At 38.3% G+C, this 144,179-nt stretch overlaps 1 protein-coding gene across 1 annotated transcript; it reads left to right on the top strand.

Moving 5' to 3' along the window:
* The first annotated feature begins 59,131 nt into the window (after nt 1-59,131).
* Nucleotides 59,132-143,449, top strand: galnt18b (UDP-N-acetyl-alpha-D-galactosamine:polypeptide N-acetylgalactosaminyltransferase 18b). The gene is made up of 12 exons (XM_067588711.1): nt 59,132-60,232; nt 60,370-60,669; nt 95,568-95,763; nt 98,161-98,327; nt 105,282-105,465; nt 106,495-106,692; nt 106,965-107,079; nt 127,024-127,209; nt 129,749-129,886; nt 135,654-135,749; nt 138,269-138,433; nt 142,710-143,449. The coding sequence occupies exons 1-12, from the start codon at nt 60,046-60,048 to the stop codon at nt 142,854-142,856; spliced, it is 2,079 nt and encodes a 692-aa protein (XP_067444812.1). The 5' UTR covers nt 59,132-60,045; the 3' UTR covers nt 142,857-143,449.
* Nucleotides 143,450-144,179: the final 730 nt, after the last annotated feature.

Below are 144,179 nucleotides of genomic sequence, written 5' to 3'. Positions count from 1 at the left end.
ACTAAATTTAATGCCAGGCAGTCAAGGGGAATTTGAGCCGTACCAGCTGTGGACCGTAAAATCATGGCCTCTATTGGGAGGTTTTGCTGGTTTGTTAGAAATACATAAAATGAGAAAACTTTTACGCTTGCAGTTAGCTGCAATTATTTTATTATAGCATGCCATCATTTTTGATTGCTGCTGGACTGTCCATCCACATCAGCACAAGAAAAGAACATGAGGGTCATGCAGCTTACTTAACATTATTTTTGCCTTACATGGTCATGAATGTGTAAATTTGTACATTTTGCACTTTTCATTTATAATATATGCTGCTTTTCCCATCACCAGAACAAAACACAACAACCAAATTATTGTGCCATGTAGACATTTGACATTTGTTCACATTTAGACGCAAGCAAGTAGTTTTCTATCCTAGAATCCTAAATCATTTAGAAAATGATCCAATTAGCTACTAAGAATATTTTGTGGCATGAGGGCCACATCTTATTTACTTCTGCATATTTACTATGATTAGATTTGCATACACTGTATTTACACTGGAATTAGCTCATGCAATGAATGTTAAAATATACCTAATATGCAATACTCAATATACATGCTAATTTACATTATTTTTTCCTCAAATAAACTCTCCAACAGTCTCTGTACAGGCTTGAAACAAGGCAGGTAGGAGAAAATAAACTGTGGTTTCAGTGAAGTGAGTCATGTGGGTTAAGCAGTGCTTTTAGATGAAATGAAAAATGTCAGAGCAACATTGTCTGAGGTAAAAACAGAATGCACAAAATACTACCATACTGGCATCCACTTTAAGATGAAGTGAAAAACATCTCCCGCTGGGCTTCTCCAGCAGTTTCAGGTACTCAGTGGAAAGTTTACACTCAGGTCCCATGTGGTTTGACGTGAATGAAATACAAAGGCTAGAAGGTTTCAGAGCAAATGGAAGTTAAAGTAGAAGAGGTGGAGATGTATTCAAGTGTATTGTATTGTATTTATTGGGACAATGTACAGTTTTAAACATAAATGTTAACATTTGATGTACTGCACCAGAGTTAGCTTTAAAGCTAATTTTCATCTGCGGTCCCTTACAAATAAAACATATAACACAATAACAAACAGTACAAAGCAAAAAAACACATAGGACATATAATACAAAATACAAAGCTACACACAATAGCACATCACATACACCCACAATGTCAACTAGAAAATAATAGCTTGTCAAATTAAAAGCAAGATTATTTGAGATTCTATGAGAAGACCATGAGATAACCAAGTGTAGTTTGAAGTGATTTTTATTGAACCACATATTGCCAAATTATTTATTTTATAATGTTGCTGGTCTCACCGTGCTGAAACCAGCAAAGATCAACATCTTCATACCATATTATTCGGGGTTTATATTTCTCTTTACATTTTGTTGTATAAAGTATCTTGTGCCAGTCTCACATGAGTCAACAATGGTGAGTGCTTTGGATTCCTACAATCCAAGTTTATTTTTTTGTCTTCAAAAGAACCAACTATTGCAGTGAATAAATATGAACAACAAGAACAAAACAGTATGACAGCAAAATGTTACACTGTTGCTGTCAAGGCTGTGAAGTTTGGAAGAAAAGTACACAAAAAGTTTATAACATTGATCATTTTCTTCCATGCAGGAAGGGGATGTGGGTGGTTCACTAACCCAGTTTTCCTGCTCAGTGAGATGCAGGTGACAGACTACTGGTCTGTTGGAGAAACTACCTGTGGAGGCCACAGCTACATCTAGATCGAGTCAGTGGTTCGTATATGAAGATGAAAAACTCAGTCATCAAACATGTTCATTTTAGCAATTGGTAATTATTATTTTCTTTTTTCTTTGTTCCATAAGTGTACTGGTGTATTCCATCACATACCTTTTTTGTTTTACATGGGAGATCCTTAGCACAGGTACACAGAGATACTGAGCCCATCATGGACTCAAATCGTTAAGAGAACATGGGAAACTGTGATAAATTAAAAAAAAAAAAATCAGTTCATGTATGTAAACTGATGCAAAAATGTTATCACTCCTGAATTACCCTCAGGGTATTTCCATGCAAGTCATAACTGTTTGGTCTTGTTAGACACCACATTTATAAACTTATAGTTTCTTTTGGGGTCGAACCCACCTCACTGTCCCATCAAATGGTCAATATCCCCAACCACTTCCAAAAGTAACACCTGCAGAGGTCACCTGATAGCCGAATGGTTAAGGCACAAAACTGCAGCATCCCTCACGTTGAATTTGGCCGGAGACCATTGTTTCCTGTGAATCCCCCCTCTCTCCCCTCATCTCCTGTCTGCTTCTACACAATCGACTATACAATAAATGCCAGAAAAAAAGAAGAAAAACCCAATAACACTCAGGATTAAGCAACTCTGAGACTAAGGCAAAGGTACTAAATGACTCCTCCCAGGGTAATATATTGAGTTATTATGACTGCTGGAGTTTTTGTCTATTCATAAATGTGCAACAAATGTGTGGTCACTGCTCATAATTGTGTTGAAGTTTGGTAAAGGTATAGAGTACTTAAAGCAGCTATAATCTAGATTTTTCATAACAACAATATATCAAATGACAGTGTGTAATGTGAGAGAAGTCTCTTGTAGTGATGAACCTACCAGGCGAGTAGCTGTGGGTGGGCCTAGGTGGGCCTGGGCTCCCCCACGTGGCACTCAGGCCCACCCAATCAGAAGGCTTCTTTTTTTGCTGGATCATCCAGTGAACAGCAGTCAATGAATACTGTTTCAATTGCCTGACTATGCGACTAATAAAAATAAAATAATTCTTGTTTCTTGCTTATCATATGATGATGATAGGTCAGATTTATTGAGTGCATTTTGCAAATGCCAGATTGCGAGCAGCTCCTCCTCTTTCACTCAGTGTACAGCCTGCACTTTGCAGAGAGGAACTGAAGCCTGCTGTCTGCTAGCTAGCTGCTTTTAATGTAGGTTAAGATAAAAATCATGGTGAAACAAAGCAGTTTGCTTAAGTTTGTCACAAAAAGATGTCATGAGGAGCAGGAGGAAGAGAATTCAGCTCAAGTTCAGCAATCATTCTCAACCCAGACATTTTCTCCTCCTGTGCCAGTTTCTTCTGAACAAGTGCCAAGAAGTAACGACACGTACCGGGCTGCTAATCAAATCTTTTCCCCGTCAGCAGCAGAAACAAGCTGTACTGTTGAAAGACTCTTTTCAACTGTCAGTTGGATAAAAAATGGCATCAGGGCATCAATGACATACAGACTGAACTCTTTGTCCCTGCTTTCCTTTGAAAGAGAACTGACTGAAGCGCTGGACTATACGATTATAATGAAATAATTTCAGTGTTCAACACCAAGCCCCGTCGTCTCCTGCTGTAATCATCAAAAGTAAGCTAATTTACAATTTCAGACTGTAGTAGCCTGTTGCCTATTTCAATATTATTGTTTATGGGGTATAGTTTCTGTTGGGTGTACAATTGGATTTTATTTTGATGCTGCTGCGTCTTACATCTGTGTGTGTGTGTGTCTGTGGCCAGCGTGCCAGGCTATGCAATACTGTTAATGTTCATCTTAGTGCCTGTAACATTACCTCTGATGATGTTTAAGGCTTATATGATTAACCTGTGGTGCATTCAGGGAAGTAATTTTGGTTAACATATGCATTTCAGAACCTATTAAGTATGATTGGTCTTGGACAGACTAGGCCCACCTAATTTTCTCTGTGCCCACCACACTATGATTTCTGCCTACGCTAATGGAACCTACAGAGAAATATCAGCAACTCTGCAGCTCCTCTTGACTTAACAGAGCTTTATAGTTTCAGGTGGACAGAAACACGACTCCAAATGAATGATAATCTTGCTTTGTGAATGCGAACGTGTAAACAAGTAACAAGTTGCTAAGAAATTCAACATATCGTCATATAGCTGATGTTATATCAGTGTTGTGTTCACAACTTGCTTCCGCTGCCGCTAAGTGGCCAAAGAAATAAGCAAATGCAGGTTTAACTAGTGATTCCGATACTTGTCTGTTTCAAGGAATAGGCTTTCCCGCTGAGAGTTTGATGAGAAGATTGATAATAGTCTCGCCCCGTAGGGTAAATATGAAGCTACAGCCACCAGCTTGCTAACTTAACTTAGCATAAAGACTGGAAACAGGGGGAAACAACTAGCCTGACTCTGTCTAAAACAAAATCCACCTACTTACACCTCTAAATATCACTAATTAATTTAAATTAAATAATCACTAATGAAATTTTGTTGTTAATGTTATGTTTATTATGAGGGTGGCAGGCTATTTCTTGTTACCAGTCTTTTTATGCTAAGCTGAGCTAAGCATCTCCTGGTTGTAGCTTCATATTCAACAAATAGACATGAGAGTGGCATCATTTCGTGTAACTCTAGGCTACGGCGAGAATATGAATAAGCTTATTTCCCAAATGGCTGAACTATTCCTTTGAGGCCTAAGTGAGTCTCTCCTTTTAAGTTTAATATACAGTCTGTAGTATTGTTTATTAGAGGATTTTTTTGCACTATATACAGTAGCATTTTATTGACTGACTTTGTATTTCAAAGTAGTAAATGCACATACTCATACCTCCAGCCTTTCTTGACGGGCTTTTATTAAGCATGTATCAAAATCACAGTGGCAGGGTCTTACTATAAATCCACAAAAACAACAACAAAGGCAGATTAGTAAGGCATTGTTTGAAATAAAAACCCTCAATATTGTTCTTGCTAGTGTTCTGTGTCACTTACAGATGGGTGACAAATTAAAGATAAAACCAACATGAAGTGTCTTAGTTTGGAGTCAGGCCACCATGAGCCTCCAGAACAGCTTCAGTGCTCCTTGCAAAGTCTGTGGGGAGGGATTAAAACCATTCCTCCACAAGATATCCCCTCATTTATATATACAACCTTTATTTAATCAGGTAAACTCATTGAGATCAAAATCTCTTTTGCGACAGAGACCTGAGTGCAGCAGAAAAACAAACATAGTCAGACAGCACAAACGGACATATAGCAGCAGAGACAATCACAGACATCACTAAATAGATTTGAATAGTTTATATTATATCATTTAGTCTCATGGAGATGGTGATGGAGAGCATTGTCTTACACGTTGGTCCAAAATCTTCCATGGGTATTCAGCTGGGTAGAGATCTGGTGACTTTAAAGGCTCTTGCATTTTATTCACATCATTTTCATACTTATCAAACCATTCAGTGAGCCCTGCTGCACAGAAGCATCTGCATTTGATATGTTTCTTTTATTCAGGTTTTTCCTTTAATTTGTCCCCTGTCTATATTGATTTTTCCCTTTGAATTTATTTACAAAGATTGGTGCTCAAATGAAATTCAAGGGGAAAATACTGGTAGTTCCAGGCTGTAATTAGTTGTGGTCAGTATGTTTAACAGTAGAAAGCAATTTTGTTTGTAATTGATTTTCTATCCTCTCATGCACAGTAACTTCTCTAGGTTTTTATTTTTCAGAAATCACTATTATACTTTATATCTCGATAGCTCCATGAGCAACAGCAGACTCCTACCTCTACAGCTGGTGTATTGTTTTTATATGTGTTTAAATTTAGACAACTTATGTGGTATACTAACATGTAAAAATATTTGGTTTGCAAGTCCCAATTTAGTACAGTTGTTTGGCAGTCTCCCCTGTTTACACTCTTAGAATGAATGTGTGATTCATCATTTGAAGGCTTTCAAGCTTTTGATCATTTGAACATTTATGCATTTTTAAGTGCACACATTTGACACTCTTGGTGCTTTTCTAGCTTAAATAAACAGACTTTCACCAGAAATGGCTCTTGGAGCGCACCTCACTTTATAATATTTGTGTCATTCCATCAAAAGCGAAATTTGTCTTTACTCAAGCAACATTTACTCACATAAAGTCTTGAGCTTGAAGTTACCAAATGAATACCTGACACATTCCTTTCAGTGGGAATGGAAACTTCTTTTTTCTAGCCAATGAATATTTAATGCAGAGAAAGGTTGCTTTAATAAAATAGTGTGCAGGCCAGACCAGTCAAAGACATGTTGGACCAAGAGTGTCTTGGGGGAACTTCTGTTGCCTCTGTGAAAGAAAAATATCACCCTATGAATACTAAAAGGAACAATAACAAAGCAAGGAGAAAAAGACAGGAGGAGAGAATATTTTGCATGTTTATGTGGGAAGCTTGAGATAAAAACTGTTTTGAAAGCTGATAATTTTGTTTTCTGTATTTTCCCCACAGATTCTGCCACAGTTGTGTCTGTAAGTTAAGCACCCACTTTATTCTCTAATGGGTTATAATGTACGGTTCGCGACTTTCTCCTGTCACTTTACTCAGCTGTTATGTAATAAAGTGTGGAATTATGGTTTGGTCGGTTTCTACACTTTACTACGCTACATTCTGTAAGAGAGATTACCTACATAGTCTACATGCAGTATATTAAATGATTCAGGTAGGGCAACACGTCCCAAACTCAGACATAGGCAGGGTGGGTTGAGTTAAAGACACTTCAACTAGACACTGTCAGACTATACAGTTTGAGTGATTAGGCAGGCAGACTCAAATACTCAAACACTGAAGGTTAGACAGGAGGCCGCACTGTGGGTGGAACCTTAAAGTAAACATCTTGGCACAATCACCCACAGAGACCTGAGACTTAAATGTTGCAAGCAACGTAAACTGAAAAATGTTCAACTTATATACTCTGATACCTGAGAAACATCTTGGAAACAACTGATCATGCAGTTTTTGATTCCCTCTGGTTCCCAATTTGCTATACAAACTACTGGAACTTGAAAATGAAAAAGTATGCATTAAAACACATCACTCAGAAAATTAACTGTGTTTGATGCCAGAATAGTGACAAGAGAAAACAACTGCCCAATCAGAGCTGAGTATGTATTATGTGCTCAGTGCTAAAGTCGCCCTTAAATTTCAGGTTAACGAGAGGCAGCTTTTAATCCATATGTATGAACAGCAGGTAAAGCAGGTCACAGACAGGAGATCTGAACATGGTGAAGAGGTAACATGCTGGTTTTCCAGAGCAGGGAAGCGAATTTAAAAGGAACTCTACACTGTTTGTATCTGGATTTGTATATTAAAGCACTACATAACACAACAGAAATAGATTATTTAGTTGTTTTTTTAATTTTGTGACTGCAAGACCAGCAGTGTGGGTAACCATCTTGAATAATGCGCAAACACTCCTAAGTCCTAAGTCTACTGCACCTTAGGTATGGTGTCTGTCATAACTGGGCACTGTCTGAATTCCCCTTTCAGTGTTTAATCATCAGACTGGTTGTTTTTTAATCAAACTGTGAAAACTGCTCTAAGCCATTCATGACTGAAAACTTCCTACCCAGTAATTTCAGTGTCAGTGAGTCATTTGTTTGCTTAACCTCTTTGACACAATTACTGAGATACATTTTACTTATTAAACATTCATGTACTGTAGGAACAGCACTGATTTATTTGAATAAGAAATTGGTCGTGTACGGTATGTGTTTAATTTTCTTACATCAATTTTGTTTCAAGGCAGCACTGATATTATTATTACTATTATTCTATCAGATAGCCTTCATTAAATGGTGTGACACTAATGGTCATCACCGACACCTTACATAAACACTACCTAAAAATGAATTTCACATTCTTTCTGTAGCTCTTTTCAAAATGTGTTTCATAATTACAAAGAGCTTTTCAGAGTCAATTAATTGTTTCACAGAATAACCAGAGAAAAAAAGTATAAAAAAAAGCACAAGACACAATAGAGCAATTAAAGCTGAAATCAAGCAATTAATTACTATGTCTGAATAACATTTTAAGACAATGGGAGGTGAACAAAGCTGCACATAATGGAAAAAAAAAAACAATTCTAAAACTAACTTGCAGTCAGAGAAGAGAGGCTGCAATTACCGTCTCATTTATTCTGGAGTTTGCTTGGAGCCCTGCGGCTGCTGCTTTTGGCCTGAGCAGAGGGAGGTACTACCGCCTAGACCAGATGAGATGCATGGATGGATAACCTTCTCAAGGTCTATGCAGGATAGACGGGAGCCTTTCTTAGAGATGCTATGACCGGCTCACCAAGGCTTTCTGTGCATCGGACCATTTTAGGCTGTGGTCTTTGAAAAGGATTTGGGAACACATGGTTCAGCTATAAACTAAGGGCAACATTTAAGTAAAATATGGATACATGTGGTGTTGAAAACCACAGATTAGAGATCTTGTTTCACTCTTGTTTTAATTATTAACTAACAAAGCAAAAAGCAGTAATCATGCTTTTGTTTGTGAAACCAATTTGTTATGGAGACTGCCACACACAAAAACACTGTACAAAAACAGAAATTAAATGTGTTGTATGCTATTATGTAAATTTATGTGATACCTATCGTCCAAATAACTTAATGCTTGAATAGTTATTTTTATAAGTGCTAATTGATTTTAATAACAGCCCACATCATTGTGTAAAATAAAACATGTAGTTCTATATATAAAGCTCTTTCAAGACTGCATACAAGTTCAAGCCAAAACCGCTTCACTGTAATTATTACAGTTCTTTTATAAGCTTTTATAACTTATTGTGCAATCAATGTCTGTCATTTTTCTAATCGTTTCTAAACAGTTTGAGTTATATATCTCAGGGGTTAACAGGCACCATGCCTGATTTCAGGCATAGAGCAGTTTTTTATTCATATAATGCTTAATTCAATAAATTTTAAACATTTCCTCCTGGACAACTTTTCAAGCTCACAAATCTTTTCTTGCTTTAATCCCTGAAGCCTGCTTCAAAAGACCTAAGGGAGTTGTGTTGAACCTAAATCAGTCAAAAATGTTCTGTATGTTCTTTCTTCTATTTACTTTGTTCAGTCATTCAGATGCTTTTTTCATTCCAATCTTTTACAAGCATTTGTAGCGCCGATCATTCATCTTTTCATGTCAGAGAAGACTGAATGCTTCAGATGTCTGGATTCTTCAGCAATACTGACAAAAATTCAAAGAATCCCAATTATGTTGCAATTTCAAAACACCATTGATAATACTGCATTGACCGATGCTTTGATGAAATTAAATAACTCATTTCACACCTCAAATTTTTTGGTGTACTTATAACTTATTTTATAAATTGTATTAGATATTATTGCTATTGGAAGTCACCCATATTGTTTTTCTGGTCTATAACTATGCCCACATTTCAGCCAAAAAGAAGTAATGCTGTAGGTGGAAAGAGAGGAAGGTTCTGAAGTTAAGATAACAAGTGTCGGCTACCTCGCACGGCTTCTAATGAGCCTCTGTCTGTCGTTCACTGGAAAGAGATATAAAGAGACATATCGTTAGACTCAGTGACGTAATAAGCTCTGGTAGCAGGAAAACAAAATGCAAAAAATTGTTCATGTTTTTCTCCTTAAATATTATATTGTGGTATGTGAGTGAAAGGCATAACAGACACCACAGCACACAGGGCCTTTTGAAGATAAGTTAGCATGCCCATGTGGTTTTTGTTGAATTCATTTGAGGAGTTCAGCACATAAATGAGTGCTTAATGTCCATGAGAGTGATGATAAAAAGTTTTAACAGATAAAAACTGTTTCAGCTAGTACCTCAGATACCAGCAGAGCATTTTAATGAATTTGATGTCTTTTAGGATGAAAAATGGTATTTTCATTAGATATATGTAAAATAAAGAGCTAAATCCTCAAATATAGAAATCATAACCAGTATTATTTACTGTAATTGTGAACATGATTATAATGCAATAGGCAATAGGTGTAAAAGTGAATGATTTATCATGTAATATGAGCGCTGAATGGTCTCCCTCACAGAATTACACACATAAAACCGAATAAAAACAGGAAACAAGATGAAAAACTGCTTACTGTTTCCTTGGTTACTATATGAGCCTGGTAACCATGGTTTGTAATTATCTGAGCAAGACTGAAACGCAGCATTAACCATTTAGCTTACATTATTCATATAAAACCCACAGTATACATGTTGTATGAAAACTGGCTTCCCCCGAAAAGGGAACGTTCTGTATTGGAGGGAAATTGGACAGATGTTCCAGCAATCATTGGCCTGTAACTGCGCAGGTCAGGGCAGCTGCAGGGGTTTCTGTTTGCTTTTTTTATAGGTGAAGCTGAAATCAGGACTGATATAAAAGGTTATTTGCAGTTTATGTTTGAGAGTCTAGCTGAAAAGAGAGAAAAAAAAACAAAAGCCTGGCAGTGCTGTACTGCTCTAACAAGTAGTGATTCCCAACCCGCAGACCGGAGCAGGTGACAGAGATGAGTGCTGAGGCTGAAATAAATTGCAGAGCTGTCAACTAGAATAAACTGCGGAGCTTACTGGCAAACTGTCCCCAACAGTTTGAGCAAAGAAACTGCTCTGTGCATAAGAATTACATCACCATGGTTGGAAATCCTCTGGAGATAGTGCCACTAAGTTTTGTCTGATGCAAAACTACTATTGAGTATGTTTCAGTGTCCATTTTTCCCATAAACCAAAAGTGAGAGTACTGTGAAATTCTGAGTAAGTTGAATGCTAAAATACAATTATAAAAAAAGAAAAAGTATAAAGTATTTATTAGAATATGAATGTGTTAAAAAGGAATACTTAAAAAGTATTCCATTTTCTGTTTTGCAGACTCTACCCATCTGTCTGTCTCTCTATTTTGCTCTTACATGGTGTGTTAATGTTTTATCTGGTTGTTTGTAACGTGTGGTTTTAGTTTTAGGTTGCCTTTTAACATCTGGCCATGGACGACAAATGAAAATGAACCTCTTAGGCTAACTCTAGCTCATTAACATGTATGTATATGTTCATCAATGACCGTTGTCCCTGAACAATAAACTAGTAAATGAAATGAAAAAGGAATGAAAAAGGCTTAAGTGTATATCGGCCTGATGTATAGGCAGGCTTTTCAGTATATAGAAATGTCAATTGTACACATGTCAGAGTTTTAAGACATACTTGAGTGCAAATGTGCAGGATGGTGCAAATTCACAGAGGACAAACTGGAGGATTAGAGGTCCAAGGAGAGAAGCTTTTTCTGAGTCTCTCTGTGTTGAACTTGTGGCTACAGAAGCGTTTGACAGGGTGGTGAGGGTCCTTCATAGTTCTGGTTCTGTACCTTCTGGTCTATAAATCCTCTGTTTGTAGGGCTCTACGGTGCTGAGCAGAGCTATTCCCACAAAAGTTGGTAATTCTTCCTGTTATGATGCTCTCCACAGCACCAGAGTTGAAGGCCTTTTGGACCCCCAGAGACACTTTGATTTTCTCAAGCTGTCTGAAGTAGCAAATGTGTTGCCTGCCCTTTCTCGCTAAGATTTCTGTGTGTGTGGATCATGACAGAGTCTCTGTAGTGTGGACTCTCAGGTACCTGAATGCTCACTCTCTGTACAATTGTCTCCTCGATTCTCAGGGGTCTAGTTCTTCTTCTGCTTATTCTCAGAATCCAAAACCTCTTTGGCTTTGCAGACATCCGGTAAGAGATTTATGGCATTGCACCAACAACTTCAGGTAAACACAACATGACTCCATATGATGACAGCTAAAATGAGCAGTGAATAAGTCTTTGAGAAGACTGCAAAACTGAGAAAATTATAGTAAAATAAACTTCTGTCTTCCTTGACAGAATATATTGTGTATATGTTTGTTATATTAGCAGGATCCGGTATCATCGGTACTCCATAAGCTGTTATTCACTTAGTACATGCAGCATTAGATGCACTGTAAGTAATGGCTTGGCCCACTGAGTTCCCTGTTGGGACCCACCAATCTGTCGCAGCTCATGGTTTGACAACCACACAATTCCACTATAAAATAAAATTTACTATGCGTGTCTTTGCAGTTTTTTTTTCATTAAAGGGTGTAAATGAAAGTAATTTCCTTTAGAGGGAACTCTGGCTTTTGAGATTAGGCTCCCATAAAGCTCCAAAAGAATTTTAAATTTGAGAAACCTGCATGCACAAAGTGACTGCAGTCCCGCCTACACGCTGCTATCAGTGAATACCTTTGTTCTCACAGGTATCAGAGCTTATAGGCCTCAACTTTCCTCCAGGCCTGAAGTCAACAAAGACATGATTTAGAGTTTTGTTCAAAGGTGATTTGTGCAGAGGCTGTTTGCTTGAGAAAACAAAAAATAAAAAAACTATCCAGTACGTGCAGTTCTTACATATCATGATGCACTTGCTGATGATGCAGATCTATTTACTCAGATACATATTTGGTGGGGCATATGCACAATTTAATGTAAAACAACACTATTTACATTCAAACCATTGCTTTAATCTCTGAGAGTGATCAACTTTGTACTCCATTTGGGAATCGCTGACACTATTCTCACAGATCTCAGTCTCTCCTTATGAAAATCACTATTTCTACCTCAGAACAGCAAAATAATGCATAGCACCAACAGATATTGATCTGAGGGTATGGCACCCTGTTATACTGAGACTAAGAGGTGTATCAGAGCATAGCAATTCACTAAACTGACTTTAGTGTCCATCATGGTGGAAGTTTGACTTTGACTTCTTTTGCATACAAGTAATGTTAAAAAGAAACACATGGTGCATACCAAATGTGCAAATGAACAGATGAATTGTAGCACAGGAGAATTATAATATAATTAGAGCAGAGTTATAATTATGCAAAGTAATTATAAAACCTCTCAAACAATTATAATGAAACAAATGCATTACAGAGGTATAATTCTTTATCGATTCTGAGTTAAGGTACCCTGAAAATTAAGGTTTGGCCGAATGGTTTTGTGTTTTTTTTCATGACCCTTTTCCAAACTGTGTTGACTGACTCTGAATCCATCAGCTGCAAGATTAAAAAGATCATTTCATTTTCAAAAAGTAAGAGGTTTCTTTAAATGTTAGATTATGTTTATTGACTGTTGAAAAAATAAGAACCTTTCCGAGCATTTCTACTTTAAGCAAGACATTAAGACGTGCAATTTCTTATCATAATCAGTGTTTGGGGGGCTGAACATTTTGTAGAGGACAGCTGTTTTGTGTCTGTTGTTTGGATGTGGCAGAATTTCTACCTCCATACCTGTTTCCCATTTGGGACGAGGCAAATGTTATTACCATGTTGCTCTGTTGCTCTGCTGCAGAGACAAATTGAACAACAGAATTTTTGTTCTCAGTGGTCTTGACCTTACTGCATCTGAACAAAAAAGAATCTTCACTGCAGAGATAATGTAAGATGGGGGACTTTCATGACTGCACTACACTCAAACATGGATTTTATTGGCCTGGTATCACATCTTCCATGCAAACAAAAACACTATAATCACTGATAATATGAGATGCTGATTCATAATGATTAAAGTCATAATGGTTTCAGTTCTGTTAAAATTCTGTTCTATTAAATGTGTAAATATCTTTATCAGTAAATTACAAGTCAAGAGCTGAGAAAAAGTCCTTATAAATAAATGAGGAAGTTTTTGATTAAAAGACAAAGCTAAACTGTGATCCAGGGCCAAGAGGATATAATAATTACACATGCTAAGTGTGTCAAACAGCTGGACTGGCTTTTCTTTGTTATTGTATGTGCATTTGATCATTCATTGTAACATAATTTGGAATAGGTCATGAAAAATACACAAGTTCCAGCAATTCTTGGTGCAATATACAGATATGAAGGCACCAATCATAATCTTTAGTATTTAGATTATAATCATCAGTAACTAAAAGCAGCAACTCTCACATGAATGTGTGCCACAATGATATCGTTAGTATACTAACGATACTATACTGATAGTTATATCAGTATTGGTATCAGTATTAGTTTCAACACTCCTCACAACAACATACCTAGTTTTATTCTATCTATAGTCAAGCTATACAAGCCCTGCCAAGTGCTGTCGTTTATATTTATATAAATCTTTGTAATAATACCAATCTGTAACTCTGGATAAGACCAGTATTTTCAACATAACTTTCAACCATAATTTACTGAACATTTAATTTTCCAAGTTTTCTTTTCAGCAGTTTAATGTTAAAAGCTTCACACCCCCAAAGGTTTGTGTAAGCTTTTTAGCACCTTGTGAACATATCAAAATCTATGGTGCAGTAATTTAACATTCTCAGTTCCTTGTGGTCTGTACTGTTTCTCGTCCTTGACTATCTCTAAATGAAAAATCACTAAAATGATAACAGTAAAGATTTGTGAAACCTAGAGGGCAGCTTTAAGAGCCCCGTTCACCTCTTCATTCATCTCATAAAAAAAAGAAAGGAAAGAAACTATATTGAAGATTGAAAATTACGCTTTTCAGTAGCAGCCTACAAAATTTGGGCTTATTAGACACCCCTGGTGGAAAATCACATTTTAATGCTGTGTAGCCACCGGTGCCAACAATAAATACACAGAAAGATTTGTCTTAGTGCAGAACTGTAATAATATAATTACAAGAATGGTCCTTTCATCCTCTCCAATCTCATAAATGCATATGTGTCTGTAATGAGTCTCTGACTGGCACCAGTGGGTGAGCAGGGAACAGGAGAGATTGGTAGCTCCAGGGGAAGTAAGTAGGACTTTTACAATATCAGCTGTTACTGAACATCTGGTGGTCAACAAATGTTTTTTTTAGGACTACCATCATGCTGCATCAGTTTGGAGCTGTGCACCATTAGATAAAAAAAGTCCCCCTTTGAAAAGAAGAGGTGTGTGCCATAAAAGTCAGAGCAGAGCAGATATAAAGGCTGGGAATTTTAGAAAGGACGGTTTCACTCATTTGGAACAAGGGGAGTGGAGAGCAGAGAGGAACGGCTCAAGGGCTTAGAAAAGACGTCCTTCTTAAAGAAAATTTGATGCATGGAACAACATAAAGGAAACGTTTTTAATCACTGCCAGTTACAAAGGTATGCTTGCAGGCAAACACTGCATGACATATAATAAGAGCTTAAGATGGCAGCTGTATAATACAGAAAAAATACATACAAGCTTAAATCACTGCAGACATAGTGACTGGGCTCCTCAACATGGATTTTTTGTTTTCAGTAATTGATAATCTGTGTAGTGTATAGCTGATGGTCACAACTACAGAGGGTGGACACAAAAACATGAACATGTGACGGTAATATACCAGACATTAGCTCTAGGATACAGTAAATGCTATTTTTGTGAAGCCTTTTTTTGTTGGTGCTGTCAGAGCTGTTGATTAATGTTTGAGCTTGTAGCTTTGTGGTGTTGTTGTTGTGTTTTATTCTGTCCGCCCCCGAAGAGATGTACCTGAGTGAAAACATGTCACAGTAAAAAAAAAAAGAATGCTGTTAATTGAGCTAATTCAGAAAATCACAACTTAATAATGACCTTACCGATTTCTGCTTGGTCCTCGAGCGGCTCCATGTGAAACACACAGCCACAGGCATGAACACAAACACACAGAGGAGAAACACACACACATGCTTTCATCTTTCCATGTGCCTTGCAGACATGACAACCGTGGTCAAAACAAGAAGGGATTACAGGTTTTTATCTGTCCCCAGGCCTTCTGCTCCAGTTGAAAAAGAAGAGCTGGATCTTTGAATCACACAGACTCGGTAGGACTGGAGGTCAGGCTGCATAGCCATAAGATTTTCTCTTGGTAACTACAAACTTAGATGTAAAAACATATACTAAGATACAAAATGGCAGCTTTTTTTGTCATCAAATGTATCATTGTCATCATCTTATGAAATGCCAAATCAAACCAAAGCTACAAACATCAGTATATATTGGACATTTTGGCTGATCTTCAATGCCCCTATATAAAAAGTGTTTTTCATATGCAACACCAAACCTAATATTCTCATTATTGTGCCTATATACAGTGTACAGTAGGCTAACTTTCTCAAACAAGACTGCAGCTAATATATGAATCCATTCAAATCAAAAGTGGGCAGATTTTTGAACAACAGAACAAAATTTCACACTTCATTCAAAGTCCTATTACCAGCTATGTTTAGCTTTAAACCGCATCTCACTGTCTTCATCAGCAAATGGAGTTTGCAAAACTGTCATGAAATTGGTTCAGTTGTCATCATGGGATGGGATGGATCATAAAGATTCTCACTTGCCAGCGTTTACGTCATCTGACAACTCAGGAAGGTTGTATGAAACTGAGTTGGTAGAATGACGATTTAAAATACTGACATTGACAAAATTAAAATTGGGTTTAATTATATTGAATGACAGACTGTTGTTGATGAAATGATGTTTGCTCTTTTTTCAGGCACTTCTGTATTATTAAATGCCAAGTCGGATATGACGGAGCTTTCCGAAAAATCCCACTTTCCCAGGTGTAATTACGTCTTGGAAGTTGACATGGACACTATTTACAAGTCAGAAATTCGTAGTTACAGTAAGAATATGCATGAACATGGCATCAATCATGTGATAACAGGTGGTGGCATAACGGGGGAGACTGTAACCACTGTCTCTCTTCCTTCAAGGACTGTCTTTAATAACAGCTGAACCATCTCCATGGCAACTTAACAAGTTCAATTTGCAAATGAAGACGAGAGTGAGATGGTTGAAAAAAAAGAAAAAAGTTAGAAAAAGTTAGGAGGTGGACCTTGAGTTAAGATTATTTTGTGTGCTTCGAAGGTCAAGAATTAATTTTCATGCTCAACAGAAACCAGTTATCATCACCCTGGTTAACATTCAAAGGGCTCTGGGGAAGTTATTACCTTTCTGCTGGATCAGGCTTAACCAGCATTTTAATGGAAAAGCACAAGAGAGCTGATATTGCACCATACCCATAATAGACTGACAAACCAAGCTGTTTACTTTTTATACTCTTCCAGACATGATGTACTTCAGTAATGTATACATAATGGGGTGTTCAGTAATGTGTTACTTTCTTTTTTGATACTATTACTGAGAGGCACCAAAGTGTTTTTAGCTCCTTTCAGCTCATTGTTTTCATTTCTGGCAATTTTGCTGTTATACTTTTTTCAGTGAAAGCTCTGATAAACCCACTGTATGCTACCTGCCCAGCACCCAACAGCTGGCAGACAAAGTTAGCGAACAGCTGTTGAACGTAGCAGAGCGTTTAGCAACTAAAGAGCCACATATTCCTCTCAGGAGTTGGTGGAGACCAAACCAGAGCAAGAAGGAGAGTAAATAATGGACTTTAATTTGCCAGAAGGTCAGAAGCATGACTTTAAATCAATGCTAATGTTGCTCCTTCTTTTCATGATGTGTAAATAAGCAAATGTTTGCGAACACATTTACAATATCTGCTTTATAAGGTGATGATGTGTCAATATTATGTGTAGGCTACAGCTTGTTGTGCTGCTCCCAAGTGGCCAAAAAATCGAAATAATGCTGCTCATAAAACCTGTTTTTTTAAAGTTAAGTATAGCATATTGTGAAAGAGGCCCTCAAAAAGGTTCACCACAGACGGGATCAATTGGTTGGTGCAGATTCAGCCCTTTGTGTTCAGCGGTGTGCCTGAGGATGTGAATACAACAACAAGGATGCAGTACAGACCATCAAAACACTGGGGTGAATGCAGGGAAGAGATAATGAGTATAACCCCAGATGAACAGTGTTATTGTGTTGCGTGGAAGACGCCACAGAGTACAATCTATACAGACTACAGAGAAGTGAGGCCTCCGGGAGGAGGAACTGCCTGCAAACAAGTGGTACACATTGGGGAGACGAACACTACAGAATGTGTAGAGGCAAAACCATCTAGATGACTGAAAGAGGGAGTTAAAACAATGGTTGATGTTCTTATTTACTGGAGGTGGACCCAAGGGAACTCACCAGAAACATCATCAGAACAGTGGCAGCAGAAAAGTAATTAGAAATTCCCCTGAGAATATTTCTATTAATTGGAATTATTCAAGGGTGTCAATGAAGTCAGAGGTCAATGGGAGGGCAAAGAATAACCAAACAAAAGAAGCAAAAGATAAAAGTAAAAGTGTTTTTGGTAAACAAATCCCTCTTAGATCTTAGACTATCTAATTTTTCATCTATTTTATGTAAAACACTTTTAATCGCCTCTGTGTATGAAACATGCTATACAAGTAAAATTGCTTTGCTTTGCCTAGACATTCTCCTCCCTGTCATTTAGTATGACATTTAATGCAATTTTATGCTTGATATGTTTTCACTACTAAGTTATCAGTTTTTACATGGTTGCTATCTAACCACAGAACTAGCACACATTTTAAACAAAAGCAAATTTAAGCCAGTGTTAGATAAAATAACAATCACTTAACTTATCTTGTAATCAAAGCTTCTTTGACTCTGCCTCCATACAAGACTGTCAGCATTGTCGTCCTCCACAATGTTTGTTGGCAGAGAGCCTCAGTCGTCAACCGAGATCCCAGAGTGCAACGTATTGTTTACTCCATGACGTCATGGTGAAACAGGTCAAGTTCAGGTTCATCCTTATATGATTTTGACCGAAACAAATTAACATGTCTGAGAGACAAACTTTACACAACATCTCCAACTTTTTCTCAACTCAAACTCTGCAATGTCATGTTGTATTCTCAGCTATCTGCTGAGTAGTCTCTTTATTGAAATTTCAAATGAAGGCAGTCAAGTGCCCCTGTGCTTGAGGTGCTGAGCCTCTGAGCCACAATCATGCTCCTGTGTAAATGCCACTGATTCACACCGGGAATGAGACTAATAATTTCAAATAAGTTATGTGTGCCCTGTGCAGGTTCAAATGGCCTCATCACTCATTCTTAGTCCCAGGCCAGACCATCCTCTCTTACATCACTTCCACAGTATAAAACCTAATCAGAGACAGTCATTTATCCTGCTGAAGGAATATGACTGCCATTACTGGACTGGAAGTGCTGTGTGTGCAGGTACACCACACACTCATATATAATGTCTATCAAACTGCTCATTAATATTGTGAAGCTATTTCCAGCTTCCCTCATGGGTTCTTATGCTAACGTGCACAGTGGAGCACCACATGCTTCATGTGAACAGACTGGCAGATGGGGTTGGAAATGGTGACCCATGACAGTAAACGCACCATGTATTTGGACAAAGTTTTGGACCTCCATGCCAGAGTATGAGGACAGGAAATCATTTGGAAGCTCATAGACAGTGATGTGTACTTCATGGTAGTAAATTGTGCAGTATTACTCAGTGATCGCTTGAATTTTCTCACATGGTTTTCATGTGAAGGTCCAATGATCATGTTGTCAAGAAAAAGATCAATTAATTAATACGGCAACTACATGTTGGCTATCCTGAATAATGAACATCATCTCTATTTACAGCACACTCAGTTGTAGTTGCAGATTAATGAGATGGAAAACAACTGCACTGAAAAAAAATCCTATCTTACATTTTGTATTTCTTGGCTGGATGCCCTATAACACTGTGGCAGAAGGCATCTTCCTTATAATAAAGGCACATGGGAGGATAAAACTGCAGACAAAAGAGAATAAGCGCACTAGATGTGCTCATTCAAGCAACATACAAAAACATCCTTGTGTTCAATAAAGCTACTACCATTTTGGCCAGAATACAAGATAACCCTGATTATAAGACAACCACCTCTTTTACATCACCTGTTTTGTGCATTAAGACTTCTTGCAGACAAGAAACACTGAATAAAGCATGTACCATATAATATGTTTTAAATGTATTGTAACATTTACCTAAAATACAATAGTTAAGTCAATTAGAAATAGGTGGGAGGGAAGGGGTTTTTCACATTCTGCTGTTTATATGCTGTTCAAAGACGTGATGACAAAAGGTATATGTGTTTGTTTGCTGGTAAAAAGATTCTTCATTTAAAAAAAAATCAATAATAAATAAATAACAAGTAGAAAGGATGCACTAATTCTTCTATATAATTTCCAAGAGAATCAACACTAACCAGAATTCAGCTGTTCAGCAACTTTCAAAGCTTGCAGCGTTATTGCCCCATTTGTGAAATTTCATGTTTCATTGTTCACTTTGTCTTCATCCTTGAAGCATTTTCTCTGTTTGAAAATATTTATATTCATCTATCGATTTCCAAATCTTGCAAGAGCAGCAGACTAAGCAAGGTAGCTCAGACATCTTTGTCCCTGGCCACATGCTCCAGCATTTTTCTGGAGGATCCTGCAGCTTTCAGGCCAGATGGAATATATAATCCTTCCACTGTGTTCAGGGTCTGCCTCAAAGTTTCCTCTCAGTAAGACCTGCCTAAAAAAAACTCTTATATAATACGTTCACAATTTTTCAAGTCAGTTTTAAAACAATAGTCAGGTGCCCATATTATCATTGAAACAGATTTGTCTTGCTGTAATCATTCCTCTTGTCAGTACTGGCCATGTGAGGATCTCTTCCAAATGCGCTTGTACGTATGTACAGTGAGTGATGGGGGACAAAATCAACTATCTGAAGCTAATATGAGGCTTCAGTTGTCCAAAATAGTCAAATTAAGTGGATATTTCCCAATGGTAAAGTATTTTTGGTACGAAATCCCCACTTTTTGTTACCTCCAATGCAACTCAACAGGGAAACACAAAGAGAGAATTTTGTACTAAAAAGATTTTAACTTTGATATACACTTTATTTGACTTTCGCAGACGGCTGACACCTCACATTAGCTTCAGATCAACTTCCAAATACATTTTTGCACAAAACGAGGACTGGATTTTGTTCCCCATCACTCACATTAAAAGCACATTAGGAGGGAATCTTTTAATGGCCAGTATGAACAGGAAGAATGATTACAGCTAGAACAATGTTTATATGGGCACCTGACTGTTGTTCTAAGACTAGAAAAATTGTGAATGTATCCTTTAAGAAGGGTATCTAGAGGGCATCCTGATCAGATTCATGTTAAGGGTTCACGAACCAAAGAAGTTAAGATGTCTTAGCTCAAACATACTTTACCCAGCCGAGCGTGCAACAGCTGCTATGACAAAACCATAAAGTGGATACTGACAATGAGGTAAGAAAACAAATAAGACACTGAGAAACATGATTAGGTAGAAGGTAAAACTTCAGCCAGCATGGGCTGCCACTGCTACATTAAATCTGTGGATGAAGCAAGTGTCAAGGGAGGACAGACAAACAGACAGCTGAGCACACACAGCCAAGATCCACAGACTCAGAGGAGACTTAGTAAGCAACACACTGTCATACAAACAGCAGACAGGCAGAAACTGTAATGATGCCGCTACAGACTGGGTTCCCAACAGTCGGTTGCTGTATTAATGCTTTGAGCAGATGCAAGTAAGGAAGACTCAGTCCGAAACTAGATAGGGATAGGGTTGGTTATATGACCGTTATAATAAATAGGTTGTGTTTGAGTTTTGGTTTTCGAAGACTTTTGGTTGTGAAGAATTAGTTAGAGGAAGTTGGCTCTAAAGTGATGGAGCTTGGCAGGAAAAAGCTCTGCTGCCTGCTTATTTTTTCTCCTCGATTCTCCTTGAGACAGCAAGATAAATGAAATGAGGGGACAGACGGGTCAGGTAAATAAGATGGTGAGCACTTGAAACAATGTAAACATTGACAGAAGCACTTAAAAGTAAAATCTAGCTTAATTTGGGAGCCAGCTGGGGAAGGTAAAAATGGATCATCAATTTTGTAGCTTTAATTAGTATTCTAGCGGCAGTATTTTTATAAGTTGAAGGTTTTTAATAACAGAGTTTGATAGGTCAGATAACGGGATATTACAGCAATCTAGACTTAAAACAAAGCCATGTACCAGGGTTTCAGCATTGCTCATATGCAGCAGACTTTTTTTTTTTTGTCATATTAGAGAGGTGGAAAAAAGTGTCTTTCTTTGTCACTCTTTGAGAAGTTTAATTTAGCTAATGTCAGGATTTTCAACTATGGGATTCTGGGTAATTAAACTGTAAAATTTCCAAACTGTAATGTGACATCTGTGAAAATAAATTAGGCAAGATTTACATTTAAACCCTATTTTATTTAAATCCTTTTGCATTCTTTAAATCTTTTGATCTACATTTTAGCACCTCTGTGTCTCTGGGGTAAAGAGACTTGGCTGGCTGCCTGCTGAAAATATTTGGTTATAACTAGTTATCACCGCCCTGAATAAAGAAAAGCAAGGAAAAATGCAGGAGAGAGAGACCTGCTCTGCATGACCTGACAGTAACTTCAGAGGCAAATGTTTGTGCAACCTTTAAGCCTTGTTTCTTTGAATACATTTTTATATAATAAAGAAGAGAGTTTTGAATAATTTCCATGACAAAATCTCTGTGCTTTTACCTCAGACTTAGTATACACAGTACATCACTGGACTGAAAGAATTCAAGAGGAGATACATTAAGTCACACAACCCATCCATGCCCAAGAAGAGAATGTAATATTGGGACTAAATGGAAGAAACCAGGGAGTCTTTGAAGAGAAGAGACTTGAGACTTGATCTGTAAATAATATGTTAAAGGCTCTGATGAACCAAAAAAAAATTAAACTAAATTAAACAATGTTAATCTTTATGAGGCCATTATTATTCCCCATGAAAGAGAATCACATTTTCCCAAATAATACATCATTAATTTCCATTATAAGAAGCTGCTGACTAAAATAAAACATTGCCTTTTGTTCTAATTTGTATTTAGAGGGAAAAAAATTACAGTAAGAAGAGAGGATACGAAAAGGCAAAATACCAGCTGTAGCAAAATGGAAACATGAAGAAAAGATGTGTTTGGATGAGATGTATGAACGTATACATGGGCTTTACTGGATCCAGACAGCAATGGATGAATGGATACAACAAATGAGACAAAAATGGGTCCCTGTCCTGCACTGGAGTATGAGTGTGCAGGGAGGCAAGAACATGCTAATGCTGCTAACACTAAAGCAGTAATCTGTTGAAATGATACGCAGATGCTTTATGGAAGAGAGCAGGCAAACATACAGAGTCGTTTTGTGAAAGCAAGTTCAACAAAGTCGGGTTATTTCTGTGATAGGCAACTCAAAACTGTTAAGCAGGCAGTAAAAGTGGGTCACATGGGAGAGAAGTGGATCAGTGACACTGTGTTTGTCTGTAAAGGAGAGCAAATAATAATCATAATGAATAAATATGAGCAACACAAAATTGCAACATTGAAAAGTGACAGCGGCTGCTGCCAAGCTCCGAAAAAGATAGCTGGAGGAAAACTGCATGTGTAAGTAAACAGGCTTATCTGCCAGGTCATTAAATCACTGTGGGGATTTTTTTTCATTAATACAGTATGATGTCTTCACACTAAGGCTGTGGAAGCATTTTCAATTCACAAAGTTTCCTCTGTTCTGTGTCCCCTGAAGGCTGCGCTGATGTGAATATGAATATAATCTATTGCTTCAGTCACTCTTGAGACTCCAGTGGAGAGATTTCTGCATACTTAACATGCAATAGTAAATTTCGTTCAATAAATATAGTAACTAGTATTACTCTCTTTTGTAGTCTGAAAAAACATTTAGATGCGTGACAACAAATCATCAGGTTTCCTCCTCAATCCACAGGACTCTGGTGGTGTTGATGTACCATTTTTCCACAGAGTTCATGGCATTTATATATATGGTGATCCCTAAAGCCTGAGCAGGTTAGCTTAACTTCAAACTGAGTCATTGTTGTGAGGCCGAAAAGCCAGGGCTAAGCCCAATCTTAGCTTGGTAACCCACTAATCCTGCTTCGTGAGAGAGGCCCTTAATAACAAAATCTTAATGTCACATCTAATCCTAGATGCCTCAGTCCCCAAAAGTTCTTTTCAACTAAGCCTCCTCATGTACCCACTTGCAGTACAAAGTTCAACTTTTGAATTTAAAGCATGCTCTTTTCATCTTTCATAGCCGTCACTTTTACTCATTTATGGTTTAGGTGAATGTTTGCAACTGCTGTTGTAACTAGAAGCTGTTCAATTAATATTGAACAGCTTCTAGTTTATATACCTAAATAAGATTCACAACACAAAACGCTTGTGGAAGGATTTAAATAAATGGATATACTTGAACAAACAAACAAATCTTGGAATAGGATGCATACAGTATAACACTAAAATGAGAACAATGAATAGCAAACAGCTTGGAAACAACATCCGGCATTTGCATTTGAATTCAAGGACAAACATGCTACACTGAGATGAATTATCCAGATTATAATTTAACAGCAGTCACAAGATTATCTTTTTCAGAAATTCACAGCCTGGGGTCAATAGAAGATTGTACGCTGGAAATGAGAGAGCATTTATTTGATCGACTTTCTGTCAAACTTAGAAAAAATTGTCACACTGGGTATTTTAGGTTTGGCTTTATATGTCAGATTCAGTAATATTCCCCTCCAGTGATGGAGAAACCACCTCTCCAGCTGTCACAATAAACAATGGCTCCTAATGGAACAACCAACCCACTGACCTCTAACTCAACTTTCCCTACTCCGCACACAAAGTCTTCCCTGTTTCTTTATCTGCTCACACAGACTCATACTTTCCCCTCATTAACATACCAAAACGTCTGAGACATGTGAGATACACCTGCTTTCCTCTAATCTCACTCAGTGCAGGTGTAGAAACATGATGCAGATCAGATTAGTCTTGTGCCAATATCATGTGGGTTCCTTTCTAACACAGGCGTGTCATTCATAGATTTCACGTCTCAGTGGAAGTGAAACATTTATAAACAATTAAAACAATACTTTTGTGAGGCCCCTACAGTATACAGTATATGTGCAATTTTGGGCTGTTCTGAACAAAAGGTGACTTACATTCATTACTGGAAGGTTAAAAAGACTCAATCCTGAAGCTGAATGATTATTACACACTGAAGACATAGCTGGAAGGTCTGTGTGTTTTACTTCCCTGTGCTGAATATACAAACTGATAAAATTATAAGAGTGTGGCAATTTATTTGGGGCTGCAATTGCCACATTTTTTGTAAATGCCAGATGAAAGGTGCCAGTCAAGAGAAATGGTACAAAGCAGCGGTGCGCACAGCTCCAAATATTAAGCAGAGTATCAGGTGCACGGTTGTGATAAAGATGAAACAAACAAAACACCGGCACTCACTGATCTATCTTCTTATTCTTTTTTATTGTGGACAGAAACTACAGAAATAGACGCATTTCAACCAAAAGCCATCATCAGCGTCTTGTGACAATCAAGAGAGAAAGATGGTAAAATCTTGGTCTCGGTCATCAATCCAAAGTGGTGGCACTACACAAAAGTTACAGTCTTTTGGTTTATGACCAAATAACAGCAAAAAAAAACCTAATAACATTCCCATTGACCTCAGCTATACTTTGTGTTTGGTGCTAATTAGCAAATGTTAGCATGCTAGCTATACTATATGGTGCTAAACTATGGAAAACACAGTAAACCTTCTAATATCATTGTCATTTTGAGCAGTTTGAATGCGGATGTTAGCTCACAGTGTTACAGAGATGCTAATATGGCTTTAAATTTTAATCTGGTTTTCATCATATGGCTGCTATTGACCAGGTATTCATCACAGAGTCTATTATGCCTCAATATTGATATCTTACAGTCTGATAGTCTGACAATCTTGACTTGTTACCAAGATTTTATTAGACCCATCTCACACAGCGTGACATGCTGTGAACCTTAAAGATTGCTCATACAGTGAATAGGGGCCCTGAGAGGGAAAATGTGAGACACATGTATATTCTATAAGCATGCATATGCTTTTCACATTTAAAACAGACAGGCAGGGATTGAAAATGTACAAACTTTACATCAATATGGTAATTCTACACTAACACTTCAAAGCAAGATGATGTTCTTTTCCTCCACATCTTACTGGTGGGATTTGCAGTTTTTTCTATTCAAGTGGTGCGTCTGTGAGAGTTTGTGCTCAAAGCCCCTCTGCACTTATCTTCAGCCTGAGCCCAGGATAAGACAGGACAGGACTTGCTGTCTTAAGTTGGCCCTTTTTAGGCAGTTTGGCTCTTTGCCTATATCCTATGCTGACCTGGAAATGAAAAGCATGGAGTGAGGGCTCTGAAGAGATGACAGAGCTGTGTCCCCGTCTTCCTGCAGAGCTGATCTTTAATGCCGCTTTGCCTCTCCTTAGCTGTCAATCTGCTCTCCCTCCAACCGATAACTGGCTGCTCTTGCCTTCTCCTAATTGTGTCTCTTAAGCTTAAGTTTGTCATAACATATTGGTGCATGGCATCGTGGTGGTTATAAGCATGGACAGCCTTGACTGCTCTGACAGCTTGGTGCTTGCCAAGCTTATGCCTCAGATGCCCTGTAGTGAAATTGAAGAGTTTTTTTTTCTTGATCCTTGTCCATATTTCAGCAGCATAGTGTATTTTGAAGTGTAGAGGACAGAAGACTAAGACCGCCTACTCCATCATCCCAGGGTGTCCAGCATGTAGTGATTGCACAGCATGGCTGTGCTCTACTGTGGTCACTGGCATTTAGAAATCAGTTTTCCCTGGGACATTTTCACAGTAGCAGAGACTTAATAACACATTGTGCTACAAAGGAAATGGTTGTCATTAGTGTGCAGAGGATGATGGCAACAACCTGCTGTCATTAGATATAGGTAGGTGAGTAAATAGATATTTAAATGGATCATTTGAGACTAGGGTGTACCATATGGAAACTTTGTGTCAGTGGTAAATTTTTGCAGCTCATAAGCCCTTAAATTACTGTGGAAATACTGTAATACAGTTACTGCTTCTCTCAACCTGCCAGAAATTACAAATTTAGAGTAAAATAATTAATTAGGCCAGACAGATCCCCTTGTTCTGAATTAACAGTACATCTACCAGATTGCATGCAGATTATATTGCATTTACCAGATAATGACTTGCTGAAATATAAGTGAGATTATTTTCCAGTGCCAGAAGAGATGAAGAACAATTCAGAAATCCCAAATAATAATGATATGAGGTCTCAGATCCGCAACGATACATTTAAATACATATCTTTAAAGCTGTAGATATAAAATTTAAGCAAGGGAACCAAAACACCACCCTTAAGTTTAATGTTAAGGCAGGTTCATGCAACTTCAGCTATGTTTTATTCTTGATTCTGTTGTGGCTGATTGATAAAAAGATGAACTACAAAATGACCTAAATATTTATAGCTTAGAAATAAACCAGTTATATGACATGTGCTGCACAAGGACACAGGGTGCAGGTCTAGTGGGCAGGAGGATGTGCAACATCAGAAATTTGACTTGCTGTGCTTTTGGCGCAGTACAAAACAAGGACTAGACAACGGATATGCTTAAGCCCCAAATGTTTTCAGCAATTTTGGCACTAAACCCAAATCATAGCTGCATTTTAACCAAAATAGTAAACCCTGTGTAGTCTTTTTGGTCGGGCCCAGTCACCGGCATAAGGAGTGCCAGCCAGGAGAGGTTCTAGTTTCCAGCTTTTATGCCCTGATGCTAAAATGAAGCAAGTAAAATAAATACAGTGCAGGATAGAGCTATAAGATTTAAAAAGTGTTTCCTAAATGGATAAATTTACTATAGTTATTTCAGTTATCTGTGCATTTTGTGTGTATCTACGTGCAAGTGTAGACTGATTGTAAAACACTATGTTAGCAGAAGAGTCCTTTTACATTTACTCATGTACTGAACTTGAATGCAATTTTAAGGTACTTTAAATGAGTATTTCCATTTTTTGCCACTTTAAACTTCCACTCCATTACATTTCAGAGGTAAACATTGTACTTTTTACTTCACTGCATTTATTTGACAGCTTTAGTTACTAGTTACTTTTCAGACTAAGAATATTTCACCAAAAACCAAAGATTAGATAAAAATTCAAAAACTGGAAACCTATTTGTGTATCACAACTTTGTTTTATCTTCTTTCATCTCTCATTAATCATCTCACGACCCCTTGGACTCTTGATCCTTGGAGGGGCCCGACCACTTGGTTTTTTTCTTCATTAGGGCTAACACATACACAGACAACAATCACATTCACAGTTGTGGTTAGTTTAGAATGGCCCATATGAATCCAAGCAAGGGGGCCAGTCAGCAAAGCTTCAGTGATGTAAACTATGCTATTTTGAAGAAGACCTCTAAAGAACCTTCTTCAAGGTGCAGTGGAAGCTGGTCAAAAAAGTGGTGAAGTGCACTCGATCTGGCAGAAATATTTTCCTGTCATAATATATCAGGAGGGGGTATTCAATCACTCCACCACTGAGGTTGCTAATACTCTTCCTTATGTACTTGTTGACAGTCTTCCTGTCATTGTTGACCTTCGTTTGCCTTCCAGCTCTCCACACTTGGCACTCATTGATGCAGGAAAATGCAATTCTCATTGAGGGAAACTGCATGCAGCTGCACCCATTGCCTCTGCATTACAGATGCAAGTTCCTTGCTCGGCATCAGTCCTAGGTCATTGCCACTGGCATGGAGGACCAAAATCTCTGGGGGACTCTGGGTGGCCAACTCTGCATAAAAACGGGGAAGGACACCATTCCAGCACATTCCTCCTTTGTCAAACCACTAAACTTTGGCATTAAGTCCAAACTTCTTGCCAAGCCTCTCATACACCTCTTCCTCCCCCCGGTGTACATAACTGTCGCTGATGATCCAGATTCTGTCTTTTTTCCTATTACTGTGGTGAACTTGGTGTCTGGGTTTCTGGTCCCTCTTAAGGCCACCTCTCTCTTAACCTGAGATATGATTTCAGCCAAAGTGCAAAAAGCCTCTTTAGAGGTGCTTAGAAGCTCTGTGTCTTTCTCCTCAGAGTCCATGGTCATCCTCCTCCTCTTCCTTTCTGGGGAGGATATTTTTATGATTCTGTGGCTTCCCTGTGAAATTTCCCCACAGGGCCTTTTCACCACAGATCTTCCTCTACAGATCTTCCTCCTCTTCCTTTCAGGACCAGCTGCCTTGCCAGCTGGCAAAATGTAATAATAATAATAAACTTTATTTATATAGCACTTTTCTTAAAGCGTACAAAGTGCTTTACAAAAAAGGAAATAAAACCAGACAAGGCAGATGAAATAAGAATAAAATCAAAGGACATGAGCACAGAGAAAATAAAGACAATAAAATGAATAAGATCAGATAAATAAAAACATATATCCGACATTTCCAAAGGCTTTCACAAAGAGCAAAGTTTTAAGAGGAGATTTAAAAGAAGCTGGGCACTTAGTGTGTCTGAGTTCAGTAGGCAGAGAGTTCCACAGTGTGGGAGCTCTAATAGTAAAAGCCCGATCACCCTTAGTCACAAACCGTGACCTGGGAGTAACCAGCAGGGCTCCATCCACGGATCTTAATGGCTGAGAGGGCACATACCAGGTCAATATATCAGAGATTTATTTAGGTGCAAGGCCGTTTAAGGCCTTAAAATTGAGCAATAAGATTTTAAAATCAATGTGAAATCTAACAGGAAGCCAGTGTAGGGAAGCAAGCACAAGGGTGATGTGATCATGCCTTTTTGTTCCAGTAGTAAGTCAAGCATCAGTGTTTTGTACCAATTGGAGACAGTGGAGGGAGCCCTGGATGACACCAGTGCATTGCATTACAATAATCAAACCGAAAATAGATAAGAGCATGTACAACTTTTTGTAAATCAGAAACTGATAAAAATGATCTAATTTTAGAGATTATCTTGAGCTGAAAGAAACATGACTTGACAACATTTTTGACTTGATTATCAAACAGAGGTTAGCATCAAATATTACCCCTAGATTCCTAAAAGCCTGCTTGATATTATTTGACAGACCGCCAAGATTAGCACCAAAAGAGCTGATGGAATTTTGGGGACCAAACAGAATGACCTTAGACTTATTAAATTTGAGAAAAATTTGGGACATTGAAGATTTAGTATCAGAGAGGCAAGCTGTAAGATTTGCTAGGCTGCTAGGATCTGTGGATTTTAATGGCAGCAACTGTCGCCAGCATGAAAATGTAGCTTCACATAAATAATAAATACAGATGTGTGATGTTTTACTGATTGTTATTAAAACGACCAATTTGTCCTGATAGAACCTGTGGTGCTTGACCTCCTACAGTAGTATTTGACAGGAAGAAAACATGTGACACAAATTCACGTGAGCCATGCATTAAACATTAAAGGGTTACACTTAACTTTAAGTCCCCTTATTTATCATTTATAATAAGAATATAAACAGTTCATGAATGGTTTATAGCACTATTATGTAGTTATGAGCAGATATAAGTGTAAATTCATGTATCTGTCAACAATAACTCCTCCTGTGTGCACCCATAAGTAGATGCTGGTGTAAAAACAGCATATGTTAAAAAATAAGCTTTCCTGAGCCCTAGATTAGGAAACACTGGACAAAACTAGATAACTGTATATAAAGTAGTTCAAACTGGATCCACCTCAAGCAACTACAACAGGAAAATGCTGATTACACACTGATGCACTAACAATCTAATGTCATACAGAATATTACAAGTCACAGGGACAAAATGAGTGCTATTACTTTAACACTTTAAGTGTATTTTGCTGCTCTGTTTTTAGAGAAATGAGTGACTGAGATGTTGAGGAATCGAAACACAACACGCAACCCACATACACTGGACACAGATGATCAGAAACCTGGACACTGTTAGAGCGATCATGTATACAGAGAGAGAATAAACACGTTCCTCATGTTACATGTAAAGATCATATCCCGAATAGGATCAAAACCGGGATACTAATGGGCATGTAAACACACTCACTGTGAACATGAAACTCTAAATTCCCCAGTGTTTAAATTATCTGTGTTAGTGCCCTTATTGATTTGTTTAGGGTTTTATTCTGCTCTCCACCTAATTTGTACTGCTTGCCAGCCAGTTTGTGTTTCAGCCACATGTAATCCTAAATCAGAAAGCACAAACTGTTTATTCTTACTCCTAGTGTCCTCACTGGAGCATATTAGTCCTTAAAATATGTGAAACACCATCTCAGACTTCGAACTGTTTTTACAGTGTGCTTGGTAATACATGTCGTCATGTGATGAACCTCAGCAGTCTGTCGTTACACTAATATACTCTGTATGTTTGCTATGCCCTGGAGGCATAGTATACGTACAGTAGAAATGATATTGGTTGCCATCGCTGCGAGGATGACACTCGGTTGTGCCTCCCTATTGACCTTAATAGCAGCAATCAATGTGACACTCTCCACAGCTGTCTTTACAATGTTAGAAAGAGGATTTCAGAAATAAAAAATCATCTTGGCATAGTGTAACTGCTGCAGATGCCTGAACTACACAAATAAGAAGAAAAAGTGGACCAGAGGTAACTTTGTAGGCCCCCCTGACCTTTCACATAGCACCACTGACAGGTCAAAATTTCCCCTTTACCAACACTTGACATGTTATTTCAGAAAATACTGGCTGGATTTCCATGACATTTGTTGTCGATATTCATGGTCCACTGACCTTTCCTCTAGAGCTTCTACTATCAGGCTGAAATTTCCACATACATGTTCACAAAACCAAATAGGTGGATTGCCCTGAACTTTACTGAGCACATTTACACTTTCCAGAAGATGAACTCTTTCCAATTTGGAGACTTACACAAGCTTTCCTCTGGCACCATCCTCAGGTCAAACATACAACATTTGTTGTATGTTTGACGCTCTCGGTGGGAATAAACAGATATGATTTTTATGAACCTGTGGCCTTTTCTGAAGCTCTGCCCTTGGAGTAAAATTTACATTTTCTGCTGTGTGTGGTCGTTACAATGAGCAATGATTATTGCATCTTTGAAGGATTGTAGACTTCGGGCCCTTTTTCTTTTTTACTGCAACAGTGCTTTAACAACTGTGCTCTATTATATGAAAAAGGAGACATCCAATGTAGAGTGTGGAGATGTTTATTAAAGCCATATTTGAAAAACCACAATGTGCTACATGCTGAAGTCTCATTGTTTTGTCTTTGTCTTGCTTCACAGTACATAAAGCCAGAAGAAAGTGGGGAACATTTCTGGCAATATATCATACAAAGAAATGCTGCTGTGCCTACCTAAGTATCCAACTACCCACCTGTCTATTCATCAAATATATGTTTCTATTTTTCTATCATATTATTGGCTCAATTTCATATAGCAGTCTGTTTGATAGCCTTATCCATTTTGACAAAGGAATCAAATTTTCTGAGCCAAACCTGAATTCAAAAGGGTTCTGCAGTGTCTTCGTAATGTTGCTGTAAAACAATCCAAACGCGGGGAGAAACTATTATGCAGTGAGTAGGTGTCACTGGCTTCTGGTCAAGAGAGATTGAACTCAGTGTGAGATTCACCTGCAGATTTTGAGAAAAACAGCTCAGTGTCAGTCACCTGATGTAGACTCAAGGGAAATGACTCTTAGGAGTGCTCAGTGGACTATCTATCTGAATATGTTCCTCCACAGTGGGGTGCTCAGCTCAGATGAAGAAGTAAACACCAACTCGTCTTACTGAATTATGAATACAGCAGGTCAGAAAAGGTGGAATTGGTTTGACTGTGTTGTTGGTTTGTGTACAAAAAACTCTGCACTTATCACAAGTGAGACATGAGCCAAGATTTGACAAAGACAACTTTGTGTTTTGCAGGCCCAGCAGGTGATGTTTATCTCATATAGCATCCACAACAGTTTAGACAAGACTGCAAATTCTCTGGTTTGGGATATCTCTATATTTTGTAAATGAGATCTAATTTCAACCCTTGTATCCTAGAAATTATGTTTATATTTTTTCTAATTTGTTTAGCAAAATACATTTTGAGGGAAACGTAATTGCTACTGGGGTTAAGTTCAGGGATGATATTTTTTCAAATGTTCTTGTACCGCACTGATTTCTCCATGGTATGTCTACAAAGCAAAGGATTTTGACCCTGGAGATTTTTGACAACAAACACACTTTAGTTAATGTTAATGTAAACTCAGTAACAATACTGTACTGTACTGTCTATGTAGATGGAGACCTTGATTCCAAACAGCAAATCAAATCTTGAATAAAGTGATAATATGGCATTCGATCAAAGGTAGAGCAGACGGTCACACTGAGCCTGATAGCATCCTGCTACACAACACAAGAGCCACAGACTCTGAACAACAACCCACATTAGTTTTCCTTCTGAAGTCTCCTTCTCTAACTTACAAACATGAACACACGTCTTGTCCTGCAACTTAACTTGTTGAAAGAGCCATCAAACAAACATTCGCTGGGGAAAAGTGTACTGCTAACATCAGATTACAAGATAGATAGCTAATTAGCTGCTGCTGACTTGTAGCTACAGAAGTTTGTTCACTGTGTCTCTTGTTCCCCTGCAGGTGCAACTGGAGCTCAGTCTGCCAGCTACTGTCAATCAAGACATTAACACGCTCCTCCAGTATTTTAATAATAAAAACTGTTAACAATACATTTAAAAACATGCTGACATTATTTTTTACAGCAAAATGGGATGACTTAATGTGATTTTAGTGGGACTTTAAGTGAATATTGCTGCTATAATACAAGCTGCATCACTGAAACCATACAGTTTCATGGTAAAGTGAAATGGGTTTTTCCAGATGACTGCAAATATCACTAATTTTCACAGTATTTCTTACCCAGCCGTTTGTTTCCCAAAATTAATTGGCTTTATTGAGGTAGATTGCCCAGACTCAGACTGTGTGGTGTCTGTTAGGGAGCCATGGGTGAATGGGAAATGGTTCGGAAGGAAAAAGCTGGCAGATAAAAACTGAACAATAGAATCCCTGAATGCAATTAAGCAAAAGAATTAGAAGTCTCTGCTGTGAAAAAGAAATGTCCTGCCTCAGTAGATCCTCTCGTTCATGCAGGGAAAAAGAACTTTGGTGTACTACTGATAAAGTAAAGCCTTTCATTCCTGTCTGCTGCTCCTGGTGTCCAAGAATTGAGCAGAATTTCAGACTTCATTCTCATACTGGAGCTGTGAACTCAGTGTGCATGATATTAAGAACACCTTCTTCACTCAGTTACACTGTATTTTCCTCTCAAAACAGCAGGCACCCTCTGAAAAAAAATGACTTCACAAGATGTTCCGCATGAATGCCGGCAAATACTGACCCTTGTCCCTTTTATGTTTCTGCTAAATTTGCAGACGGTGGGACTCCACCTCTGCTCAATTTGATTTCAAGCAAAGCTCCTGATGTAAATGTAAATCACTTGCATGTTTATTGAACCATTCCTAGAAGACATTATCCTTGAGGAAGGGGTAATGATCAAATTTACACATAAAACAGCTGTCACATTAGAATGTGCTTAGTTACTGATGATGTTAAGATAAATGTGACATTTTAATATTTCTCCATTGTAATCAGGCTGCCCTGTATGTGCACTGACATACAGACACTGACATGCATCATGAGTAATTTACATACTGCATTTGATATTCCTTCAAATTTCCTCTACAAACGGATTCACCACAACTGCATCTGGTTGTTTGTTTTCAGATAGATACGCTGAAAAAGAAAAGCTGTAACATTATCAGCTGCCACATCAAAAGGGCAAGTTTGCTCAAATAAGATGTGGTCATGAAAATGTAAAAGATTACACACTTAACTCACACCCACATAACTGGATTGATTTAAGATTAAATACTCTTTATTCTAACTAGCAGCGAAAATACAAAATAGCAGGAAAAATACAACTTAAGGGCAACATGGTCAACACTCACATCAAAGTATCTCTGGTGAAGTGGACAAACAGGAAACAAAAACATTACACTTGAGGGTTTGAGAATGAAACAGGATAATTGGGAGTTGCAGCAGAATTGCTCCATGGGACCCAAACAGTGTGTGTATGTGCTTGAGACAATATTTATACTGTTGATCTGAGGGAAACACATATCATGTATCAAATACTATCAAAAAAACTCTAAAAACAGTCCTTTCTGTGGAGTGTGTCTGTGGAAACAAGAAATGATTCCAAACTCCACTTCTGTCTTTCTCCTTGTATATACAGTAGATTTGTAAGTTACTGTACCCAAGAAAATTATTTTCTATTTCATTTTTGTTTCTTCAAAATGATTCGAAACAGTGGTCCACACTTGACAGTGTAGAATGATAGTCCACTGTTATGTAATGTAGGAACGTATGTGTGTGTGCATTTGGTTTTTTGTTCTTTTTTTTGTAGGTAATGTAAACAAGAATACATTAAGCCAACGCTACCTACACAACAGCCAAATGACTGTGTAATGTTGTGTGGGTGATGGAGTATAAATGAGGTGCTTTAGGGGACACAGCTCAGGTTTCCAACTTAAGAGCAGGAAAAAAAAGTATGTCCTGGGGGAGAAAATTACTGTAAATAAAAAGAGGCTCGCAAAGCAATCAAGTTCTGCTGCTGAACTTGTAAGTATAATATTCAGTAAGCTTGCTGACAAGGCTGATTCATTAACATATATATAGTTTAAAGTAAATCTTAAGTTCTTCACTAGGAATTATTAATAATTTAGTGTCCCAATAGCATTGTTTTGTTCAAGAATGCTCATCAATATTCACTGAAAATCGAAGAAGAAGAAGTTTTTCTACATCTTTCAAAGCCTTTCAGAGACACCTTGTGAAGTTGTGAGAAAATTACCATGAGGGGCCGGTCTTGTCAGATTTTCATCTTCGGCTGTCACGGTTGTGCATCGTAATTCATTTATCTTACTTTCCTTCTCACTTAGCAGATGACACATTTCAAGCAGAGAAGCAGATGTACACGTTGATTGATATGATTTGTAGAACAGAAGCGTGCCATGCGTGGAGCATTATATCGTACAGTTTTGCGATAAACCTTAACCTTAATGTATTTTACTACTTAAAGGAAAGGGAGGAATCATTGCAACTAAAATCTAATCTAAGGAATGACTTTTTGAAAGATAGTCACATTTGTGAGTAGAAATTCAGAATTATTTTATTTAGTATTTTAAACTAAAACTATTACTAAATGTAGGTGTTACTATTGTTCAGTAATCTTTGCTTCTAGTTGTTTTTAAGCAAGTAACACATGTTCAAACTGCTACAATGCAACAAAAATATCTTGGTTCTGCAGAAAGAAGTTTTCCTGAAGGTGGGAATTAAAAGCAATTCTAGTTCATGACAACAAAACCTAATTTCCAACCCCAAATTGACTGACAATCCTCTGCCAAACAAGATGTGTGTGTGTGTATGTGTGTGTGTGTGTGTGTGTGTGTGTGTGTGTGTGTGTGTGTGTGTATTGTGTGCCCACAACTCTGCTTTGTTAGAGACTTGATGTATAATCAGGCTTGCATACTAGAATATGCATGGTATCATTCACTGACATTGCTTTGTTTTCTTTTACACTTTGCTGTAAAAGAACATGTTTACAGCAACAGAAGACTGTGTAGCTCAGTGTAGTATATATGAATAGTTATTAGACAGCTTTCAATCTTAGTTTTCTCTTTCTTTAGTTAGTATAGGAACAAAGTGCTCTGCTTTAACCTTACTGTGTCAGAAGGACACACATGCAAAGACCTGTTTTGTAAAAACTTTTCATATGCTGTGACCAGTCCTGTTCATACTAAGAATAATACTGTTGAGAGCGAAGCAATGTCTGCTCAAACTCAGATGTCAGAAGCCCACAAGCCTCAGTAAAGGCAACAGGTCCTCCAAATAAACGACCAAATATGTTGTTTGACTCCAGAACAACACGTAGGGGCATTTTGCAGGACAAAGTAAATTGTTTGTGCTTTCCAAAACCAACCAACAAATCACAGTTAAAAAATGATGATGTTTTATGATGTGAAAACACTATGGCTAAGGTCTAGTTAGGTTTAGGCACAAAAACCACTTGGTTAGTTTTATTGTCGGTAAGGAAGTGGTTGACATATACTCTATATAGTACATCATCTTACTAAGGCCACCAGACAGCATCTGTCACTCAAATGTAAATATATGTCCTTTCTGGGCCACTAACATTATTATTATTATTATTACTTATTCTGTCATTGTTCTTGGGAGGACAGTCTCAGCAGTAACCAGTACATAAATCCAAAATATAGCTGTACATGTATGAATTTGTTGCTTTGTTGATTTGGCAAGTGTAACTGCAAACTGAATGAATTGCAGAGTGGTGCACTTGTGCAACGAAATTATGAAAAACATTCTCTCCCATGTCATGACAACAATGAATGGATGAAGAAGAAAATTGGAGAATTTGTGTTTGTTGCATCTGTGGTTGACTGAGCCCATTGAATGGAGAGTCGCCAGCTGGTGCTGCAGTCATTATGAGTGTATACTGATAACAACTGTGCTTGCTGTACTGTTGGATCCAGTGTTCTCTTCTCTTCTTCTCCTGTTTTTTTATCAAAAGCCTACAAAATTTGAGATTTAAATTCTGTGCTACTCATTTATGGTTAAAGGACATGCAGTTTGGGGGAAAGACTTGATCCGAGTGACAAGCACGTGCCAGAATATTTGAATTTCAGTAATTGAAAATGATATGAAAAGCCAAACCCTGAGGACAAATATTTTAAACTTATCATTCAATGTAAGAGCCATTCCAGTAGCCTGCAGGCGAGTATTTAACATGGATCCCGGAGGTTTTTGCCTCTCTCATCTGTGCATGAAGGTGTGAGATATTTGTTTGTCTGGGTTTTTCAGCACTGACAGCAATGTGTGATTTTTCCAATAACTGTTACATTTTAAAAATCACATCCTAAACACAGTCATCCAGCACAAAGCTTAAAGGACATTCTTTGTTAAGGTGCTGAGCTTTAATACCCTACACTTAGAGGATTAACGGGGGGTGTGGGTGATGGGAAGCAGTCAGGTAAGTGAGACTGTGTGAGTTCAGAGAGGTCTGCACCTGAACAAAACACTGGTCGGTCAGACACGGGGTACTGGGAGGTAACATACTGCATGAACAGCCCTCGAGGAGTATCAGAGCACACTGGAACACTGGTAACATAAGATCCAGTAAGATGCTGTTTGATAGGAAAGTCAGCCTGAGATGCAGCTAAAGAACAACTGCTTTGTTCGAAAAATATTTGTCATAAGTCGGACCTCTTTTATTTTGAATGTGAATAGCCTGAAATTCAAAGACGCCCTTCCAGTTTTTATTAGGTTACACTTTGGGTGCACAGTGTGCGCTCTACTGATATAGAAGATGAGGTCAAATCTCTTCTGAGAAAAATAAGACAAACAAGCAACAATCTTTACTTGACCTTGATGTAGATGTTTCTGTATGTGTGACTTCTCTCTATTTGTATATGTAAATGCCCCCAAGATTTACAGTTTACAGTTACAGTTTAAATAACAACTTCCAGCGATTGACATTCATGTTCCAAACAATAACATCAATAATCATTGCTGTAAATACTGTACATATATTCACATATTTTTGGAAAGAGAGTAACGCTCACACTTCTCTTTCCATCGTTGCTGTCTTCTAGTAGCCCTGCACCTACGTGATGTGTGTATAATTACACCCCTTCCTCATGAAAAGCACATTTTTCACATAACACAAAATATATAAACCTGTAAAAATAACAAACCTATATACAATATTTTTGCTTAATGACCAGACATAGTTCAAATACTCACACAAAACAAAAATGTCCATTTCACAATGTTTTCATAATTTCAACTTCCTCGTTTAGAAAGTAGTCATTTTTAGTTTTACTCAACAATGTCTTTATGTAATTAAAGCTGCAAGCAGCGTTGGTCGGGACCTCGCACTCTGGCCATCGGGATCAGATCATTTTGCTTTTTAAAAATGAAGGATATTTCTTACAAGTGTGGTGTACTTTTATTTTGAAAGTTTGATTGACAGGATGAGACTTTTCTGCAGGGTGAGACATGTCTGTCTTGCTCACACCTGTGGCATCAAAATCATGCAAGTTTTGGGCCCATTCACTTGAATTTCAATTAGTAAATTGAAAACTCTTGATGAGTTTGTGTGTAAAACAAATTAATTTCCTAATTTTCATCAAGTTTATTTTTACAAAATCAAAGACTTTTGACCCACATGATCTGGTCAAAGTTTGATTGAAATGTGTACTGTCAGGTGTGTAGAGACAATTAGTAACTGCAGCTGGACACAGAAAAATACTCATATATTTGAATGGAGAGTGTGAGCAAACCAATAGGTGCTTGGGCCCTAATAAAGGAAAAACTGCAGAACAGAACAGCTACAAATTTTAGTTTTGATTTTATTTTTCTGCAGCACTTCATCACTAAACTGTCATTCTCACTCAATGAGCTCCATTCAACTCTCAGTTGGAGAGGAGAATGTCACTCTTCTTGTGAAATATCCTCATAAATCCCATGACTTTGGCAAAATGCTACATTAAAAATCACATTTTTTGTAGGAAATTTCGTCACGAATCCATTGATACAGGTTTCAAAGTGGTCAGACTTATAGTTCAGACATCAGAACCATTTGTTTGACACAAAGTCCATGCCTAGAGATTGCCTCCCCATTGGTTTACATTGTGCAATAAGACATGTATTAAAGTTTGAGGCCGATACCATTCACGCCCTAGGAGGAGATAGCGTTTGATTGGGGTCCAAAATTGGCACAAAGTCATACTTTCATGGGCATATTGTGGACTTCCTGTTGGATTTAGGTCAGGGGTGTCAGCGTATGATTTGTAGGTCTTGATGAGACAAATAATTGAGTTTTGGTTCAATCTCTCTACAACATTCCTACGGGCCATAGCAGCCATATTAGATACATAGGTGGTGCTATAGAGCACATTTTGGCACTTTGGGGGATAATTTTTACATTTTATCAAATTTTTCAGCAGACCTGATGTGTGTGCCAAACTTGGTGAGTTTTTGAGCATGTTTAGGGGGTCAAATTAAGGGTTGAAGTGGCGTAATAATAAAGAAGAAGAAGAAGAAGAAAGAAACAAACACACAAAATACAATAGGGTCTTCGCCCCTTTGAGGCTCAGGCCCTAATAAAGAAAGAAGAAGAAGAAGAAGAAGAAGAATAAAGAAACAAACACACAAAATACAATAAGGTCTTCGCCCCTTTGGGGCTCAGGCCCTAAATAGGGTTCTTGCCCTTAGGCGAGGACTACTGTTTTACAGTAGTCCTCTGCCTTTTGGGCTCAGTCCCTAATTATAACACAAAGGGCAAAAATAAAACAAAAATACATTTCATTTTCTACTTCGTTTAGCTCATGTGGCTGAAAAAGCCAATCCTGTTCTTACGTTTACACATTTTAAACCCTGATATTAATCAGATATTCTCCTCATTCCCTTTCATTACCTTGTTATTACAACATATAACAATTATTACCTTGTTGTTAGATTATTATTGTTTTTGAATAGCTTAAAAGATTAAATACATATTGTGATTTTAGTGTTAAAAGACAGAAATGAATGCAAAAGTGTTTGAACTTGCAACTTTGAGAATGAATTGAATGTACAATACATTTTCAATACAGTCTATATTCAGTTCATGTATATTAAATACGTTGAACTTCGGGGAAGTGTGTGACTGTATTATGGGAATAAATTGTGAGACAATGCAGGTTTTCTTGAAAAGATTGAAAGCTGAAGTGTCTCTAGAAGCAACTATCTGACATTGTGGATATTGAAATTTAGATTTTTTGATGTATGTGTGGTAGGCAGAGTACAGAAGTATTGATCCTTTTTATAATAAGAAAAATTGTTTCATCACATTACTTAAGGGGTAGTTTTTATCGGTTGATCTATTTTATATTAGATTTAGGAAACGGTGTGAATCAATTTTTGATCACCTCTCAGCAAATAATGTTGCTGAAAGAAGCTGAAAATCCTTCTGCTTATCAGGTTCCTGTGTTCCCACCCACAGCAACATGATTGTGTTTTGTATCAGCAGTGATACATGAACATAATAGATAGTCTACCATCCTCTACATCTGTTCTCAGTTAGAGACTGACAAGTTGATTTATGGGACTTGGAGGAAAATTAAATGAATTAATTAGGTTGATAAGATGCTGTGCTCAAGGTCACTGTCCAGTGATTCCCAAACATCTACTCACTGACTGTAAATCTGGTTAATACATGCAGAATTAAAAATAACAATCAGCAAATGACCATCCAAAGACCTGACAGCTATCTACATCATCATGTCATGTTTATTTAAGATTTATTTATGGTCTTTAAAATTGTCTGTCAGCAAACTGGATGCTTAAAAGGCTGTCTCAATAGACATGTAGGAGATATTAAAAGTGATTATTTAACAGGAGAAACAACCAGTCATTTGTACAGTACCAGTCAAAAGTTTGGACAAACATACATTAAATATAAATGTTAACATTTCTAATGGTACATTTACTTAGAATTCACACATCACACATTAACATGAATTTCAACAAATATAAGCTTTAAAAGTTAAAGGGTCTGAATCTGATAGAGGGTGATTATGATTACAAACGTTTGGTAACATAATCAAGCAAAAGCAGGAAAGAAAATATGAAGACAAAAGTCTTAACTGAAAGATTGTAGTGTCAGATTATGTTATAGTTTTGTAATTACTACGCTTTCTTAATCACAGCTTATACACAAAGTGTTTATACACTGCTGAATGGTTTGAGCCTTGCAGTAGTTTCACAGCAGACAAAACACAACTTCATTTTTTGTTTATAAAATGCAAATAGCAGCGTTTGCATGCTTTGGCTGTATGAATTAGTTTTAGAGCCATTGCTGTCTGCCTACAATTTAGATGTAATACAAAGATTTTTACAAATCCCCAGGTACAGTCCATGAATGAACAGTGAGAAAATTTTACACAATTCAGGTGTTTCTTAAGAATCTGATTAATGTATGTTCATGCACTGCAGATAGAAAAGACCAAAAACAACTTTATTTTCTGCCAAGGTGGACAATTGTATTTGGTCCATCTGGCTTTAAAATATAAGAACATAATTAAAATGTAACATAAAAAGATTAAAAAGGAGTCTCTAAGAATTATGCCTCTATACTTGTGGGATACATGACTTCTCACATACGGCATCCTGTTGTGTCACTCTACATCCTGTAGAGTTTACCTGGAGAACAGGGATATGATGGTTCCTCTATGGTAGACAAAGCCTTCTTCCCTGCCCCATCTGAAGATGCACTTCGAATAGTGTATCACCTCAGCCGACAAACCAGCACTCTGCACACCAGGAAACTAGATTTAATTCAGTCTAAAAATGAGTCTGTCACCTGTATTCGCCACCAATTTCAGTTTAACAGAGGTACCAGCGACTGCAGACATTCCATTGATTGGTCACAGGAAACTAAGAACTTCCACTTTGCTCAACAAAATGCCTCGGACTCCTTGCTGCGGAGGCCATTATCTCTCTGATCAGAGGGAGTAAAGATGGACAGACTTTACCAAGGCTGAGGCTTTTAAACAGACCTGGCCTGTGGGTTGCAGGTTTCATTGATGATGCTACTGAACATGCTCAAGCTGTGTGAAACACCCGCGGTGACTCAGCAGGGAGTTCGGGGGGAGAAACTATTTAGCCAGCTCAGCTTGTATACCAAGCAGGCACCATTACATCCCATTTGCAAACATAGTCATTTGGGATTTGATGCTGTTGTTTGAGGGAGCCAATTTAATTTTACTGCTCTGTATGCCTCAAGGATGGTATCAGTTAGTTTGTCTACATGAATGCCTTTGTGGCACTCCTGCATCCCTGTTTCTGTAATGTCATGCATTTTTTCCCCTCTATTTGATTTTTTTTAGCCATAACGAGCTAACAGTATCTCCAGCAATTGCTCCTGTGCCCCTAAAGAAAAGGTCTGTAATTCAGTTAAGTGGCAATCTGATGCTGCAGCATGTTGGCATGTGAATCATTTCAAAGCTTGTTTCTTCTCATAAAGTCTTTCATACATGAATGTCCGATCTTTGAGTCATTCTTGGCATTGTAAGATGAAACATTAATAATACTCGAGATAGAATTACCGTAGATCTCCACAGCAGTCAGGAATGTGATATAGATTGGACAGACAGATATAATGCAGAACACCTCTTAGAGTGAAATTCTATCCGAGGCAATTTGTGTTATAGCTCAGCTACATGCTGCAAGAGCAGAACATACAAAATGTAAAAAAAACAGAACAAGAGCGAGCAAAATGGGTTAAAACACAACAGCAGTTTAAACAATAGGCCCTCATCATGCTTCATATAATTGTCCATACATAGGTCCTATTATTTATCCAGTTCTATTACCCCAGATGAATTTCTGTTTGGTTGGTTTGTACTTGAAGTGCTGTAGGTATGTGACCACTGACAGATTTTCAGGTGAACAGATGTTTGCACTTTACAGATATATGCACACATTAACACCTTAGTAATAGAGCGCCAGGCTGTTTATAGCAGGAAATGTGTTTTTTGTGCGTGTGTGTGTGTGTCTTTTGTGCTTTGTGGCTGTGATAGAAAAGAAGGCTGTTTTGACACTGCTGATGTTGTACCTGCATAACCTATAAAGCTGTGAATCATGGGAGCTCACAGGTTCAGGCAGCAACTTTAGATGTCCCAGGAAACATGTTTCTGAAGCTTGCAGCAGCCTCCTTTGTCAGGTCCTCACACAATAGAAAGAACTAAAAAGGACTCTCTGTTGTTTTAAAGAAAAAGCTCCTCAGTCAACAGAGAATCTAAAAATGATGTTTATTCTCTTAAGGGTTGTACTAAACACCAGTAAAGTTACTGACCTCATTACAAAAAATTGGTACATGACATTGCCAGTTACATATGAGAACGATGCAACACTGTGTGCCATGTTTGTGCCATGATGAAATCGAAATATACCGCACCGGATATTTTACAGTACATATTCACAAGAGTAAACTTTATTGATTACTGCCCCTATTGGCATCTGCTACAGGGTGTGTATCATATGATGTATACTATAAAGTTTGAAGATACCCTGTGGATTTCTTTTGTGAACAAATAAATTTAGGTTTACATTCACTGTTTATTACTAACACGTTTTGTGTATGACCTTTAGGCCTGATAAACATATTGAATGCATTTCCTTGAACTGATTTTTATAAGAATGTGAAACATACAGTACATTCTTTGCGTCCATGCTTTTCCTTCCTCACCTTTGTTGGTAAATCGTTACATTTCTTGGCACATAAATGGCACCAGCTTTTGATCACTGGAATAGCATCAAGCAATTGATAAGGCTTTATATCGCATCCTTATGCATGTGCATGAGATACAAATGAGACGTGGACCAACTCTTGAAAACATTGCTCCATAGGGCTTCTGTTGGTCAAAAACTCCTCAAGGTAGCTTGAAGTTTATTATGTAACATAAATGCATATATTTTTTATTGTTGGTGATGTTTGATTATGAACTAATTTTTTAATTACACAGAAAACGCACCCAGTTCAAGCTGCAATGACTTTCAGTGCAATGAATTTGAACTAAATGCATATTTCTGCCTTCCCTCTATATGTTATAACATTAAGTTGTATTATATTGTTGTATATAATATGTCCATATGTAGATAATTTGTTAAATGGCCCTCAAGGCTCTCTGTCTTGGCAATAGTCATTGTTTGTATGGAGAGCTCAAAATATGATGGCAACAATAGTATAAGTCCTACAGGGAGAACCAGCGGGTATGAAATGTGTAACCTTGAAGATTAAATTAAACTAATTCATGCCTCAGCAGGTCAAATGTACCTTTGCTTGAAGATCCATCTTTTTCTCTTATTGCTTTTCATAATTGTGACAAATGAAGAGCCAGGCTTGTTATTTAATGTTCTCGCTGGGTTACTCTTACAACCTCTCGGATCATGAATTCAAAACTGAACACTAATTGAAATTAATGGAGGCCTGCAAACAAATATAACCTGTTTGTTATTCCATAAGTAGCTTTCTGTTAGCATTATTCCTCTAATGGAAGAGTTTGATCAGTAAAGTGTTCCCTCCAAATCACACTTCATACAAATGAGCTCTTTTGTCTTCTCCATCTCATTTCTGCAGACTACCCAAACAACTGCACAACTGTGCACTGACAGAATCAAGTAACATATGGTCCCATATTGTTTGTCAGGCATGAGCAGTTTACTGTATATTTGAGGCTGTTGCTGAATTAGCAAAATGAAAGAGCAAACTCCGTGTCTGGCTATAAAGCTTCTCCCAAGGTCTTCTGAAGAGTCTGTCTTTACGTCTGCTGTGATTTACCGAGTAATGCTGTATTTCTGCTCTGCAGCCTCTATTGTTTGTTGGGGGAGTTTTTGGTCAGATGTGAAAAAAAACATAACAACATAATAATTAGACTATTTCCATCAGACTGGTCATCAGTGTATTGTTAAAAAGCATGAGAAAAACAATGCGTAATTACATTATTCATGTGGATTGTACCCTGCAACAATGCAAAATCAGTATCTCCAGAGACAGTGGTGGTGTGTGTGCATTGGAGGCTGTTCATGATCTACTTTAATATAAAGTAAATGATGCCTGCTATTTTAAGCTATCAGAATAAGGTCAGAGCTATTTTCAGTACGCTAAGCAGCACCTTACCATCTCTGAGCTTAGTTGTGTTTTATATTGACAAAGCAGGCAGCTCACAGTCCTGATATTATAGACGTGCCCAATAAAAGGAAGCAGTGCATTCTCAGTTTACAGCTCTAGCAGAGGTTAACAAAGGAAACGAAGGAAAGCATCAGAGGAAGCGGTGTGATTGGAGGCAGCAGATCGAGACACTAATCAAAGCTACGCCAGGATCTATAACTCTACCAGCTGGGTGTGGAGAGCTCTTCCCTGCTCACCCTGATGACAGAGATTCACTAACCTGCAGTGACCAGAGGGGAACAAAGATTCACACTTTAATTGATTTTACTTTTATGTTCTCTTGCTTAATGAAAATCAAATCAAAACTAAGCCAGGGGCCTCTTAGTCTCTCTTTCTTTCTTTCTTTCTTTCTTTCTCTCCCTCTTTCTCTCTTTCAGTGTTTCTTCCCCCCGTCCTTCGCTACGTTGCTTTGAAGTGTAAATCAGATTCTACTGATGTATGAAAGTAAAGTGCAGACGGTACACCAGAGACCATTTTACAGCACTGAGGGCATGCAGGGTGTAACTAGATGTAAGTGTATCTTTTTTACCAAATGTATAGGTCAATAATGTGTTATATGCTACATGTGAGTGTGTGTGTGTTGTATGTATCGTCACTTAACAAAGGACCACCTATAAAAATTTATGAGGCTGCATACGTGGCACATAGGATATTTATATGTAATTGCCTACATACTTAAATGTGTTATTTTATATGTATGCACTTTATCTTGTATTTTTACAGATACCCTCCATTCAATTTCAGACATTTTTTTTTGAGTATAAAAGGCACAAGATCACCAGCGGATAAATAAGTGGTGGGCTTGTGCTGCGTTCTTCACTTGGCAGTTAACACCTGAACTAGTAAAGCCACTGACAATCAGCCGACTCACTATTGTGTTTTTCATTTATTCTTTCAGGTGGGTAAATATCATATAGGGAATGGGAATGTGATGTCATCAACAGCAAGTTGGCTATTTTTGGAGGATACCATCACCTGTACACCATCACCACCCATCTAGCTAGGTAGTCTCAACCCATGACAGCCAATTTTATGTTTTTGTGATTCTGATGGCCTATTGGTTTTAAATGGAAATATCTAGTGAATGCATGGTTAATACTGTATTTTGAAATGTTGAAACTTTGATATTATATTGTTACTATTTTATATTGTCATTTCTATTGTTACAACTAAGTTCAGTTGGCATTATATTGTGTTTTTCATTTAATCTTTCATAATAAATCATTTCTAAAATATGTCACCCCTTGAGTCAGCTTGTACTCTATGGGTGTAACATAGACATTTTTTATGGACATTTTTACCCCACTAGAACACTGCACTCCCTGAATGAAGGCTAACTTGTGGTTCCTTGAGTCTCCAAAAGTAGAATGAGAGGCAGAGCCTTCAGCTATCAGGATCCTGTGCAACCATCTTCCAGTTTGGGTCCAGGAGGCAGACACACTGTCTACGTTTAAGAGTAGGCTTAAAACTTTACTTTTTGATGAAGTTTATAGTTAGGGCCAACTCAGGCTTGCCCTGGACCATCCCTTATTTATGCTGCTATAAGCCTAGACTGCCGGGGGACTTCCTATGATGCACTGAGCTCCTCTCTCACCCTCTCCCTGTCCATCTGTACGCATTCCATGCCATTATTGCATGTTACTAAATTAGCATCTTCCCCAGAGTTTTTGTGCTTTCCCGTCTCGCAGCTTTCTATAGATCATGGTTGTGGCTTCTGTTGATCATGGTTGTGGACCACTTGCCGCTGTGGTCTTGCTTGACTACTATTATTAATATTAGTCATATTACTATTATTATTATAGTTGTTGTTGTTGTTGTTGTTGCTGTGCATCTCTGTCTCTCTCTTTCCCCCTCCCTCTTTCTCTCTCAATTCAACCAGTCGAGGCAGATGCCCTACCCTAACCCTAACCCAACCTAGAGCCTGGTTCTGCTCAAGGTTTCTTCCCATTAAAGGGGAGTTTTTTCTTGCTGCCATTGCCAAGTGCTTACTCATGGGGGAATGTTGGGTCTGTGTATATTAAAGAATATGGTCTTAACCTGCTCTATATGAAAAGTGTCATGAGATTACATTTGTTGTGATTTGGCGCTATATAAATAAAACTGACTTGACTAGATGCACCTGCTGTTTGTCCTGCATCAACTTTAGTGGGAAAAACTCAAGAACTATGAAGTGTCAAGTAGGCTACTTTTGTCAGATGACTGTACTTCCCTATAGGTTCCTTTCAAGTAAGTTTCAACTTAGGTTTTGTGCTAATTTTTTTGTTGCCTCAGTTTGCACCATCAGTCGATGTTATTTATCCTTTTTTTTAGTGAATAGACTTAGTTGATTGAAAAGAAGCAGATTTGATCCTAAAATATTTTTTAAATAATAATAAATAAATAAACTTCTGCCTTTCTTTGTTTATATCTCCTCCCTTGTGATTTGTAAACATTTAATAAAGAAATCAGTAAGATAATTGATAATGACTTTCACCTGGATTCACCTCATCAGTGTACTTTATGAAAAGATTTAACTGAGTTTCAGCTGAGCCTCGCAGTTGTTTCATAGTCACATGATCTATATGCCAGTCAGATACTGTATGTCCACGTCCTATCTCTAACACTAGATGGTCCTTATAAACATTTGCAAATGCTACTGTCTTGTTTGTTTTAACTGACTTCCACTGGTTTGACCTCCCATCAGTGATGTATAAGTGTACTCCAGTGTGAGGCGGTACAGTGTGACATCACTTCTGGCCACACCCATCAGTGCTGCAGGGTGTAAAACAGGCCAGACATGGCTTTTCAGCCTGGTAGTAAGTTAATCTTTCGAGGTTCATATTCACCAAATGTTGTGTATTTCAGACTCTGCTGTAGGGGTTTATGAGCTCAGACAGTCTGTGTCAAAGTCTGTTCAGATTTCTTGAAGAGTATCACATGAGCAGAGCTACTTCTGCAAACTAAAATGTGTGTTATTGTTGCAACAAATGGTAAGAAACTTGATGTAAGTGTCCTGATGGAACTAATACTTGTGCTTTTCATGTGTAAGGTCCCAGTGAAAAAGCAACAGAAGTGCAGTATATGACATATTGGTGTGTTATTTTTGTCTTTATTTTGTACAGAATTGAATAAAACCAACTTGCAGCAATGGCATGATGTTGCTGACTAACAACATGACAGACCACAAAATGACACATTATAAGATAAATATGCTAAATTATGTGTTTATACTGCAACATTCAGCATTATGTGGTAATAATGACACTCACTCTTCAATATACAGTAATAAACAGTAAATGTATTAAAAAATACATAAAATGCTTATATGATTTTCTGACATTTATATACAATGCTATGATGTCAGATATCTTCGTTAAACATGGTTAAAATTCCAAAACCTAAGATGAAAAAAATGCTCTCTGAAAGTCAAAAGCCAGGGCATTAACCTGCTCTGAACGCTTAGTTTGCAAAGTTACTACTTCCCAAGTGAACTGACGTTAGATTTTTTGTGCATGAGCCACACATGGCTGCCCATTCCACAGCCTTTGTTGCTAAAGTCATTGCAAAGGGTGATCCATGTGTTGTTAGCGTTGTCCACTCATATATTTTGGATCGGCTCAAACATGTACAGATGATTTGAGAAGTTTCCATTTCGAGAAGAGACCAGGAAAAAGAAGCAAAATCCAACTACTACCATAGATGCATTATGAATTTCATTTCTATGAAAGTAACTCAGTGGCGCATGAAGCCAAAAAAGTTTGATGTCCAGGTATAAAATTATCCAGATCTTCCGTATCTGTGTGGCCCACAGAGCAAGTACACTAGCATTTCCTTTAACGGATGCGGATGGGAGGCGTCCCATCCGCAAGTACACTAGCATTTCCTTTATCTGCACCAGAGACCTCCGCCGGCCAAGTTGGCTAGCTTCCAGTTTAGCCCTCCGCTAACTTGAATTGGATAAAATAATTCAATCATGTGGTTCTTCTAGACTTTCCAAATGTTTTTGGACCGAATGGATCAAATTCTGATGGTGAAATGAGTCATTTCGCAATGGTTGTGAGGCTCAAAAAAATGTATACACTGTGTCACAGCCACTCATTTTCCCATGATTGTGTGCAGGAAAAATGCTTTTTGGGCCAGTGTGCGTCACGTGATGGATCCAGAAGTTGTAATTACACAGTTTGGCCACTGTGTCAAATTGGCTTCAAAGCCCGGTGCTGTTCCCAGGGGCTTGACTACTAGTCTTAGCCTCCAGGGCCACTGGAAATCTGCCAAGGGGCAGCTTCCGGGAGCTAACCAATCAGAAGAGAGTGGGCTCCTCAGGAGGGGGGGCCTTAAAGAGACAAGAGCTAAAACAGCCTGTTTCAGACAGTGGCAGCCCCAGATTAAAAATATAAACCTCAAAATGTGCATAATATGTCTTCTTTAAACTATTAAGCTAGGTGTTTTTACTGCTCTTCATTACACTATATAACTATTACACGTTGATAAAACCTCACATTTGCACCTGAATCTCATAAAGATGAAAAGTCAAAGTTTATAGATGACTGACATTTGGCCATAAAGTTTTACAGTTTCTACAGTAGCTGCTTAACATGAATCAGAATTAGTTGGCCACTTTTTTATGAAGGCCTTTGATATATTTTTGAAAGATGTGTAGTCAGCAGTACAGTATGTGCTGTATGGTCAGCCCTGCATTTGATAACTTTTCAAAGACTCATCATTCTTAGTCTATATGAGTCCATGCTGTGTCTTTGCTTTTGCTGTGATTCAGATACTTAAGAAAGAAACACTTAGGTGTTAAGTTGTTAAATATTCACATTACAGTTTAATGCAAAAGAAGATCAATAGGCAATAGAGGATCATGACGGATTCTTAATAGTAAAAACGCCATGGCCAAAATAATCATATTCGTTTACCATACTGGTTTGTTGCTTCATTACTTCAGCAACGATAGATGTTTTTTCACATCATATACCATAATGTTAAATCCTCTCCGCACAGACAGAATTTAATTTACCATTTTTTCTTTTATCTAGTACTTGCAGTCAATTGAAGCCACACAAACGAACACAACCTCGAACATGTTGGGTCACAACTGCTAAACGACTTTTTCTGAACATACTGGCCTCCAAAGTGTTGAACTCATTAGACAGTCACCCACAGCAAAGAGATGTCATCTTTAATATTGTTTAAGTTGATTTGCTGAATGGTTTTCTGCTCGTTACACCTTATATTTTAGGGGGGGGGTTAGACAAATTGAGGCTCAATGTGAATGTTTAGTCTTGTTAGGAATAGCGAATCACTCCTGGCTTAAAGGCTTACAAAGAAAGGGATTTAAAACAGATTAATTTTTCTACAAAGCTCGTATTATCAGGATTAAACTTAAAGTGCCCAAGGGTGAATATAATAAAGTGAGGACACACACAATTTTAAGAGAAATAAGTGTTCAGGCATAAAGAGAGTTAATTTACTGTAGTAATGACAAAAGGCATACTTATTACATATTATACTATTAAAAGCAAATATACAACAATGAACTTCTGAGGGTGAATCACCTGAGGGTTGCAGGATGTGAGCAAGATACAAAAGAAAGGCTGAGAAAGATCAGTTTAAAGATTGATACATCTCTAATTGCAGTCACAACTGCAACACAGTTCTTCCCAACGATCTATTGTAAGTGATAGAAACATTTAAATTATTTCCTTAAACTCGAACTGAAATAGAAATTTATGTTTGCTATTATATTTAAAGGACCCATGTGTAGGATTTAGAGGGATCTATTGACAGAAATGGAATATAATATTCATAATTATGTTTTTCAGTGTATACCTGAAACTAAGAACCTGAAACTAGGAATCTTGTTTTCATTAACTTGGAATGAGCCCTTTATATCTACAAAGGGAGTGGGTCCTCTTCCACGGAGCCCACTATGTTGCACCGCCATGTTTCTACAGTAGCTCAGAATTGACAAACCAAACACTGGATCTAGAGAGGGCCTTTTGCATTTTTCATGAGTTTCACAGCCACTGTAGGTTCCGCTACATGCTTGGAAGGGGAAGGTTCAGTTGGTTGTAATCTGCAACCTCACCACTAGATGCCACTAAACCCAACACACTGGTCCTTTAAGAAAGTTTATGTTTCTGCCATGATAGCGCCAACTACATTAATGTTTTCCAGGGGCTGTGAGTTTTTGGTTTTTGGTCAGTATTGTAATCTAGTGGTTCGCAATTTCACTTCAATTCCACCAGCTGTGAAGGCAGTTAACTACCTGTGGGGCAGATGTTTTTAGCCATTGCTTAGTACTTTCTGTGATTTCAGCACTTTCCACATCAACCTGCAAGTCTGGACGTTAGTCACTCCATGCTATAATTCGAGTCACGGGGTACCTTATGGAGCCCCGAGTTTACAGGACAACTTGTGGGCAGTAAGACATTACTTTGTAATGCAGTAATGTAATTACTTTTTTCAGTAACAAGTAGTGTAAGGGATTACAATTTGAAATTCTGTAATTACATTACAGTTACTAATCCCAGTAACGCTCTTTTACTTTTACACTTGGGGGTCGTCGTGATCAATGGAGGGTTGATATCAATGTGGTGTCTGTGATCAGTTGACAGACTGCTCTGGAGGATGAGAAATGTGACTTGCTGTAATTTCAAAATTGTCTTATTCACATGTGTGTTCTTAGTTGGCTTGATGACGTTAGCTACAGGTACACCTACATTCAGGAGTCACCTGACGCTAGTTCATGCAGCTAAGGTTGGGACTTCTGGAGTGCTGTGTGCAGTCACTGAGGCTTCGCTAACACTAGCTGTTGGATGGTAAGTAAATTCTTCCAACCGTATCCCGCCTGCTTGTTATACCACAACGTCTCATTTTCTATTTCTACATGAGTTAAATACAAAAGATGCAGTGTATGGGTGTGGAGGAATTTGAGTTGTTTAAAGGCTAAGTAACAAAAGTAATGAGTAATGTAAGGTATTACTTTTGCTGCCAAGTAATGACTAAAGTAATGGACTTACTTTTACAATGAGCAGTGTATAATCAGTAACTGATTACAACACTGGTTATTTTTTCGTTATCATGACCGAACATTAAAACAGAGACAGCTAACACTAGCTAGACCCCCTCTTCTCTATGATGCAGGACAAACACAAAACTTAGCGTGCAGGAGCTGCTGATGACTCTACTGGTGTTGAAATAACATGATTGAAATGTAATGTTGAGTGGGAAGCCAACTAGGCTCCACTTTCTGTAGCTTCAGCGAGTGAATTAAAAACTGAACACCTCGCTAAGCCCTCCCCAGTGTTATAAAAATTATAAATCTTAAAAAGGGGGAAAAACATCTTTTTCAACATTCATAGGCTACACAGGTCTATGACGTCCTCCAGAAGCGCAACATGGAAGCTGAAAGTGTGTCTCCTAGCAACGTGAGCCCTCAAATGTCAGTCAACAGTTGCCATGGGAAACGCCTACTCGGAGGCCTGAAGCTTAGATGCTGTTTCCACAAATATGTCCAAAACCTGTTTTATCCTCTTTTGAGTAATGTAAAAATGTGCTCAATAGCTGCATTATCATTTTAGTTTGTGTTTCTTTGCACACAACGTGAGAAAAATTCCAGTTCCCCTTTAAAACTTCCTCAGGCTTTCCAGGCAATTACTTCATCTTCACCTACACGCCACACTGTACACTATAGAGGCTTTGGGATGCTCATTTTATGTGACATATCTATATGCATTCTGTCAAATACTGGATACTGCTCTACTCTGCTGAGTTTGGCCAATTCACTTCATCCTTGCATGAGGGATGAAAAGAATCTGAAGCTCAAATGGAGAAAGTAGGGCAAAGAAAAGAGATTTTATGCTGGCATTACTATTATAATGGTCAGTGATGATGAGTTCATTTCTGCTCCTTAGAGGCCAGCAGGTTTTGAAAAGCTTATCTGAATGCAGGTTAGAAATATTTAAATTCTGCAGTGTGATCAGAACGGCATCTACCTGCAAAAGTACCCTGACTTCTTATGCATGAAATATGAATAAAAATCAAAAAAATCACAAGCAACATTGGTCTCAGTAACAAAGTTGGTGTTATAAAAGTTGTTCATTATAAATATGTGATGCTGGTTTTAGTTTAGATTATTTCCCATCTCCATGCACCTTGAAAAAAAAAAAAAATCCCTACTCTAGTTTGACATGTATTATAAGAATATGATAATCAAATAATTTGTTCTACTAGGCTTAAATGATTTGTGTGCTTTCTTCACTGGATGAAGAAATGTTAAAATGTATTGCTTTATTTACATGATACAAGATGACTCCATGAAATAGTTTCACTTAATTTTAGGTGATATTTTTCATTTCTTGTAGGAGTCTTTGTTGTCCACCATGCCAAATGAAGTGTCAGGAAGGTTTTTTAAAAAATAAAATTGCAGCAGATATCTGTAACTTGTACTCTGTTCAGCCTGTCACGAAGGTGTCTTGATGTTTTTAAAGTTTAGGATGAGATTCAGTCCTGGCAGCATAACTTAAGAACAATGGCTACATTCACACTGCAAGCCTCAGTGCTCAATGTGGATGTATTGCTCATATCTGATTTTTGTGTTTGGCTGTTCACATTATTTTTAAAATGTGAGGAATATCAGATTCCAGTGTGAACTGCAAAAGAACAATAACAAAGATGTCACATGCAGCACACTGTCATATGGGAATAAACATGGAGGCCACTGAAGTCAGCATTTATGGTTTCATTTATAAGTTGATGTATAGTGGAAGCCAGCGAATTCGTGAGCAGAATTGTCACCCAAAATACTGATGAGGTCTAACACCTCACTGTCATTCCACTGAATACCTCCATCACAGCTGTCTTTCATGTTTGTATTCACAGAGTGACTCCTGCCAGTGCAGAATTGTGATGAATGTCGATCCGTGACATAAAAGTCACATGAATTCTGATCAGACTAAGGTCATACTGCAAAAAATCTGAGTCATCTATGAGCCAAAAAATGAGATTTGGGCAACTTTTGCCTGCAGTCTGAATGTAGCCAATGTGTCTTTCAGGCAAAACAATTGTCCAATTTTGCTCAGACAAAAGGATAAATACTAAGGAGTGCAGCTGCAGCAACAGTGTATTTGTAAGCCAATCCTTTTTACTTTTGCCTCCCATCATGTCATTGTCCCCATTTCTGATTCAACTCTGGGTCTCTCTTTATTTTTCTCTCTGCTACCTCCTTTTTTCAACTTTTTAAATTTGATTAGCTTCACCTGGAAGGGAGTCCACAAATCTCCCAACTTAGACACAGATGGTGATAACCTTTCTTGTACCCTTCTTCCTGCTTGCAGCTCCTGTGTCTTTCGTTTCAGGGCACCAAACTGAGCTTGTAAACTCTGTTTTCTCTCAAAGCCCAGGTGAGCTCACCCACCACTCTCCTTCAATATTCTGCCAAACCTGAATGCTGATTCTCCTCACCCCCCTGCCATCACTTTCTGATACATGTGTTAATTTCTCTACATCAAAAAACATTTGCTTTCATGTCACAGATTTGTTTCTCCCCTGCTGAGAAAGTTAACACAAGCCCCTTCTCGGTTCGGCTTTCTGGTTTCAACCATTTTCTGAGCTAATTTACTCTGCAAATGCGTTCCAAAATTAAAAACACACATGTCCTCCTTTTTTGGTCTATTACTGTTGTGTGCCTTAAGATCTGTGGCTTCTCATTTCTGTTGGTTTAATTTGAAAAGATGACAGCCTGCAGAACACAACACTCAGAGCACTGACCTTAAAATGCACTGTGAGATGAGAATATTAAAATTATTTTTAGTGAAAGGATTTTAAATGATTTCATCGTTGACACAGGGCTTCGCAGCCTAAACTGTGACAAAGCAAAGTAGGTTTTTCCAGACTGTCTCTACAGTTTCAAGGCTGGTGGTGTTGGGGAGCAGGGACTAAGCTACAGTACTGTATGTACAGGGCCTGGACACAATATCATGAATCACCTGTGCAACCTAATTCAATCTCATACAACAGCCCTGCAGCAATAACTGCCTGCAAATGTATTAAATTGTAAGTTGTTCACTGTATTTTGTCCCCATGAGCTCCATCCTGAACACATAATTCAATCCTATATAAACAACACAAAGTATAAATTACCACAGTCAGCTCCTCTCTCACACAGTCTTAAAGTATTGTAGCTTCACAAAAGTAGAATTTATTGCAGGATTATTGAATTGGATTGCACTAGATTTAACGGGTACCTGTGATATCCTGTAGATTAATTAGATGCGTGAAGCTATTCTGTGTCTTGTGCTTTATTTGCTGCCTTGCATTTCACTTGTTTCATCATGTATTACAGCACTTCATTTTGTCATGTGATTGATTATGATTAGAGAGATCTGGATACGTTCTCTCCTTCTCTCTCTGAAGGCCTCTGAGACATGCTTGTGATGAAGTGCTCCATAAATAAATGAGCTTGAACTTAATGCGATTCTCATCTCACAATCCCTGTGTCCGCATCGAGAAATAGTTTCACAGCTACATCTTTTTGAAAGCACAAATATTCAAAACACTACGGTGTAGTAATAAAAAAACTATTTAAAAAAAAATTTGAGGCAACGAAGACTAGTAATATCACTTGAAACCATTCAAGTTTTTTTTCAAAGAAGGTGCAGCTGATAAAAATGCATCAGACTGATTCTTGATCTTTAAATGTTTTATGTGCAATAATAAATTGTAAGAATAAAACCGCTGTAATTCTCCATGGATGAGCACACAGTACATGATCAGAAAGGCTATTTTCTGTGATGTGAGACTACAAATATAACTTTCTTATATTCAATCACATTTTGAACTGCATATAAGCTGTTAACACAAGAAGTGAACAATTTTGTTCTTCATGCCAAAATGTAAAAGTTAAAGGATGTGTAAAGATATCCTTTAAACTTAAATTCATTGAAATTTTCAGGCTTCTTGTGCAGCAATCAACAGTGTGCACCAGTTAAACATGAATTAATTGAAAGTGATCCTGAGTCTCAGGGGAAATTTCCTTTTCCTTGTCGGCCCCCTGCCCACAGAGAGATCAGCGTACAGGGTCAGCTTGTCGCACTGTATGAGGGGAGGATTTGTGTCGACCATTTCTGCCATTTAATGGGGGGGGGGATTGTGAGACAATCAGAAGGTCGGCCTCACAACAGCACCTTTTGAAAGCTGGAGGAGATTCCAAGTCTTTTCCAAAATCCTTTCATTGTGGACAAAATTGCTGCGTGTTAAAAGTGTTAAAAATATCTTCCCTATAATTTATATCAGTAAATGAAAGAGGGAGGGTTCAGAAAAGGACAATTATACCACTTTGGTATTGAGTGTGTTTTGTTGATTAATGGTTGCTGTCTCCACAGCTGAAGAACTTACAGTGGTCGTATCTTTGTCTCCCAGTCCTCACAGTGATGATTATAGGATAACCTCTCGCACACAGTAATTTATCAGCCCAGAAGAAGACCACTCGCTCAGACTAAATGTGGCAGCTGCTTGGCCGTGTGGATCACTCAGTGGGAGGATCGCAGATCCCTAATACCAACCTCAAAATGTCCCTTCGGCTGGCTCCAGTTCAAAAGAAATCAATGGAAGTTGCCAGTCTGACACTTGTGGGTGTTTATGGCTTGTCAATGAAATGTGTACATGGCTTTGAGGTCATCTTCATGACAACACTTTGTGTTAGTGGGACATCCTGCGATTGTTCTCGCAAGCTTCGTTTTTCAGCTCTGCCCTTCAGGGGAGACAAGAGAGGTGAGGGTCAAAACAACAAAGTGAGACCAGAGCGGGAACTCATATATCACAGTGTACCACTCTGTTAGTTAGAAAACAAGCTAATCTTTGAATAGGCCCTTCAATGTGACCGTCTGGACTGGCGATATGGTTTGCTCATTATAATTTCAATCCTCTTTAATTGTATCCATCTCCACGCTGGGCACAGTTTGCAGTCTGAGGAGCATACTGTATCACACTGGCCATTTGAAGTTAGAGGAAGGAATTACCCCAAGAATTGATTAGAGTAGTTAAATGTTTCTCACATTTCAATGAAATATTTCTCTAGCTCACATTTCAAAAATTTGTTGTGATCTGAAAGTAGAAGTATGCCCCACAAAGACTCCCCTGTGGAGCCAAAGCTTGACAAGTTTGGCTGATTAAATATTTGATATATCATGGTACTAATAAGCTACAATGAAGATACAATGAAGAAAAATTGTGAATTATGAATGATGAATCAGTGAAATGAAAACCATGCAAACTTTAGGGCTGCAGCCTACAATTATTTTCATTATTGATGAATCTGTCTGTTCTCAAATGATCAATCTTTTTGTCAGCTTAATGTGAGAAAATAGGGGAAAACGCTCTTCACAGTTTCCTGAAGTCTGAGGTGATGTCTTATGATGTCTAATTTTGTCTCACCAGCAGTCAAAACTTTACAATTATACATTTATAGAATCATATAAAACAGAGAAAAGCAGCAGAGAGCAGCTGTAACTGAGGACTGTTTGGCATTTTTGATGAAAAAAAGACTCAAATGATTAATCAATTATCAGAATAGTTGCCGATTCATTTTCTGTCCATAGGCTAATCAATTAATTGTAAAATCATTTCAGCTTCATCAGACTAGTTGTAAATAACATCTTTCATAGTCAGCAACCTGAGCTTCTATAATGGTGTGTCAGTAGAGGACAGTTTCTACCATTAACTCAAACTGGAGGCCACAAAACAGTTTATCGACTTTCAGCAGAATCTCACGGACAAGTGATTAAACGAGTGAGAAAAGATACAAAAATGATTTTCATCACATACATGTCACTAACAAATAGAAAAACCCCTTTTCATACTGCAAACTTAAAAAACTACCTTTGTGCACTATGGCAGGTCTGTTAGCTGAGATGAATGGGCGGCATGCTCCTGCATTGATCTAACAGCCATAAACGGCTGCTGCTGAGCAGACAGGACAGACGAGGTGGTCTGTCATTAGATCTGGATCACGGAGGAAAGGGTAATGCTTGTGATTGTTGACTGGCTAAATAAATAAGAGGCAATTATTGAAGCCCTTACGTGTTTTTAGTGTGAAGCAATATGCACTGGAGTTGAAAATGATCAGGTTTTAAGCTCCTCTTTTACAAATGGCAACATATTCCTGCCTGTCTGTCGCTTCAGTTTACTGATTTTTCTCTTTCCTGTTCTCTATAATCGAGGTGTGATAGCAGCAGGCCATAGAGAAGCATTATGCTCTGAAAGTGAAGAGATGGTGGGTATTACTGCAAAATGAAGAGTTTGTTTGTGTTGTTTCCTTCTCCTACACATGCTGCAGTCATCCAGGAAAACTATGTCATAACAATGCTTTTTAATCCATTTAAAAAATAATTAATGTATTGCATTGAACATTTATTTCTTCATCACCAAATTTAATGCTTTCACTCTGGCAGCCTGCTGTGTTGTTGTTGTCTGGCAGATTGGATGGCAAAGGCTGTTATTAGCAAATAATCATTTGGCAAAAATGATACCAGAACACACTGTCAAAACACAATCAAGGATTTTAGTAAAATTATAGTCAAGACCCGACGTTCAGCCGCAGTTTCCATGTTAGTTTAAAGGAGCCTCAGTGAGATGCAGCACGTCCTTTTAACTACCAAGTCTCACCCACAAAGATAAAAAATATTTGATGTTCTTAAAGAGTAGGAGGACATCTAGCAAAAAATGACAAGTCAACCAACCTCAAACACACAGAAACCCAAGAAAAAAGGAGAAAAAGCTGGCAGACAAACAGAATCCAGAGGCTCTGCTGTACTGAGCACATCCTGCAGAAATGAGAATTGCATGGCATTTTGAGAGTGAACATGAGCAAAACTCTCTTCACAATGGCTACATTTTAAGCTTTTTCTTTTTTTGCTGTGCCATTTAATGAGCCTCTATTCTTCTCCTTGGGTGCAGAAATAACAAGAACTGAGAAAGCCATTCACAAAAATAAAAAAAGCTGAAGTCTGGGTGGTGCCGAGACACCTCCAAACCGAAAATGCCTCAATTTGAAATCCAATAATCACCTCATGCTTATAGAGAGGGAATAAACATGCCATTTGCCTTGATTTTTAAAATACTAAATCCACAATTAACACTATAAACTACAGTTTGGTAGAAAATCACTTTGTCTCACCAGGTAAAGTGTTGCAGGTGTTTGTGTTTAGCTGGTCTGCAGCGTTGTCTTTGAACAGATCTGCAGTAATTAGACTGTATCCCTGCATTGGTCTATTTACAGCATCATGTGAGACAAGTGCAGTGCCTCCCCTGCATCCTTTGCGTCTCATGTCGAGCTGGACCAGAGCCAAACCTATGACATGACCCCACCACACCTTGATTTCTCGTGGACCCGCGTCGTCTTTATCTCACGGCTTAATTAAGGATTGCAGCAGGAAACCGATTGTATTCATTTGCGTCCTTGGATCATATCGAAGTAACTCCAACAGCGTTTTCTACAGTAACAGTGCCTGATAATTGAGATCAAATGAACCAAAAAAGTCTCAGAGATTCTGCAGCTCAGGTGGGTGAGTCCTCAGGGAAATGAATCAAACATCACATGTGCACAGTAAGGTCAATGTGGCGCAAAGTTGGCGCTCTTTGGACAGAAATGGGTTGTCATAGTTTGTGTCTCTATACATGGAAATAGTCCGGTCAGATCAGTGCGCAGCGCAGCGGGGACGCGTGCAGGAGGAGGCGGTCAGTCCTCACCATCACTCCCATTGGCTGCAGCAGGATGCTCCGCGTCTCTCCCGTTTCCTTGATCCTCACATGCAACTGGAGCTGACGGAGGTTTGCGATGGAGCGAAGGAGGGAACCTTCACCTGTAGATATTTAACATTCACTTGTTTTTCACCATCGCGCCCCCTCAAACAAACCAAACACCGCGCTTTTGAAGTAAAGGCGCACAGATTCGGATTTTGCATCGCTGGAAATAACTTCATTATTCCCGTTTTTTTGCAGGCGAGTGTCGCCCTGTCGTCCGGTTTAACGGGAAACTGCAGGCTGTATGGAGGGATGTCGGCATGGCTTGCACCAGGAGAACCAAAACTTTGGTGTCCACATGCGTGATCCTGAGCGGCATGACCAACATTGTTTGCCTGCTCTATGTCGGATGGGTTACTAATTACATCGCCAATATTTACATCAAAGTCCCCATGCCTTTACCGGAGAGAAAGTTAGAGGGTGACAAAAAGGGAGACACTCTCCGGATCATGGAGCGGCTTGATCGCCTGGAGAATGTGGTCAACCAGCATATTCAAGGTAAAGCCTCAATTAGTTTAACTTACTGTTCACTGGTGCATTACTTTACCTGCACCTACATGTGCAGTGCGCTATCATAAGAAAGTTTTAGTAGGTTTATAGCTTTACGTTATGAATGAACTTACAGCAAGGTGTGTTTGCAGGTGCAGTTATGTTTTTGCGTTATCTGTGTTTGGAAATTGATAGAACAGGAACTTCTTTTGTCTGTTAAGGATCAGCTTGTCTGGAGGGTGTGATAGAGAGACAAAGGACAGTAAGAAAAGCTGCCCGTCCTGATGAAAAGGATTAGTACAGTGATGCTCTAACATAACACATTTGAGAGTCATAAGTAGGCCACAATATGAGAATGTCTTACTCTAGATGCAAAAAATATCATTAAGTCTGATAATGTCACGTAAACTGACTCACATTTCTACACTTAGTGATTTAAAGACAGAGAAAGAACCCTTGTCTCAGTCATTAGGCTACTCATGCTTGCAAACCAGAAACCAGCTTATTCTTTTATAAAAGTGCACTATATGTTAAAATCCTTATATCTTGAACTGCACTCTCCTTGTGTGACACAACATTATGCATCCTTATTGAGAGCCAAAATCCAATAAAGTGTTTAGTGCTGACTGTAGAAAAAGTCTGCATTTAAATACAGTTATATCACAGTGCGATTATGTGTGCGGACATCCTACAAAGAGATTTTTTTTCATCCTTTCATCTTTTCCTCTATAAGTCACTTGTTACCTCATCTAAGCAAATTAGGTTTATTAATGGAGCTATTAGAATCTGATTCTCTGCTCCTTGAACATCAATTGGACTCAGACTTCCTTACTTTTAGGAATGTCAGGAATCCTTTGTTCTCAAATTCCTTTAAGCCTTTTCTCCACTGCCGGTGTACAGTTACTTTACGCTTGATCACACACAGTTAATTTTCTCTCCACTCTGTGTCTTTAAAGGAGCTATTCTTGTCATCACAGGGGGGCTCGTATTGGGCAGGTCTCAATTTGAAATGGCACAGAGCTGGTGCAGAAGTGAAACGCAGACAGAAAAATCTACTCATGCTGTTTTGACCAATAAGGCTCGATGCTAAGCTTGGATAAACATTCCTCCTGGAGGCAGGTCTCCATTTCAGTTTGGCACCCATAGGCATCTGAGGGGTGGAGCTTTCTTCAGGTGCCCCCAGTGACTTTCCTCCTAAGTACACGTTTCAAGTATTTATGTTGCTCTGACTGAAAAGATCATTTCATGCTGGATTTGTGTTGAAAAAAAACCTGCACGGTCTTTTACAGGGATTTTCCACTTAAGCATTCCTTCACCTAAAATTAAAGATAATTGTATTAAAAAAAGATTATAAACATAGCTTATCAAGCTTAAATAGAAAATCCCAAAAGCTTGTTTTGTCCATGCTCTTGCTCAAAAATTTTCACCTTTTATGTACACATTCATGAGCTCCTGCACAGTCAGCGAGCCTCATTATTGGCTGCTTTGGGTATTTGTACTGATTCAATTTTGAGAACCTGTTTCCAGGCACCACACATAAATTGCAGGGACATGACAGAGGTCACACAAATACCAGTAGTGAATCATGGTGCTTGTCATTTTTTAGCCCTTCGAGTTGGGAGCACATTACTGTTGTTGACAGCAGAATCTGTAGGGGCTAATACTGGAGACATATCAGTGCACATTTGCAACAATGAAAACTGTTGTAACAAAATGACCTGTCACTTTAAGTGCGAGCCATATTGTCTGCGTTTCCCCAATAATTGCTCTGAATGCATCCGCTGCAAATATAGACCTATAATCCGAGTCTGTAAGTGGCCGGCGGCGTCAACAGTCAGTGAGCTGCGGGCAGAGCCAGAGTCATTAGTGCACTTTCCACATCTCTAGAAATACATTTTCTTCCGATATTGTGAGGCAAGTGCAGAAAGAGCATATTCCTGTTTTTATATATTCTGATTTTTGCATTCTCTAGTTCAGTGCTGTGACTTACACACTTAAGGAGTCCTGGTGCTGTATTCACACAGCCACGAACTGTACATGCACTTAGTTTTTGTGCACCGGAGGCCAACACGAGCTCCCTCACCACAGAGCTTCGCTGCATGAGAAAGTGAAAGATTTACTGCAGCTGACTCACTGCAGACAGTGAAGAGAGATGTGTCTCTGGTGTCAACTACACACTCGGGGATGAGACAGAAATATTCCACGACTGCAACTTTAATATGTGATGAAGTTCACTGGCCTGTTACCAGGAAAAAGCAACGTGGCAACAGAACATAAACAGGCTGAATTCTTTCTTGTATTAAGTACAGTCAGCCAAGGAGAATTTATTGGATAGTTGGACAGAGCAGGTTCACACACGCCCATCGTGAGGGATGCCGCTGCACTCTTTGCCTTGTGCTACCAAAACCAAAAATCATGGAAAAATGTAGCAGCTCCATGTGACTGCATTGTTGGCAGTCTAGAGAAGACTGAGTCCTCTTAAAATATTTTGTGAAAACACATAAAATGTTAGACTTCCTGTTTTCATACAAATTTTCTCTAGTATAGCTCATTTTTTATGCTTTTGTATGACTTTGTGCGTGTTTTTTTTAGATATCTTTGGTATTTATATTTATATATTTATTTATTATCAGAATTCCACATATACTGTAGTTTTGTTTTTGCTTAGATAACTGGTTTTGAATTGAATACAGTAGATGTCGTGTTGATCAGTTAGATAATTAGTGTGAAAAAGGTGATTCCCTCCACTGTTTAAGTGCTTAAAGTACTAATAATGATGATGGTAATGCAGAGTTTATATTTTCAGTAGGGCAGCAACTAATGATTATTTTCATCATTGATTAATCAGCTGATTATTTACCTGATTAATAGGTTGTGTCTATTAAAAAAAAATGTGAAAAATGGCATTCACAATTGCTCAGAGCCCACAATAATGTCTTCAAATTGCTTGTTTTGCCCGACCAACAGTCTAAAACCTTTTTTAAAATTTACTGTCACATATGACAAAAAAAGCAGCATATCCTCACATTTGAGAAGCTGAAAGAAGAGAATATTTGGCCTTTTTGCTTGAAAAATGACAGAAACAATTATCAAAATAGTTTTTCATTTTCTGTTGAAATGAAACCTAAAGTGTAAGCAAACAGTGTGATGCGTGTGTATGATGGTGTGACCAACATGCGGTTTTAACAAAGACCTGTTTCATGGGGATGGTTTTCATGAAAAGGCAGTTTGTTTGATGGCTTGCTTTGACCTCTGAGGATGTGCATTATTATTGTGTTGTCTGATTGAATGGCCATGAGGCCTGCGAGTGCAAGTCATTAACACAATGCTGATTTAGCTGCAAATGATAAAGACGGCTTCAAGCAAATCCACCCGTCAAGTCAATTGAGAAGCTCAGTAAATCGGCGTTTCCATTGATGCTCAGAGGACAGTTATATTTGGGTATTTATCTGATGTGATTTTCCAGAGCGACAATGAATGCAGCTGTAGAATAAATGAGCGAGGAAGAGAAATCATTGCGTGTGTGTGTGTGTGTGTGTGTGTGTCTTCAGTGACGTGTGCACATGTATTGCACAGTATGTGTGCATGCTTGTGCATGCAGTCGTGCAGGCTCTGGTATGCAGCTTAGGGAAAGTACAACTTACACTCACACATACTTCCAGCTCCTTTAAAGTGCTCAGTCTTTTGGGAGGAAGAACAGCCAAAAGGCTCCTTTGGTACAGTTTTAGAAGAAGGCAACCTTGTGTCTTACAGAATAAATACATTTTTTTCTAATATTTCTTTTTCACTTAACTAAGATATTGAATGATAACACTTAATTGGATATAAGATGACTGAATGGGTGTCATTAAGGTATTATATTAAAGACAATATAAGTTATCGAGGCAAAATGAGCCCATTGACTCGAATGTCTCCACTGCCGACAGAATTCACAAAAGGATTGCGCGGCTTTTGCAGCCACCTAACCTGCACAAATAAGGAAAAGGAAAAAAACAGTGTAATTCACAAAGCACCCACAAAGGGTGAAATGCACCAGAAACTGCGCTGCCAAGTAAATAGCGCCTCGGTGCTCCTTTTACTATTTGCACATATGTAAATTAGATAATATGCATACATTTGGTGTATAATTGGCCCCTTTCTATGCAAATGAGTCTCATCGCAAAAACAGTCCAATTCACAAAGACCAGCACTAATAGCCACACACACATACAGTGAAATTATTAAAATCTTCAGAGAGTTGGTGGTAACTGAAGCGCATTTATAAGGGGTGTCACCTACCATCGATCGGGTCACTGCCCCTTTGAGAAGCTTGTGAGGCACTGAATGATATTTTTTCTTTTGACCTCTTTTCAAATCATGCCATCTTCTTTTGCAGTCTGAAGGTGTGCGTTTGGAAAAACCAACAATACTGACAGACTGGGATATTAAATCCCAAATATGGTTTCTCTCTGTCATGTTTAAATTTCTTGCCTGAAGTTTTGAGGAATGCCCCTGCACCTTGTTGGTCGAAGCTTGTAGCTCACGGTCTGAAAATTTAATTTTTCACTTTCACTCTGCCATTGTCCTGCCTACTGTGTTCTTGGTGCAAAGGCAACATTTATACTTTGCTACATGGATAATTGCAATCAGATGCAGAACAAGGACAAATTTCACTCAGCTGCAAAGCTTTATGGGCATTGTTTGTGCTTTAATATCATTATTAGCACAATATCTTTTGTGAATCTGACCTTGAGACGGGGCAGATAGCAGTTGCAAGTGGTGCGTAATTCATGGTGCTATCAGCAGCCGCAAACCATTCTTTGTGAATTCGCCCCTCAGTTTTTAAAATGGGCTTCATCTGCAGAAATCCACTTGATTTCAGCATCGATTAGTCTGTTGTGTAACTTCTGCAACAGATTTCCATTTGGCAACTCCAAGAGCTCATTATTTCAGCAGGTAGGAGACTGGTGCACCAAACCACAGAAGAGCTGCTGCCATGGTGAAGCGGTAAAATGCAGCTTTTTTTCTTTTACAATTGGAGCTTAATGGACTGGTTGATGATCATTTTGTCTTTTTTTCACACGTAAAAGGGGACCATTATGTAAACCTGTTCATTTGCTGTGTTGACAGGGGATATTAACCAAAACTAAAAATGAAATTAGGTTTGCCTCCTCTTAGCACTTGATTTATTGGGTCTTACGATTATAGTGGCACAACAGACGATCTGGCAGTGTTAGTGGCCTCATATATAAACTGAATGGCTGGTCAAAGGGAATGAGGGGCAGGTGTGCTGGCAGGTGATGATCAGGTGAGTGGGGAAATGGCAGGAACAGCTGAGGGCTGCTGCTGAGAGAAAATGGTCTGAAATGACAGGACAGGTGAGGACTTGCAGGCAGAAAAGTGCAAAAGTATATTAAGATGAAGAAGTCGTTATGATAAGTACTGTAGTTGAGTTGTGGACAGGCCAAAAAAAGGACAGCTGTCTCATATTAATTTCCAAGAAAAAGATGTGTTTGTCTGTTTTGCGTAAGAAAAAGGCCTGATTTCTTTGGGCTCCAGTCCAGTAAGGATACACCTGGTAAGTTTCTGCTCGATCAATTTCATGCAAATTATCAAGCAATGTTATAGGGACCTATTATGCTTTTCCTTCTTTTCAGTCATATAAATATAATGCTACATTGTCGGAAGTTATGAAGTAATCCCTGTGAGCAAAAAGCACCAGCTTCAGACTGCTCTGAATGCTTGGATTCCAAAAGTTTTTTCTACTTTCAAATTGAGCTGATATCAAATCATGACAGATTCCTTTATATGGTCATCTGCTGGAGCGTGTGTCAGCTGCTCTTGTTGGATTTCATTGCTCCAGTGCACTAACATTAAGGTGTTTCTGTGACTGTTTCTGCCTTATACTATTCTTCCTTGCATTATTTCTAACTGATCTGCTGAACAGAGAGCTCCAAATATCTCCATATGTTGTTGTGTTGACTGGCTCTAACGAAGCTCTGCTAAAACGGCGAATAAACACATTTCATTTCCTGTAAATTCTTCACAATAAAAGTCTCCCGTTATTTAGTCACTTAAAAGCTTTTAATTTGAAGCAGCAAAAGCAGAAAATGTCGGGTTTCCATCAGCAGTAACTTAACACAACTGATACGTGCTGACTGATATGTGCTTAAAGCAATCAGCAAACAGTAAAATAAGAAAGATATCTAAAAGTAGAAACAGAGAGAAACTAAACTTCACATCACAGAGATTCACTTAGAAGCTACAAAAGTACTGAGAGCTGAACACAGATAGGATGAAGATGTTAAACAATAAGCAGGTAATGAACCTTTGCAAACAGAGACATTCTGCTGTAATCTTTGTTGCTGCGGATGTTCATGCGGTCCACTCACATATTTCAGAATAGATTTCGGCTACCATAAGTACAGATGTATTTGAGAAGTTTATATTTTAAGAATGAGAAGAAAAAGGAAAATCCAGCTACTAAAATTTGTTTACGCTGCCTCTGGAGCCGGAGGAAGCCTCCTGAAGCTGGCCAATCAGAACAGAGTGGGCTTTTAGGGAGGGGGGCAGATGGGAGGGCAATCCAAAACAGCCTGTTTCAGAGAAAGCCTGAACTGAGGGGCTCCATAAAGGGCCAATATGAGATAAAACAAGAGTTTTTTGAACTGTGAATCATGTGAAGCTACTCTAATGGAATGCAAAAGTAAAAACATAGAGCTGGAAATGAGCATAATAGGTCCCCCTTAATGTATTTGACTTTGACTGCACCTTCTGACAAAAACTTAAGTTATTTTGTGTTAGATATTTACTGCATATTATAACCTAGCCACTAGATTTTTTTTCTCACATATTTATATGATACATATGTGAGAGTTAAAAATCTGATAACAAAATGGCATCAACAGTCCAAACTCTAAAGATATTTAGTTTACCATCATGAATGATGCAGAAAAGCTTCAAATCCTTACATTCCAGAAGCTGCAACCAACACATTTCTTTAGCAATTTTGCTTAAAAAATGACTAAAACTATTATTCAATTACGAAAATAGTTGCAGAATAGTTTTCTGTCAATCAACTAATCGTTACAGCTCAAATTGTGACCAAGATGTACTGAACGGGGTATTTTACAGTTGAAAACAGTTAGTGTTGGTGTACAAACTATTCCAAGATTCGAGATTCATGTATTACCATTTTACAATACAAGATTGTATAACGATATGTAGTTTGTAGTCCTTTAATGCTACTCACAAAAACAGAAATTATATAAATGGATTAATAAATAATAAGTCATAAAAATAAAACTATTTTTTATGTTGGAGTGCAGAGGATGATTTTAGGAGTCTCACAGCCTGATGAAAGAAGCTTCTCTGTAGTCTGGTAGTACAACAGTGGATACTACTGTATCTCTTGCCAGACGGCAGCAGGGTGAACAGGCTGTGCCTGGGGTGGGTATTGCCTTTTAGTATCCTTTGGGTTCTATGCAGGCACCTCACCTCACCGATATCACTGATGCTTGGTAGATGGGTACCAATGATGTTCTGGGCAGTTTTAATCACACGCTGCAGAGCCTTCCTGTCTTGGGCCATGCACATCCCATGCCAATTTGTGATGTTTCCAGTCAGGATGCTTTCTATTGCTCCTCTGTAAAAGGATAGGAAATTTGCCTTCTTAAGTTTCCTTAAGAAGTACAGTCGTTTCTGAGCTTTTTTCTAGGGTGGAGATGTGTGATGTCCGTGACAGATTCTCTGTGATGCTGATACCCAGGAACTTAAAACTGTTCACCTGCTCCACCTCAGCTCCACTGATGTAGGGAGGGGAGTGTGTCTTTGTCTCCTTTTTTCTAAAATCAACTAGATTTCAACTGTCTTACTGACAGCACTGTTTCTAAATTACTACAAATATATCTTTGGCATTTGTCCTCTGCATTTTCACATGACACAATGACATATGTGCCAATCATATATCTGTGATAAGTTAAAATAGTATTGACCGACTGATTTTGCAGTCAGGCTCAATTGTATATACAGCACATCATATGATTAAGAAGATATTGGTTAAGTGAAAATTTAAGTCTTGCTATGGTTAGCAGAATTTCATGACAGGAACCAGCCAGGTAGGACACTGAACACATTTAGAGAGACAGAGAGCTGTAAGCAAATCTGAGCGCTTTTAATAGAGCAGCCCATGTAATTCATCACTGTATAGTGATAGTGTTTCTCATATTACTGAATGTAACCAAAATTAGCTTGAGCAGCTGTTGAAATAGAGTGAAGAGAGGAGGTTTACTGTTCTTCATAATTTATAAATATGAAATCAACGCAACTGCAGTTTCTATGAACATTCTGCTGTTATATTTCTCTAGTGCTGTACTAAGTCTGAATCATCTGTCAGCACTTGCTGCTTGCAGCCAGGCACAGCTGAAGACAGTGTGAGAAAAAAGTGTCTGGCGGTGAAGAGTGTAAAACAGTAGGATATTCTGGGTGGTAATTTCAATAAATCGAGAAGTTATTGAAATATGAGGGTATGAATGCACTGGAGAATATTTGGTAATGAAAACAATTAATTATTCTGACTCCAGAGGGCAAAACCATCAAGAAGAGAATAAATTAGACGTGTAAAAGCCTCTTACAAGAATGTCAATTTTAAAGGTTGTCCCCTGACAATTTGTACTAAATAGACGAGTTCACTATTGCAAACATTTTGTGTTGCTTTTCCCCACTGACTTTCTGCAGCCACAACAAAAATATGAATACAGTCCTTGTAAGTCAGCAGGAAATCTGGTTTATCTGTGACTGTATGAGATTTACATTATAGCTCAAGATGACAACAAGCCATTTATCTGTATACACTGATGTACACTGATGTATTGATAAGAACGTCATTGCTTGACACAATAACTATTTTCAGGATAGACTTACAGATGCATGAAATGATTTTTGACCAGTAGTGAACAGAAATCTCACAGGAACGTTGCTGATAAAGTATCAGGTTATCAAATACCCTTGGCTGACATCTTATAGTGAATAACTGCCTGCTTTCAGCAGACACAGAGCTACATGGACATCCCATTTCTTTCCTGCCTTGTTTGTTCTGCCCAACCCTGAGGAAAATATCTGGATCATTAGCATGCTAAATGATCAACTTTCTAATTGTGTCTCCTAAAAATTCACTTCATTTACAGTTAATTTTCAATATTAGGTGCAGTATGTTTTGAAGAAGACACAAATGTCAGGGTTGCAGGCAATGAGTGGACACTCACTGTACCTGGCCAAGAAATAGTAATAACCCCCCTGAAAGAGAACAAATTATGGCTTTTACATTTTGGTTTTCATGTTGATTAAACAAACCAGATGTAACATGTTAATTAGTGAACTTTAGAGGTGCTGGAGGGCGTATTTTGTTACCTTGGACAAAGCCAGGCTAGCTGTTTTCCCCCTGTTTCTAGTCTTTATGCTAAGGTAACCGGCTGCTGGCGTTAGCTTCATATTGACTGTACAAACATGACAGTGGTATCAATCTTTTCGTTTAACTCTAAGCGAAAAAGTGAGTAAGCCTATTTCTCCAAAATGTTAAGCTACTCCTCGTAGCTACTCCTGTACAGTAAACCATTTGTGAGAAAATAAACCACCCAGTTTTTTCCTCATATCAGACTTTTCTGTACATTACTGTGTCTCCATGCTGCAAAATCATGAAGCTTCAGTAAAGACAAACTGAAGTGCTTAGTTGTTACATATTTTCTACATTTGTCAGCAGTCGTTTTAGTTCTCACTCCTCCTCTGCACTTTCTTTCTTCATAATTAATGGCACTAAGTGAGGAAGTGTGCTCTGCTTCAAACACACCCATGCCATTATGTAAAAAGTGTTTTCAGCTACTGTATGAACAAGTGTAGACTGTCATGACCTCATGCAGTACAGCACTTAGACTCCTCTTTTAGTTTAGTTTAGACCTGACTACATAATCTAATCTGTCAGTGCACATTTTCAAACCCATTCTTTTTTGTGGTGAAGCTGCAAGTAGACAATACTTCCTGAAGACATTCAGAATCTGCAACTTTTATGCCGAAAAACAAAGGAACACGCTTTAAATGATAATATTATTATACATTTCCTTCAGAGATTTGTCTTTGTTATTGTAGGAGAGCTTCAAAACAGCATTTAATCAATGGGACATTTCCATATATCAAACTAAGCAGCTAAATGATTTAATAAAAGGAACAAACAAATGATGAAACAAAACAAAGATTTATATTTTAGAAAATCATGGGCTAGTGAAAACACTTTTCCAACATGGTCCCAAGATGTTACAGGAAAAACACAATGAATAAAGTAGGAACACTGTAGACTTACGCCGAGCCACAAAATTGAATCAGTTATGACATCATTTTGATCTTCGTCAAGGCAAAATGTTTGAAAAAATGGATAAGATACCCATATTTATACATCCATGCACACCAATAGGCTGACAAGCTCTATGATGACAGGTGTGGTTAATCATCCAACCCGCCCAGGGTGATAAACATCTCAGAGCAACTCACAACTCAATAGAGCACATCAAAAAGAGCAGGAATACAGAGGCCATACCTCAAAAACAATACATCAAAAATATCCCAAATATCAAAAAGACAAACACAAGACAAAACATAAATATAAGCAATAAAGCTGTGAAGTGGGAGGGTCGTGAAGTGTTTTTCCCTTTTCTGTATTCCCATTTCAAACTTTTCTTGAAATGATTTCCTCAATGTTACTGAACATAGAAACTCAGGTATATCACAAATCATGTAGGTTTAAAATATGGCCATCAGTTTTAAGTATTTCAACTTAGTTTCTGAAAAATCATTGTTTGTGTGTCATTTTGGCATGGCTGATGACTCAAAACATGACAGAGACCGGTCAGTGTCACAAGTCAGAGCAGAAGTGATTTCAAAACGTTCCGTCCTTGCAGTCGAGAACAAAACTCAATGTCATAGTTGCTGAATTCAAATATAAAAGTAAATTAATTTAGGCTGTAGATTTTCTCAACATCATAATCTTCAGTGTCTTCTGTCCCACTGTTAGAGGCACACGTCACAGAATTTTAAGCTCGGTAATTAGATGTTTCTTGCACCTTGGGGGTCATAGTTCGTTACTTTGTCGAAATGTTTCTGTGCACAGGCTTGTACCTTCTCCTGTTTATCAAACCAGATATTTTCTAACACAGTTGTTTATCTTTTGTACTGATGATTTAACCAAGAGACTTTCATGCCAGTCCAAGCTGTGCTCAAGCTGTGAGTCACGTAACGTCTACGTGCTGCTGCCAGCTGCTTGGATCTGTCTTCATGTACCCCGTGGGCCTGCGTGACAAATTTATAATGTGCAGTACATGTATAGTCAGTATATAAAGCTAATCTATTCACACCAACCAAAAACGTCAATAGATTCAACAGAGTTCTGTTAACTAACTTCTTTAACCTGATTACATTTGTTGCCTTCATATTTTTCATGCAACAGGAAATTGAAGCTGCATTTCTTTCTACTCAGCAGATCCTGCTATCTACAGTATAAGACAGTGGGGCTTTAGCTGTCATTTTCTATTTCCCTTTATTGAGTCAGTCGTTACTGATGTGAGGTTATGATGGGGGAGGGTGGAGATGGATTACAGGGTGAGACTACACGAGACAGAAGTGAATTACCGAGGCCTGCAAACAAGATTCATCAAAGCTAACTATAATTGAGATCTTCTATCACAATACATGTTCCCAACCTTCACTCATTATTAATCCGTCACTGATACAGACCAAACTGGAACTGAAGTTATCTGCCGCAAAGCAATGCACTGATCAGCTGCAGTCCAAATCCAGAAACAAACAGTAACGGGAACACGATGTGAATTTTTTCTTCCATTAAGAAGGGTTCTGTTTACCAACTCTTAAACCTCAATGTCAGTACATCCTTGAACGCAGCACCAATGTAAATTTTCCATTTCTACAGCTGATCACACCGAAGTTCTGCTCACTCAGGACAAGTATTACTTGGGGTCCTCTTGTGATTTGAAATAATTGCAGAAGTTGTTTGTATTCATTATCCTGAGCAAATCTCCCCGGGTTGTAATCTGTAAAATAAAAAATAATCCCTGTTTGGACAGGATTTATTTCTCTAGGGAAGGTTGGGTGACTTTAATATTACATGCACTAAACAGTGATTTTAAGTCCATCCAGAGCGCGTGTGATATTTCTCTCTCTACCCCACTAATAATTACAATCCTAATAACCTACTTTTTTCTTCCCACGGTGGACCAACAGCCATGGGAGGTCCGACTCATCTGGAAAACCAAACTGTATGTTGACACAGAGATATACATAGATTCCAGTTTTCTTTTCATCACAAGCGTTTTTTGCTCTTGCTTGTCATAGGCAGAGAAATTTTAATTAGTAAATCAAGATACACTTATCGTACAGTATTTCCTCCCATTTTTTGCATGATCGTCTCTCTTATGTACAGTATGGTCCAAAAGTCTGAGACCACTTTCCCAGAATGGGAAGAACTGACAGAAATTAACTTCACTGCCGACGGCTAAAATGAACTTCAGATCACAGACAAACTGCGCTTTAAATCTGCTGTGACATCTAGGAGTCCTGGTGGAAAATTTATCACAAAAAAGGTGCAAAAGGCGTCTTCAAACCTTTCATTAATCACATGAGGTTCTCAGCTAATTGAAGATGAGTTTGAATTGGGCAGATAATCATTATCATTGTTTTATTTTCTCCGTTAACATTTCTACTTTAGAAATATCTGAGGAAATTGTAAATACTAAATGGCTTGTTTAACTGAAGATTTGACATATTTCTTCATAATACTTTCATATATAAGTTGTGATGATCATTTTTATTTGACATGGGTCACAGACAGACTTAAAGAGGGAAAACAAGCTCAATAAATCTATAATGTCTCACTTTTACAAACAACATGTCTTTGTTAATTGAATAAAGGCTTTAAGTAAAGTATCATATTGGTGAAAGTGCTTATTATTCTTCTGCTTTGCCACCTGGGTCTTTTCCTGTTTCCTTTTACTTTCTCCAGGATGAGATCCACCTCATGGCTCCTTATGTAGACAGCCTGATGCAATCTGGAAGTAATCAGTTTCCTAACTCAGTGAGGCTCTTATTTGTTTCCAAATCTCTGTATTTTCAGTATGAACTCTTGTGTATTACATAGAACACAGTTGCTACCTATGAGCATGTGAACATTTTGAATAACAGAACAACAATAGAACAGTTTTGAGACAAATCATCTGGGCACAGTTATCAAAAAGGAAATTGACTGAATGAAACTGACTGTTACATTGTGTCAATGATGCTGTGATGTAGGGGTCCGAATCAGCACATGAGGTGGTAAAATTGTTGTGTTTTCCTCTTGGTTCAGTTTCTTTTTTCATAGAAAAAAATCCAAGCAAACCAAAATACATCTCTACAAACCATGTGAGAACATTCACTCTGCTCATTGGTTAGTTGGGGCAGGTGTGAAAATGTAAACACAGGATGAATGTCTCATCTGCCCAAATATCAAAAATGCAATGTATTTCACTCTCCAGCAGGCTGCTAGTAACTGTTTATCTCACTCATCTGCATCTCAGTATACAAAGTACACCTTTCTATGGGAGCTCTTTAGCTCAAACTTGCAGAGGTCACACCATGTTCCCAAAGCAGACAAACCACTCCAGAATTCGCTTGGGACCAGACCGTGACCACTTCCTCAAAGGGTGTTGGTACAGTTGTTTTGGTCCACACTCAAGTACGATTGCAGTAGCCAGATCTGCCCAAATGAATCGTAATGAGGGGAAAAATGAACCAGAATCCAGTTCAACAGGACTAAACGACACAAGTTTGAAAATGCCCTTAATTGCTTTTGGTGCATTTTGGAGTCAGTTTGTCACTTAATATTTCAGCCTTTGGATGGATCTGATGATGTGTCTGATCAATTACAAATTTTGTGGGAGGACCAATATCCATATTTCATATACGGGGGGGGGGGGGGGGGGGGGGGGGGGGGGTGTAACCCTCTTTACATTGGGATGATGTCAGGGATTTCAAAATTACTTTTCTAGTCTCTGTAAGTTTTACAAAATATATAACCATCATGGATTAAAAATTCACAATACAAAGAGTAATAATTGACCTTATTTGTAGTTTGAGGTGTCATATCAACAGTTTTATAAACGTCTTTTTTATAATGGCAGTCTTTGGGGAAAATGCTTTTTCAGCTGCAATGGATTTTTTTTCACTGCAATACCACATATGACCACAAGGAAAAATTGGCAGCAAGGCTGGGCGGCAGTGCCAGATCCAATTCTCTTAATACATCCTCCATGCTCTTTCCCCAGTGGCTAGATGTTTCCCCTTGTGACTAGTCTTTGTGCTAAGCCAACCAGATACTGACAGTAGCTTCATATTGAACGGAGACACATGAGACTGGTAGCAATCTTTTCATCTAACTCACAAGAAAAAAGAGCATAAGCATTTGTACTATTTCTTTTAGTTAGCCAGGCTTTTATTTACAAATTCATGCATATTTTTCCCTGCCACTACAAAAAGAATTACTTTGTCCTAATTAACCACCAACTTCTTATGACATATTTAGATTTGTTTTAACTCTGCCATCCAAAATCTCTGGGATTTGAACTAACACAGCTATTTGTATTGTTTCTGAACCCCAAGTTGCTTCAAATGAACAATAATATGAGCACACGACTGATTTTGGACTCATTATAGAGCAGTTGATGCCTAAAGCACTGCACCAGCATCCCCTGCCTGTCTGTGCCTCCTCCTGGTGCAAGTGCAAGCCATCAAATATTCACAAATGCCTCTAGAATGCAAATGCTTTGCATAAAAATAGATCCAATCCATTTTAAGGAGGTGATACGGTGCAGAAATGAAGTCATTACACATTCTCCTCAAAAAATAATACTCAGAACTTGGTTTTGTATTTGCTCGGGAATGTCTCAGCTGAGTTGTGCAGAGAGGAGAACAGCAGTTGGTGAATCACAGCTCCAGAAGTATTTCTTAACAACACTTTCAGTTACCATCTGTAGCCCTCTGAAGGTCGTTGTGCTGCATTTGTTATTGTCAGAAATACTAAGAATAAGATGTGTATTGTGTGAAATCTGTGTAGTCCTGCAACATGTGGTCACAGGTTAAATTGCCTCTTGTGAATTATACTCACATGTTCAAGTTGTAATGCTTTAATTTACAAATCCAGGAAAATAACAAAAGTTTGAAAACTTCATGAACACGAAACACAAAAACATTGCCTTTATTTTTTCTCTTTTTTTAAAAAAAACATACTGTTCTATCTCACAAAGAGTGTTGATCCTGAATTGCATTAATACAGGATGTTTATATTACTTTGATGCTGATATCAAAACTCTAACTATGCTCCTCTGTTTTCATAAGACTGCACTCTAAAAGCATTTGGAAAGCTTTTGAATCTTCTGACAGAACATGATAGGGGGATACAGCTGTCAGGCAGTGCTTTGTCAGCCTGGTACAGAGGGCAGCAGCTGCCATCAGCAACCAGCCAGCAGCCATGCAGTCGGCCTGGCCTCAGTTGCAAACCAACACTGTGCAAAAACTCCCCTGTCGCGTGCTTTTGTGGGGCATCTGCTATGCAGTGATAAGGACTGGGCTGTCTCACTTTTTTGCATCGCAGCACAGAGTTTTTGAGCTAATTATCCATCTCATTGTATTGTTGTTGGAATTAATGTTGGTTAAAATTCTCCCTCTGAACCTCAACCTGTGCATTATTTAACAGCAAGCATGACTCATGATAGTAAGAGTGCAGGAGCTGGATGTAAAACAAGGCTTTTATCAAAGTGATGTGCGAAACGTAAGAGCACATCTGCTTCAGTCTGATTACAGAACTGAAGAATAGAGCAAGAAATATCTGCCAGTTTCCTCAGATTCCGCAGGCTCAGGTTCAAAACATGGACTTGGTGCCTCCTGGGAAAAACATTTATTGTTGGTTGGTGGGTTCATTTTGGGTGGTGCACTGAAGCAGCTCGGCCATGCCTCGCCTGAAGCAAAACATTTAGCTACCTTTTCTTTGTGGTGAAGACAATACATGCATCAGTTTGCAGTGTATTCGAGGATGAAACAAATACTTTATGCGTATTTAGCACGGTTGGCACACTTTGAATGCTGTAAGATAAAATGTGCTGCAACAAACTCACAACCCATGTGATATTTCTAGCATTTTAAGCAGTTTGTTTATCACTGGCAGCCTTTTTTCACAAGAGGCTTGATAAGCCTCATTACTGCCCCTTACAGTAGCTTGTTTCTTCACCCTGAATGGGGGATGTGAAAGGTGCCAGCTAGTTTTGCGAATGGAGAAAGCCTTAGGCTGTTTTCCTCCGTTTCCTCATGAATGAACACCTAATGACACCTAAGATAATTAAATGCATTTTATTGTGTAAAAATTCCATTAAAATTTCTATATTTCAGAATGTTTTGTCTAAGATGTTCTGTTTGCTTTTCTACAATATGTGCTTTATGCCTTCTTTGCATTGTTCAGATTGATTTTAGATGTTACAGTTCTTGTGTTGTGCGGTATCGATATTTTAAAGTCAATAACGTGATGACTGAAGAACAGTTGGTCATTTCACTGTAGAAATTGCTTTGGAATAACTGAGTTTCTCAGGTTTGAACATCTTGTAAGTGATGTTGTTTTTTTTTCAACCACACCTGTGTCAACATTTTTTTCTTTCTTTTATCCCACAAAAAATCAGCGATGCATTTTTTTATACAGCCGTTGGCGTATCCATTGACAGTGGAGCATTGTTGTAAAGTTGTTCTCAACCATGTGTCATCACAGGCGAACAGATCTGAGATTTTCTTTCCAGCCAATCACTGCATCATCTGATTTATTGATGTGTGCACCTTCAGTCACAGAATGAGAACAAGTAAAAGAAGGAACAGATACTGGTTGGAATAAAAACCTGCATATTGTTGCATCTCCAGAAAAGAAGCTCTGCATTACACACATGTAGTATATAAATTCTAGCACCTTTACAACATTTAAACATGCCCTTATAGTTTATATTTCCTTAAATGTTTAAGTATTGCAATTCTGTTTCTAAACCTTACATCTGTAATGCTGTCTTTGAATTCCACAGCCCTGAAATTATAGGATGCCATGTTCATTTCTACATAAAGGTGATAAAACAAAGGGGAAGGAAAAATAAATAAAGACCTCAGATGAAATAAAGAAACCCCAAAGGACTCATTCAAAATTTTTCTCCAATAAAAGCAAGGGCAAACAATAAATAAAGACACTGACTGAGCTGAAAACAAGTGTGACAGGTGTCAAAGTATTTTGTCTTCACCAGCTGTAAAACAAGATTAAATATAACGTAAAGAAAACAGACCCAAACTCATAACTGCATTGTTGTTGGAAATGGCTGTGAAATAAGTAAAAGAATTCCGATAAACGTTATTTTATTCATGTTTTCATTGTCTTTTTGATTGTTTAAGATATTGAAGGGCATCATGTGCCACACAGGGCCATGAGTAAACAAAATAAGATAGCACTAGTTGATGCAATGTTTGGTTTGAGTGAAATATTCATAAATTTGGTCCTGGCTGTAAAACAAATGAAATGTCCAGGTGATTTGAATGATCTTCTTCTTCATAATCACAGCTGACACTTTCAATTTCAGTAATTCATCAACGCTGTGATGTGGGAAATGAGGCACAATCTTAGGAAAATATATGACCAATTAATTCCATATGTGAGTAAATTAGAGCTGATTAACAATATTAAAATAAGAGGCTGAAAATTTCAAGTGTGTATTTTTTGCTTGAGTTTTGTAGCCCCAGGGTTTGACAACAACTTTATTGCATTTCAGGCTGGCTTTTATCCCTCCGCCTCCTCAGGCAGCTCTCAGTTCGACCTGCAGGTCATTTCTCCTCTTCTGAACAGAAATGGAGAAATCTTGACTGATATCATTGTCCAGGTCTTCGACTTACTTGCAGATGTTGAGAATGGATAGTCGGTTATCAAACCTTAAGAGCTCGACCATTATTTTTCTGAGGCTATCTACCCCGTGAGCCCATTTCTGCTCCACAGCATTTGTCTCACTTGCTTTCACTTCACTTTCTTGTCAGCACTTCCAGACACAATAATGTTACTATCACCTCCACTGATTTTAACCCGCAACACTGACTCATATTTGTTTTTATTACAGAAATATTCTCCTCCAGCTTTGACTTGCCAGAAATGCACTCTGTCCACTCTGCTTTTTATGCTTCATCAAAAACAAACAAAAGGTTTCATGTGTATTGAGGGTTTCGAGGGTGTGTCAACTTAAGTCTGATACTTCTGCTGCAGGTGAGAGAAAGCTACAGTTTCATCTCACAATAGATGTATTTTCTTGAGAGAAATGAACAGTCCTACCTGATACTTTACCTTTGTCACAGGCAACCAACAAGCATGAAAATAAAGCAAATTCAGGACAAACAATACCCTAAACTATCTACTTCACCAAGATCATTAAAATATCACTGTTAGTTTAGACACTGATGTGAGTGGTGCACAGTTAAAATTTTAGATCCTGCATTCAATTTGAGATTATGAACTGTCACAGGAGGATAAGTGTGTTAAGTGAAACTAAACAGATTTATGCTAGCATTTAATTGTTTCTCAAGAACATTTTTACCCATAAAAGTCAGTATGTTTACATGCAAACAAGAAACCAAGTTATTCAGGAAATCAATCAATGTGTTTCCATTCACTGGTTATTCACTGTTTTTTTTTCCGTACCCATGACCTCATTTTGAAAGCATGGGTCGCTTATGTTAACTGTAATAATGATGCAAGACACTTCCTCCTGATTTGTGTTGGTCTGAAACAATGTCTCAGAGAAACTACCTTTATATTCTACTAATTTGTTTTCCTGATGTTCAGTGTTTCTTCAAGTGAAGAAGGTGCTGCGATTCTGGGGCTGTTTGACCAGAATTGCAACATGAGATAATTTCCTCTTGTGTTAATTTTGACATGTATGACTAATAAAAACAAGCACCATACTTAAGACCCATGCATGAGCATGTGAGGGGACTAAAGGACTCACAAATGTTCCTGCAATTTGTGACTGACAATCATTTGTGAAACAGGACACTGGCATCATATGAGATCTGCATGTAAACTGTAGTCACAAATCTCTTTTGTGAGATGGGCCCCTGTACCAGACACAAATTGTAGAGGCGTGGTTGAGATGGATGGCAGACGAGCATAGTGCAGGACTTTAACATTGGAGACCATTCTGTGGAGTCCCACATGTGGTTAGCTTGAGTCATCAAAATCACTTAAAGAAAGATTGTGGTTATGGTAAAATATTGATAAAATAAACTTGTTGCGACTTGATTAATAAAAACATAATCCAGGTGACATTTTGCTTCTCTCAAATTGCATTGTGTCAAACTGTCAAATTAAATGAAAGAATACGGTCTAGACCTGCTCTATGTGAAAAGTGCCCTGAGATAAGTTTTGTTATGATTTGGCATTATATATATATATACTCGTATACTAGTGCAGTGCCCATTCAGAACGGGCCGATTGCTTGGCCTTCAGTATTGCTGCTTGCAGCTTTCTCAAGAACCGCTCATCTAAACAACTTCACAATCAACACTTCACTTTCTTGGGTCCTCAACAATACATCCGCCAAAGTCTGAAGTTGATCTGATGAAAATCGAAGGACAGACATACATACATACAGACAGACAGAGACTCCTTCCATTTTAGTTAGATTTGTTTCATTGAGGTGAAATTGTCCAGCTCTGCTCTCCTCCGATATTGCTACTTACTGCTTATTGCTCAAGAACTGCTCAACCAAACAACTTCACATTGGACACTGCACTTCCTTGGGTCCTCAGCAATACACCTGCCAAGTGTGAAGTCGATCAGATGAACGGTTGTTGAGAAAATCGAAGGACAGACAGACAGAGACTCCTTCCATTTAGGTAGATAAACATAAATTATAGGAGACAGAGTTGGGGTGTGTGTTGGTGCATTAAGAGGACACGGCTCTGTAGTGAGAGCACACAGCTTTTCCTTACAGCATGAATGTGTCTGAATTATACAAATAGTCAACTGTTCAGTGGTGGAAACTGACTTATTTAGATGCCCAGAGGATACTTTCCGTTTTAGTTGGACTTATGATGGACTTATATTAAGGTTTCATCCTGCCACACTGATGAGTAACACTCAATGTAAGCATAACCTTTGTTTGTTTACAAAAATTCTCCACAGGGCACCTTTTTAAGTACTGAGAGTCGCTCAGTAGTTGATGACTAAATAAAGGCAAATATGTAGCCACAGAAAGCTCAATCAAATGCTTTCTTGCTCAGTTTCCATTCATGCTGGTGTAAAGAGTGTGAATGGTACTTTTTTGTATGCAGCATACTGTTCCTCAACTCGTAACATCAAGGAAGAGTCACAACCACAAACCACAGGAGACAAGAAGCTTTCCAAAGAAAGACTCTCACAATAGCTCTGGTTGTTAAGTGACCTGTGCCTTATTTCCCTCAAAACTTCCCCGAGTGGAAAATCAAGAAGCTCTCTACCTGAATAATTGATATATGCCCCATACCAGCGATCATCAGAGGCCACGATCAAAAACAAAACATAAAATAAAATACTGGATGTCTGTGTCTGCCATCCAAATCCATGTAGAGTTCATTAATATAGAGCAGAAACGTCTGTTTCTACATGCAGCGGGTAAGAAAAAGACAGTGTTTTAAAGATTCTGTCGCTACTTGTAAGTGAAATATTAAACACAATATGTCAGAAACCTTCACACATCTTAAGATCTTTTTATATTCATTAAAAAAAATCTCTGGATGGTGTCATTGTGGGTGAACCTTTTTGTACACCTCAACTGGAATGATTTTCATTGTTAGAGGCATCAGATAGTAAAATATTGAAGCAAAGAAATTCTCTTGAGAACTCAGTGGGTTCTCTTTTGAATTTGTATAGCTCTTCTGTAATGCCAAAGGTGAAATAATCTGATAATATGACAGGCCTTGAGGACTTACTGCTCTATGAAGGTGCTGATAACATCAGGATACTTTTAAGAAAATCTTTTTTATAATTAGATGAATAGACTGTCATGCCTGCTTTGATTTTGATTCATATACTGCCCCTCAGTCAAGTGTTTGTTTGCTAAATCGTGTGGTTTTATGTGATGAATTAAAATTATTCTCTGAAAAATTCAAAAGAAGCAAAGATACAAAAGATGGCAGTTCTATTGTTTTCACTTTCTCTCTGTCTCACTCAGATTTAGGGTGGCAATTTACAATTATTTTTAGTATCAGTTAATCTGCAAGTAATTTTTTCAATGAATTGATTCATCTATAAATTGTCAGAAAATTTGGAAAAAAATGCCCACAATTTCCTATAGCCCAAAGTGATGTCTTGGGTATTCAGTTTACAATCACATGAGTAATAGTCCATTTAAAGTCCAACTGAAAAAACTTTTTATCATCCTTCTTTGCAGTCAAAAATAATGTCAACATGTTTGTAAATGTATTGTTAATAGTTTTTTTATTAGGGATGTCACGATTTCAATTCTACATCAAAAATCGATGGAAATGAGTTCGATTTCAATCTTCGAAATCAAAAGTCTCCCAGTTTTTTCTCTCCACCTCGCCTACTTGTGCACGTCCAAAGAAAAGAAAACAGCATTTCAGAAACAACACAGTGTAACTGTGTAGCCTACAGCTGCATTACTTTTCGAGACACCATGGCCACTGCCGTAGTCGGAGATGATGGAGAAACAACAGAACTGGAAAATCCTGCTTCCCTGAAGTCACTGGTGTGGCAACATTTGGCCTTTCCCATGAGTTGTGTAAACAACAAACATGTCAGAAAAACTACTGTTTGTAGGCTACACTAAACACATCAGGTAATGTTAAAGCGGGAAATATATTGACAGATTCAAACATCCCAGATCAATAACTCATAAGCGTAACATTGTTAAAGTACAAACGACAGACTTTTCCTACCGTAGTAAGGTAGACAACAAGCTACAGTCTACAGGCTTTTTGGTGAGGAAACTTATCGGAATCAGGACTCGCTACACAAGTGGATGGCGGAAGGGTATTTAATCAAAATAATGTAAAACTAGGAGGCACCATCATGAAATAAAATGATTTAATGTATAAATTTATTTTTTTGGTTTCTATTTACAAGTGATTTACAGAGCAGATATGTATGCTGTAGTAGACAAAAAACAGGTGGTTTAATTTCAGTTGGACTTAAAGAAAAATGATGATTAATCAATTATTGAAGCCCTATACACATGCATTGGTTTTCTGAAGTCTATTTTACTCATTGAAATATAGAGTATGAATGTGTTTTGTGAGCGTGAGAGTAATAAAACAGAACGTTTTGAATAGACCTACAGCAGATCTTAGACACACTAAAACATCAGAGTACATGCTTAAAAACACATTACACTATATCACAATAAACCTGCCTCTACACACACACACACACACACACACACACAGTGTTTCAACATTACATGATTTTGTTCAAAATTTGCAGTCATTTTTTGCCACTGTGGCTCTTTTTTTCTCATAAACTGAACTGCAATGTGAGTTTGAACAAAGACAGAACCTGTGTTTTCTGCTCAGTTCATGGGGGATGCTGAAATATTTCAAGGCTGCTGTTCTCATTTTCTTATTCATGCAGGTGTGCTATATGGGGTGGAAATGTTAGGAGGATTATAAGAGCCTGTGACTGACAGGGGCCCTAATTATTAGAACATTAGGTAATTTTTTTTTTCAATATTAAATTATTAACCTATCATCATTAATAGAATATTGTATTTACAATGTACTACTTCTTTTCTTGTTTTTGGCAAAAAGTAAACATTAAGAGAGTCTCTGTATTGTAGGAGAGAAAAAAGAAAGGGAAACAGTATGTCACCCAATTTTTCACAAAGAAAGGTGAGTGTAGTCCATGAGTGATGGAAATTAACCTGTTAGCTTACTCCATCGTGAACTAGGCTACTTTTGCTCCCCTAACATTAGTTACTTAATATCCTCACAGAAAGTTTTGAGTGTTTTCATTTCGCTCCTCTATTAGCCGACATTTAATAAATGCAGGTGAACTTTTAGCAAGCTATTAATACAGAATCAGTTGTAGACAGCAGCCCTGTCTCCCCATCCCCATCCCCCTGCCAATGAACCAGACCTACTCCCAACTGAAGGAGAAGGTGAGCAGCATTATGTTGAATGACATGTCCGTTTAATAATTTGTTGAAATTTATTTTTTCATTATTATGAAAGGAAGAAAAAATGATTAAATCCTTTTCAATGATAAGAATTCAGACACTGTAATTATTTTTCCAAATGATGATCATTATATGGCCTTTTCATTTCCATTTCCATTTTATTTTCCATTTCCACTTTTACAGCTGCTCATTTTCTAGTTGGTGTGTATACTTAGTTCAAAAATCTCCTGCTGTTTTTATTCTTTTGTTTGTTATATCATTCTATAGATGATAGTGTTCATTTATTTTAATTGGAGATGTTAATGTATATTTAAGTTATATTTAAGTGATTCATTAATGTTAAGAGAATTTTCCATCCAAGAATTTCACCATTAAAATTACATTTAGACTGTAAAAGATGGCCTTTAGCACATTTCTTATAGAGTGTATCAGTCTTGCATCAAATAGTGAATTCTACTGTATGCAGAATGTTGCATGCATGTTGGCACAGTGTTATATTTTCACAGCTCACTGTCAGTAAATATTGTACTACAAGAGAGTTGCAAGCCTGCAAAGGCAGAGTTATTTAAAGCTTTGAATGGGTCAGTTGGGTTCTGGAGGAGTGGTGACAATAATTGTGCAGGGTTTGCCCCTGTATTCATGCATTTTTCTGGATGTTCTTGTTGTTTTGTGACTTTTTATTAACCATTTAAAAACCTCAACAGTGATCACAAGTCAGATGTTTTTCGGTTGGATAAAATCAATCTATCCACATTCAGGATGAAACTTAATGTAGTCCTGTAGTTCCAAATATCAGCCCCAAAAGTATGATGGGTTTGATGGAAAATAATAGGAAAAATAGGTCTGGATCTAAAAAATCCTGTGGTTATGTTCTAAAATATCTTTGCCCATGAATAATTGGTATTGGCTCAGAAAGATGGATGTCCTAAGTGATAGATTAATGATATTCCTTCTATGCCTCAGGCCACATCAGTTTATTTTTCTGCTTTCAGGTGAACGCTCTGAAATATTTTTGATTTATATCCAACACTGATGAGTGCTTTTCTGAGTAGGGGCAATACCCTAGACTCCAGTTTATAAAGAAAGCAACTCCCCCATAGAGGACAAATGATGTTAAACGAAGGGCACAGATATGACTTGCAAGATAAAAAGTGAAAAGATACAGCGAGAGGCACTTTTTTTCACAGTCCTGAAGAAGTCAGATCTGATAGCAGGCTATAGAAAAGGCATCTCAGATGACTGAATCTAATGGGATGACAAATACACTTTTTCAAGTTGAACAGTTTAAATAAGAAACGTGGCACAGGAGCAAAATGTCCAGAACTTGATATCAAATAATGCCGCCACTGTCTCGTAACATCCCCTGTTCTTCAAAAGAAGGCAAATATTGCAGCTAGTTGCTTAGAATTTGTTGGTGTTAATGACATTGAATTTCTAGAGGAGAGGATGAAAAAGCAGAAAGAAAGCTTTGTACCCTTCTGAAGGGCACAAGTGATTTCAGGCTTTAATGAGGAGAAATGAACAAAAGGGGTAGAGATGACAAAGGCTGCTGCAAGTAAACATGACCCTCCTCCTAAATTCTGCCACAGCATATCCCCTCTTGGGAATAAACAAAGAGAAAGACAAAGCTGCGCACCCTTCTCCTCTTTTCAAGAGGAAAATGTCAGTGTGACGTGCCAGCTCCTGATGCGTCCTAATGAGAGAATTTCCCCCTCCTACAGAGCCACAGAGGCCCATACAGCACCTATAGAGCGGTAGACTCAAACCCAGTAAACATGCTAATTGCTGATTAGCTGCATTTACTGTCAGGTTAGAGAGGACTTTAAGTGAGAGAGGAGTAATAGTATGTAATGTAACTGTGCTGTATGAGCATGCACAACAGTAAGTGTGCGAGAGCTGCTGTGTTCACACACAAGTATGTTCTTTGTAATACACTTTTACATGAGCGCGTAGGTAGATCAGTAGGGTTTTGGATGTCAAAAGTGCTGTGTTCTACAAAAAAAAGTGACTCTATTCTCAGCTATTGAATAAAGTTGTTTACAGCGTTTAGTCATTTTATGAGTAAGTCATACATGCTCATATAATAATGTTCAGTCACAGGTTATTATCATCTTTTTACTCTGACTACAGGCCATCTAGAAGGTCGTTAAACCTGGATTAGCTCAACAAGCTGTAAACACAACATTAACATTATCTTCTAATAGAGTTTCACTGGTTTTCCCCTTGTATTCCAATTTCAATTTTTTCTTTAAATGATATCTTCAGTATAACTTAACATAGAAACACAGGATTCTCCAAGATCATGTAACAATCCTATAGGTTTATATTATGACTGCCAGTTTAAATTATTTCATTTCTGAGAAATCATGTTTTGTCTGTGATTTTGGCGTGGTGGACAGCTAAGAATACTACAATACCCATAAGCCTCAGCTCAGCTCTTGCTATGGAGAAGAAGCCACGGGCGCGAATCAGAGCATAGTGAATTCAAAACGCTTTGTCGCTAAAGTTGTAAACAGCAGACATAGTTGCTGAATTCACTCAGAAGTGACCAGGAAATTAAAACTAAACCGACTCACGGTGCAGATTCTAAAATCAGTTTTCTCAACATTGTAATCTTTAGCTTCCACCTGCCGTTAGAAGAACACGCGATAGGTGATTGGCTCTTTCTTGCCAAAATGCACCTTGGGAGCCATAGTTAACGTATACCCCCAAATTTTTATGTACATGGTCTTGTATCTTCGACTTTTTATCAAAGAACCAGATATTTTCTAATTCATTGTTCATCTTTTGTACTGATGATGTAACCGGGAGAGTTTCATACTGATCCAAGCCATATAAGTGCTCAAACTGTAAGTCAAGTCATGTTGTCTATGGAAAAAATGAATGAGAATTGTACTTCTGGAACTGGGGCTGCCTGAAATATCTCTCACTTCCCAACTCTATAAAGTTGTCAAGGCGAACGTGTTACAGGTAGCAAACAATGCCACCTTACACATCCAGTAGAGATGGAGCAACGTCAGAATCCTTATGAAGTTATGTTTCATCTGACCACCTGATGAATGCATTTCCTCCTCTTAATTCTGTTTTGGTCTCAACAAACTGGTGAGGTATATATCTGGCCCTTTAGCTGCTAAATGCTTCAACTAACATTGTATACTGTTTGGTGCTGGGCAGGTAGTGTATAGTCAGTTTATCAGAGCTCATCTATTAAAACAGCTGCCTACTGCAAGTTTGATGAGAACAGTGAGAGTGAACCAAAACAAAGCAGAAGCTGCAGAACTGAAAGATGCTAGTGATAATTCACTATGGGTTTGTCACTACAAGCAACACCTTTCACACTACACATTGTTTCAATTGTTAATATAAAACATAAATTAATGCAGCTTTAAATTTGATGTGTCACCAAGACTGGTATCATGTCTGTTTATGAAAAAGAGCTTTCACTGAAGGCCCAGTTCCCCTCACTTTCAAGTCTAGACTCGACCAGTTGGGAGATTTTTTCCCAAAGATATAAGACCTTTATGTTCCGGCTCTTATGGGACCTGAGTTATGATTTGAAGCCGTGATCAATTAAATCTTTAAATTGATTTCAAACCTCAGAGGCAGCCAGTGCCAGGTGATAAAACAGGAGTAATATGATTCTGTCATTTAGCTTCTGTTAGGAGCCGACTAGTCTTGCATAGGCAGTCCTATCTCCACAGCGCTGTGCCATTGCTGGAGAAATGTCTGGCTGCACCCCACTATCATTCTGCGATAGGAGAAAAAAAACACTCTGGCTTGTTTGTATTCTTTAAACCAATCACAATCATCTAGGACAGCACTAAGCCCAGGATGCAGCGACCGTGTCCTTGCAAAATAGTGTTGGAGGAGACTTTGGCATTAAAATGGCTAAATCCCTGCAAAAGAAAACACCACATAAAACAGTAAAAGACTTTTGCTGACTATGTTACATGACTTTTACTAATAGAAAAGACAAACATAACTTGCCATTTTCGGCCTTTAGGTTGTTAGCTTTGTTGTTGTTGTTGTTGTCTCACATAGCGACAGGGATTTTGAAAACAGTAACACTCAAATAGTGGAAGGGGAGGAGAATGTCGCCTGAAATAGGCGGCCAGCGGCAGACTTATACCCACAATTTACATCCGGTGAAAGAAACTAAATCCTACTACTATTGTTTGTTTACGTAGAGGGGCAGCTTCCAGGGGCTAACCAATCAGAAGAGAGTGGGCTCATCAGGAGGTGGGCCTTAAAGAGACAGGGGCTAAAACAGCCTGCAGAGGCTGAACTGAGAGGCTGCATAAAGCGCCAGTATAAGACAAAATAAGGAGGATTTTTTTTTTTACTGTAAATCATGCAAAGATATTCCAGCAGAGCTTCAGAATATAAATACAGACTTGGAAATGTGCATGATTCTTCCCCTTTAAACTCATGAATCTATGACTCAGACTGGACTCCCTGAATCATATTCTATCTATACTTGAAACAACATCAGCCCCTTGCATTTTCTGAGCACAGGGCTCTTGCATAGCACTTTTGCAATATTAAGGCTTTTTTTCTTTGCTTACTTTAATGTCTGTTCAAGTTTCAAAATATACATGGAACCAGCTGGATGGAAATTGCCTTAATGATACTCTTATCTCCGCTGTTTCTCAACAATTCACACCACCGCTCACTTGAGGTTCAGGCGTTTAATGAGTGAAATCATGACCTTCTTCTCTTGTGTTTAAGGATCCGCAGGTGCGGTTTGGAGTGAGTCTTGGTGGTAGATATCTCTATTGATTGTTCAACCTTTGTGTCAGAAATGTTGTTTTTCCTCCTTTCAGCAATTCTTGTGGATTTTGAGTAAGTGGTGAAACACCCTCAAGACTTACCAGCAAATCCTGCTGCCTTTGATTTGCTTCAGTAGATATCCCATGACCAGACAACGCCTACATTTTCTCTCAAGTTTCACAGTTTTCCTATTTGCAGACTTGTTATATCTTTTATTTTTTTTAATCAATTAGTGGCATTAAGATGACCAAAAAAGCCAGTCGGGCTCACACATTAGTAATTGAAATAACATTTGAGACATTTGTTCAGCATTGTATATCATTTGTAAATATGATTTCTGAATTATGTGACCAAGAGGGACAGTATCCAGAGTGGAAAGAACTGAACTGATGACAGAAGCTCATCATGTAATAGGTGCTGCAGAGCATGTCTCAAGTCCAGTGTTAAACCATGTACTGTGTATCTACTCAGACATGGAGATATGTCAAAAAGTGAGGTTAGGGCTGGACGATATGGTTGAAATCAATATCACAATATTAATAAGAGAATTTTAGTATATCTATATATTGTAATATGGCAAATGTATGCAAAATAACAGAAAAATCTAATTGATATTCAATGCAATGAACTATGTTCCATTATTAGGATTAGGAAGGATTAGGATTATATCTTCACATGTGTAAAACAAGAATTTAAATTATTCTTTTTGTTATAGTTTATCATTAAAATTTGCTAAGAATCATTAATTTGGACAACAGAATCACAATCACGCCATATGTTCATGTAATCATAGGATTCAGCTGAAAATAAATACATTATTATTGAATAACATTTAACAAAACATCCCTTTACAAATCCTCACAAATGTACTTTCTATACTGTAAATGATATAATTGTATTTTGAATACCTCAAATATTCATAATTACTATAATTATTGTAATTGTTAAGTAAGATAGCAAGTGAATTAAAAAAAATCTCTAAAATCACAAGACAGGAAAAGAAGCTCAGAGATTGACAGCCGAAGCTGTTGTTAGGATGTGTGCAGTCTGGAGCTGCTCTGCAGGAAAAGCACTTGACTGTGGTAAGTGTGCAGGGGATTTTCTGCGCTATTGTCAAAACTGCCTTGAACGTGAAAAGTTTTTAAAATACTTGCATCTCTTTTAGCTGACAGCTGCTTTGATATCAAGTTGTAGAAACACTGTGTGTCCTGAAATTTTCATGTGGATGATGAGACCTGTTTTTTACAGACTGTAGTGTACGTCAAGGTCTTCTCCTCCTTCTCAGTTGGTGTCAAAATGAATATACAATGAATACGTTGAAGGCACTGCGGTGTTTGATGTTTTGACTTCACAATTTGCTCTCACAATGACTGAGGATGCAAAACTGTCTGATTTAATTAGAAGGTATTTACACGAAAGTGAAGTCAATGGAACAGACGAAGTACAGACTCGTTTTTAAATGGTTTTCTGTTGTCCAGGTCAAACAAGATTAAAACAATATTCTGTTGTCAATTTTAATTCGTATTGAAATACCAATGATTTCTACAGAAGAGGCCTATAGTAACTTCTTTGTATCTCTACATGTAATTGTGACGATCTTGAGTCAGGATCCAAGTAGACTCACAGGTCAGTCTCTGAATGTGTCGCTTACAGAGAGGACAATCTCCCAGGTTTTGTTGTTAAAACTGGGTGGAAACAATTAGAGAGTTTAAAAGCATAGCATTTTAGTCCAAAGTCCCCTCATATTGGGGCGGTGACATACAGTTCACAACAGAGGAGAATAGGGGGGAGAGCATCATTTCCAGTAAGGCATGTCCTTGACAAAATGTAAGGGGTGTAAGTTTGTTAGCGGCCTCTCTTACCATCGTTCAAGCAACTACCGTGTATTTAGAAATCCCTAGACAGATTGTCTGGTATTGCAGGACTAGGATCCAAGTAGTTCTTTAAATTATTGAAACAAAATGCAGTAGCAAAGTGTAAAGATAGCAGAGAGAAGAAAAAGAGGTCCGAAAGCTCCGGTCATGGAGGTGGTGGACATTAGCACACCAGCTAGAATTGCAGCAGATTGTTGGATACTGGAGGTCAAATAAAACTGTTCTGAAATAGTGTGACTGTTTACACTAATAAGGATGTCCCTCCTCCCCAGGACTGAAATCTAATTTGTTAGTTTGTTTTACCTATATTTATAGTGTTTTAATGCTCATAGCAGTTAGAAAAAATGAATATATAAATGTAGTTGCAAGGGACGAAACAAAAACAAGCAATAAGTATCTGAAAACTGATCGTGGCCACAATTTGACAGTTAACAGCATCTGATATGGAGCACAAAACTTGAGACCATGATTTTACCCCTTTCATTGATTTTAACTAAAGTTGTTAAAACAGCCAAATGCTTCCATATTTCCTCACAGTCTACAGTAGAGCTCAGCGTATGGAGATAAAGGTAAAAAAAAATCAGGTCTACAGCAGTTCTAGCAAAAGTCTACATCTGTACCACCATGAGTTAGCATTTCAGGGAAGAGAGTTTCATCTCCAAGGTGTCAAAAATGATAATGATTTGTGTTTGAAATTCTAAAATTTTTCCTCTCCACAGGCAGGGAGGGGATGAAAAAATATAATTTGATAAAATCTCTGTGCATTGTGGGGTAGTTTCATCACTGTGGACTACCTTTTATGGGATTAAATTTAATAATTTAACAGATGCTGCTCTATCTCTGAATGTAAGTTCACTTAAGACCTGGAGGTTTGTTCTTACTTTTCAGTGACTTCTCTGTTAAGTGTCTGAGTTTGTTCATCAGCTTCTGTGTTAATAATAATGAACGTGTACGAATTCACAGTGTGTACATGTCGTATGTGTATATATTTTCCTCTGCCTCTTTCCTCTGTGACTGTGCGAGCAGACAGCTCTGAGTTGCCTTGCTGTGCACGCAGTGGAAGCACACTTAGTGCTGCACTCCACTCACGCCTGGAGTGCTGCTGGGAAGCTTTGGGAATACTTTCCCTATCTACACACACAAACACACACACACACACTAATATTTGCCTCAGGTATTTGGTTGTGCTTTACTTGAGTTAGCACCAAGGTTAGTTGGCTGAATGTGTACTCAGGAGGAAACCACTCTCCAAACAACAAGGTTACAGTATGTCACATGACCAGCGTGATGGAAAACAAGCCGTGTGACATAATCTCATATTTTTTTATTTTATGTGATTTATTCGAACCAATTACAGTAAGGTTGTCCAAGCATGTCTGACAGACATCTACTGTATGTGCATCAGTGAAACACATTACACACAATAAATTGCCAAGGTTACCCAGTCCAAACAACACCAACCTGCCCTAACCACTGCTTTAGGGATTCACCGCTGAGGAAACTGTCTCTGTAGGCTTAATTAATCACCACCACAAGCAGTCAAATAAAGAGGCCTTCAGGCATACTTGCTGGGATTGAAAGACTCAGAACTTTCATCCAGTTCTTAGTCTAATCACTGCGTTGTCTTATCAAGGAGCTGAGGAACTTTCCCTCTGCTTCACAGCAGTGAAACTTCAGCAACTGTGTGTTGAATTTGAGAAGTCACTGCGCCTCAGGCTCATACCGTTCACTGTGCACTGTTCTCTCAACTTAGATGTTGGCTGACTTTTTGAATTGTTACTGAATATTTTTAGAGCACACGTTTGTCATTGTGGACTGTAAAAGATGGATAACTGCGTTTGCACATTTGAGGACGCAGCTATTTCTTAATTAGCCACATGTAGGGCTATAGCTTCCAATAGTGAAATACGTACATTATCATTGGAATTAAAGCATCTTGCTTTGTGTCAAGGACTCAAGCTTGTTCCATTAGTCAACCTCTGAGTAATAGTAACATTTCAAATTTAGAGCGAACAAAATACATCTACATCTACTGTATGATGCTCCCTATGATCTAAACTCCTGTGAGACTAATTGAGTCTACAATCTAAAGGAAACAACAGTATCAAAGGACAGTAATATTTGCTTTTTATTATGGCTGGGCAATTAGTCAAATTTTATTTTCAATTACGAGTTTGGCTTCCAACGATTATGAAAACAAGATAATTGAGATAAAATGATCATTGTGCCGCATTCCATTTTGTAATAATGCTCTGGATTTGTCTTGTGTTATAAATCCAGCGAATCTTGTGTCGGAGCAGCTGGACAGTGCAGTGAGAGACAGAAAGGCAGAGCAGAGCGAATGTGTCTGAATTTAACAAACAATAAAATGTTCAGCTGGAGACTTATTTAGACATCTACAGGCTACTTTGTTTTAGTTTCAGTCAGACTTTAGATGCTGATATTTTAGATACGAGGACGCTTCTCTCCGTGTAATGATCTCTCCTTTCATTAAGCCGCTCAGCACAGTACTTTCTCTGTCTGCAGTCTCTCACTGTGCACATGCTTACTTGTAAAAAGCTGATTAGAAACCTGGTTACATGTTTATATGGCAGAGAAATCTGTGTTCTCCAGGGAGTAAAATCTACCTGTGGAAACCAGGTTTCTCTAATCCCATACTCCCATTACAGAAAGCAGTTTTCTTGTTCACACGACAGTTAAGAAATCAGCTCTCTGGAGAAAACTGACTGTAACCTGGTTACTCAATTCATGTGCACTCAAGTGCAGGATAATTCAAATTTCTGTCAAACCTCTTGCTTCTCAGAGTATCATGATGAATGATCATTTTAGTATTGATCACTCTCCACACAACATGCATCTCAACAATCACTACAAAAATATCAATTATTTTGGTCTGTTTTATTTATATACTGCATGTTTTAATTTTACAGGATACAACTCTGTGACTAGCGGTACAATAATTGTGTTCCCCTTCCAAAGACATTGACTGTAAGCTCCTGCCTTCTCAGAAGCAGTTTTTGTTTTGTTTTCATCATGTAATCCCTTCACACCTGCCTCCGTATTGTTGTCTTAGTTCTAACTTGGCTGACACGGTTTGTCACTCGTATGTTCAACAATCTGCTCATGAATATTAACCTTTCCCAATCTGCTTAAAACACACACTCACTCACATACGCACACACGCTTAACCTTGTCCTTTGTTTACAGTCTTACTAGGGGCTCAAAGCCTTTTCCTCTCTCCCCTCTTTGGATCTTTGAGGCTTCTGAGTTTACTTTTGTTCCTCCTTATTTCATTTTACTTAAAAAAAAATCATCAGTCTTGTTTTATTTGCCTAAACTCATTTATCTTCTTCCTGCAGTACTTCTCTGAAGCTTGAGAGACAAATACTGTATTAATTCAACTGCTAAACAACAGAAAAACCCGATGCCAAATAATAATTAAAGGTATCGATTTACTTCTAGCTTCCTTTTCCTTTAACTCTGAGAAAGAAAGCAAAACAGTTTAATATGTCTGGTTGGTTGTGAATTATTCTTGATAACCTCAGTCTGTTGGCAGTAACGAATAGTACTGAAGCTTTGTAATGAAATAAGTCTTTTATTATTGTTGTATGGCCTCAATATGCTGCAGGGGACTGATGCTTCTTTTAATGAAATTATTAACAGATGACAGCAGAACCAGTTTTCATTGGATTTCATTTTCTGCTGATTAGGACATTTTAATTAACAATATGCCATTATTATCCATGACATGGAATTCAGTTTCATGGAAGTCATTTTCACTGAAGTAAATTATTACATAAGGTTATGTTAGGTTATGTATGAGGTTAATCATTTCCTGAGAGACACTGTTTGCAGTAGTATAGTATTTTTTACTAAAGCAACTCATCAATACAGCTTACAGTTTTTTGTCACCAGATGAAGTGCACATGAAATCAATAATTTCTCAACTTCACCGGGTTACCACTAACCTCTCACCTGCACCCCCATGTTTTCACAGATCATAAATATCTCTGTGATGTTCAATAACATGAAAGCACTGCAATATTCACACCTGACTATGGAACACTATTGAATCTCTGCATAATGTCCCAACAGGTACTATCATGGAAATGGATTTTACATTTTTATTCATGGTGTAAGAAATATGGCTACAGATGATGCTTTGACTTAGATTTCAGAGATATACACTGTAATCATGCAAGTTCAGCTGGAAAACCCTCATTCTACAGTATATTCTTCAAGATGATATCCCTTCATTTTTATCTTCTTTATATACTGTAGGTTTTGTATGTAAGCCACTTGCCTGTTGGTAAGCACCCTGATTGTTAAACTCCTCTAAAGTGCATTAAAACCTTTTGGAAGCAGCACAGAATTTTGAGCAGATGCCACCGATGTTTTATGGAGTCTGGGCATGAACTGAGTCTATCAATGAAAACCACGCGCAGTGGTTTACTGTTTGTTACAGTAAACTTGTGATTGTGAAATGTCCATTTGCTCTCAGTGCTGTCAGTGCTGCTCTGCTATGAAATGAGTCAGACCCACATTCATTTTCAATCCTTCAGTCTTCAGCTCAAGAAACATAAGTGCAGTCTTCTCACACTATTATCACCTAAACAAAAAAAAAGATCAAACCATGCCTCTTGATTGATTAGCTTCTGTGTGTGTGGGAAATTAGTTTTATTTTCTCCTCTCTGTGGAGGTCAAAGAGCAAGGTCAGCTGCAAAACAGCCCATCGGTTGCTAGTAGGGATTGAATCTTTTGTTCAAGGACACTTAAGCTTGTCGTCATGGATCAGTCTGTTGAAGGTTAGCCATTCAGTCTCTTTAAATAACTGTCCACCCTTCACCTAGTAACGGACATTATATCATGAGGAAAACAGCATTCATCACAGTAATTATATTAGCTCTATAATTTTTCCCCGTTCCTTAAATGTCATCTTACGGACAACCTTACCCACAGGTTGAGAAGCTGTGGCTTAGACAAATATTCATGCCATTTGTCTTCCTGTGCCTCCTAGAGACTCCAGGGAGGGGAGAGGACAGTCAGGCGGACACATCATTCTCTGACTCGTCGCTGTTCGCTCACTGGGGTCAGGAGCTCGCCCCGGACAACCGGCGGGTGGCGCTGAAGATGTTTCAGTACTACGGCTATAACGGCTACCTCAGTGATCGCCTCTCTTTAGACAGGCCAATACCAGACCTCAGGCCTGATGGGTAAGACTGCAGAGGGAATTGTGCTGAAATATTATAGTCACTTTTATAGACTACTAGCGCACTAAACTGCCTCCTAGTAGTTGATATAAATCTATGAAGTAGCCCAGACTGACACTTTGAATTACAGATATTAAGTCGTGATCCCAAATTTTGTGCTGCTGTAAATCAAGTGTACTGACCTGACACTAGTGATATACCAATTTTATTGTGTGTGACAAGATTCTGTTTCTCTCTGTTTCTGAAAAAATCACTCAAAACAATTAAGCGATTATCTAAATAGTTTCTGATTAATTTTCTGTCAATTGACTAATCAATTAATTGGCTAATCGTTGCAGCTCTGATTCCTTTATCACAGTCTATCAAATTTTATCTTGTGATATGTACATTTTCTGGAAAACCTATTGATGAAAGTAACCAGACAGGAAATTAAACACCTGATCAATCAAGGTAAAAAAGGAGGAAATCATTTAATATTGCCATACACTGATTTACAACACTGCCTTCAACATTTCATACACTCAGAGATATTAAAGGTGTAGCCACTATGGTATAAATAGTCTCACTTAGTGCTGCAACTAACAATTTAATCATATGGCAATAAAATGTCACAAAATTGTGAAAAATTACCATTATAATTTCCCAGAGACCGATATGTCATATTTAAATTGCTTGTTTTGTCCGACCTCCAGTCAAAAAACAGAAAATTGGGTTTACTATTACAGTATATATGATTCTTCTCATTTGAGAAGCTAGAACCAGCAAATGTTTGGCATTTTTGCTTGAAAATTGACTGAAACAATTAACCACTTATCAAAATAGTTGGCAATTGAATGTCTGTAAATGTATCATTTCGGTTCTAGTCTCACTGTACACAGTATATATCTTCTTATCACTAAACCTTTTTTACACTGCTGTTCTGGACTGGTTTTTTTTTTTTTTTTGCTTACTTTTCTGTAATAAACAAAGGAACTCCTGAGGCACTTGCCACGCTGAAAAACACATTGTTGTTCCCTCTCAAACACTGATTGCCTCTAATTGATAACCAATGAAGAATTAATTTTGCCTATAGCATCCAATGCAACTACCTGCTGCTGAGTTAATGATATTATGGAAGCACACACGGTTTGTACAGAGCTTCATGAGTGGTTATTCTTACTGTAAAAGTCCCTGCGGCCACCTGGCAGCTACATGCTTTCCATCTGCATCCTATAAATTAAAGTACATGTGCATTTTCAAGACCTCATACATTTACTCGTTTAGTATCAGCACTTTGATTAAGTCTTGGACAAAAGGAATCTCAATCCTGCAAAGTGAATACACCAACATCTTATCAGGGAATTGTTAACATCACACTGGTTGGCTCTGACTCGTGTCTTTTTTATACAGCTTTCATGTTCACATCACCAAGGTTACAGGCAGAACACAAGGTGACATCCTGGTGCGAAAGTTTACACAGCTCAAAGATCTGCAGGGCATTTTCTCTGCTGCACGTCACCAAACACCCTTCAGACCATCCGTTCCCACTAATACCGGCTCTGTACACTCATCCAAAACAGTTTCAGGGGATACATTAATCACGCATTTTGCATTTGTGTTTTCCCTGCACATTTCCCAGAAGAAGTGCCTGAGCCATGGCATGCTGTAAATACAATAGTCTTTTGGCTGGGATAAACAACATGATGTGGTAATAGTGATTGGATTTTGTTAAAATGTGATACTGGCATGTAAGAAAGATCACAATCCCAACAAAATCGATTCTGTACAATTAAATTAGTCATCACATGGGGGTTATGGGCAACATTTATAAACAGTTTTTAAACCACAGGTCACATACGGTTATTGTGGGAATAATTGTCTCCAACACATTGATGTCATTATACACAGAAAAAATGATTTCCACAATTAATTCAACCTAAAAGGGACATTACCTGCAGCTTATTGTTCATATATTTACACCTGCTCCTTCTGCATTTCCTGGAAACAGACACTTTCCTCATGAGAGAGGGGGCTGGACTCCCCTATGAAAATGTCAGCGTGTAATGACAGGAAACTGTATTTTAAAAGAGACAGAGAGGAGCTTGATTGATGTCAGACCTCACCACGCTACCTATAATTTATTCCTCCTAAAGAGATCTCTTTTATAACTGCATTGCAGGTGCAGCACTGTTCCAGCAGCACTCTATTGTTAAATTTCCAAAAATCTGCAGGCCATGAAATGGTGGCTCTGCCAGTGTTTACACCTTGATTCATAAAAACAAGGTCCTGATATAGACTGCAAAGTGTCTGAGTTGACATGAAATCTGACATTGCCCTGCTCTTGAAGAAACAATGTCAAATTTATGTGCTAATCCTTCAGACAAAACATGGCCTCACCAACAATTTATTTGTTCTCCACAGGTGCAGAAACATCACTTATCCTTTAAACCTCCCTCAAGTGAGCATTGTGTTCATTTTTGTGAATGAAGCCTTGTCCGTCATCCTACGGTCCATTCACTCTGCCATCAAAAGGACGCCCTCCCACCTTCTCAAAGAGATAATCCTGGTGGACGACAACAGCAGTAACAGTAAGCAGCAGCATTTCATACTACAGCAACTGACCTTTCCCTAAATCCCTCCCCAAACAGTGATTGTCCAGTCATAGCAACAATAAATAAATGGGCACACCTGACCTGTCTACGTTAGCTTTTCCAAAAGCAAAAACACAAGAGAAAAAGTGTAAGAAATGGATTAAACTTGTGTTAATCTCTAGGCTGCAACTGTTAGCATGTCCAGCTAACTATCATACTACCTACAGTAGTAACTGAATGTTACTTGGAAGGCCATGGAGCACATCATAACTACATTAGTTTGAAGGGTCACATTAAAAAAGCCCCATTCAAGATTAGCACATCCAATGTGTAATATTTCCCCACTGTGTGGAAGCTAGATGCTGTCAGAGTACAATAACTCTAGCTGCTTTGTCTGCTAACTTGTTTGATTTATAGGAAGCTTAGCAACCACAGCCATCATTACCCAGTTATGTTTGCCAAACACATCTTTTTTTCTCTTATAATGTAAAAGTGAAAACATACTGTTATATATGTTTACACACCACTATCCACACTGAAAATATGAACTACGAACTAAGTAAGTAAACTGAAGAGCTCTACATAACAAAACAAGAACAATTTCATGTTCTCTACATGGATCATCACCTGGTGAGGATGCTGACTTTTTACTTGGGACATGTAGCTTTAGCTTTTAACACAATGTCATATATGCAGTCAATCATGTGCACATCCAAGAACCCTTTCACAAGATTCTCATTTTAAAACAAGTCAGTTGGAAACATTAAAAAGACTACAAGCTGCTTTTGTCTACCTTTGTGTGAAATCAAGGGCTCATTGTTTCAAATGAGAGCCAAATCTGACACCATTATTATTGTAGCTAAGGGAGGCGGGGCTTAAAGTCGTTTTCAGCGGTTCTGTCTAAGTTTACATATTATTGCTTCATGTGTGGAGAGATCTGAATCTGTGAAATGTTTTCCCCTCTGATGGCCTCCAGTCTCCTTTAGTGTTTTAATTTGGGGTTGTGTTGACTGGATTTCACAGATAGATGAATAACACTAATTAGCTGCAGAGCCAGGATATTTGCCTTGAGGCAGATAGCTATCCAGCAAGGTGATGAATGTTTGCACATATCTTGTCGGCATTTGCAACTCTAATTCTTACATCTGCATGCATCGGAAGTGGTGTAAACAGTGGCAGGTCGAAAAGATATCCAATATATGCTGACAATGTCTAACTGCTGTTCGCTTATTACTGAGATGTCTGATGTGTGAGATCACTGATGATGAGGTAACTCTCGCCAGCCATGCAAGGCAGAAGTGATAGACTTGAAGTCACCTGTGAAGAGTAGACTCAGTAATTTACAGTGCAAGATTTAACTACATTACAAAGGCGGAAAGCAGGCCATAAAATCTAATGATACTGTGCCAAGGTCATTTATAGGCAATGCACTTTTTAAATGAGCTGTGCTGCTTGTACGGGGCAATCAACATGGGAAATACTGGCATTGGGAAGAATGTTTACCAAAGTCAATAATGCAAAACATATAGCGTGGCCTATAGGCTGCTGGAACAAAATATAGATCACTGTGGTATGTCTTTGTAAGTCACTATCTCAATATGCTGGGATAAAAATGACTACTCTCCTTCAGGCTGTTATTGACCAGAAAGTTGAATGTAACCAAAGTTATCTCTTGGTTCTGGTGTAAAGGTGAAAACGCAACACTTGCTCTCACACCTCAAAGCACAGAAGGATTAACACATCACAAACCATAAACATTCATGTGTCATCACTTAATTGAGAGCGAGGGAGCAGTCCCCTTTAGCTCCTTCAGGCACCCAAGTCACGCATTGACATTTTGCTGATGGCATTTCACCCTGTTTGCTTGAGCACTCTGTCACACTGCCACCAATGAGCCGGGTGTTGTCATTATCACAATGACTGAGAATCTTATCTGTACTAAATGTCGTTAGCCTGCTGACCCGTGATGTCGCCAAGATTGTTGAGGGAGGTCAGCTAACCTCTCAGGCATCCACAGCTTTACATGAGTCATCCACCAGTGTCACAGCTCACCTCCGAGAGACATTAGTATGCAGGAGAATGTGTAGCCATCAAGGGAGAGAAGGGCAAAATGACCTAGCTGATTCCTCCTTAATTGGATAATGTCCCAAGCTGTGGCCTGAGAAAGGCTTGTCTGTGTAAGAGAGGTTTTTGAGAAGCGCCTACTTATTAGACAGGCTATCAGAAGACTTGTGATTCCATACTTTAACTTAGATTATAATACCAAGCAGTCTTGTATGTATGCAGGGGTGAAGGATTTTGAGATGAGCAGCAAAATGTAGACAGTTGAAAGAATGTAATCTGTTTTTGTGGTGTCTGTGCCAGTTTTCTGTCTGTCAGAGCCCTCTGAGTCAGCTTCATCTCATTGAGGAAAGTCTTTAAGGTGCTCATCAAACAGTCAATTAATTAATCCTTTGTTTAAAGAGTTAGTGTCATTGTGATTAAGGCTCCAACTAATGGAGCATTATCGGCCAGTCTGACAACTATTTTCTCAATTAATCAATTAATTATTTGATCTGTAATGTCAGAAAAAAAGAGTGTCCATGAAAGCTGTTTTTTCACTTCAAAACTTTAAGAACTAAACTAAAATACTAAATACTAAAATATCTCTGTTCATGGACTAATCAGTTAGTTTAGATTAAGATTGTTTTTTTGAAAGAGACATTTGTATTAAGAAGCATTTACAGCAGCTGACAATTAGTCTGATCATCAGCCGGTTGCACCAGCTGTTCGTAAGTTTAAACTTAGCCTAGTTATAACTTAAATGTTGACTAAGTGGAGATTTAGGCATCGCTAAATTAAATTCGGTTGCACCACACAATAGTTCTTATATAGAGATTAGTTGTTGCTAAATATTTACACCTACTAACCAGTGTGCATATCTGTGACATCATAACATAATTACACATACAAGATTTTTTAAAAATCAAAGTAAAGTGAATGACTAACTAACTAGCTATATCATTATATTTAAACAGCTCAATATGCATCTAAATGCACCTCTAATATTAAAAAACTATTTTATGCAGGCTGTTACATAGACTGTGTAACTGAAGTGTCATGAATAGAGAGATGATCAAGACACTGGAGTAAACTCCATATTGTTAACTCTGTCGATTTTGACAAAACAAAATAAATCTTAAATAATCAAGTTAAGTCATTTAGAATAAAAACAAATGAGAAGGAGTTCCCTGGTCAGTGACTGGTCTTTAGGTTTGCACATTCACAGCTCATTCACGTCTCTGGCTGATGATTGGTCCAGTCAAGTAAGTTTATTTTATCTTCTGGCCCCTAAAACTGTTATTTTTGGAAGTTATGTTACAGCTTGTGATGCTACAGTAATTTCCTGTTTACATGGTTGGTTGCCTTTTATTGGACAGTGCTTCAGATGTGTCCTTGCAACTGATTTATACATTACTAAAATCTTTACTAGCTAACACATTTTTAAGTTTTAATAGTGCAACTTGGTTTTAGTAAATCACTAGTGTGAAACTAGGTAGTATTTAGCAGAAATTTAGGAAGGTCTTACACATAAACTTGGTGATGGATTTATGAGCAGCTGTTGCAACCCCGTCCACATCCTGTGGCTTGCTTCCACTCTCTTTGTGAGTGATGTGGCAAAATGTGGATTCAGTCAGTGGTTCAGGTGTCCAGAGAAGTCCATGCAACCGTTAAAAAACAGTTTGATATCCAGCAACCAGTCTCTGCAGGTTTAGCCAATGAAAGCTGGAGGGCACACAAAAGCTGGGAAAACATCAGCAAAAACCAACAAAGCTGAGTTTACAGTATGTACCGCCAACTATAAAATACATGCAGTGCACATTTGTTCTGGAACTTAACTAACGAGTTTGAAGTGTTTTTAACAAACTGTCAGTGGACCCAGGGTTTGGATACGAGACTGGTGGAATTGTGGAGGAAGAAAGAGAGTAGCAGTTGGATATTTTAAACACAGATTTTCACAACCGCAGAGTTGTGTACGGAGAAATTGCCAAGTGGTGTGGTGAAAACTACACAGCAACTGTGAGACCTGAATCCATGCCGATTTGCCATCTGCTGTGCAAGCAGTAGCGCCTGCATAGTGATAAATGTTGCCTAATTTGAACATTCATTAGGGGAAAATTTTGAGCCTTAGACACACAAGCTCAGTTCAGAAACAAATGACAAAATGATCATGCAACTGCAGATCCCTCATCAAAGGAAACAATTACTAAAATTCCATCTTTCTATAAAATATCCTTTGCTTTATTATGCATAGAGCTACATATCTGAAACTGACAACAGGATTTTGAAACCAAGTTAGGCTTAAACAGTTTTAAATAAGGAATAGTTTCATAGTGTGTTATTGTGCATTTATTCAGGAAGTTATACACAGTTTCACCCAGTGTTATTTTGTCATATCTCACTGAGGATAGAATAGAAATGAGCTACATGGCGTGTTCACTATATTGCCACTCACCATTAGCTTTGCCTTTTATCTTCTGAGAAAAACCTTGAGTGTTTACTTGTTACATTGCAAATGTGTGACTGGATTTACTGCATGACTGCACCATGGTGTTAGAAACCTGTTTGCTTGTTGTTCCAGTCCAGCTCCATCCCAAAGCCCATTGCTTTCCAACAGAGCTTCATCATGATATCACTCCCTGAAAGATTGATGACTGTTGGCCATCAGCCATTCCTGGTGTAATGAACTGTGCTTTATTATGATTTGTTATGAGGCATAACACATCGTCATTCTTATTTTCAATTCACGCACACATCAGAATGTCTTAATTATTGATGGGTTAGGAATTATTATAGATACTGTAATCTGTTAGAACGTCAGCTGCAGCTACTCAAATGAATAACTACAATAGCTTTCTTGTAGGCAGAATTAAAAATCCAAAGTGAAGGGATTTCAAAGCTCATTTTTCTACTGAATACACTTGAATTAGAGTTTCTTTACTCTTGCCTTTATGACCTAGAGTCCCTTTAAGTTCTGGATATCTAACAAGGAGAGCTGCAGACTGTTCTGAGTGGTAAATATTGTACTGAAGAATCATATATGCACCATAGAGCATACAGTGTGATTATTCAGCCCCAGAATTGTTTGTCTGGTGTGAAATATCAGTACTTTTCTGTGTCTCAAGGACCAACATCCACTGAGATAAAAATTGAAAAATCATTTTTATGAAATGTTTGTATTTACTTCCTCAGCTTCCCCAAACTTGCCCAAGGAAATGTTTAGACAAATTGAGGTAATCAGACAGTTTTGAGAGTTTTTTTGTCTGTTTGTTTTGGTAAGAATACTGAACATTTTCTTCTTTCTTCTGACATAAACAGCCATAACAGTGAGCATTCAGTAATATATTGACTTGTGACTCATTCAAAATTGGCACATGCTTTCTTGAAATTATGTTACATTGTTATATTTTTGTATACCAGAAAAATCCTTAAAGAAATAAATATCCTTAAGAGGAGGCTTATGTTGATTTTTATGAAAATTAAAAGACCATAAGTAGTTTATTTGTATCTACAGTGCATCCTTATGTATGACTATGTGAGATGCATTACGTCTATTCTTGCAATACTGTGTCTGTATTATACTTGTGAATTAGAAGAAATCGATTGAAAAACTAGGCTGATATTCCTCATTTGGGTGAAGATAATTACTGCTTACTGTAAAATCATATGTTATTATATATTCTTGAATTTTATATTAAAATTCACTGTTACATAAGCAGTGCCATGATTTAATATGCTTGGAGACATGTTTACTAACAGGTGGCAACATTAACTTTCAAGCCAAACAAGCCTGTATTTGCTGTTTGCCCTGTAGGTGAAAATATGGCTCCTGGAATTTTTTTAATTAATTACATTTCACATTAAGATAAATCAATTTATTTCCATATGCTGTTGTGCCAAGTATGTGGTGGGATTTTACAGAATCTGTACAAAAAGTGCTGCTTCAATCCTATTTTGTATAATTGATAAAGTTGGGTCTCATGTTGTGTCTCCAGTGGCTTCATACACTTTGTAATCAGATTAACTTCTTCTCTAGTGTAACTTTTCTAGTGTTGTTGATTTGGAAAATCCAACTTTTTTCAGCTTTATAAAATGTCTCACACTGCTTATACTGAACCCAGGCAAAGCACAATTTCACGACCACCACTTACAACCGCTCCCCATTCCCTTTATAAGGCACCAGCGGTTAAAAGTGAAATGGTGAGAACACAGCCTAAGGTGATTTATACAAGGGGTGATGAAACACCGAGATGAACATTTTGTTTTTTCCAGATTTATTTGGTCTATACAGTATCTAGTTGTGATTTAAAGGGCCTTTACCTTTTTTAAAGATATGGTGATCATCCCACGTTTCATTTACGTGGCTTAAAAGTGATTCTAGTTGAACCACAAGGGGAACCTATACATCTTAATAATTCATTGTATTTTCAAGAATATTAGAAGCCATACTGCAACCACTTATAATTTGTGGAGAGAACTTTAATATACTTTTCTATGACTCGTTTATCTTGCAGAGTATGACTCATACAGTATATAACTCAGGTAATAATGGAGGTAAACTTTGAAGCCAAACATTAAATCGGCTGGAATTCCTCCATTTCATCACCCCATATTTTAAAAAGCATTGCAGACTGAGTCCTCAATATTGCAATATCCCGTTATGACTGGTAAAGCCCCGTGGAGGTCTGCAGTGCTGGCTCAAGCAGCTGCCTCTTTGGTCCAGTGATCAAAGCAATGAAGCGTGCGTACGTTTGGCTTCCTACCAATGAAATGCTGCTCACCAGAGGAGGACATGACGGCGTCTTGTGGGTGGAAGTTTGCTCACAAGTAGCTCTCTTTTTGCTCACCTGTCTCTTATGGGATCTTCAAAAGCTCTTCAGATGTTGAAATTCATGTGTGTGTGTGTTGTAGATGAGCTAAAGGAGAAGCTGCAGGATTTTGTGTCTGAGACTAACAGCCAACGTCCAGGATTCATCAAGATGGTGAGGCATGCCAAGCAGGAGGGTCTGATCCGGTCTAGAGTGAGCGGGTGGAGGGCTGCCACTGCGCCAGTTGTTGCCCTGTTTGATGCCCACGTTGAGTTCAATGTTGGCTGGTGAGTCACTCATACACAGCTCAACACACGAGCACTGGTTCTTGAGTCATATCAGTCTGTGTGGGTTTACTGACAATAATTTCATTTAAAAACAAATACTCCAAATTGTCTCTTTTTCTGGTGGCTGTATTTTAATTTCCAGAGGTGACGTCTTCAAATGTCTTTTTTTGTGCGACCAACAGTCCAAAACCACAAATACTCTGTTTACAACCAAAAAAGCATCAAACCTCACATTTGAGAAGCTGTAACCAGCAAATATTTGGCATTTTTGCTTAAATATTACTAAAATGATTATTTGATTTTCAAAATAGTTGCTGAATAATTTTCTGCTGATTGATTAATTGTTGCAACTCTACCGTATTCTATGTCTGTGACAAACCATTCATATGATATGATACTTACAGCTCACTCTACAGCAAGTACAGCATTTTGAGTGTGAGCTCACAACAATCACTAATCTGCAAGAGTACTCCACTGGACAACTCTTCACACTCTCTCAAATCTGTAATGAGAATCTCAGCATCATCCAAAATTTCACTTTCATTGAGATAATGTGGTTTTAAATCCTCATTGTGCAAGTGGCATCACAAGAAATACTTGTACTTTAAATGTGTAAACTGGATCTGTTGTCTTGATCTAGACATGGACTTATTGAAATGATATGATACATATGTCCTTTCTTTAAGTTGTCATACATCTTGTCATACATGTTTGTCATGTGTTTAGAAGGGGAGCATAAAGAACTTTATATTAACATATTCATACACACAAATACACACACACAACAGTAAATGTATTGTTTAGTTTTTCCAATTAATAAGTGTTTGTAAGTGAATAAACATTTTATTTGGCATTTTTATCTCCCCACAATCCCCCAGAAATCATTTCCATCCATTTATCAGATGGAAATAACGCTTTTTTGGTCTAATAAATTGAACTGAATTCATCTCCTGAAATAGTTTTCTAAAAAAACAAGGCTGTCAAAACAAATACTCACAGTGGAATTACTTTCTGTCTCCATATTTTAAGGGCTGAACCCATTCTCCAGAGAATTAAAGAAGACAGAACCCGCATAATCTCCCCTTCATTTGATAACATCAAGTATGACACGTTCGAGATTGAAGAGTATCCGCTGTCTGCTCAGGGCTTTGACTGGGAGCTGTGGTGTCGCTACCTCAACCCACCCAAGTCCTGGTGGCACAAGGGCAACAAGAGCGCTCCCATCCAGTAAGTGAACACTGCATCTTGCCAGTCCAAATCAAATAGTTAAACAGTATTTATTAATTCAGCATATTTTTACCTGACATTAAGTAAACAAATGTCCAATCCACTAAAAGGGTAATTCATGCAGCATTCACGCACAAATTAGATATTGTGCAAGGTCACATTCTTCTTCTTTTCCCTGCTGTCACTATAGCAACTGAGCCAAGCTAACATTACCTGTGCAGTAGACAGCAACAGATAAACAACTATGATCTTCATCTTCTTTAATCCCTCAGGAGCCCTGCCCTGATTGGTTGCTTCGTGGTGGATAGGCTGTACTTTGAGGAGATAGGTTTGCTGGATGAAGGGATGGAGGTGTACGGGGGAGAAAATGTGGAATTGGGCATCAGGGTGAGTAATGATTTCACTCCCTGTGGCCATGGGCCATTGTTCAACCAGGTAATGTGCTTAAAATTAACTATGATAATGACACTTTATGGTTGTTGGGAGCAAGGTCACAGAGAGTCTCACTCTCTCACTTTATGTGGCTTTTAGCAATGCTGTTTGTGCATTTATAAACTGTGTAGAGGTGGAGTATCAGAGAGTAAATGGAGTTGAGACGTTGACATTCACATTAATGGGTTTAAGGCTGGGGTTATTTTATGTTTTTCTTATTGTCAACAAATTCCATAAAAGACCATTAACGACATTAGCTTTCTGTCTGACGTGGTTCCAATGCAGGTAATAAATAACTGTAAACAGTCTGTGAGAGCATTGCTGTGGTTTGCAGTCTGTTAATGCAATATTGTACAAAACAGGGTGAACAATAAAGACTTCTGCTTTTTAGTGCATTAATGTTTCCATTTGCTCACTGTGCACATTCGCACAGTCAAAGTTGATTAAGGATGAACTCTGAATCGGGAGTCCACAGGAATGGGCTGATAAATCACACAGAAAATGGAGAAGTATCCTTGAATTTATCATTGCATGGACTTCATTTGAAGTGAATGGGCCAATACGACAAAAGTGTCATGTGACCGTACCTTCAGTCTGTCTCTCAATATTTTTCTGTGGGACCTAGGCCTTTAAAAATAGGTAGGGAATATATACTTTAAATGGGATATATCATGCTTTTTGGGATTTTCTGTTATTTATGGTATGTTCGTTTGCAATGTTATCTTTACTTCCTCTTCAATGACTTCAGTTGGGGCACACCCACAAACAGCTGTCCATTCAGTAGCCTTTGTTGCTAAGTTGTTCACGTTGTTCACTCACATATTTCTGATCGGATTTGGGCTTGAACAGGTACGAATATATTTTAGAAGTTTATATTTTGAGTAGAGACTGGGAAAAATAAGTGAAATCTGACTACTACTGTTTGTTTACGGAGCCTCCACAGCCAGCAGAAGTCTTTTGAGGGGCAGCATCTGGAAGCTAACCAATCAGAACAGAGTGGGCTCATAAGGAGGGGGCTTTTAAAGAGACAGGAGCTAAAATGGCCTGTTTCAGACAGAGGCTGAACTGCAGGGCCACATAAAGGATAAATAAGGAGGTTTTTGAACTGTAAATCATTGAAGGACATTCCAGAGCCCCAGAACATAAATATAGACCTGGAAATGTGCATGATATGTCTCCTTTTTTTCCCCTTTTTTTAACGTTACTCAAACTGGAGTAAACGTGCATTTGTTGGGGATTGTAAGTATTAACAGCAGCAGGAATGTGTATACGGGATTGACTCAAAATAAATTACAGTGCCCATGTTCATGGTAATGCAGGTTGAGGTTAACAATAGGATTTATTCATTGTTGGTTTCGGTCTTTTCATGAGATTTGTTAACAGTAATATAACAAAGATATAGAACATTACCAGCCTTATCCTTTAAAAGAATTCAAACAGAGATAACTAATGTAAATACTTACACGCTTTGACAGGAACAAGTGAACACAACGAGGGAAATTATCCCTCAGCAAGTGTACCCAGAACACACTGTGACATGCTCTCTCTTGTGTAGGTTTAGAATTAATGATCACTAATTAATTCTGAAGTCTGAGTGATCACCTTCTTCCCCTGATGATCCCACTGAAGCACATGTAAGAGTTTCAGGACTCAAAGTCATTGTTCCTGTTAGCGCTGATGTGTGAAGAGAATGCTGACACCATCCAAAGCAGACAGACTGTTTTTTGTGTTGCATTTTCACAGTGCTACACTTAATTCTTACACCATCATCAGCTCTGACTGGGAGTCGGGAATTAGTTGGTGTGCGTTAAGCGCACCGGTACCACAAGCAGATGGGCCAGAGAAAGAACAGTCCTCCGTAGGGATAACTAATGATAGCACACATCTACTGTACAAAGATCATTAATGCAGCTATCAGCCTGTTCACTAACAGCGAGAAGCGAGGGACGACTCCTCTTCAGCTGCACTCTGACTAGATTGCACTGTGAGAAGGAGAGTGGAGACAAGCTTATGACAGGACGCCCAATGTGAAAATATCCATCCTCACTAATGACAGAGATGCAATCATCAGTAAAGAAGGGAGATTAGTCCCGTAAGTCATTTTCCTCCAGAAATTACATGCTTTTAGAATTCCTGGGCCTGATAATAGCCCCACTGATTGCTTTATAGCCTAACACAGTGATGATTTTATCACATATATTATAGACCAGTGTCCTAGCACTATGTAAAAATAGTTTGATGAATCATTTTGGCTCTTGTCAGTATTGAGTTCAGACCTCAGATTTACACTCCATGTTGTTTACTTGCTTGGGTTTGTTGGACTGAAGAAGTTTGCCCTTGCCTGGAGGTTAATGTAGTTTAGAGTTCAATAATAGTTTTGAAACACAGTAGTGACACAGTGAGCTGAGAGCTACAACACTGGAGGACCCTGACTTGGCCCCAGATTAGCGGTCCCATAGAGCCCCAGCAGGGTCTTTCTGTCTTTCTGCCTGTCTGCAGCATATTGGTCATGCCTCCAGACCACCTGCCAGCACGCAGACTGGCTGCTGACAGATCCTCAGAGACACACTCAAACCAGGCCAACAGCTACAGGCTTTGGCTGAGGCTTGAAAGGGATGGGTCCTGGGTAGTGTGAGGGTGAAAGGAACCGCTGCTCTCTGTTCACATTTGGTCACAGCACCGAAGCTGCGTATTTCCATCATGATGCACAAGAGTCATTCTAATGAGGAAAAATAAACCAAATGTTTATTTTATATGTTGGTCTCATAAAACATTCTTCTGTACAAGTTTAATAGTGCGGACTTTGTGGAATTGAGACTTTTATTTCAAAGGGCACAAGTTAGCCATTTTCCTATGCTTCTTTAAGTGTTGGGAGTACATTTCTGTGATTGTCCTCCTAAAGAGGAGGTTCTGTGTTTTCAGAGGAAATTAGCAACTGTTTTTTTTGCACTTCCCCTAGCTTTACTTCTTACCTCTTTTCGTTTTGAACTTTTTCCCAGGAACATGCAGAGACCCTCTGAATGCTTTCTGTCTCTACAATTGCAGGGAGGTTATGTTGATGCCATCTGTGGTGTCCTGCAATAAATTGCTGCTAGATAATCATGAGAAGTTCATATCACAGCACAGAGTTAGACCCTCCTCACAATACAGGCCTGTCATAGCTGTCTCAAACACCGGATGGCTGTTTAGGCTTCTAGTCACAATGTGTTGATTTGTTTTTGGGGGGGGTTTCGAGACATAGAGATGGATGTGCAGCAAATCTTAGCTATAGTTTTTGTGAGGTGATCCTTCAAGTGCCTTCAAGTGAGACTGTGCTGTAGAACACAGCAAATTGGGCAGGACCCTGAAACAGAATTACAGTACAAATGATTTCCCAAAACACCTGTGAATGCTGGGTATTGTGCCAGTGAAGCCAGCCGGGAACAATGCATCACAAGAAGACCTAAGCAGTCATCATCTCTCTCAACCACTGCCAGAAAGGTAGTGTTGAGAAATGAGGATCGTTGAGGGCTATATATTAAATAGCAGTGCGAAAAGTACAGATGGCATACAGAAGGCTGTGCGATAAGACGATATATATCCTGTGACGATAGAAAAACGTCTATTGTTTCATATTATGCTCTATCGTCTATTTTGTTGTGTTGCAAATCACACTCTTTATGGCAGTATTTTTCATCATTTGAACGACGCTTTGCGTTCTTCCACACGGCATGGACACAGGCCATGGATGTAATATAAGAGTTGGATAGGGCGCTGCCACTCAGCCTTGCAGCCAATTTTTCCCAGTGGTCACTCGCGGTATTGCAGCGGAAAAATCCCCCTGCAACACAAAAAACATTTTCCCCATCATTGTAAAAGAGACATCTGTAAAAACTGACAGGACACCTCGAACTGCAAAAAGGTAAATTGTGACTCTTTCTATTATGAATTTTTGATCCATGGAGGTCTTATATTTGTAAAACTTTCCTTGAGCCGAGAAAAGCAATTTAAAAATCGTGACTTCATCACAATGTAAAGTCTATGGGCTGGGTGGGAACTCGTGGGCGGGGCCAGTGGGGGAAACACTACTGCACATACTCAGTGGGCCGCACAACACGGAAGCAAACCCGGAATCTGGAAACTTTTTTTTGGCGTATGCGCCAGCTGAGCAATTCTTGTTAGACTGAATGGGCGCCATTTTTGGTTCGGTATCCAGGTCTTATAATACATCCACGATGCAGGCAGGAAATTTGCATGAAGGCAGCACAAACAAACATGGAGGAGAGTGAACGTGACACAGAACAGGGTAATACGCTGAGACAAAATGTGGAGCTCATACATAAAAGAGCTACTTCTGTCGCACGGACAAGATTTGGGTATAAAAAGTCTGACACGGACCAGATAAACGTACTCTGCAAATTATGCTGCAGACCAGTCCCCACAACAGACTCAAATACCACTAACCTCTTTTACCACCTACACAAGAATCATGTCAAATAGTATGGAGAGTGCGTACAGATGAGAGGCACAAAAGTAGACACACACCATATGGAAAAGAATCACAAAGATGTACAAGATATAATTCAAAATGTAGAAGAAATAGGCCTTTCCATGTGGTAATTTTATATAAACTAATTATTTATTGAATTTACAGAAAATGTGCTATATCGTTATATGTATCATTATCTGGATATGAAATGATCTATATCAGGTTATGAGATTTTGGTCATATCGCACAGCCGTAGCACTCAGAGTGAATAAAAGTGAGATGTGCAAATAAAGTAGATTTCTTGTATTTATAGGGATACATTAGTCTCAATAATATACTTACAAAACAATTCACCCACACATTAAAAGCACTGAATCTTCATCTGTTGCTCTGAACAAATGAAATGTATTATATATAGGTGTAAGGTAGGTATATAAGCACTATTGAAGGCAAAACATGTTCATTTATTAATTCAAATTTATCAAAGAAAATACAGCAGTTCTATAAGATGATTAAAGGGTACATGCAGAGATGCTACGTAGGGACCGCAACAACTGAGACTGGTTTTTGATGCCATTAGAAATTGCTGATATTAACAACAACATGGATCAAGCTGAATTAAGGCTCAGTTACATGCATCTTCTCCTTTTCAGTTACACACATCTAGCAAAGCTGCTGCTCTCTAATGAAACAACATAAATACTGCGATTGCACTGAATAGTCCCATATTCAGTAATGAAACAGGATGGACTTTCCCACCATTGCTCATAGCAGGGATTATAATTAAACCTTGATACAGCCGACATCTGCCTAGTGTTGCGCTGATATTAACAGGAGGAATCTGATACTACACGGTGAACAAAACCTATGTATTAGGTATCTACTTTCAACTATAAATCCAGCTAAGCCTCAGCGATTCTGTGTCTAACTTGCAGCATCTTTTTAGTAATAATATGAAAACTTTATTTGGGAAGCACATTTCAAGTGAATGAAACCAAAGCAAACCAAGTAACCATTAATAAATAAAGAACTAGGCTGTTTCTCGTTAGTCTGATAAATACTGCGGCATCAAAATGTGTGTCAATTATTCAAACCCTACATTGTCGTTTCAACTATCTCCATCACTGGAATGGTACAAAAGGTTTAGTTCTGTCTAATCATAGAGTATGAATAACAAAACGTTGTACAATAATGACTCAGTCTGCAATTGTAGAACAGCACTGATTGAGTTTCATGACCCCTGTGCTGCTGAAAATCTATTGAACCCCACTGCGTAATCTCAAACCAACAGGACAATCAATGAGAAAGTCTTTTGTCTGACAGAGGTCATGTGAATAGCAATGTAGCCCTGAAGTACAACCAGAGCAACTCATTGTCATATCAAGTCTAACAATGAATACAGTAACTAGAAATTACTATAGAAAATCCCTATTATACTATACAGTTGCATTATAATCAACAATGAATGATGTTATGAGGGATTATGTACCATCTGAAATTCATAATATGTAACAATAGAGGCTTAAAATGTGTTTTATCAAATGTACTACATCAAATATACTACAAGACACAATAGTTTATTGTCAGTACTATAATTCAATCGCACTGTACGACTGTGTATTATATTGCACTGTAGTTAGTCTTTCTTGCGTAAAAGTTCATTCTTGATCTTGGGAATAGTACTTTGACAACATTATCTTAACTCAAGGTGCGCCTACTTTTATCAGCAACTTTCAATGTCACAGTCTTTATCAGCAGATGGAGTTTGCACAGGTCTCCTATTTGCATTAATTATAATGTTTCAGAAAAAAAGTGCTCTGAAGACTGGGTCCTCAAGCTCTAGAAAAAGTAGGGAGTGGACCATGAGTTGCTGGTATATTAATAAATTAAAGGCCCTTTCCACTCAAAAATGCGGTTTTCTTATTGTTTAATGTTTGAGCTTCACTTAGCAGAATGATGTATGTGCAGAGTTTGACACTAGAAGACTGTTTTCACATTCATCCGCTGAAGGGGGAAATTTTCTGCGCTCACCTAAAAGAGTTTAATGTGTGTACATACATACCAGCCACTAGTTTGGAGCCAATCATGATTCAGTATGCAACTTACACAAGTGTGATGTGGAAACTTAAAGCCTCCAGTGCACAAACACTGAATGATGGACTTTTTAGTAAGGTAGGAGACATGTTTTATTCAACTGTTAAACTTTTAAAATAAAAAATAATTGCAAAATGTATTCATATATTCTGGATTTTTCTGTGAGAAAGAAGGAGTAGATGTAATTTTAAGGAAATTAACAAGGTAATTGAACCTTTTTTCAGGAAAAAACATATCAGACACAAATTATTATTCAATATTGTCATAAAACATGTCCAGAGGGGGTCTTTAATAATTAGTCACAAAGTGGGTTTTGAGTTGAGTTTAATACAGAACATGGAGGTGGTGGTGGCAGCTTACTGTAGCTGCTCTAATTAATTTGGTGTTTGTGGGGAGACGATTCTCCCATTGTGGAGAAAAGACTGGCTAGAACAACCAACAAACCTTATCCAGGGAGAGAAGAGCAAAGAGCGGGTGTACTTCCCTTTACAGTCCCGTTACCAGGAGCAGGAGAGGAATGATATAGGAGAACTGGGGGACATTGAAGGCAGTGTGGCTGCAGCAGTATGTAGTAGTAGCTTGAGTATTTCAAGACACCCTATGGATGGATTGAATAACACAGAGTAAATACTAAGGCTTGTTAATGGCTCCCCATGAAGAGGAGGGATCAGATTTGACAGATACTATAGATGGAAAACCTGCTGCATCAGGTTTTGGTTGCGGTGTTGTGGGCTTTGTGCAACATTAACACCTCTTTGCTTTTTCATGCTTCTTCTTGAGCTCTTGTCAATCATGGACAATTTCTTTAGCAATCTCCCTCCAATAATATATTGTTTATGGTTTCATGCTACCCATCTTGAAAAGATTGTGCTGTGTGTTGTAACTGGAAGGTGTAAGTTCAGGTATGAAAATGTTGTTCTGAATGGAGCCCTTTGTTATCATGAACAAAAACTGAAGTTAATTCTTTATTAGCTTTGATTTTTTTTTTATGAAAAAGTATTGTAGTCTTAATAAAAGCCTGTTGAAGCCTATTGAGCTTTAACAAACAAGAAGATTGTTGTGTGAATGTTTCACCCCAGAAGGTGTTGTCAAGTGTGCAGGAAGGAAAGTTCACAATTTTTGTGCTGATGATAACAATTGTGAGGAGGAAGGAAACTGCTCAGATTAAAGAATAAATCATGTCCCCAGTCAAAAAGACATTTTTGTTCTCAGTGGGTTCAATTTCACATCCACATAGCAAAACTGTGCTTGTCAGTGATCAGACTGCAGGCTTTTATTTGGTAATAAAAGCCAAGTGGTTGTATCTGGTGAGATTTCCACAGTACAGACATGCCAAGAGACACTCATCATTAAATCTGGTGAATTTAAGGGGACATATGATGCTTTTCCTTATTTTCAGTCATATATATATAATGTTACAATGTCGGGGGTTCATATTAAATGTGGATGAAGTGTCAAATAATGAGGTAAAGGTATGTAGAAGTAATCACTATGAGCAAAAAGCACCCGCTTCAGATTGCTCTGAATGCCAGCATTTTTTTCTGCTTTCAGCCTGAGCTGACGTCAGCTCGTGACTGATTTCTATATATGGTCATCTGCTCCACACAAAGCACAAGTTCACTGCTCTGCTCCACTAACATTAACATTAGCATTAACATTAGTATTTTTCTATTGTTTTGGGGGTAGTCACGCTGAGCCATGACTGGAGTCGAGCTGGCACACTGTGAGTGTTTTTCCATTACACAGCAGGGCAAAGTAAAATAAGTAGTTTACCTGTTGGAGGTGTGCTGGTTGTCTGCAGCTCTTCGTCAAACATCTTCATAACTGTGTCTGTGTCTGCTTGTGCTATTCCTCCCTGCAACTGACCAAAAAGCTCCAAATATCTCCATATATTGTTGTGTTGCCCGGTTTTAAGCAACGCCAAAGAAGTTATGCTAATTCGGTGAGGAACACATCTCATTTCCTGTAAATTCATCTCCTGTTACTTAGTCATTTAAAAGCTTTCCATTTGCAATAAAGCAGAAAATGTTGGGTTTGCATCAGCAGTAACTTAACACAACTCTGATGTTGCCCGTCACAGGCTTCCGGAAAGCTGACCAATCAGAACAGAGTGGGCTCATTAGTAGGGGGGCCTTAAAGAGACAGGAGCTAAGACTGCCTGTTTGAGACAGAGGCTTAACGGAGGGGCTGCATAAGGGGCCAGTATAAGATAAATAAGGTGTTTTTTGAACTGATTGGACTGAATGAATCATGCAAAGCTGCTCTAGTGGAGTCCCAGAATAAAAATATAGTGCTAGAAAACATAATAGCTCCCCTTTAAATTATTTATAGTGTTTCTTCTGGAAGTAGTCACTCTAGCAATCACAGCAGCATTTTGGAAGAAAACAACATACTGGTTGGTGTAGCTTTAGACTAGAAGTGGGTGATTCTAAATGACATCAATCCTAGATTGTTAAACTCCAAAAAATGTTTGATTTTTTTTATTTCCACAGGTCAGAAAGATTATTATTTCTGCAAAAAAACTGAACAGATTGACACATTTGTGGTCGCCTTTGAAAATATAAAGTAATAAACAGAAGAAGAAAGCTAGTAAACAGTTCCTGATAAACAAACAATAAGAAGGCCATCAGTATTTCCACTCTCCTAGCAAAGTCCATTTTAGATAGGATGTGATGGTAAGTGGTGCGTTAATAATTCAAGGCTATGAATCTTCACATGGCTGCCTGTATGGATTACTGCAGCCCGGTCTCCTACAAATTACATTGATATGCATTTATTCTTCACTAGCGATTTATGTTCAAGGGCAACATTCAGAGCCAAGTGAGGGTCAGCAAAATAAAAAGGGTGGAGGATGAGTAGGTGGATGGGCATGTAAAACATTTAGCCTCAACACTGGCAGCCTGGTTCCATTTCAAACATCTTACTAACAGTGAGAGTTAGGATTTTTAGTATTTAAATTACTATACAATTACTATTACTGTTACAATTTAGTATTTAATTACAAAAAACACAATACTGTGCAGGTGAATGGAATTATGTTTGTGGTGCTCACAGATAAAAACAAAATAAATAGCTCTACAGTCAGAAACAATATCCCCATTACTCAATTCACAGACCTCGTTGTCAACATTGTTAAGGAGGACTATTTCTTTGTAGAAATTAATTGCTGGCCCTAGATGAAAGACGGGGGAGTCACCCAAATCAGGTCCTGCAGGGACACTGAATTTCAGAGTAAACAGACTGGTAATCAAGATATTTTCATCTTGACCAAAGTGGAGGACAGAAGAATGGACTATCATTCTAAGTAGGATTAGCAAATAACAATTATTTTCATTATACATTAATCTAATCACTATTAACTCAAATAATTAATGATTGAAGTTCCCAGGCTGGTGGCAATATTGGGTAGGTGGGTTAAGAAATGCATTATGCCCATCAATGGTTAACGCTGCAGGAACAGCAGCATCACATCAGAGATACCAAGTTACAGCAATGACACTCTATCCTTGTTATAGCAAGTGCTCTAAAACAATGCTATAGAGAAGAACCCACAAGAAGGGCCTGATGCCAAAAACTCTGTATCTCTCTTGCCTCTCCCTCTCACACACACACACACCATTTGACTATTTTTCTCTGTACACATTAGCACGTGCCATTTTTTAACAAAAGCAAAATATGCAAGAATGATGAAATGATAGGCTACATGATAGAATAGAAACTCTATCATGTAGCCCACAGTGTCAGAAAAGGGTCCACCCACAGAACTTGTGGGTCCAGCTAGGGCTGCACTACAAAACATGTTCCAGCTGTAGCGACTGCCAGTTGATACTGCAACTGTTTTTATCAGGCGTTTTGCAACACAATGTGTCCCGAATGAAACAATTTGGCAACCACAGCAAAATAATCATTATAGAAGAGAGGCAGGTGTGTGATGGTCTTTTAAGAGGTCCAAAGGCTTTGGCCTACCTTATTTGAAGAAAAGCTCACATGGACGACCTTTCCAGGATGCAAAAGGTTAATCATCATTGATTGTCATTGAAGTCCGGTGATTTTTGGATGAAGTCTCGCTGAATAGACAGAATAGCCAGTGCCTTCAGCCTATCCTGTCCCATAGTACTTCGGAGAAATTATTTGATCCTCTTAAGTGTACTGAAACACCTCTCTGATTCTGCCGATGTCATGGGAGTTGTGATGGCTATTTGCATTAATTTCAATGTTTCAGAAAATGTGCTCTGAAGATTGTTCTCAGTCACCATCTTCAAAAGTGACATTGCAGACTTTAATGCTGCAAACTCTTGGGGAAACTGGCCTTAAACAGCAGAAACAGTTCAGTGTAAATAAGTTCAAAAGATAGTAAGTGCCAGGCTTTCTCAAAGCAAGCCTTTGACTGCTCTATCTTTATTTCACAGCACAGTTTGGCTACTGACAGATTATCAGACTGCCACATCCTGCTGTAGCAACAGCTGTGTCTGCATCTGGATGTAGCTGGGTGTCATCTGTGGTCAGCTTGTCCTTCAGTTCAGCTATGGAGCAGGAAAAATTCTCCAGGGTCTGTTAGGTTTTTGGAGAGAATCTATGGTTCGTTTTTGAAGAAAGCTCTGTAGAATATAAACATGCATGAGGGCAGAGTGGAAAAAAGATAAAAAGAAAAGAAAGTTCACATCCCCCAGCAATGCGGACAGGCCGCGGGCTTGTTTGATTGACACACTGTCCAAAGACTGATCATTCCAGATTTTTTCAGAACACTGTTTCAAAGTATCTTGATGTTCAAACATGGTGTGGCTTTTAAAGTTCCTCCTTGTTTGTCCTGACACTGGAATCCTCATCCTCAACACTTCATCCAGGACTGCAGTTCTTTTGGGGGACTTGGAGAAAAATGTTGCATAAGCTGAGATGTTGACCAAAAATATTCTGCTGGGTGTAAGAGATGAGCAGGACTGCTGCATGATAAGGTTTAACTGATGGGCATAGTAGTGCACAAAGTGTGTGTAAGGGTGTGGTCAACAAGGTCCAGAAACACGCCCCACTGGAGTGAAGTCAGAGATTCATCGGACCCCTGCAGAGCTAGCTCGTGTATCCCACAACACAGTCCTCAATCTGTGATAGTGAATGCTTGTTTTTCTTTACCAGCTCATTGTGTCTCTGTATAGCGATGAAGTGGTCCACATCAAGTTGACAGGCAATGTTAAATTTACCCAAAATTGATAGCTTTATGCTATTTCCAATGTGACTTGTAACTGCATTCATGTTTCCTAATTTTGTCGGATAAATGTTTCAAATCCACAATTCCTTGTTTGATCAAAGCCATGTCTCCTCCAAAAAGCAAGCATGAGAAACAGAAAAGTGAATTCTTAACTACCTGCCGTTAGCCGGTCCTTTCATTGAAACCACGTAACACAAAACTTACGATTTTGTCATTTGTCCTTTTGTGTTATCTAAACATCATTGGGTCAATGTGTTCCCTGTCTCTTCACTTCCAATTTTTCCTCCAAAGACATCAAAGAAAATGGATGATAAAGTAAATAATCCACCTCATTCATACTAACGCCTGCCATTACCACAGTCGCTCACTTCCCCCTCTCACTCTCACACAAGTAGCACCTCACTGTACGTACCGTTACTCTGTATGTCCACTGTCATTGTTCAAAAGTCAGTAGCCTGTGAGCTGAATGAATTTCGCCCAAATGATCAGCAAATCAAAGGTGTGCCACAATGCCTGTCACTCACTTAACACTACAAAGATGAATGGAAGCTGATGCTACTGTCTTTGGGATGAATAAATAAGCCCATTTAGATATATCCTGTGTTTTTCTTGTGACTGTTTGGTGCTGTTGCTGCACTAGGGTCCACCAAAATTGTTCTAAGGTTTTTTAACAATAATTTTCTCATTTTTAATGTAAAAAATAGGGAGGGCTTAGCCCTGTTAGCCCATTTATACCAGCTGTCCCAGATCAATACAGTGTTGGAGGGATGCTCAACCTCCGCTTCTCACTAGTCTAATCAACCCTGCAGACCCCCTAATAAAGCTTCTCATCAGTGTCATCATTTCTTAGACAGAAAATAGCATTCTGGTATTTTATCGCCTCCAGTCCAACAGTGCCCCAGCACAGTTTAAAATGTCAAGACATTAGGTTGTGACTCTCATTTAATTCCCATTAGGTCACATATTGTATGTAAAGCATTTTGTTAGATATTCATATTGTAGGCATTTTTTTTATGGATGAAACTTGAGCATTTAGAGACTAATGATGTGATGATTATTGTTCTGGATTCAACACAGATTACTGTTGTGACCTTTATTCAAAGTGGCATGAAAAATTGCAAGCACATTTATGCAACAAGGTGCACTTCTGAAAGAGGCTAAAGCTGACTTTACCAGATTTCTGTTATGAAATGTACAAAAACGCAGTCAGAAATTCGATCCCACCTGTGTGTTTGGAGGCTGAAAGATAATGGTGAGGATGTTTCCTGTTTCTCTTTCTCTACAAGTTGGTTTAGGATTGTCTGAAAATGGTCCAGCACTTCTGTGGAGAGGATGGGAAATGTGCTCCCCTTTTCAAACAGCAGAAAGTGTGAACTGATACACATACAATGGAAACTCTATACCAATTGTCTGCACTGATTCAACTCTATGCTCTGGGCAGCAAAAGAGGAAACTCAGCTTTACCTTAAAAGTGGGTCTGTGCTTTGATGTGAAGGGTTTTATTATCGCAAAATACTGAGGAAATGTGAAATGAATGCAGTGGGAAATATTAGAGTGTTTTTTTTTAAAGCCAGTCAGGGTTTCTGGGGGGACAGGAGAGGTGGTGCAGGGAGATGAAAGCTGATAGCTTCACATACACCGAATAGCAGTGAAACCAAAACACCGAGTATGAAATGAAAAAAGGAAATTCCTAAAGCAGCATAGTAAATCACAGGAATATGGTGCAAAAAGTTCCTGAGGTTCCGCTCATCTTGTCAGGAGGCTGAAGAAGTGTAGGTTTCTTTTGCTGATATATTTCTCTTCAAATGTGGCATTTATCATCGACAAGGTGTCACCACATTTTCTGACATGCGTGTAATATCATTGCTCACTACACAGTCATTACTAATTTAACAAAGGAGGTTTTGGTCATATCCATATGCTCATGTTTGCAAACCATTTTTTCATTAGATTTTGAATTATTTTGAGCAAAAATGAAGAAATAATGTCCAAGAGTATCCCTCATTTCTAGGTTGTTTATTTCAAATGTCTCTTTCTAAAGATACTAAACCAGTTTTAGATGTGTTGACTGTGACTTTTGTGAGCCCTTCAGCTGTCCTTCTCCTTGCGGTATCCTGCTGAAAAATCTGTATTCAGAGATAGATGCTTTGCTCCCATGATATCCAGACACCTAGTGGTATTCAAATGTGTGTCAAGGAGCATGATGTTTATCATGGAAATGCTCCCTACTTCATTATATCCCCACCTTCAGTTTACAGTGATAACTCATGGTCCGCCCAGCTTGAAATGAGACCATATCATTCTTTTTTTAAATCCCTCAGTGTCTTGAGCGTGTTCAGTAGTCTGATTGAGTCATAACATCCCATAATATTGTAATAGAAAAGGTCTGGCAACCAGTATGTACTTCTCTTATACATCATGGTGGACTGTGAAATACCTTTCAAGAATGTATTGGTAACTTTATTCCATGATTTAATGATAAAAAATAAAGTGTGGTAGCTCAGTAATAACAAGTTAATAATATGATAATAAATATGGAGAGAATCACCATGTATTATCTTAATAATACTAAGGAACATTTTTAGTAACAGGGTTATAATGGGCAAAAATATCCCAAGGTGATAAATTGGACTACTTGTTTGTTTGTCCTGTGATATAGGGACTGTTTAAGGACTTTAATTTTGCATATGGACTTGTGCAGAGATAAAATGTATTAATTAATTACTCTGTATTTATTAATTGCACAAATGTGAGCATCAGTGTTTACTACATTTTTTGTTAGAAAACATAACTAGGTGTATCCATTGCATTGTAAACCTGTGGCATTTTAATATTTCTGCTTAAATTATTATTTTTGCCCTTCGACGAACCTCGCAGTTTCCAGTCACTATCAGGGGAACCTTCAACTACGCCTGCCACAGCCTCTTACACATCGGTGCTGCACTCTTGCTCGGGCGCGCCCTGTTTGGGAGCAGCATCGGTATCATATCCAAGCTAGCAGCCAAAGCACCAGCACAGTCTTCGTTAGCTGCCTGTTCATCGTCATTCGTATTTTTTCTGCTGTTTCTTAACTTTTTGGCAGTGAAAACAAAATATGCCTTGAGTGTGATTTACTCTTTGTCATTGCAAGCTCACATTAACACTGGCACGGATAACAGATAGCGCCTATGTGGTAGCTTACACATTTAGCAGCATTTCCTGGTGACTTGGCAACTTGTGCTGTGTGACAGCAACACTGTAGGTTACACTCTATTTTTAAATGAAGCAATTTGTATTCAAATGCTGTAAATGCTTTGATTAAAATATATTTTTATTGTGCTACTTTAAAAATGATTAATGACTGATAGTTACTTAAAATAAACCTTACTATTTAGATAAGATACTGTGTAGAAAATTTAATTTTGAGATTTTCAGGGAGTCCCAATTGTCGAATATAGGGCCCTGTGACCCCCTGTATTTCACACACTGACAAGAGCATTATTCGTATTATCAATTGCCCAAGGACCAACCTCTAGCAGTCGTAGGAATTATGATTTTTGTGTGTTGGAGGAAACTGTTTGTGACGTTATTACAGAGCGACATAGTCCACAGAGGCAGGAGGTCACGGTGGACAGGTGATTCAACAAAATGTCAGACTTTAACACAGGAGATTACTGCTTGTTTTCAATTTCCAACCAACAATCAACATTAGTTTCTTTTAAGCATGACTGCAGTCATTCCCTAACCGTAACAAAGTTGTTATTACTGTAACCATGACGACAAACGTTCCTGAACCAACTTTTTTAAAACCAAATCACAATGTTTCCCTAATCTTTACAAAGTAGTTAAGTGTCATACTTGAGGGAATAGACTGACAGTGTATTCTGTTGTTTAATTTGGAGGACATGGTTTTATCTATCCAGTAGTTTTGGTTTTATTTGTCTTTGCGATTTCTTCCTCCACACCAACACAGTGGAGGTGAATAGAATTTAATATGCGCTGCTGACAGTATTGAAGATACAGTACATACAAAACAGCAACATCTATTTCCAGAGTCAGAACCCACTGCAATGGAGGTAAATGGATAATCCACAGATAACACTGACTACACTGTTTTCATGGGGAGAATTTCCTACTGAAGAATAAATCCTTATGAAAACTCAGGTGTGTGGCTATCCATTCACCTCCATTGTCTTGGTGTGGAGGCAAAGATCTTGGCGAGGGATATCTCATAACCTGGACAAATAAACTGCAACATTTATTAGTGTCTGACATAGACACCCCCCACAGCTGGTTAATATTTTATTGGAAAGTCTTTTCTACTGGCTAAATACACTGGGTCTGAGGGAAATACAGAGCTTTGTGAAGGGCAATAGCATTACAGAACAGAACAACACTGAGCATATGGATGAACAGCAGAGAAATCTTTAATGCTGCAGGAATAGTTTGAGATATTTTATAGATGTTTGATCCTTTTTTTTTTTTTTTTTTTTTTTGGCTGTGAAAACTTTGGAATCCATTGAAACTGACACAGCTTCAAGCTGCTGCTGTTGTTAGCGAAGAAAAAAAACACAAACATGTAAGAGCCGCCTTTGAAGCCTGCGGGGGGTGAGCGCTTGAAACTCTAAAGATAGATTTTGGGTGGAGTACTTTAAGGCAGTGAGCCATCCATACACAAACTAGAGGTTGTAAAAAGTTCATGAAATTATTCAGGAGAATCCAAAGATCTAATTGTTAAGCTTAAGTTTGTACTGTATAGCCGCACCGACCATAAAACTGCATTATTATTATGCTTCATATCCTCAAAGATGATGTGAAATAACCATGTGAGTACTCCCATCAAAATCCACTTTAAGCCACTAAATGCTCTGCTTGGTAACTGGCACCGCTGTAGACAGAAAAATCACCAAAGCACTTCCACTCACATTACATTTACATTAAAGGTATTTAACACCTGCTCTTATCCAAAGCAAATTATGATGAGGGCAGCAGTGAAATTAGCTCAGGCTCAGGCTGATCATGCTCCGATAATGGATCTGTCTCTGTCAGAAAAGTTCTGCAAAAAGAAATTAGACAAAGAACAGCTAGATAGTGAGGATCTACAGATTTAGACAGGAGCATATTGGCAGGAGGATGTGGCAGAAAGGGATGATACAAGTGGGAGCAGGGGACGTGAGGTATTTCTTGAGGAGATAAGTTTTAAGTTTACAAGGGAAGGGAGTGGTTGTGTTGTCCTCACTGAGATTGTTCCATAGCTGTGGAGTGAGGGCCTGACTTCTAATAATACAAAGTAGACTCAGACATGGGCTATAAGTGGTGGAGATGAGATTTGTTTAAACCGCAGTGTGGGGGAAGTATGATACCACCATCCCTAAGCGAAACTGTCTATCACTCCTGGACATTTTGTAAACCTAATTGCTGTTTGACATTTTTTTTAACAGCATGGATGTGGAGGGAAGTCTCTTCAATCCAAGATAATGCCACCATCGTGGAATAAAATGTAGTGTAAATGTTTGCTGCAGTGCTGTTGAGCCATGCTTTCCACTTCAGCAGCACACTGGAAACAGACTGTGTGAGTCACAATGCAAATTAGATGGTGGGTTCGATCACTCAAGGAGAGTGCACTATTATGAATATACAACTGTATAAGTCAGTTGTATTTTGAGCCAAATAGCAATGTACTGTCTACAGCCTTCTGTAGCACTGGAGGATTCTGACTTCCATCTTGACAGTAATGACCCATTTCTTGTCATTTATTTGACAGTTGGTGGTTAACAGCAGAGCAGAGGGTAAATCAGCTGCCGAATACGTTGCAGCGGATTTACAAACAAGGTATTATTTGGATAAACTGACCACATATTGGGAATCTGCATGGTTACTTGGTTCTCAACTGAAAAAATGTTAAATCTTAATAAAGTGACATATTAAGTTCAAGAGCAAAAATTACAAGTCTGGCTCAAAATCTCCATACCATGATGTCATCGCCCTCGGATATCTTTGTCAGACCACAAAGCACACTGGGTAAAGTAGGCCCAGCCCTCCTCTCTATGCCAAAACAGTGACAGAAAGTTGAAACTGAAAACCAGTAACACTGAACAAAAACTGACATGTAAAAAATTTAAAAAAAAAAATCACTGAAAAAAGACAAACATGAAGAAAAAAATTTGAAGATTGATGTTGAAAAACACATAATAATGCAAAAAATCTCTAAATAAGATAATGACATTGTCATTTTTTAATGCCCATGTTTTATTTTTCAGTGGAACTTGTTTCAGTGCCAATGCAGTTTTTCCAATAGTGTTTCAATGCCAATGTTTCCTTTTTCAGTTCAGGTTTTGTTTTCAATGCCAAATTTTATTTTCAATGCCGAAATTTAATTGTCGCTGTTCTGGCCCCATAAAAGACCGAGAAGACATTTTCTCTTAAATAATCATCAGTGACGACACACTGACAAGCCATGACCATATCTGCTTGACAACCAGTTTAATGGCCATGGAAAGTGTCCCATCATTACTGTCCCAATCACATCTACAGTTTACGTCTGATGTTTCTAATTCATCTTTGATGACGCTCATCTCCAAACGCTGCACATGTTCTTTGGCAACATGTCTTTTGATGGAAATGACACAGGAAGGATGTGAGCTGTGCTGCTGGGTGCTGATATAACAGCACAGTGTGATCATTTAAATCTTATTCATACTAAAACACCGGGTGTCCTGGACTAATGCTAAGCACAGCACATTTAAGTGGTTTCTGAGCATCCTCCACAGGCTCTGGTAGTGACATCTCCTTTGATGACCCCACACAAATTTGAGCGTGTAAACAGAAGAGCACGTCTTCATTTCTTCTGTGGAGTCTTTGAATTGCTTTGCGATACCATTCAAATTCTTCAGATGCTAATCAGTAACATTGTACGGCTTAATTCATTTCCCTCCAAGATTTAATTCTCATATCGTCACAAGTTTTTGTGACTCAGAAAATCTGATCCTTTTTGATTTATTAATACATTTTTTTAATGACAAAATGAATTAAAATGTTAATCACTCATATGGGAAAATTGAACTGTAAAAGGATGCAGGAACATGTTACATAAATAACCACAGCCATCCATCATTTTAAATGCTTAACATATTGATTAGAAATGTATGGAGGCAAGTATGACAAAGGCAAATTAAGGATGTAAAACCGCAGCAGAAGTACCAGTACAGCTCAGTGGACCAAAATGAAGTTTGAAAGAAATGCAAAATATAAAAACAATAAAATCTTTATACAAATATTTGAATATATAATGACACTGATATATGTTTTCGCTGTCACTTATGGCTGGATAGAAGTATTTCAGTCAAAATAAGTTTGCAAAGATCCCTGCACCAGGATCCTGAGCCTCCCAGAGGTCTTCATTATTTGAGGAGTTAGTGCCACTGGCTTTTGCTCATCAAGGACTAACGCTTGCCCTCTCAGGCACCGGGACCATTCGCATTTTCCACCATGGGAATGCCGCCTCCTCCCTCCTCATAGTCGAGGATTCAGTAGGGTGCAGAGGTGATGAAGAGCACTGCTTGTTGGCCAGCACACGCTTTAAGCAGCCTGGAAATTATGCCATCATGGCCCACTGCACTCGCAGTGGGGAGACTCCTCAGCTGCTCTCCCACCTCAGTGAAAGTAATGTCTGGTGTTTGCATCAGAACTAAAAAAGTTGCAGAAAAGAGGCAAAGCCCCTGAGGTGAAAAAGAGTGAAGGTTCACAGCTCTGTACACAGAAACTAACATTTTTCATGAAGTTGAAATGAAACGTCTCAGTTGTAAAATGTGTTTTTCATGAGATTCGTGATTCCTTGCAGCACAAGGAGTCAGTCTTTAGTAAAACTTTCTAAAATAAACTTCAAACAGTGTTTCCATGCAGCTCAGAAGGCCCAACTCATAGCTAGTATGAGCATCAAGCGTGAGGCCCTTCAGTATGTCACAACAACATCAGTTAAGCCTTTGGTGCAGATGTAACTTCTCATCTTCAAGGCTACAGTATGTGTGTGCATTGTGACTTTTAATTAATGTGAGGCTACAACTGAACATTTGTAACTGAACACTGAGAGGCAAAGCAGGTTCATTGTTAAATTTTTTTTTTTTTCTTGCTCTCTATTTGTGATGTGTAAAACCAGGTGTGGCAGTGTGGCGGCAGTGTTGAGGTCCTGCCTTGTGCTCGCATCGCCCACATCGAGCGCGCTCACAAACCCTACACGGAGGATCTGACGTCTCACGTGCGGCGGAACGCCCTCAGAGTGGCAGAAGTTTGGATGGATGAGTTTAAAAGCCATGTCTACATGGCCTGGAACATTCCCGTGGAGGTGAGTGATGATGATTTTGATCAGTTGGTGAATTGGAGTTCACAGCGTAGGTCTTGTTATGATTCACTAGCAAAATATTTTATTCACGATAATAGTGGTATCACAATACAGGTGATACAAATGATTCATTATTTTTGTTGTTCATATATTAGAAATATGTAAATGTATGTGTTTTTTTACATTAAACAAAAGTCAGGTCAAATCTTCAATGATACAAACTTCAACTGTGTGAAAATTAGGTTTGAAAAATACAACTTGCACTCACAACTTATTTTGAGCGACATTGTTGCATAAACAGCAGCTCCTTTGCATTCACTACTTTTTAAAGTTTATGTTTATGGAATCTTTCCTTTTTTATATAGATTACAGTAGAAGATGCAGAGAGGAAACCAAGAGAAGATTTGCGGTTATATAGCACTAGACCACCAAGATTCCCCCAGCATTTATTATTTTTATCTAGTCTGTATTAATTGAGAGTATTCTGAGCTCTTTTACTGCTCTGGACAGTGTCTTTTTGGAGCAGGAACATAACCTTTGGACACGGAGACAAATAACCTGAGTACAAATCAGTTTATTAAACCAATCCGTTCGTTTTAAGGAATTTTTGTGGTGACAAGACATAAAAAAACAATCCTTAATTTGTGTAGTGTAACTGAAGGGGAAATTATAGCCCTGGAATGACAAAGCAGGAATCCATCATATGCTGTACTTAATTATGAAGTGTTTTCTATGTCACAGTTTTATAGACAGCTGAGATGAAACACTATATGCCAAACTGCATATAGCCTCTTTGACATACGTACATTTGTCCCATTTTTCAACGTAGGATGTCAGCTATTAACTAGCAAAAGGCTGAACTGACAGAAACCAAAACAGTTCAGACTTCAATGTGTGCTGAAAAGGAAGGAAAACCTCAATATTATAAATGAGAATATTACAGTAGACTGTAGCTGTCATTTTATCCATAACATGTCACAAATCAACCAGACAACCAGAAGGAGCTTCAGTCACAATATGTTTATTATTATTATTACTACAATATGTTTGTTTATTTTATATAGTATTTTTAAATGTTACCTGTACACAGGATTTGTCATTGCAGCCCTCCATACAGAGCAGTCATTCAGAAGTCCAAGTCAGATGTGATAAATTGATGCACAAATATGAATACAGAAGATATCAAACGATGCCATTATAAATCTACCAGACCATCAAGCGGCTCCATTCAACCGGCACCTAATCTAAATGTTAGAAGGCAGAGTGTGATCTGTTATCAGCTGCACTCCTCCCATCGCAGATGTTTAGTTGAATCAGGCTCCTGACACCTCCAGAAGCCTCAAAAATGATTTCTTACACTTACAGAATGGCCTAAATTAAATGTGTGCCACAGAATAAATAAATATGATATGATTCGATATAACAGTCTAAACAGAGACATTAACGGTTAGAAACTTCAATATAAAAGGCAACAATGGAATTTTAAACGATGAATTAAAGAAAATAATTTCATTACAGCTGTGACATGGGAGCAATATAAATAATCAAACAAAGTATGCATATAATTACATTTTTCAGCACAAATGCAATCAATTTATTCTTTTTAATCTCTTTATTTGAGGCTTTATTGTATCATTTGAGATGCTGAATAAAGACGTCTACAGTGTCTCTTATTGTACGTAATGTCTCATAGTTTGCAGTATCACAGTACATCTACTTGATACAAAACACGTAGTCTACATAGTCTGCGTTGTGTTTCCACTGTTTTATCAGAGTTGTATTCAGGGGTGTTTAGTAGATTCAAGTTTTTATTTAATCTTGAACTATTCAATAAAATAAAATAAATATTTATACTACGTTGTCTTATGTTAAATGCAGCATCCCTCAAAGGCGAAGTCAAATGTTTGTTCACTGAAGTTTTTTTCTTCTCCTGCATAATCTGTTTGAATATGTAAATCCACGTTATGAATAGATGAACATCTGCAGGCAATTCATTCAGTCAATAATGAGCCGTTTAACAGAGTCTGTACTCAAGAAGCATGAAATTTAGCCCCAGATTTAGCCCCATGAATTAACCACACAGCAAAAATGTCAGTTTTAATTTACCTCAGAGAGTGTAAAAATCAACACTGTCCCCGCGTTCATGTGCGTTCGCGCCCATCTGAGTTCACTTTTAGATGTTTTTGGACAGAGAGCCACGTCAGCAAGATTTGCACCCAATGCAGTTTTCACTCCAGCTTCTGAGTTATTACATAAAGAGAGGCATCAGTGATGTTAGATGAGATACACTGGACAAGTCTGGGCATATTGTCACAGGAGACTGGCCCTGGGTATGGATGTGTGGAAAATAGACGGTTTTCAAGTCAGAACAGTAAAAATCAAACCCCACAGAGGCTATTCAAATACATAACAAATGGTTGCACAATCCTTCTCAATGGCTGATATCTATCACTTCTCCACAAACCATGGTTAATCAATCTTATGCTTTGTGTGCTTCTGTGTGTTTCTGTGTGTGTGTGTGTGTGTGGTTTTTTGAACCCAGGACCCAGGGATTGATATTGGTGATATCTCTGAAAGGAAGGCTCTGAGGAAAAGGCTGCAGTGTAAAACTTTCCGATGGTATCTGGTCAACATCTACCCCGAGATGAGGATGTACAGCGACACCATCGCATATGGAGTAGTAAGCCCTCTTCCTCCTTATCCCAAATTAAATTCGGTATGCGCAAAAGCCAAAACAAGGCTGAACCATGCCTGAGCAAATCATTTTAATCCCTTGTGTTGAGATCCGGATGGCTGCAGTCAGCAGCACAAACATTTCACCAAGAGGATGTTTGCTGCTGCAACTTTGACTTTTTCCTCCAAAAAAGTCACTGAAAAAGAAAATATGTTGAAGCTTACTTTAAATATAGATTTTTTATATCCTGCTAGAGGGCTTTTATTAGTCAGAGAAGCCAGAAAAACTGACAGCCAACAGGGCATGCTGGCAGTGTTTCTATTTTCCCATTCCCAGTTGTTCCCAAACAGCTTTATTTCCACGGTCCTCCCACCTCGCATCACTGTGATGCATCCTAATACACAGTGACACACCGACCGCACTATTATGGCACAGATTTCTACGTTGTATGGATGATTTGTTCATGTACAAACTGACAAATGGTGGATGGATATAGCGAGGAAATAGTCCAACGTAGTTACATTCATTTCTTTCACTTAGTTGACCTCATTATTCTATATTTGCTATATGCATTTGATGGGCTTGTCAGTCGTGGTGGTTTGAGAAGTCATTAAATGAGAGAAGATCATCACAGAGGTAAACAAACAAGGCCAGACCACACAGCTAAATATTGTCCCCAACAGGTGTCTCCAAGTGTTGCACATTAATATTTTTCACTCTCCCGCACAAGACATGTTTAGACTTGAGTTGTAGCACAGGACCATGTGCTGCCTGTGGATTTACTGATTATCTGATTGAAGTAGACATCTCCTGAGCCAATGGGGAGCTGAATCATCCCTAGCTGTGTTCTTCTGATCTCACATCTTTACCTAATTCGCTCCTCACATAAAACTGCCATTCCTGGAGCTCCCCAAGGTGCAGTTTGTATCTCGCAATCAGGCAGACCTTTTGTCATGACGCGCATGAATAACTCTCTGAGTCTGAGTCATGTTCATCAAGCGTAACGCATTAAATTAGCATTTTTATAAAGCAAAAATCTATTTAAGGAGCTCTGGTGTATGATTCACATTTTTCAGATGTTTCAACCTGCTCAGATCTTCCTCCTTCTGTATTTTCTGTTAATATAATTTAATATTTATATTCTCTTTATGGGAATCCCTGTGAGGATGCCTGGCTGATGTCCGTATTAGATGGTTACTGCCGCTTATAAACATCTTTGTCTTTTCACTTTTACTCAAGCTCACACGGTCTTGTGGATACATTTCATATCAACAGCAAGCACAGCAGCAAGCAGGGCTTAATGTTTGAATAATAGTTTCTTTCACCCATAGTAGAAATAATGCAATACTGAGTTGAAGAGAGCAGGTGGCAAATGCCGTATCCTCACTGTGTTTTGGCAGTAGCTTATTTTATCTGTGGACACCACACATGATCATGAATTGTCTGTTACCATCATTCATAGTCCATAAAACTTCAAATATGCTGCACAACTCCTCTCCTGTACACCACGCTTTATTTATCTCAACAAACATATATGTGGTTTGAGGATGTTTCTGGTTTCCTTACAAAATATACCGTCCATTGATCCGTCATGTGACGTACTATATAGATCACCATTCTAAGTACACAAAACATAACTTACTTTCTTTACAAAATGCTATATTTACTCTTGTAAGGGAAATCTATAAGTAAATATAAATCACCATAAATAAGAAACATACTATAACTGTTTTTAGTTATAGAGTATTAGAGTATTCTTTGGCAAAAACAATCTTTTATCTTAACCTACCGATGGGTAAAAAGGTTGAATATTTTTCAAAACTTCCATTTCTTGATACTGTCATGACCTGGTTCAAGTGGCCACAACAAAAGGGAGAGACACCAAGAAAAAGATTCAACAAAAGATATTTATTTAAGCAAATTAAACCAAATTAAACAGATAACTGAATATTTACAATATGAGGCGTGGAAGTGGATCAATGGTGTATGTGATGCATGGGTGGTGAGTGTGTGTGTGTGTGTGTGCTGAAAGGTGCATGAAAGCAAAGTAAATAACTGAACCCACATAACCAAATCAAAAGGGAGAGGAGCAAAGCCGCAACAGCAGAGTAGAGAGTCAGTCAGAGAGAGAGCTGTGCTGCAGCCAGGACTAATGCTGCATTTCATTTACCTCAGAAGTCAGAGCTGGGAATGACGTTACACCCGAGGTGACCGCGTTCCAGTACAATAAGTCGGAAAACCATTAAAAAAAAAATAAAAAAAAAACCATAGCAAATATTGCCATTGTTAACAATACCAGTTGATAACAACATATTACGTGGTATTTTGTACATACAAACACTGTAGTTACATGTCCACACATAGAAGTTGGACAGCACTGAGTGTATGACTGATTTAATGAGACACAAATAAGACAGAAGTGCTAATAAACTGTTTATTACTACAGCTTTCACACTGTTGATGCGTGGAGCAGCCATCTTGTATTTTGAGGTTGGGGTTGGTGAGGTTCTTCCGACTTTACGAGTGGGAAATCCGACTTCAGGCGGTGTTCCAGTTGAAATTTACAAATGGGAACTCTGAAATTCCGACTTCCCAGTTCAAATGGAACGCACCATTAAATACCCTGGGAACACACTGGGGCCCTCAGGTGTTCCAGGTTAGCCAACGAACACCTGCAGAGAGCAGACAGACAGGAGACTCACACAGCAACCGCAAGATGACAGGGGTCATCACAATATTTTCAGATAACAAACAAATTTCGAAGTCGATCTAAAGGATTAGTTTGACATTTCGGGAAACACACCTTTCGGTGGAGAGTTACATAAGACAATTGATGCATCTCTCATATCTGTCTGATAAAAATTAAGCTACAGCCAGCAGCTAGTTAGCTTAGCTCAGCACAAAGACTAAAAAACAGGGGGAAGCAGCTAGCCTGGCTCTGTCCGAAGGTAACAAAATCTGTCTATCAGCACCTTTTAAAGCTTATTAATTGGCACAGTATAGCTTGTTTATTTAATCCATAAAAAAATTAAGTGTTAAAATGACAAATCGCAGATTTACAGAGGGTTATGTGTCGGACAATTTCTTGGCTTCTCGTGGTGTCTCCACTGGTTGCCTGGCAACTGCTCCGAGCCAAGAGATAGTCCAGGACATAATCCCCCGTAATACCAGGAATTGTCATTTTTACACGGTTTTGTATGGATGACTTTTTAAATACTGAGCTTTAGAGGTGCTTGTAGTAGATTTTGTTAAGGAATACATATGAGAGTGGTATCAATCTTCTCCTCTAACTCTGCTAGAAAGCAAATAAGTGTATTTCCTAAAATGTCAACGACACATCCATCCCTTCACAAAATTTCCAATTTTTCTTAAAAGAAATCCTGTTCTGTGGCTCTGTGAGAACAAATGTGATCCAGTATTCATTTTTCTTTATGTCTTCATCATTACATTTGGTTAGGTGAGTAAAGTGTGGTGAACTGGAGAAGAGTTGTGCAACATGTTTTAATTTTAATGAACTTGCATTGAAGCTCACACCGACTAAATTCTTCATAGTAAAATATATACCCGATGGGGTCACAGGGTATCAAAAATTCATGTTAACAACTTCAGTCTGACTCACACTTTTACCTGATTAGGGTGAATATCTTCGTTAGTCTGGGCCTGTAAACACTGTCATATTATTGACATAATTGTAGGAATAACACTACACTTGAAATTAGTATTATGCACTCGTAACGTTGATAGGGGCACCACCTCCATTAAGTAATTAACTAATTAGGAGGTAAAATAATTAAATCGAATTAATCAGTCTTATACCTGAAAGTCATGAACTCTGAATACAGGGACCCTCATCCTCTGATATAAAGGACTACAAATACAACAACTTGGTGATTAATCAAGATATTTATTATGAACTACTTAAGGAGTAGGGATAAATAGGGAAACACTAAGCATAATTACATATATACAATTAAAATAAGTGAGTGAATGGATGCATGAATGAATGGGTAAATTAAATTAACAAGTTATTGCCGACAGGATGAATGAATTAATGAATGAATGTTATCAAAAACAAGACAAAAACACAATGAGGGGCAATTAACTCTAAGTAAAGCTCTTTGCATCAACTCAGAGACAGAAGCATGGTAGATAGTTTTCCTACTGTTTCCGTGGTGATGAAGGGCTAATGATGAAGAACTTCCTAGACAGCACTGAGCAAGGCGAAGCAGACTTGGAGATCCTCAGTTCGCCAGAGTGACAGTCAGATGAAAAAGCTGCTGCAGGTTCAGTGAAGCACTTTGGTTCACTGCTTCTCAGGAGGATGAATCCAGTCTCAGACTAGCTGAGGCCATGTAGCGGACATACACAGCAGGGAGGTGTCCCAGTCTCTGTGCATTCAGTAGCAGACTGCTGAGTTGGATGCATGGAGCTCCACTCAGCAAAGCAGAGTGGAGCTAGACTAATCAGAAGAGTCCTTGGGAAAGTCTTTAAAAGTTTAACTACACGATAAAAATAGGAGATTACAAAAATAATATATATTCAAATGCAAATGGGTGTGACTTGGCTTGTGACTGAGGCATCTTTGCAGTCTTTTGCTTCTTAGTTGAGTCTCTTTCTGGAGCTTTCAGCTCTCAGCTGTAGGAAAAAAGAAGAGAAAGCCCAAAATGCATGGACAGCTATCACAGCTGATAAGGCTGAGAGAGAACAGAAGAAGTAGCAGAAGTCAGCAAGCCAGGAAAAAAAGCAGAAGAGCAACAGCCGCCTGACTAAGAGTTATAAACGTTTTTACAGTCTAGGAGGCGTATTTTGAGAGAAAGAGGATCCTTGGCACTCGTTTTAGGGACCACATTGATTACTAATTAATTCTTTTTTGTGGAGAGAAAACTGACCCTCAAATAAATGGGAATTATTTTATTCTTATAGAATATTTGAAGACTATACATGCTTGCAAATTGAATACTCACTCATTCTGTCGTCAGTGTTGACACTGATCATGGGAACAAGTGAGAAGCACTTAAAAATTTTAATATTGATTAACCAAATAAAATACAGAATAAAATTAATAAATCTTATTTTCCTAATCTGTAATTAAATCTATTAAGAAAGCATTATCCAAGCAATAGAACCACAGCTAAATGGTACATTTACACATAAAACACTTATATCCGATAAATCAAATGCAATAATATGTGTGACTTATAATTAATTAATGTTGAAGCAGAGTTTGAATCTCCATAATAAACTGACTAAATTGTTCTAAACACATCAACAATTAAAATCGGTTAGATATGTCCAGATACATATTTTTTAGTGGCATTTCTGACCAATTCAGACACTTAATGTGCATAAAAGAAAAAGAGAGGAGGAGAGGGACACTCAGAGAGGAATGTGGGCTTCCCTCAAATTTACGATTTAAGAGAAGTGAGTGAGTGGGGAATAGTTCATCCAGGTTGGAGCAGTCTGTTTGTATCTGAAAAGAGAAACAAAGTCGTTCATTTCCCAAACTGTTTTGTTCATTTTCTCTCGTGGCTGGTTTGAAAGAAGGTTGGGTTTTTAGTTCTGTCCAATGTTTACTTGACATCCTTATGCCTTTAGGTCAGAGGTCATTGGGTCTGTGCACGTACACAGAAAGACTGTTTGGCCAAAAGGAATCATAATGTTTTTGAAAGAATTAAACTTTTCTTCTGTTCCTGAGTTCATTATCCTACATAATACGCATCTTTTGTGTCTTTGTGCATGTTTGTGACCGTGTGTGTTTTTCTTTTTCTGTCAGCTGAAAAACTCTCTGAAGAATGATCTGTGTCTGGACCAGGGGCCTGACAATGACAACGTCCCCATCCTGTATCTCTGTCACGGGATGACGCCTCAGGTTAGAGCACCCTTAAGCCCCCTCTCTCTCTCTCTCTCTCTCTCTGCACCACTGTTTCATGCGGTGTGTGTCATATAGTGAGATTTAATATATCACCTCCATATTTTATCTTCATTTTGGGTTTTTCTTATTCAATAAAACCTGTTCGATCGTGAAGAAAAATAAATCACCTTTCCTGTGCTTTCAGATTGGATCAAACTCAGTAACTTTACCTCATAAAACAGGATCAGCTTTTCTATTTTTCCCTTTACTGCAACAGTCCTCTGTGTTTTTAAATACGTCTCCATTTTTCATACACCGTCATTTAGAGATAACTTGTCCCAACTGAATCCAGCTCAGAAAAAAATGCAACATTATTGATGAAACTATGTAAAATGTTATATTGTGATTAAGTTAGACTGCACCAGGTTTCTACAAAAGCTGAAATGAAAACTTGTTTCTGTGTCCAGCTTTCTTCAGTTTAATGTCACGCTTAAAAATTTTTTTACTTTCTTATTATCTCATTCACACAGACATTTAAAAGAGAAAAAATTTAACAGCTTGCTCTACTTTTTTGTGTCACATTCATCAGTCATTTCAGTAATGCTCTTTAAAGTGTACCTTTGGACTACTTGTTCAGATAATATCTCAGCACAAATAACAGGAAGTTTAAATGCCCTCAAATGTTAGCACAGCTTGATTATCATTTATTTTCTCCGGCCTCATCCAGCTCCTATCGATCCCGTCATCCTATTACGTCTGAGCAGATTGTTTTCAGAGATTGTTTAACCTTGCTGTGACAGTCGTAAACTTGTCTTATAGAGTGAAGCTTGATCTCACATTATCCTTCTCAAGTCAAATGAATCTATTGAACATGTTTCACACTCATTACCCCAGTATTGATATTTATACCACCGAGCAAATTAAAACTGATGTAGGAGAATGTTTTAATAAGAAATCTTGTGGTTTCCTTAATAAATTCAACAGAAATCATTTCACAATGTGTACAGCCTTTTCTCAGACCCAAATAACTTTAAAACTTGCAAATTATTAATTGTTATATGCTATAAATCTTCCATAAATCCAGGCACGACAAACAAAGGATTGAGAGTAGCGCCACATTTCTAATAAGATTACGGATCTCCTCGGCAAGACAAATCTAGTTTGCTCTATTTTTATGTTTCAGCGTTACATCATCGAGTGGAATTAGTCCCTGCTTTGCCTGTATGATTATACACACACATAAACAATTACAAATATTTGCTGTAATCAGTCAAAATGTGTCATAGTAAATGGCAACTTCTTTTCACTGATGCTTGCTTTTGGAGAGTTAGTTTGAATGCAGTACATCAACGTGCTAAAAGAAAATTGCACAGGCACACATGAAAGGACAAAGCTTACAATCCGACACACGGCTGACATTACAAGAGCGTGTTGTCAGCAAACATACAGTACAGCAGCACTTCAGCACAAGCAGGAGTAAAACATACCGACATAAACACTGCAACAATGGAAACCATAGTCACATACAGCCTGGCAGCCTGCGCCGCTCCAAAAAAAATGAGCAGCACTGACAAAATAAAAAATCACACTCATCAGACTGTTTAGCATCTTGTGTGAAGGAGGCAGTTTGGGCGTTATCAGACAAATAAGATTAGAGTAAGAGAAGGATAAGAGTAAAAGTAAGACAGGCAGCAGAATAACCAAACATGGACCTGATATTTGTTCAATGAAAGAAAATATCTTGGGGTGATTTGACAGCTGATGGGGTTTGCTGAATGAGAGACAATCCTTCTCCAGCTCCTGAAATGTATAGAGTCCCTGTTAAATCCTTTCCCTTCTACTCAATTTTACTCTGATATAAATCTAACTCCCATGTCTTCTTCTTGTATCTCCAACAGTTCTACAAATGTAATCCTCCCTTTTACTTTTGTTGTTAGTTTGTTTAAAACTGCATATTTCATCAATTTCCCATCCTATTTCTATTTTTAACATCATGTACATCACTTGATTTATCACTCTGTATGAACTGCATCAAACTAAGACCACTGTTCTACCAATAAACTCTGAGAACTGCTGTAGATATAATCGACAAACTCACTCTCTCATCCTCAAACCGCTGAGCCTTTTCCTTTTTGCATACAGAATGGGCCTTTCCTGCTTTATTCCTACAAATTTTCAGTTTCAATCAGCTAAATATGGGCAAACAACTGCCCTTGAAAAAATAATTAGGAGGGATTCGATCAGAGACAATTATTTGGGTTTTCTCCCCAATCCTGAGTTAATAATTAGCTTCTTTTGTGTGTCCTGCCATGTCTTTCTTTGTCCTTCATTCAGTCAGTAAGCATACCTAGTGTATGTAAATCAACTTCATATATGTCTCTTTTCCACCCAAAGACAACCCAGGAGCAAGCCACATATATTTATAACCTGTATGACCATATGCAGCTCTGGTAGGGCCATTATCTAAATGTCAACCACTGCAATCTGAATGCACAGTGCAGTCACCACGTTCACCGCAGGATGTGTTGTTCTCACAGAATGTGTACTACACCAGTACTCAGCAGCTCCACATCGGGCTGCTCAGTCCCACCGTTGACGACGATGACAACAAGTGCCTGGTGGATGTGAACAGCAGACCACGCCTCATCGAGTGCAGCTATGCCGCAGACAAACGCATGAAGCTCCACTGGCTCTTCACTCAGGTGAAAACACAGGACACAGCTCATAACATACACATCACATGGTCAGGGGGAGCTATAGGTCAAAAAAACACAAAGTCAATACTAAGTTCTTAGTTTATATTCAGCTTCAGTTCAGGTAATTTATTTAATGTGACAGGAAAGCCAACTGTGGAGGTGGCTGTAAATCATGCAAGTGGTTTAATTTACTGTTTGACTGGAGTTCCCCACAATCCTGCATCTCATTTAAACATGAAGACTCATTGAAACTTAATGATTGTCTTTCTTCATTAGCGGCTGTATGCCTGCAAACTATTTTGCCAGAACAAGCAGCAACCTCACAAAATGCCCCATGACAGTGGGTGGATTGGATTCCCTGCATGCTTTGATTTGAGCTCAAAATACCTCATATTGTTGTCTGCTATGCTGTCATTTCAGAGTTAATTATACATTTTTGTTCCTCTTTTATCGAAATATGTGTAAAATTTTAAATATGCTTTGTGTTAGAGGCTTGTTATAACAAGTGCAATATTCTTTCAACCATGTTAAACAGGTGACTCCCTCTACGGTGTGTCAATGTGGCTTTTACAGCGTAATGGGCACCAAGTGTGAGAAGGTTTCATATGCTTGAACTCATATGTCACATATCCTCACCCTGAACTCTAAGTGGTTATTTTAGTTAACGTTGTATAATTTAGTAAGTAAGATAGAGACATATCAGCAAGGCTGGAGCATATCATGTCTCTGAAATATGGCATCAATTATTTACAGTTTTGACTGCACATGTGCCAAGTGTCAAGCTTAGGCAGATATAGTGTAGATTACCTTGATGCAGCTGTGACAACTTTGGAGAGCACAACAGTGTACAAATTAGAGATATGGATCTTTTTTTTATCTTAATTCAAATGTTGCACCTTTCTGCACAAAGCCTGATTAACTGAAGATATCCTTTATCTCTACCCAGTGATTTATAAAACATTTGCTTGACTTCCTTCAGCTACTGAAACGGCCTCTCATTAACCACAAAAAAGTGATTCTGATAAGATTTGATTTGTGGAAGAAATTAAATATGTGCTCGCATGTACAGCTTAGTCAAGTGTCTTGGCAGGTGTTAGAAAGGCCGTCAAGAGATTCCTGATTGGAAAAGCAAACATGCTCAGTGGGTGGGACTGTATATTTTGGTTTGCTTATGTGTTTTGTGGGTACGTGTGGGGGATTTTTTTGTAACAAATACCTATTGTTCTGTACTGTATGCTCACATACACATTTATCAGCCAACAGCTGGAGGACCAAGACGCTATCAGAATTTGTAAAATTCAAAGCTGTTTTTATCAGTACAAGTTCCAGATTTGAAGGGATTGTGGGTTTTACTGGTTACAACCCTAATCTCAGATTTGTTCAGCAGTTCATAAAGGTCTGGTGTTGTTCTGATCGACAGCTGTTTCTCCAGGTTGAAGAGACAATCAGAGATCAATCAGAGCTTTGTTGGCAGGATAAGAATGGGGATGTTGTCGTCTTCTACCAGAGCCAGAAAATAGCTATATCCATGAGAAATAGTGACAGAAAAATGACTACATGGTGGCAAGTATAGATGAGCTGTACAAGTTGTTATAAGTGGACTAACAAATTTATAACATTACAACAAAAAAAAAACATGAGCATCTCCAAGCAACCACTACTGCAGCTACCATTTCAACTGAAAATGACACTGGCAGGACAGATACATCAATCGCTGCTGATTGGTTAGGGCAAAACAAAATAGAATAAACCCCAAAATAAAAACGCCTAATGATGTCAGGCTGTCACTGCAACAAAATGGCAATTCAGTCTGAAAATTAGGCTACTCTGCCAAGTTTGTCACATAACGTGGAGCTGCTCTGTCCTCTGAATGAAATAACCATTTGGCACAGCATTTGGGATTCTGCAGTCAACACCTAGACTGTAATGTCATTCTGAATTTGAAATATATTGTAGCGTCCTTCAGTAAGACAATGACGGGATAACACCTGGTTCACAAACAATTTATTTACCTTCAGTACGCAGGCTGCTGTGTCAGTCAGTTACATATCAATAAAAAGAGCATCCTGGTGACACAAAAAAGGCAATCTTATTTTTTATTTTTTTATACAGGTTTCCTACCTGAAAATTAACATAAAATATTTGTTGTATGGCCTCCCTCAGCCGATAGAGCTGCTCAGTTGTGATGGGGATGGTTTAGAATATAGAAATGTCATCATTTCAGTTGTTCACTCGTTCACAGTTCAGATGAAAGTTGGTGTACCCAGAGTTTGGATTAAAAAAACACAGTATCTTACACAGATCTGGCTTTATAATACACTTTAATTTTTAAACACTTTAATTGCTCCACACACTGACCTTATGAATTGGCTCAAGACATCCCTACATACTGGTCCATAAATGCCCACTTCCATATAAATCTGTTCTAAAAAATGTCTGTTTGACCTCCGACAGACTAGACGTATCTGGAAATACAAAAAGAATAATTTGGGCCACATTCTATACAGCCTGTCTAATTCTTCAGTCTTTTTCTTCCCACTGCCCTCTGTATGGCTCTTATTGGAAAGAGCTCTCTCCTCACTGTTAAAGGCCTCGTCTTCAGTCACTTGCCCTTTGTCAGTGCTGACACTGTAATGAGAAAATCCTGCCTCATTTCATCAGGACATGCTGAAATATTTTCACTGTGCTGATGTGCTCACTCTTTTCAGATTCTGGTGACAGCTGTCATATTAATGTTTGCAAATGGTTGGACTTTACTACCTTTTGCGCTAAAAGGTTTTGTTCTTCCTCCAGGCTCCACATTCCTCATCCCCTCATAATTTAAATATTTCTTGTCTTTTAAGTAATTGACTTTAAACTATATTGAAATGGCTCTGAAACTTGAATTGAGGTCTTCGTGACCTTTATGACTTTGTTTCAAGCTCTCTTCCACCTCAACACTAGATCTTTTGTCTCCGATCTGTCTGTCATATTTCTGTGTCTTGTTTTCCTCTTTTGAACAGTGGTGTTGGCTGGACTGTTAACCATCAGGGGCTGAGTCCAGATTCTTCTCCATCAAAGAACTTTTAGAAACGTACTTCTACATAGACTTTTTCTTACATGGGAGCGCTACAAATTGTTTAAAAAAGGTGAAAATTGGAGAAACAAGGGAGGGTTTAGATTTGATTTACCATATAATCTGCCACTTGAATGTCTCAAACCAAAATGAGCGTCATATCAGACACCTGCTACCATTAGTACTATGCCTACATGATGGAAAATCCTCAAAACCCATAATACAATGGCAATTTCACGAATGAGGGTTGAAAACGGCTAACTACTCAAAGTGACTGAGTAAACTTAATTATTTCATAATTTTAACCATAATTTCGTTGCAAAACTTGCCCCAGGTGTTATTGCTGTTTGTAGGACTACCAGACCGATAAAATATAACATTTTTTGGCTAAGACAAGACTAGGCTAGTTAGTGTCACTAACCAAGGGGAGGCACATCTAAGCTATCATTGCTAACGGTTTAGCTGGCTACAGTGCAATGCAAAGTATATTAGCTGTATGTAACTTATGCTCTGCTCATTTCATAAAAACAAAGTCTAAATGTCTCTCAATTAACTCATAGAGACATTTACACACCTTGTTTTCCTGGCTCAGCATTAGAGGATGTTTGTGCCACTGCTTCAGCTTCAACCCCTTTACCAGTAAAAAATCTTCATATATCCCTTTGTTCCTCACACTGACTGACTGTGTGAGCTAGCGTTTGTCATAGTGACCCCATCAAATGAAGAACTGACAGAAACCTGCCAGCCAATAATCACGAGTATTTCCTATAAACCCTCTCTGATTGGTCTCTGTTCTGTTCACTTGAAGACACAAAATTACAACACCGCTGTCGTCTTTAGTGACAGCCTGCTCAAAGTAAAGAATTATTCGAGGCTAAAGAAAAAATCTTTGTTCAAAATCCCAGGCCAAGTGACACCCATGCTTTTGAGTCAATCTTTTCATCCAGTATATTCGCTCAAAATCTTTGCCCTGCTAGGAACAAAAGTGAATGATTTCTCTGGCAATAGCGTTGTTGTGCCTTGAAACCATGTTGATGTTATCTGGTGGGCGCAATGTAGATGGTAGTGTGAATCAGCCAAAACACCCAGAGCTTATGGCGCATCAGCAGCTCACATCCATATCCATTCACAGCAGTGTGGGTTTAAAGGAAGCAAGTTATATTGTGCACACAAATTGTTCTTCTGAAGCGCAGCACAATTTTAACCGGCCTGCTTTTATCTTTTCAGGGAGGATCCATTCAGAACAGGAAATCAAAGAGATGCCTAGAGCTGGTAGCAAGCAGTGACAATGAGTTCGGCTACCAACTGGCTCTGCAGAAATGCACCGGACAGAAATGGTTCATCACAAACGTGCTGTTTAGCAGTTCCTTATGATTGTCTGCTGAAAGGAGCACTGGAGCGAATAGCACACCGGACTTGATGGAGTTGCTTCTTTTGTGTGCACATGTGTATGCGCGTGTGTGTGCGTAGAGTGTGTCTGTGTGTGTAAGAATACAATACAGGAGTCAGAGAGGATGAGCGATGCATGGTTGAACATGTTCATTTTGAGCACCACAGTGTACTCTGATGAGCAGTCGACATCACATCGTAAATGTTAAACATTTTATTTTGCCTACAGGATCAGCCATAGTTGGCGGATATTTTGCATTGCCAGATTTGCCAAGGTAGTATATTTAGTATATTTTGTGGTAAATACAGTACAGTCAGATTTTCGTTGACTTAAAAGATGTAATGGGTCCAATATGTTTTTCTACTTTGTTCATAATTGCTACTGTGTAGCATGCTTTCTGAACCTGTCCCTGCTATAATTATTTAATTTAGTGTCTCAGGTTTGTAGGTTTATTATGCGATTCAGCTGTACAGTTGTGGGAAAATGTTGGAATAAATCTGAAAATTATAGATTATTTTCTAAATGTACATATCCCAAATATTTGTAATATATAACAGTAAAATAACTGATGTAAACTATTGATTGCAAGTGTCCTTTTTCATGTGTTATTTAAGGCACAATCTGTGATTCAAATCTTAACAAAAGAGTCGCCTCATCATTGAAATTGCAGGACTGGAAGAACATCTTCACCAATTTGACAACACATATGCAGCATAATAAAACATTCTGCATATAAAAAACTCCACCAAAAACAGAAACACATTTAAAAATTCAGACAGCACAGCCAAAAACAAACAAATACAGAAACGCTGCAGGTTTCACAGCACAGAGTAAAATTAAAAATAAAATTGATAAACACAACTGGGCAATCAAGTTGTAGCTATGATTTGTGGCTCATGGAGTTAACTTGTGATGAAGGCTGTTAGCCAGGACATCATACTGTACGCAATAGAAGTCTGCAATAATATATGAATAATGAAATCAGAATGTTTTAACAAAATAATCTTAATTTTAAAATTGTGTTAGTTAAAGGGGCTGATTTTACACACCAAAGTATGTTTACAGGTTTTGGGGTACACTACTGCATATGTGAAAAAAGGTGTATAAAGCTTTCTGTGGCTCCAGGGGGAACTGTGTGCTGTCTAGCCTCAATTTATGTCACTTGAGGCAACATTAGTAAGGGTCTGAAGACTTCAAACTTTAATAATGAAAAAAATCTGGAGGTGGGGTTAGAAAGAGGTGAGGTTACCAGACCTCTGTAGCTTCTTATCTGTAGTTGGTCCTTATCGCTAGTGGCTATGTTAGAA

Source organism: Thunnus thynnus, chromosome 1, assembly GCF_963924715.1.
Source record: "Thunnus thynnus chromosome 1, fThuThy2.1, whole genome shotgun sequence".
NCBI classification, from domain to species: Eukaryota; Metazoa; Chordata; class Actinopteri; order Scombriformes; family Scombridae; genus Thunnus; species Thunnus thynnus.
Note: the sequence above shows the minus strand (reverse complement) of the source record. Positions and strands in the feature narration are given on the sequence as shown.

Bases quoted from the DNA above. Each gene is read 5' to 3' on its own strand.
- galnt18b (XM_067588711.1), top strand. From the start codon at position 60,046: ATGGAAATAGTCCGGTCAGATCAGTGCGCAGCGCAGCGGGGACGCGTG. The intron at 60,670-95,567 runs GTAAAGCCTCAA...TGTGCCTCCTAG, and splicing joins GGTCAACCAGCATATTCAAG to AGACTCCAGGGAGGGGAGAG. The intron at 106,693-106,964 runs GTAAGTGAACAC...TTAATCCCTCAG, and splicing joins AACAAGAGCGCTCCCATCCA to GAGCCCTGCCCTGATTGGTT.